The 121896-nt window shown below is 41.1% G+C and overlaps 2 protein-coding genes across 3 annotated transcripts in view; both read right to left on the bottom strand.

Annotated features, from left to right (window-relative positions):
• Positions 1-609: 609 nt before the first annotated feature.
• LOC306756907 (dihydropyridine-sensitive L-type skeletal muscle calcium channel subunit alpha-1-like) lies at positions 610-71280 on the bottom strand. 2 transcript variants are annotated; one of them, XM_079241839.1, is made up of 42 exons: positions 70957-71280; positions 70728-70833; positions 63665-63804; positions 57990-58132; positions 57710-57862; positions 55790-55995; positions 54760-54863; positions 54267-54412; positions 53261-53342; positions 52599-52759; positions 49856-50081; positions 49523-49730; positions 47516-47636; positions 47288-47402; positions 45833-45935; positions 45666-45735; positions 45447-45579; positions 44243-44372; positions 41457-41516; positions 39340-39446; positions 34982-35069; positions 34799-34906; positions 34661-34713; positions 34178-34324; positions 33861-34062; positions 32295-32453; positions 31878-31988; positions 30214-30297; positions 28023-28070; positions 25755-25781; positions 25530-25655; positions 25385-25450; positions 23940-24031; positions 23505-23664; positions 21413-21540; positions 19044-19140; positions 17873-17975; positions 17006-17107; positions 14122-14252; positions 9888-9986; positions 2650-2759; positions 610-2468 (listed from the first exon to the last, which is right to left on the bottom strand). In XM_079241839.1, the coding sequence occupies exons 1-42, from the start codon at positions 71142-71144 to the stop codon at positions 2459-2461; spliced, it is 4953 nt and encodes a 1650-aa protein (XP_079097965.1). In that variant the 5' UTR covers positions 71145-71280; the 3' UTR covers positions 610-2458. The 2 variants fall into 2 exon arrangements, with proteins under 2 accessions (XP_079097965.1, XP_079097966.1); XM_079241840.1 differs by having other exon boundaries at positions 32379-32453.
• A 49776-nt stretch (positions 71281-121056) lies between these two features.
• elf3 (E74-like factor 3 (ets domain transcription factor, epithelial-specific)) overlaps positions 121057-121896 on the bottom strand; it is a gene marked incomplete at both ends in the record, with an annotated part of 4079 nt that continues 3239 nt past the window's right edge. The window contains one exon of the mRNA XM_079242858.1: positions 121057-121168. Within this exon, the coding sequence (XP_079098984.1) occupies positions 121057-121168 (112 nt within the window). The remainder of the gene's footprint in view (positions 121169-121896) is intronic.

Below are 121896 nucleotides of genomic sequence, written 5' to 3'. Positions count from 1 at the left end.
CATGGTGACATAGTGGTTAGGACTGTGGCCTCACAGCAAGAAGGGGTTTTTTTTTGTAGGGGGGTGGTGGGTTTGAACAGTGGCCTTTCCATGTGGAGAGGTTCTGGGTTCTCTCCAGGTACTCCGGCTTCCTCCTACCATCCAAAGACATGTATGTTAGGTTAAATCAGTGGTTCCCAAACTGGGGGGGATAATCAATGGTGGGTAATAATGAGAATGCAGTATTTTGCTTGTACCAAAATATTATCTAATATAATGAAGTGTGAAGCCAAACAAATTACACCACCACTTAAGGACTTTTTATCTTTAACATAAAGAAAAGCCTGCAGGTTACTTTAGAAATAAACTATCCAACTATCATATAAAGAAAAGTTGCTTTCTTAAAGCAGCATCGTCTCAAGTCACTGAAAGTAGTTTGCAGAGATTCCTGTTTTAAAATATTTCACACTGAAGCAGAAGAATGGAAAATAAGACTGACAGTTTTAATTATAGTTGCCCACAATACAGCCACTAAAACTAAAGACGCATTTCTTAGTATGTTTCTTTGGTTCATGAGACGTGAGGGGGGGCTTGACATTTTTGTCATTGATGGAAGGGGGGGCTGCAGAGAAAGTTTGTAAACCACTGGGTTAAATGGTTACTCTAAATTGTCCTTAGGAGTGAATGTGAGCGTGAGAGGTTGTTTGTCTCTCCGTGTGTCCCAGTCATGGACTGGTGACCTGTCCACAGTGTCCCAGTCATGGACTGGTGACCTGTCCACAGTGTCCCAGTCATGGACTGGTGACCTGTCCACAGTGTCCCAGTCTCTTGCCCAACAATAGCTGGGAAAGACTCCAGCTTCCCTGCGACCCTGAATTGGACCAAGTGGTTCACAAAATGGATGGATGGATGTAAATGAAGAGGACAATCTCACCATATGACACACCTTCATAAAATTAAATGAAGAAAGGCATAAAAAACAACAACTTAAGTTCATACCACCACTATAATACGTACTGATGTACTAAAACCTAATTGGCAGTGTAAATATAAAAATGATAATAAAACAATATTCAATTAAAACAGGCCCAAATCACAATAGAAATGTCTATTTCTGTCACACTGTACAGATTTGCTAAAAGATAAACAATTAATAAAATTTTATTTTTATGTAGTGGCGTATGCGGTATTTGTTTGGTTTTCATCGTGTCCTGCCAGATGACTTGCTAAAGCTAACTGAGGTACAATGTGTCACATAGAAATAACCATATTTTTTTACAGTGACATTCATCGCATACATTTCATCTCTGTCTCAAGGCGAACAAACCACTTCACCACTTCACCACTTTACTTTCTGGAGCGTCATGTTAGCTGAATTTTATTTGATGCATCGCCTAAAGAGTTGGCCTTGTGGATGTACAGTGATGTGTGTTATATGGATAGATGGATTGGTGGACAGATGGATGGACGAACAGATTAATGGATGGATTCACGGATGGATAGATGGATGGACAAATGGACGGATGGATGGATGGACAGATTGACGGATGGATGATGGATAGATGGATAGATAGACAAATAGATAGATAGATAGATAGATAGATAGATAGATAGATATAGATAGATAGATAGATAGATAGATAGATAGATAGATGGATAGATAGATATAGATAGATAGATAGATAGATAGATAGATAGATAGATAGATAGATAGATAGATAGATAGATAGATAGATAGATAGATAGAGCAATGAATGGATAGATGATAGATGGATGAATGGATAGATGGATGAATGGATAGATAGCTAGATGGACAGATGAATGGATGGATAGATGGATGAATGAATGGATAGATGATAGATGGATGAATGGATAGATGGATGAATGGATAGATGATAGATGGATTGATGGATGAATGATAGATTGATGAATGGATAGATGGGCAAATGGATGGATGCATAGATGGATAGATGGATGAATGGATAGATAGCTAGATGGACAGATGAATGGATGGATAGATGGATGAATGGATAGATAGCTAGATGGACAGATGAATGGATGGATAGATGGATGAATGGATAGATAGCTAGATGGACAGATGAATGGATGGATAGATGGATGAATGGATGGAGAGATGGACTGATGGATGAATGGATTGATGGATGGATAGATGGATGGATATATGAATAAAGAGTAGCCGTCAAATGAGCCGTGCATGGCGGCCATGTTTACAGTCATTTATTTATTAATTCCTTCATTCATGCCTCTGCTTCAGTTAAATATGGATCCAACATTACAAACTGGACTGAACAGCGAGTAGAATCAGACTGAATGTAAACAGGCTGATGCATCATGACAGCTCTCAGCTCCACGGTGGACACTCAGTGTTTGGTGACCTTCACAACCTCTTTCATCACAGCCCATCCTTTCATCTTCATCCTGATGACATCACAGGTTGCTGTTTGAAGCGAGGCTTCTGTTAATATTGGCTGTGAGAAGACAGGGAAACACGACAGCACCTCTGTGTTAGGAAAGAATCAAACATTAGCTTAAATTTCATTTCAGTGCATCATCACAGCTCCAGCAGAGTGAATCATGTCCAGGTCTCTGAGTCCGGATGAGTCCAAACCAGATGGAAGGTCATACTGATCTGGACATCAGCACACTGACCTGTTGTTCATGACACCTTCAGCCATCTGCAGAGGACGCTGGCTGGTGTTGGCTGAATCTGTCTCTGCAACAAACGGGTCGGAGTGGTTCCCAAAAAGACTCTCATCTCTCTGTTAAAGCAAGCAGCACTGTTACTGTGGATGGGACACAGTTTGTTTTACAGTGACACAAAGAAACAGTAACCAGAGGACACCCAGAGTTCAGATGCAGACCAGATCTGATGGAAACTATGTGGTGTAAAAGCATTGGAGGCCAGGAAGCTGGAATCTGGGAAGAGGTGTTGGAGGTTGGTACAAATCTGAACCTGCAGCTGGCAGGGTTTAAAGAATCTGTTGCAAATAACTGACTTCCATGCTTTAACTGATAATAGCTCACAATAATGTTCTTATGAAACGTCATTGGGTTGTTTCGGCACATTAAACTTCTGTTTCTTTGAAGGGCTGCAAACATCTGACTCATCTGCTGAACCATCAGCAAATCACAGAACTGATTCTCTGTTTAAAGAAGAAACATACTGACTTCATGGTACAATCCATAGACATCATATATTCGTAGACGCCGCATTGTATCACGCCGCCTATACGAGCAGACGTCTCATCGCGCCGCCATCTTGGATGGGTCTCCCATGCGCCTCCAATGCATTTATTTGTAAGGTGTAGGTCCAACCACGACAAGAACTCCACGGATTTTTACCTGTTTCTCCTCACAGTTTGGTTTGTTACAAAGGGCAGAGATATTGTTATGATACAGATCACTGTAAAACATTAAAAAACAACATGCTTTTAAGTTAAAACATTTTAAGTTAGGGATCACTAGCTATCTAACTATCCCTTTGTTATGCTGCGATAAGTTTAGACTGCCGAGGGACATTTCCTGGTACACAAGGGCTGCTAACTTTCCAAAAACCTTGGAGTAAGATTTAATGAAGACAATCCAAATTTTGCTGAATACAGAACAGCAAGACATTAGACCCAGGATGTTTCATTTTATGTAGGTTTAATATTAAAATATAGCACTCAGATAAACACACAAATCATGTATGTGTATATATATATATATATATATATATACATATATATACTTTTCAACACCACATAAAGTACTTTTCATTTCATATATATATATATATATATATGAAATGAAAAGTACTTTATGTGGTGTTGAAAAGTATATATATATATATATATATATATATATATATATATATATATATATATATATATATATATATATATATATATGTGTGTGTGTGTGTATTAGTGTTAATTTAGGTTTATTTTATTCTTCATTCATTCTTTGTTAAATGTAATGTTTTCTCCCCACTTGTTGTCTCATGATTGTCCTTTGTGCAGTAGATTAAATCCACCAGCGCTCTGCTTCGTTACTCATATATGCTACACTTTTTTTTACTTCTACTTTTTAATCCTGTGTTGCCTCTACTGGGTTCTTGGTGTGTAGGAATAATTCTAATAATAATATCATAATAATTCTAACAATTCACTTGCATTCGGGAGATTATTCACTGTGTTAATATTATTTATCAACCAATTATGTAGAAAAGTGTTTTTTTTTTAAGTGTGTAATATATACGCGTTGTTCCACAAAAAAGTTTTGTGGGGAAACTACGTTGACGCTGCAGCAAAACTCGACACCGGAGACCCATCCAACATGGCGGCGATGTTGGTTCACTCTCCAGCGCTCAATGAGGCGTCTACGTATATATGATGTCTATGGTTACAATCCCTGTTCAAAAGAAGTTATGACTCTATAGAGTGTGATTAAGTTCATTATATCTACTCTGACATTCATATATACAGTTGGATTATAGGACCCTCTCTCCAGCAAAGACCACCGGGCAGCAGGAGGCGTGACCCAGCAGGCAAACACCACCAGCTGATAAGGACAAGTCCCGATGGACCTAAAATGACGTTTCAGAGAAAAACTGAAGTGATCGAAACGTGTAAAAAAGGTGAAACAATTTCCTTCCTAAAGATACTCTTCGTCTGCTAAAAAGAAACCATACATAAATTATGACTGGATAAAAGATATTTAAATCTTATCAACTCATTTTTTTTCCAATATAAGATAAACAACATATCAGACGATGAAACTGAACCGTATCACGGAAAATAAGAGCTTATTTTAAATCTATTTGCAGAAACATCTTTAAAGAACAAAAAAGGCGGGAAAATGACTCGTTACAAATTAATGTTGAGCATCACAGAACTGGCATAGGCATAAAAGGAGCCTTTCAGAGAGGAAGTGCCTCTCAGGTGTAAAGATGGACTGGTTCATCAATCTGAGACAAACTGGGTCTAAAAATTTGTAGAGAAATTCAAGAAAAAATGTTCTTCAGTGTAAAATTATGACGACTTTGAAGATCCCACAAACTACTGTGAAAATGATCAAAAGATTCAGCAAATCAGGAGGAATCTCTGTGAGCATGGGACTATGCTGAAGGTCAAATTACATGGTGGCGATCATGGTGTCTTCTAGACATGACTCTCTACTGGACATCACTGCATGGACTCAGGAAGACTTTCAGTAATCTATGTCTGTGAGCACGGTTCACCCTGAACTCCACAAATGCAGGTTAAAGATCTATCATCCGGATGCAGAAACACAGTTGTCTTTTCTGGATCAAAGCTCATTTAAAGTGGTCTGAGGCAAAGCTGACAAAAAAGAAAACATATGGAAATGGTAAATTGTTTGTGGACAGCATGGACAGCGTGTCCTGGAGACTAAAGAGGAGAGGGAGCATCCAGCTTGTTATCAGCCTGCATCTCTGATGGGATGGGGTTCCATTGGTGCCGATGGCGTGGGCAGCTTCCACATCTGGGAAGCTCCATCAATGCTGAAACATCTGCTCCCATCCAGACAACGTCTCTTTCAGGGAAGACCTTGCAGGTTCCACCATGCTGAACCACATCCTGCCTCCATCACGGCAGCATGGTGGAACAGGAGAACTGGTCTGCCTGCAGTCCAGATCTTTCACCAGTACAAACATCTGGTTCAAAACAAAAGTCTAGAACTGTGGAGCAGCTGGAGTCCCGCATCAGACCAGAGTGGGACAACATTCCTCTCCCAGATGTTTACCGACAGATCTTAAAAGAAAAGAGGTCGCTAAGTATGCTCCTCATCACCCTGGAATCACTTTTTACTGATGCATTTATGCCATCAAATCAGAGCTCATATTATCTGTGAAATGATTAAATGTCTCAGTTTCAGTATGTGATATGTAGTTTATGTTCTATTGGTAATAAAATATGAGTTGATGAGGATTTTATTTGCATTGTACACATTGTCACAACTTCTTTGTGTCATGGTTTCAGGGTTCTGTTGTGGGGTTCTTGTCATGTTTTGCTCTGGTTTCCTGTTTTATATGGTAGTTTTCCTCCCTCGTGTTTTCTGTTTAGCTTCCTGTTCATGTGTACACCTGACTTCATTTTGCACATCCATTCTATGTATAAATACCTGTATGTTTCACATCTCATTTGCCAGTTAATTGTTGTCGTTCTGGTCATCATTTCTGCCCAAGTCAAGTCAGTGTCAGGTCAGTCAAGTCAAGTCAAGTCAAGTCAGGTCAAGTCAAGACAAGTCAGTGTCAGGTCAGGTAAGTGTCAGGTCAGGTCAGTGTCAGGTCAGGTCAGGTCAGTGTCAGGTCAGTGTCAGGTCAGGTCAGGTCAGGTCAGGTCAGGTCAGTGTCAGGTCAGGTCAGGTCAGGTCAGGTCAGGTCAGGTCAGGTCAGGTCAGGTCAGTGTCAGGTCAGTGTCAGGTCAGGTCAGGTCAGGTCAGTGTCAGGTCAGGTCAGTGTCAGGTCAAGTCAAGTCAAGTCAAGTCAAGTCAGGTCAGTGTCAGGTCAGGTCAGGGTCAGGTCAGGTCAGGGTCAGGTCAGGTCAGGTCAGGTCAGGTCAGGTCAGTGTCAGGTCAGGTCAGTGTCAGGTCAGGTCAGGTCAGGTCAGTGTCAGGTCAGGTCAGTGTCAGGTCAGGTCAGGGTCAGGTCAGGTCAGGTCAGGTCAGGTCAGGTCAGTGTCAGGTCAGGTCAGGTCAGTGTCAGGTCAGGTCAGGTAAGTGTCAGGTCAGGTCAGGTCAGGTCAGGTCAGTGTCAGGTCAGGTCAGGTCAGGTCAGGTCAGGTCAGGTCAGTGTCAGGTCAGGTCAGTGTCAGGTCAGGTCAGGTCAGGTCAGGTCAGGTCAGGTCAGTGTCAGGTCAGGTCAGTGTTAAGTCAGGTCAAGTCAAGTCAGTGTCAGGTCCGGTCAGGTTAGGTAAGTGTCAGGTCAGGTCAGGTCAGGTCAGTGTCAGGTCAGGTCACTGTCAGGTCAGGTAAGTGTCACGTCAGGTCAGGTCAAGTCAAGTCAGTGTCAGGTCAGGTCAGGTCAGGTCAGGTCATTGTCAGGTCAGGTCAGGTCAGTGTCAGGTCAGTGTCAGGTCAGGTAAGTGTCAGGTCAGGTCAGTGTCAGGTCAGGTAAGTGTCAGGTCAGGTCAGGTCAAGTCAAGTCAAGTCAGGTCAAGTCAGTGTCAGGTCAGGTCAGTGTCAGGTCAGTGTCAGGTCAGGTCAGTGTCAGGTCAGTGTCAGGTCAGGTCAGTGTCAGGTCAGGTCAGGTCAGGTCAGGTCAGTGTCAGGTCAGTGTCAGGTCAGGTCAGGTCAGGTCAAGTCAAGTCAAGTCAGTGTCAGGTCAGGTCAGGTCAGGTCAAGTCAAGTCAAGTCAAGTCAGGTCAGGTCAGGTAAGTGTCAGGTCAGGTCAGGTCAGTGTCAGGTCAGGTCAGGTAAGTGTCAGGTCAGGTAAGTGTCAGGTCAGGTAAGTGTCAGGTCAGGTCAGGTCAAGTCAAGTCAAGTCAAGTCAGTGTCAGGTCAGGTCAGGTCAGGTCAAGTCAAGTCAAGTCAAGTCAAGTCAAGTCAGGTCAGGTCAGGTAAGTGTCAGGTCAGGTCAGGTCAGTGTCAGGTCAGGTCAGGTAAGTGTCAGGTCAGGTAAGTGTCAGGTCAGGTAAGTGTCAGGTCAGGTCAGTGTCAGGTCAGGTCAGGTAAGTGTCAGGTCAGGTAAGTGTCAGGTCAGGTCAGGTCAAGTCAAGTCAAGTCAAGTCAAGTCAGTGTCAGGTCAGGTCAGGTAAGTGTCAGGTCAGGTCAGGTAAGTGTCAGGTCAGGTCAGGTCAGGTCAAGTCAAGTCAAGTCAAGTCAAGTCAGGTCAGTGTCAGGTCAGGTCAGGTAAGTGTCAGGTCAGGTAAGTGTCAGGTCAGGTCAGGTCAGGTCAGGTCAGGCCAAGCCAGGTCAGGTCAGTCAAGTCAAGTCAAGTCAAGTCAGGTCAAGTCAAGACAAGTCAGTGTCAGGTCAGGTAAGTGTCAGGTCAGGTCAGTGTCAGGTCAGGTCAGGTCAGTGTCAGGTCAGTGTCAGGTCAGGTCAGGTCAGGTCAGGTCAGGTCAGTGTCAGGTCAGGTCAGGTCAGGTCAGGTCAGGTCAGGTCAGTGTCAGGTCAGTGTCAGGTCAGGTCAGGTCAGGTCAGTGTCAGGTCAGGTCAGTGTCAGGTCAAGTCAAGTCAAGTCAAGTCAAGTCAGGTCAGTGTCAGGGTCAGGTCAGGTCAGGGTCAGGTCAGGTCAGGTCAGGTCAGGTCAGGTCAGTGTCAGGTCAGGTCAGGTCAGTGTCAGGTCAGGTCAGGTCAGGTCAGGTCAGGTCAGTGTCAGGTCAGGTCAGTGTCAGGTCAGGTCAGGGTCAGGTCAGGTCAGGTCAGGTCAGGTCAGGTCAGTGTCAGGTCAGGTCAGGTCAGTGTCAGGTCAGGTCAGGTAAGTGTCAGGTCAGGTCAGGTCAGGTCAGGTCAGTGTCAGGTCAGGTCAGGTCAGGTCAGGTCAGGTCAGGTCAGTGTCAGGTCAGGTCAGTGTCAGGTCAGGTCAGGTCAGGTCAGGTCAGGTCAGGTCAGTGTCAGGTCAGGTCAGTGTTAAGTCAGGTCAAGTCAAGTCAGTGTCAGGTCCGGTCAGGTTAGGTAAGTGTCAGGTCAGGTCAGGTCAGGTCAGTGTCAGGTCAGGTCACTGTCAGGTCAGGTAAGTGTCACGTCAGGTCAGGTCAAGTCAAGTCAGTGTCAGGTCAGGTCAGGTCAGGTCAGGTCATTGTCAGGTCAGGTCAGGTCAGTGTCAGGTCAGTGTCAGGTCAGGTAAGTGTCAGGTCAGGTCAGTGTCAGGTCAGGTAAGTGTCAGGTCAGGTCAGGTCAAGTCAAGTCAAGTCAGGTCAAGTCAGTGTCAGGTCAGGTCAGTGTCAGGTCAGTGTCAGGTCAGGTCAGTGTCAGGTCAGTGTCAGGTCAGGTCAGTGTCAGGTCAGGTCAGGTCAGGTCAGGTCAGTGTCAGGTCAGTGTCAGGTCAGGTCAGGTCAGGTCAAGTCAAGTCAAGTCAGTGTCAGGTCAGGTCAGGTCAGGTCAAGTCAAGTCAAGTCAAGTCAGGTCAGGTCAGGTAAGTGTCAGGTCAGGTCAGGTCAGTGTCAGGTCAGGTCAGGTAAGTGTCAGGTCAGGTAAGTGTCAGGTCAGGTAAGTGTCAGGTCAGGTCAGGTCAAGTCAAGTCAAGTCAAGTCAGTGTCAGGTCAGGTCAGGTCAGGTCAAGTCAAGTCAAGTCAAGTCAAGTCAAGTCAGGTCAGGTCAGGTAAGTGTCAGGTCAGGTCAGGTCAGTGTCAGGTCAGGTCAGGTAAGTGTCAGGTCAGGTAAGTGTCAGGTCAGGTAAGTGTCAGGTCAGGTAAGTGTCAGGTCAGGTCAGTGTCAGGTCAGGTCAGGTAAGTGTCAGGTCAGGTAAGTGTCAGGTCAGGTCAGGTCAAGTCAAGTCAAGTCAAGTCAAGTCAGTGTCAGGTCAGGTCAGGTAAGTGTCAGGTCAGGTCAGGTAAGTGTCAGGTCAGGTCAGGTCAGGTCAAGTCAAGTCAAGTCAAGTCAAGTCAGGTCAGTGTCAGGTCAGGTCAGGTAAGTGTCAGGTCAGGTAAGTGTCAGGTCAGGTCAGGTCAGGTCAGGTCAGGCCAAGCCAGGTCAGGTCAGTCAAGTCAAGTCAAGTCAAGTCTCGTTCCGTTCAGGTCAAGTCCTGTTTCCTGTTTCCCGTAAGTTTGGAAATGAACATAATTTCCTGCATCCCATCAGCCTCTGGCTCGTTTGGTCCTTCACCACACCCACCTGGATATTGGGATTTTGGGTTGTATTGTTTTCAACGTTGCCATGGTTGCCAGCAGACTGTGCAGTGAAGACGACTGGACCTGTGTTAACTCAGATTGTTGCTGTCTTACCCTCAGGATGGCCTCAGTGTCGTCTTCAGCCAGCAGATCTCCAGAAATCGTTCTGTGAAGCTCTGCAGGAGCTTCTTCCACGATGTTCCTCAGTCCAGCCTGACAGACACAGCAGGAGGTCAGAAAACATTCACAATAAAACATCTGCTTTCAATGTCATCTGAAACCCATTCTTAACGTATTTCAACACCCAATGACTGGGCCTCCCCAGCCCTTCCATCTTCTCTGGGTAGAGAGATGGCTCTTCATTCCCAGGTGTGTGCTTGGATTTTAGCCATTAACTGGAAACTGAACTTCTTCCAGCCAGATGTGCTGCACTATGACAGAGTTAATCGACAACCAATATGTAGACCCACCTACTGAGGAATCAGCTGTAAAGATCCTCTGACATGAAGCCATCACACAGTTAATTAGATAAACATAATACAGACCAACATCTGCAGCATCAACCTGTGTGTCAACTGCAGTTGGATACACGTCTACATGAACAGAATGAAGGTTTAGCATTTTTAGTTGATTTGAAGTCTTTAAACGTTTCTAAAAGGACAAATTTAAATAGAATCTTGAATGTAAAAGTGGCTGTGATGTGATGAAAGAGTCCTGTGGTGTGCCACGTTGCTAAAATGAGTCTGTAAATGCATGTGGAAGGATGCGGAAGTTCAATAATGCAGGTGCCTGTTGTTCTTTCACTGCACTTTTCCCTTTTCTTATTAAGCTACTTCCAAATAAAAGATTCCGCTTAAGGACGTCATCCTCTCCAGAAGTGTCTGCAGAACAGATGAGTCATAAGACATCCAGAGAAGAGCTCATAATGTCATTATAAAAATGTCTTTTTCAATATGTAGTATGAGATCTTCAACTCAAATCAAAGATACTTTATTCATCCCCGTGGGGAGATCTTGAGCCACATCCAGCCAGCACTTCCTGGAGTTCATGATGTTCCAAACTATCAACACAAATTTAGACAATCCACCAACAGTCTGCATGGTCACAATCTTCTACAATCACCAGATTTTTAATCTAGCTATGACTAATTACAGTGCTCCTCGTTGTTAGCTGGTTCACATCATTAACTTGATATAAAAAAGAAAAATTTCATGCCAGAATGAAGTTGCAAGTTGAACTTGAGACTTTGTGGTTCGTGGCCATCTTGTGCCACATTATGGTGAAAAAAGTTCTTCATTTTAAACTAAACATTATTTCCCGTTTCTGATTATGACCCAACAGACGTGAGATAAATGTGAGCCATGGAATGTTCGATTCACCTCCAAACACAGTCCATGACTCTTCCAGATTATGCATGAAAGCGGTTCAATGTAAATGTTAAAGGTTTAAGTGTGTTGTAGCGCTGGAACATTGTGATGGAAGACAACTTAAAGAAGCATCACGCAACTTTCTGACCTTAAAACTCTGCGTTCTGGACTTGTTTGATGACACAGTGACATCTATCATGTGCATTTCTTGAGCCACTGCCATCCAGCAGCGTCCCGTGGCTGAGAAAACCAACACTAAACAAACTTTTACATCCAGGACGCAGCGTGACGTTTTGCTTCATGGGATAATAAGAAACTGCCTGTTTTGAACATACAATGTCACTGATTCAGCAAAGAAACACAAGAAAATTAAAAGAGAGAAAGAGACAAAACAAAAGTCATTGTAAGTTCGTCCTTTGCTGGCTGGAGAGAGCTAACAGGTCAGGTAGGATGCAGGAGGGATGGCGAATTAGCCGTCGATGAGGGGCGTGTGACGGGGAAAATCACTTCTGTAGTGTGGCTATCATTTTTCTACAAACACCTCCAGTGATGTCAGAGATGAGATGACAAAACATGGTGGAGGTTAGAAGGTTATAGATCTGATGATGATGAAGAATATGAACAGTTCTTTTCTCTTTTTCTATTATTTGAACAACGATTTTCAGTCTTGCCCCGTAAATAAAGTTGTAATGAACAAATACTAATATAATAAGAACTGAATACACAGTCGTAACACTTTAACACTACAGCAGGTTAATAATAATAATGGTAATGTCAGGTTAAATGTATTTTGGGGTTAATTATTCCAGCAATGAACATTTAAAGGACCATAAATCGAAATGGTTTCACCACAAGGTTTGCTGCTGAGCACTGCCTTTGGACAAAATGAGCCACACCTCCCTCCACCTCTTACCCAACTCTCCTCACCCGCAAGACAAGGTGCAAAGTGCAAAAACACAGAGCAAAACAATGTCAGCATTTTGTGGAACATGTGGGAGCAACTAATAAGGTTTATGTTGTTACAGTAGAAGAAGAGCGAGTCAAACTGTAGCCCGTTAGCGCTGCAATCATAGACTGTATATTAAAAGATGGACGTAGCCTCTGTGACATCACCCGCAGGTCTCTGAAGAGCTGAATTGAAGCTCGGTGGGCGGTTCCTACCATTGCGATCCTGTCAGGGGCATGCGTGTCGTCTCGCCCGGAAAATACATATATCGGCAAAGAGAGCTAAACAGAAGCTAACCAGCTAACGGAGGTAAGCGGGCTAAAGCTAAGTCATGTTGTTAACCGGCTAAAAACCGTGGTTGTTCTACGTTCTTCTTGAAGCAGGAGATCAGATATCTGTCAAAAGGACACGCCCCTAAATATGCAGAATTTCAAGATTAAATTACTTTTAAATGGGCAAGTTAGAAAAGAATTCACTCCCCCCACAGTTGTCATGAAGGCAAACCTGACCTATTAAACCGAAAATGGATTTTTGAACCAGGCTGTGAACATGTTTATTTCTGCTGTAAACATGTTTATTTCTGTTGTAAAGTTGGTCTTTTTAACATGGGAGTCAATGGGGATTTGCTCTGTTTTGCAGCCCCTAGTGGATGAAGGGGGAACTGCAGTTTTATGCACTTCTGCATAGGCTTCACTTTTAACCGCCGGAGGCTCCGTCCATCTTTCATTTACGGTCTATGGTTGCAGCTCTCTTCACTTATGTAAGATGTTGACTCCTTTGCACCAGTTTTCTCTCTCTGCTTTCTTTATTTCCAAAATTGGAGCATTTGTAAATCAAACATCACTCTTTACGTCTTAACTGTGACTGGAACACATGTAAACAAAACTACACACATATGTGCAAAGATTGTCTATAGTGACAGACATCACACTCTAACACAAAACTAATGTTAATCTAGTTCTGTCTCTTTAAACAATTTCTTTGCCAACAACCGTTGTTTCTCTGTCGGATGCTGGTTGCCTTTAGATAAACCTTTTGTTCTGTTCTATGCCATTTCGCTCAAAAACACCCAGTGCCATTGATTGCTTGCTGGAGACTTTAATAGAGAAAGAGCACAGCTAGAGGAGGGAGGAGGCTCACATGAACGTACAGGAATGTGCAGCCGTAGCGGCTGGTAAACGTCGAGCCTGAGATGAACACAAAGAAGCGAGGTGTGATGTCATATTATTTTCCATATGGATTTACATCACTTGTTCTTCACATTCTGATTTTTAAATTCCTTCAGCCCAGAAATGATCAATTCCTTTGATTTCTTCAGTTTTACCTTTGAAGAAATAGAAAAACTAACAAAGTCTTTAAGCTTTAAGATAAACTTTAGAACTGTACTATTGTGATTAGAGATTTTTACTTCTTTCCTGCCATGCTTATGGTAGGTTAAGTCTTAAATAGCCTGTAGAAACATAAGCAAACATAATTATTATGTTATGTCATTTGTGTCGCTAAAATATGTTTTTTAAAAATAAAAAATATTATGATTACTACATTATTATTACAATTTTACCATACTCTTACCAAAAAATATCTTGAAAGTTTAAATGTTTTTCTCCTTTGTTGCTCTTGGTTTCAGGGCCTTTATGACCCTGTAATGATGTTTCTATTCTAGTTGCCATGATGCACCCAGTGTTACAACCAGGAAATAATCTGGTTATTATGTTGGTAATTACAGCTTGTTAACTAGGTATCACTTCGGTTGCTACCTTAATATAATAAATAAATATCAGATGTTTTCGCAAGACAAAAAATAAATAATAAATCAGAGACAATCTGGAATTGTGGGTGGAAAAAATAGTTAGAAAAATGCTGGATGGACTGTGGAGAGCTAAACCTTGAAACCTTCATTGAGGCTTCTCTGAAGACGTCTGGAGGTCCAGGAACCAGGTTGCTGGTGCAGCCTGTGTCCTCAGCGGAGATCCTGACATCCTGGCAGCAGACTGAATATGATGTAAAGCCTTAGATCAGCCTGACCACAACCCACCTGAATCTCATTGGTCGCACTTTTTTTTGTGGGACGGTAGCCATAATACTCTTCCTGCCGCTTCTTCAGTTTCCGGAAATAATCCTGGATGAGGAAAGTTGCATAGAATTTTCCCACGGTGACCTCGTCATCTGTTGAGCAGAAAGAGGCGGTGAGAGGGCGGTATGTATACACGTTATCACCCTGAACGCTGAAGTCCTGCGTCAAACGGCTGCACAGCCTGGAAACATGAAAAGAATAAAAAACAGAGAAGTTGTTTCTGCACATGATGAAACTGCAACTTCAACCACACACCAGCAGCTGGTTCCATCTTGAACAGAAGCGCGAGTGGTGCAGTAGTTAGCACTGTAGGCTGGGTGGGAAGAAGGTTGCTGGTTCAAGCCTCGACTAGAGGGAGGGTTGAACAGTGGCCTTTCTATGTGGAGTTCTCCCTGTGCATGTGTCCTCTGGCTTCGTTACACTGACGTGCACGTTAGGTTAAGTCTAAATTAGGTGGAGTGTGAATGGTTGCTGGCCGTGTGATGGACTGGTAACTGGTCCAGAGTGTACCTGCCTCTTGCCCAAATGATTGCTGGGATAGGTTCCAGCTTCCCTTAATTGGATCAAGAGGTTGAGAAAAATGAATGGATAACCAGGGATGTTTGATATCCCTTTTTTTTTTTTAATGAAATTTATTTTTTATTTTTTATTAATTATGAGATTTTCTATATAATATATGCATGTTGTGTAAAGTTGTGTTGTTAAAAAGTAAAAACTGATAACTTGTGATACTGGCCCTGTGATGGAGTGGTGAGCTGTCATGGGTGTACCCTGCCTTTTGCCAAAAAGCCAGCTGGGATAGGCTCCAGCTTCCCCGCAACCCTGAATTGGATTAAGCGGTTTAGAAAAGGAATGAATGAATGAATGAACTTGTGCTACTGCATGTTATTGCCGATAACTGTGTCATGTAGGTTAAAATCTTGTGAATGAGACTAAATCTTAGTTTTATGCTGGATCAGTCCCACAAGGGAAAAATATTTGGACTGTCTGTACTGTTATTCGTAGGGCTCTGAAGAGCTGAGTTTAAGCTCGCTGGGCAGTTCCCACCATCGGCATCTTTACAACGACACGAGTGTCGTTACTCCAGGAAAATATAAAAATGGTCAAAGAGGTGGAGCTGATGTGGGGGCTGTGAGCGTGGGGGGTGGATGATTGACACCCATCAAGAATAGCTGTCTGTAGCTACGAACTAGCCGAGCTAACCTGGCTAGCTGCAGGTATTTTACACTCGTTGCAGTAGACGTTGTTTCTCATGCTGCTGTACTTATCTTAACTGCTAAAGGTGATAACTTATCAGAGTCCGCTATGCAAAGATGCAGAGTAGTGGATCACTTTCATTTATTCTCCAACAGTATAATTTCCCCATTGGTCCTGGTCTTAACGTTTAGCTGAGTTATATAAAGTATTATTCAGATATTCTACCTTTGTCTATTTTGCTCACAGGTATAAGCTTCAAAATGTTACATTTTACAGTAACATTAGTTGTTAATATTCTACACATCTACACATTTGTAGCTTGTTTCGATGTGTAAATCTTGTTCTGAGGATGGAGGCTGAATGCAAGACTGAGTCACCGTTTGTGGACCTAAACTGTCACCAAAGCAAACAGCAGACATGTGAAATGTGAAGCTAATCCAGGTATCTGAACCATAGGCTGTGCACAAAAAGATGGACAGAGCCGCCGTGACGTCACCCATAGGTTTCTGAAGAGCTGAATTGAAGCTCGGTGAGCGGTTCCTACCATCACCATCTTGGCAGGGGCATGCATGTCGTCTTGCCCGGAAAATGCAAATATGGGCAAAGAGGTGGATCTGAGAGGGGGGCTGTGAGCTTCTTGGTGGATGATTGACATTGAGCGAACTCCGAGCTTTCTGTAGCTAAGAGCTAACCGAGCTAACCCGGAGATAACAGGAGCTAACCAGCTAACAGAGGTAAGCAGGCTAAAGTTAATTCACGTTGTCAACCGGCTAAAAACCGGTTGTTCTACGTTCTTCTGACTTGAAGGGTGAGGTTGGGTACCTGTCAATCAAAAGGACACGCCTCTAAAATGCCGAACTTCGAGGTTAAATTACTTTTAAACGGGCGAGTTAGAAAAAAATTCACTCCCCCCACAGTTGTCATGAATGTAAACCTGACCTATAAACCGAAAATGGATTTTTGAACCAGGCTGTAAACATGTTTATTTCTGCTGTAAATATGTTTATTTCTGCTGTGAAGTTGGTCTTTTTAACATGGGAGTCAATGGGGATTTGCTCTGTTTTGGAACCTCTAGTGGATAAAGGGGAACCTCCGTTTTATGCACTTCTGCATAGGCTTCACTTTTAACCGCTAGAGTCTCCGTCCGTCTTTCATATACAGTCTATGATCTGAACATATGGTTCCTAACTCTGGATAAAGATTCTCAGAGTTGATTGAACCAACTCAAAGCAGCTGATCTGGGACCAGAAACTCAATATTGATTAACTCAGACTAAGTTACTTTGAGATTCGTGTGGACTCGACGTCCAGATCTTCTCTCCAAACTCCATGAAACCCAGTGATTTAAAATAAGGTTACAAAGTCTGCATCTAGTCAAAGGTGGACCACAACCCTGCAGTCCTAAACTGTTGTCAACATAACATGAGTTCAGTCCATTTTAAATAAATAAAGAAATGGGTAAGTTTAACCAAGGCTGTACCAGAAACTTTAGCATTGCTGTCATACTCCATCATCAGCTGACAGACTGGCTAACATGGATACATCACACCTAACAAGTCTGAACTCCTGCAAAGACTGAACCAAACCCTTCCTTTGATCAAAACAATTTCACATTTCAGGACAGTAAAAAGAAGGAGATGCTCTCTGACCTCCGATAGGTGGGATCACCTGATCCAGAAGCTTCATACTGGTGCGTTTCCAGATCTTCTTGATGATTCCTCTCAGCTCCTCATTGGCTTTTTCAAAGTTACCTGATCAGTGGACATAAAAACTATCACAAAAGAAGCACTTTTACTCACCATAAATAGCAGTATTAAAGTCCATCATCGCTGTTTAGATGTGTTTGAAAACTCTCACCTCCGTACATTATATTCTCAGACTAGACGGTCTGTCTCGTAGCTTTACAGACATAAACAATGGCATATTCTCATTTCCTCTGAAACGGCAACCCTTATCCTTCTCCCGCCCAACCTACACATCTACTTCATCAGGTACAGAAGTTATCCTATCTGCTCACAGATATGTTTAATTCCTCACAGGACTAAGTTGGGAAAAAGACGTTGGAATCCTGAATCCTACCTTTGGAATCAGCTCCAGAACGGCCTGAATATTATGTGGCTGCTTTGATTAAATCATAGGTGATTAATGCTGCCTGCGTTTACGATGACGGCTGAGAGGACTTTGCCGTAAACAGACGGCAATGAACTCATCAGAAACTGCATGCAGCTTATAGCTGCAATCTGTAATCTGCTACGGAACATTAATAAACAAGTTTTAGTCTGATGATACATGGTGAAGCTACTTAATAAAAGTTCAGGCAATAATACAGTTGTTTTCCTTTCTCTAATTTCGATGTTACTTGCTTTGCTGTTGTCATAGTAATGTCCTGTAACAGTATGTAAATACTGCTGCATTCAGTAACGATTACCTCGCCTGGCAAGCCAGACTCTCTCGTTGTACCAGCGTAGATTCCCAGGCTACAAACTATTTTCCACCGTCACGTATTGATGACAAACCTTCTGTCTTTATTTTCAGCGCAGTTCGAACCAGAGCGAAGAGGGTAGCGTTGAAGGTGACTGTTCCATCGCTGTTGAGAGGCATGTTCATGGACACCAACCGCTGTGGGAACAAGACGGGAAGGTTATAAACACAGTCCAGCTTCTTTACTGGAAGGCTTAAAAACATTAACTTTAGAGTCTTTCGGTCCTCAGACTGATGTTTATTTAACCAACAGTTTGTGGGACTGAAAGGTTGCATTTCTGAGATGGTGGTCAGCAGCAGAAGCACCACAAGGGGCTGTAAACACAAACCCCATTGACATCCAGAGAGAACAGGTGGAGGTGATGGAGGAATACAAGCTGCAGTTTAGCCCAACAACAGACTGGACTGGAAATGTTCTGTGGACCGATCTGGAGCACTTGGAGCTGTTTGCCCAGGGTAAAATGCTGCACAAGCTGCTGAAAATAAGAGACAATACTTTTGCCCTGCTGTTTGGGAACTTTTTCTATCAGAACTTTACTCTGTTTTCTATCCATCACAGACAGCACCACTGACTGTGTTGAACTATGCCATCTTTGCTTTTTAATCTGATCATTTGATTGGTTTTGGTTCAGAAAGTACAATCAGAAAGCATCAGCAAGATCTTTTACCAAGCTGGATTTTCTGTTATCAAAGAAGCTTTAGGGTAAACTGGGGTTTTTCTGTACAAGTAAGGGTTAATGCCCAACGGGGTGTCCATTATCAGAAATGAATGGACAATGTTGAGGCATGAACCGTCCGACTTCTTCATCAGTGCTGATGGAAAATACAAAAAGAAATAAAATAAAAAGAAAAGACCCTTTGTAAAAATAAAAAGAAAAGACATAGATGCAATATATATGATGAAGAAATAGAAGAAAATCCAAAGAACTGAATGGAAATTTAAAATTTTTTACATGTCTGCAGCATTCAGATGCTGCAAGCGCCACCCTTTTTATACAGGCAATATCCTGGGCATGCTCATCCCATTAGTAGTACAGGCCTCTGGTGTGTGCCAGGAAATGTGGTTTTAAACCTCACAAATAACAAAACAAGTTATAAATAAAGACAGCAACTCAGACAAAAACCCGACACCTTCGTTCAGGTCAGTGAGCTGGTTAAAACTGAAAACTTTCTCCATTATACCGGTTGTTCAGCAGGTTTTCTCACCTTGCAGGCAATACGATGAGGACAGAATTTGCCAAAACCCAAAGGAGGAGGAATTCTCCGAAGGAGCGTGACCACATCCAGGTGCTTGATTCGCCCTCTGTCAGAATAATGGAAAAAGACTTTATATTCAGCTAACAATGTTTCTGAACTTTCCTTTCTGTCCAAAGTTTTGAAGGAAGTAATTTACACGAGTTAAAAGCCTCTTTACAGAAAAGTCATCTCAGTGTTTTTCAGTCTGGTTTAAAGTCTCCTCCTACCACTGATCAGCATTGTTGAGGATTTTGTCTGCATCTGCAGCCAACATGGCTCCACATGACCCAAACCTCATCAAAGTTTGTGTACCCCCTTTGGAAATGTGATAAAAATCTGTATCTTTGGGGTTTTGTGCATATTTGGGAAACCGACTCAACAGCGCCCGCTGTGTGGCATTTTCCCAAACTGCACCTCATCAACCTGTATGACGTGTGGTACATATTATACATCAGGTTGAGTCCAAAGTCAGTCCTCGATGGCTGCAGTCCGACAAGTCTTCCATGCTCCAACACAGCTGGCTTGCATAAATGGATCCAAACGTTCTGCACAATGTCTGAGTAATTTGAGTCAGGTGTGTTGCAGCAGGGATGAATGTAAAACCTGCAGGATTGTGGTCCCTGAGATCCGGACCTGGACACCCCTGTTTTACATACTTGGGGAGATGAAAAATCCTCTTGGAGCCATGCCCTAAAAACCAACAAGAAGTCGTCCATTTTAGTTCAAAAGGGCCGTTTGAGGGATTTTAACCCATGGGATCCGCTGAACACAGAAGTGTTGTGGATGGGCTGCTGAGCAGGGGCGCGGAGCTTTCCGGGTTTTAGGGCAGAACATCAGGGTCGGGGTTCACATGAAGATTGTTTCATCATGCCGTAGTTGGTGTTGGTCTACTTAAAATGCTTTTTAAAAGCTTCAAAGTCAACAATAATCCAACTAAATTAGCAGCACAGTTCGACCGTGTTTCACTCGCTGCTCTTCATGTCTTTATCGCAACGTTGTGTTGATGTTAAAACTAAAGGTTACAAAACGGTGCAGTTTTCCTCCTCCAAGATAAACACACATTTTCCACCGTGTCATTTATTACGTGAAACCGTCTCGCACCTAACAGCTTGGTGCCAGTACTGCCGGTAATGAAGAAATGAGGATGTTTAAGAGTGAAATGCATCCAAAGTGGACATGTGGTCCTTAACTGGCAAAATCCACTGGATCCACCTTGGTTTTTCATCAGCTGGTTTCCTGCCAGAACAATCCACTCTGCTCCAGACTGATGTGCTTTCAAAGCGGCAAAAATAGAACTGACGTGTACTTTAGAGAAGTGGAAAGCAACAACGCTTCTGGGATGCTTCAGAAACTCCTGGTAGAACCAGTCCTGTTGACTGGTGTTGCAGCGATCTGCTGCACAGGCGCGGCGCTTCTACGTTCAGTGGCACTGAGGGCGTTTTCGGCTCTTAGCAGGGAAGGAAAAAGTGATGGGCCGGTTTAAAAATGCACTGGCCCCAGTGTATTCCAGGGGCCCCTTCCCCATCGCAACATTGTGAAAATTGTGAATGAAACATCTTTCAGCCACTGGTACCAACACACTAGACACTGGTGTCACTATCTGGCTTTTATGTACATTTTGTTTCATGTCTATACTGCTGGAACATGCCCCACATGGGCCCCAAGTGGACGTGAGCCCCACATGGGCCCCAAGTGGACGTGGGCCCCTGGGCCTGTGCCCATAATCCGGCCTTGGAAATAAGGAGCTTAGTTTAGAAACAAGTTGTAGCTTTTCCCACAATTCCAGTGACCAGCTAATTTGCAACCTTTTTAAGAACTTTAGGTTGCCTTGTGAGTTGTTAATTTTTATACTGATTTTAATCTTAGTTTTAACTTTTATTTCTTACTTTTACATATTTTATTATAATAATATTATTTATAATATTAATATTAAATTCTAATATTTATAATATAATAATATAATATAATATTTATAATATAATATTAAATTAATATTAAATTAATATTAATGTATAATATTGTTCTATTATATTCTATTTTTATATATTTTAAACACGATTTATTTCTAATACATTTTATTCCAGTGTTATATTCCACTTTGGTCGATGGTTTCTGATTTTAAAGCACTTTATTTAAAAAGTCGGCATAGCTTGCTGGCTATATTGGCAGACATTTAATGCTGCAGCTCCAGAGAGGGATGCATGATGTACAGTTGGCTTTACTCCACACTGCTCAGTGATAACAGTGATATAACACTTTCTGAGACTCCTGAGTTCCTCTAAACATTGTTGTATCTGGGTTGGAACGGGCCAAAAGATACATAAAAGACAAACACTTACGTGGCCTCGGGGTCATATTCTGCCCAGATTTTCTTGAACTCATCTAAGTGCTGGGGGCCAAGGATGGACCAGTCCCGTGTCAGGTAGTCAAAGTTATCCATGATGACAGCCACAAACAGGTTTATGATCTGTTCATAAATACAGATAAAATAAGTTTAGTGTGATCACAAGAGGACTAATGTAGTTTCAGTGTTCTTGAAGAAATTATGACATTACCCACACAATAATAACCGAAATAAGAAAAAAAAATTGATAATTCATTCATTCTTTTATTTTTGGAACTGCTTAGTCCAATTAAAGTTTGGGGAAAGCTGGGGCCTCTCCCAGCAATCATTGGGTGAGAGGCAGGTACACCATGTACAGGTTGCCAGTTCATCAAAGGTGTTTGGTATAGTTTTTGAATCCAGGAGTGTCCCTCGATATGCCTATTGACAACTTAAAAGCTTCTGTTTCTTTATTCATACCAGCAACAGTCATTGCTGTTACAACCACAGTTAGAGTTCAACCGGGTCATGAAAAGGAAGGAGAAGGAAACACTTTATGATGCTTGCCGGCTTTCGCAGAAGTCCAGCACCCGGAGACTGGACACTATGGTGAAAGAGAGAGGCCAGAGGCATCAGAGCCAATAATGAGGATTTATTTATTTCTTAAATTCTAATTTTCACTTTTGGTCCAACTTTCCATCTGTAAAACCGGATATTTTTACTAAGCACCAAGTGAATTTGTTCTTTGGGCTTAGTGAGCTCACTCTATTTTTATTAAATAAATTCAGGTTACATTTTAAAAGTAAAGGTTTTACACTGTAAAAAGAGAATAGGTAAGGCAACTTAAATGAGTTGCTTCAGTTGAAAAGAAGTGTATGAATTAAATTTGTCCGTCAAAGTTAAAGGTAGAGGAGGAGGAGATCCTAGTGTAGCAAGCCATAGTTTGAAAAGTCCAAACACTACATACATCATACACTACCAGTCATAAGTTTGGATACACTTTCCCAATAGATTTAATGGGAAAGTGTGTCCAAACTTTTGACTGGTACTGTCTCTGCCCTGAATCGCTTTCGCCTCGAAACACATGTGGATCATTGCAGATGGTTGTTATACGGGAGCCGGGTTCTGCTGGAGGCTTTTCTTTCATGTTAAAGACGAATAACGTAACTTTCTGAGCTTAAAACTCAAAACTGGTGGATTAAAGGGGAACCCAGTTTTTGGTACTTACTACTGCATAGGCTTCACTTTTAACCGCCAGAGGTTGCTACTTGGTTTAGTTTGATTGACATATCACAGTCCAGCCTTTCAGATTTCATGATTGGTGTTTTTCAGTTCTATCTGTTTTATTTTTGTGTTACAACATTTAATTAATTGGTTACAATCAAGGTGTGAAGGGGATTCTGAGCAAATAATGATCAAAATGATAATAAAAATGATCCTGGAAAACATCTTCTTCCTACCTTTAAGTTAATTCAATACGAACAGTCAAATAATTTAATTTCTTTAAATATGGAAGGAGGAAAAGGTTTATCAGACCCTTCGGTCTTAGTTACTGTTGCTAACATCTGATTGGTCAGTGGCACCTATTGGGTGGGACTAACAAAGGTCAACTTACTGCTCAATGTAAATTTCCCATGAGTCTTTGCAGTCTTTGTGCTTGTGGCACTAAATGATTGAATAAATCTAATTAACTATTTTAATAAATAAACATAGACTTAATTTGCTACAACTAATTAAATTAATTAAAGTTGTTTCCACAATTGTCCTAAAGTCAACTTTATTTAAATAATAAAGGTAAGATTTTATCCATATTTTTCACAAATTCATATGAAAACGTGCTTTACATTAACAACAGCCCAAATATTCTTTTTAGAGTGTACTCTGTTGTGTGTGTGTGTGTGTGTGCATTTAATTTCATGTTTACAAGAGTTCCACACAGACTGGATTACACAATTTACAGATGATGTGTACAGTCTATTTTCTCTCCAAACTGAAGTGAATCCAGTGAAAATTTGACAAATGAGGATGCTGCTGGATAGAGCTGCGTTACTGAACATGTTTGGACAAGTTTGAAGAGTTAGTTTGTTTTGGATGAAATGTTTCTTTACCAGAAAAGCACAGAGCATGTAAAAGCTCATGAAGTAGATGATGGCAAAGTTGGAGCCACAGGTGTACTCTTCCCCGGGCAGGAAGTCTGATTTGGGATCACACTTCTTCCCATACATACACGCCAGCATGACTTCATGCCACGCCTCCCCTGTAGCACATCTGCACAGATACAGAAATATACAATCACACGAGACTGATGCGCAACAAAAACAGCTGCTGCAAATAGTTGTGCAAAAAAACCTTCCAGTTTAACCAGTTTAACAACAAAAAACTGAAACATAAAACATTTTGTAAGATAAAATAAACTCCAAGTTGAGTTTTAATTCACATTTAGGAAAGCCACAAAACAAAATAAAACCTGAAGACATTTTCCTTCAACTGGTATGAAGTTTACTTGATATTATTTATGTAGTAATGAGAATAAGCAGAGCGACCTGAACAGCAGCAGCACAGCCTGCGGGAAGGTCTGGAAGTTGTTGTTTCTGTTGATGAATGTCCCGTCGACCAGAGCGACTTTACCAAAGATCTGCAGGCAAAGTGAGGCTGTGTTAATGACAACACACACAGAAGCTGCTTCATTTCAGCTTCCTTCCTGCTCCTGCAGGGAGCGAGAAATGAGTAAACTGTACCACGGTCAAAAGGTTCCCGTTTACCTGACGAGAAAACAGCTTTTCCATTGCTGAACATGGGGTATAGTCCTCATACAGACCGAAGAAAAGAGGCATGGACCCCAGAACAAACTACTGGAAGGATAAAGATATTTCATCTCTGCCATTAATATAAAGTAAAAATTTTCAATGTTTTTTAGAGGTTTGTCTTTTCTGACTTTGACTTACTGTAATTAGTCTGGTATCAGTCAGGACTCGCTCCACCTAAACTCTGCAGAAGGTCTAATTACATTATTCTAACATGACCGATCATCCCCGTGGTGCTCGTCTTTACTCACGTCCACCTTTAAAGCCTTAAAAGTCTTAAATGTGAGATTTGACTTCCTGTTGGAAACAAATCATGTTCAGGGGAAGTTTCTGCTTTGGAAAATGATGCTCATATATCAGAAAGCACTATTTACTTGATGTTGTGTGGCTATTTTACCAAACGGGAGTCGAGTTGTAAAAACAAACGTGATTCAGAAAAAAGCCATGAGATTTATACGTAATGAAGGACACACAAAACACGCAAATGATCTTCTTAATAATACAAACTGTTACATTTCCAGTCATTTTAAAGCAAAACCTATAATATAATATTCAGAGCAAGAAATAATTGATTTTAAATCAAATTAATTGTTTTTAAATCTGTTAAAAGTGTCAAATGTGAGACAAAAAGAGTAAAAGTTGCTTAAAATAAGTTACAGTTCAGTTTTACACAGTTGTGCTTTATCTTTTTCATTTTTTCTAAGTCTGTGTCCTTAAAGGTGCTTCTGTAGATGCTCCTGATGGTTGTCTGCTTTTTAAATAAGTTAATTTACAGATACAGCAGGCTTTTATCTGCTTTGACTGGACAGTTCTTACAGCTGCTTTTTTGTATCTGTCTGTTTCCTGTTCGCTTTCCTTACTGGTCTGATTGGTTCCAGCGCTAAATGCAATAAACTAAGTAATAATCTAGAATCAAGAGGACCCTTAAATCTTCCATTTAGCTTGACTTGTCATCGTCGGACTTGACAATTAATTAATTAATTAATTAATTAATTAAGAAATAAATAAAAATAAAATAAAATAAAATAAAATAAAATAAAATAATTTACAATAAAATAAAATAATTTAATTTAATTTACAATAAAATAAAATTAAATTAAATTAAATAAAATTAAATAAATTAAATAAATTAAATTAAATTAGAATCTATTTCCAGTCACTGGAGAAAGTGAAGGTGTGTGTACCTGCATTCCAACCACTGCGTATATAAAGAACAGCATGAGAATGAGCAGAGCCACGTAGGGAAGAGCCTGTAACACAGAAACAAGCAGATTAATGGCTGAAGGCTGAGGTGATGCCACCGATTGGGTCATCGATGATGCCACAGACCTGAAGGGCCTTGATGAAGGTCCACAGAAGGTTACGAATCCCCTCAGAGCGATTCAAAAGTTTCACCAGACGCATGACACGAAAGAGTCTGAAGAAGGTGATGGACACGCTCATGTTCTCAGAAGACTTTCAGAGAGAAGAAGAAGAAGGAGGAGGAGGAGAGTTAGACTTTAACAGCTGCTGAACTCCACGCAGCTCAAATGAAAGCTGGTCATGAAGACTCACTGCGATCACTTGCATGGGATCCTCTTCCTGCAGAAGAAAGAAGACGTGTTTTCTGGAGTTGTCTGTCACATTGCAAGCGGTGTGAACGTCCAGTGTTCATGCTGCAGGCGGTTAATGACTCTGTCATCATGCAGAACGACACTGTTAACACGACTCCTCCTTCTCATCGTTTCATTCACTTCTAACGATGTTCATTCAGAATCCGGTTGATAAATATTATGAAGCATATTGATGACAGAATTTACATTTGGTGGTTTTGTTTCAAGTATTAGATTTAGTATTTTATATATCAGGACATGAAACATTAACAGCTGTTAATGTCAGATGAATAACATGCAGCTTGTGTCATTATTTACTGTATTAGTTGTCATTTTTCCTTCCCCGTCCTGACGGCACTCATCAGTCGAACTCATCCCACCTGAGGCTTCCTGCCTCCATCTTCCCTCCTCCGTATAATCTGTGTTTGAGTTCATGAACTCACAGCATGACTTAAACACTCTCCAGTCTCTTCCTTCCTCTTCATCAGTAGCTCCGTATCTTGTTGTAGCCCAGCTTAAAGTAAATCTTGTCAAGCAGCCGACCTACCCTTCACGTCCCTGGATATTCTGGATACAGACCCTTGCATTGCGTTTTGGACCCCTGAGCCTCGCCTGTCGTCAGTGCACCTCATCTGTTGTGTGTTCTGGCCACTTGCCTCCCTATTGACCTTGTTTCTGGAATGTGGACACTCTCAGCCTCTTCATCTCCCAGTTTACCCTCATCTCTCTCAACATCTCATTTTCAATAAAACAGTTTTTTGTTTTCGACTCGTGTGTGTGTGGCTGAATTTCTGGCTCCTCAACCATTCATTACAGAGAGTGTCATAATGCAGAAGCAGTGAGTTTATAATATTTCCTGATTAAAACTGTTTTGTTTTTTAAGTTTGTGTATTTTACAGTGCAAACAGAAAAGGTGTTGTGACATAAAATCAAATAATTTACAGCAGGAGTATTCGAGTTGGTCCGATGAGGTCTGCAGTCCAGAATGTTTTTCATGTGTTCCTGCTTCAACACACCCGAGTCAAACTAAATGGATCTAACAGCCAATCAGGTTCTTTACAAAGATTCATTCATTTGAGTCAGCCGTGTTGGAGCAGGGATACATGGAAAACCTGCTGCATTGTGGCCCTTGTTGGACCAAATTGAACACCCCTTGTTAGAGCCATGTAAAAGTTATGTTTATTTTGTATGTTGTTGCACATAACATTATAATGGAGCCATTTTTTGTTGTAATAAGTAATGTAGTATTTATCCTGCTATGGAAAATTTTTGCTAGGTTTTGTATAGTTTTAATAATATCTTTGTCTTCATATGTTATAGTTAAATTGACTATTTTAGGCTCCTTTTAACGCCCTGCATTAGGACCATGAAGAGAGGGTGCAAATGGAGCAGGACGAGGAGCTACAGTTTTTTTGACCGTAAATAGAAGAAAATAATTTTTATATTTTTGTTTGTTAAAATAGTTGCTGGAGTTTTGTGGACGCAACACGTAAGTTTTCTTTTATTTATTTATTTTTATTGCTTGTTTAATAAACTGAGATACTTTTTGTATCTATTTACTTCGTTTTTGTCACAAGTCAGAAACCTCACATCCTGCAAGAGTGGACAGAACAGGTTCTGCTATGTTTGAGTTACGTTGCCACTACACCCCCGATTTAAAGCGTTGTTCATTGTTAATATTCATTATTTCCAGACACGCAGTTGGATTTTCCCCAAATTAGAACCTGACTTTATAAAGAGATTTTTCATGTTGTTTAATTCTCAACCACAATGAGAGTTATTTAGGAGAAATCCTGTAACAGATTGTACTAAATGGTAGCAGGAAACACTTTCTCTCAATCTGAACATAACGATGTTTGGATCTTGCTCTGGTTGTGTCTCCTCGCCACCTGCATCAATTCTCCAGATCCCAGGTGTCAAACTCCAGTCCTCGAGGTTTTTGTTGTCTCCATGACCAAAATTCATAAATAGGTTAACAAGAAGCTGCTAGATCCATTTGATTTGAGTCAGCTGTTTTGGAGGAAGGAAACAGCAAAAACCTGCCAGATACCGGTCCTCAAGGACTGGAGTTTGACATCCCTGCTCTGGTGATTTTAGAGACTGAGACATGTCTACCATTAGGACAGAGGGGACATCTGAAACAGATGTTTTTCAACCATGCATTAAAAACAACAGGCTTAGATTGGAAACACAAATTTTTCAAACAGATCAGAAGAGAGTTGATATTTACAGCACAGTTGTGGAAGCAGTAAAGTCCACCAGAGGAAGCCAGAGCAGCCTGCGGATGAAACATCCGGGTCATATCAGAGGACAGAAACCGTCTTTACCAAAACCATTCAAACATGTAGAATACAAACACAGTGTCCTCTTAAAAACACCACCTGGATTTAACAAAGCAAGTGAGAGCCTCCTGTATAGATGATAATGCTTCAGGTGAAGCACGTTATTTAATCCTAATTGATGCAGTCTCCAGCTTTTCATGTCATTAACAACCGTGTGGGAAGACACATCCTGTGGTTGTGGAAAACATGTTAAACTCCTTAAGAAATATCGATTTATTGTCATTAAATAAGAAAAGATCCATGGAGATGCTGAAATTACTAAAAAAAAAAAAAAAAAAAAAAAAAAAGAGTAAAACACCATCCAACACAACATTTAAAGCTGGAAGGATAGTGGGAAACCTTTACTTTCAGGAAGAAATGTGGTCAGAAAAACATCCTAAATGACTTGGAATGGTGTCCTTTTGATTGACAGGTACTTGACATCCTGCTGCCAGAAAGCCAAGAGTAACACAAGTGAGGTTTTTAGCCAGTGAACAGCACGACTTCACTTTAGCCCACTTACCTCCGTTAGCTGGTTAGCTCCCATTAGCTCCCGTTAGCTCTGGGTTAGCACAGTTACCTATTAGCTACAAGCAGGTAGGATTTTGATAGATATCAATGATATCTATCAATGATATCTAGATGATAATGCTTCAGCTGTAGCACGTTATTTTTAATAAAAAAAAAAAAAAAATCATGTTTTTATTAAAAAAACTTTTTTAAAAAAATCATCTTTTTTTTTTTTTTTCTCTGTATTTTCACCGTGTCTTCCTGGCGCAGCCCGGAGTTACATGACCTTTTTTTTGCCCCCGACCCCTTATGATCCTATTGTATCTCTGTTCTTATCTATTGTAAGGCAGCGCTGTAATAGCTGCATGGCCTGAGCTTAGCTCGGTTCTGTATTGCTCTTTTGTCATGAATGTTACATGTTTGTATGTCTGACCTTGGACGAGCTGGCTTGAACTCTGAATTTCCCCTTGGGGATGAATAAAGTATCTTTGATTTGATTTGATGTTTTTTAATAAAAAGCTGTAGCATGTTATTTTTACTCTTTAACCTCCGTTAGCTGGTTAGCTCCCGTTAGCTATTAGCTACAGGCAGGTAGAAGTTTGATAGATGTCAATCATCCACACTCACAACCCCCTCTCAGCTCCACATCTTTACCAACTTTAGTAAATTCTGGGAGAGATGGCGACGGTGGGAACCGCCCAATGAGCTTCACATCAGCTTTTCAGAAACCTACGGGCGACGTCACGATGGCTCTGTCCATCTTTATACAGTGAACCAGCTTTTTCCCTTTAATCTGAAATCCCTCATGAGTATGAAAAGTGCGATCTAAATAAAGCTTTGTTCGTTCAGTCAGTCAGTAGGTCGGATGATGGTTCGATTGATTGATGTTCAGGTCTATGTTCAACAATGTTATAGATCCAAACAAAGAGTCAGCTGATTCCTGAATATACTGAATGAGCAGGTTAGTCCATCTTCCCTGATGGTGCAGCCATATTCCAAGTTGAAGGATGCACTGGGCTCTTGTGAAAGGGTGGTTCAGGGAACAGGAGACACCATTTTTACAGACGTGTTGCCCACCACAGAGTCCAGTCCTGAAGGCCACTGGGAATCTTTGCAGGAAAACATGGCAGAAGTCCGTCAAAACGATGCCCCAGGGACTACTGGTGGAGCTCCAGCCAGATATTTGAGTTTTAGACTTTTTTTAGACGGGTTGTGTACAAACACAGTCTCTTTTCTCTATGTTTAGACACATAGATAAACTTTATTTATCCCTTTTGGGAAATACAGTTCGAACTATAACAATGTCCCATGTTCCAAGTAAAATCATAAAAAATGTAAAAATGAACATTAAGAACCCACTATTAAGAATAAATAAATAAATAACTGAGTAGATAAATACTGTAGGTACGGTAATAAAATAAAATAAAATGAACATTAACAGCTATTACTGGAGGTTATTAAAAGCTACTAACATTTTAATCACATTCCATAAAGTTTAGCCATTGTCTCTTAAAACACATACTGTCCACAGGGCCCATCGCTCTGTGTGTGTGTGTGTGTGTGTGTGTGTGTGCGTAGTAAAATACTTACATCAATTTCACTGAGCATCACGTCCACAACACTTCCAATGACGATGACAAAGTCAAAGACATTCCAGGGGTCTCCAAAATAACCCTTCAATCAAACAAGATGTGCAGATATGTTGAGTTCTCACATCTCTGAAGGCTAAAACACCAGACACACACACATGTACAACCACTGTGTTTGACATTTCCACTGTCAGTGAGTGACTCACTCACTAAGTAACCATCATTTATCAGTACAGATGTACTGGGGATCTGAGAACACAGATAATTGGTAAAAAGTATTAATGATATGTCACCAAACAAACGACCATTTACACTCTTCTCTAAAGATAAATACGGAGCCTTCGTCCTTCTTCTCCGTTACACATTACACATGTAATTTGGCCCATTTTGAGGACTCTTGCAGATGTGTCTACTGACAGAGCAAATGTAACAGAATCACAGAAACTGTGGGAGCAGTAAAGCAGTACAGCTGATGTGCAACCAGAGAAGAAACAAAGAAGAAGCTACAGCATATTTAACGGCTTCCCAGACAACGCCATCTATTGCACATCTATTACTCCTTTTATGTTTCTTTATTAGAATGACCATCCTGACAGACAAACAGAGGGATAGATAGATAGATAGATAGATAGATAGATAGATAGATAGATAGATAGATAGATAGATAGATAGATAGATAGATAGATAGATAGATAGATAGATAGATAGATAGATAGATGCTAGTGTTAGTGTCTTATTGCTGATATCAGAACTCAGAGGTTAACTCTGAACTGCCCTCTGATTGGTTTATTGACTAACAAACATGCACTGACATTTGAAACTGATTTTGACTTGTCTAAATTGTATTTTATATGCAAATTATAGAATTAATGGTGCCATAGCGTCAAGCTATAATTTACTGTCACCAGCAGGAGGCAGTGTGGCACTTTGCTTCTCATCCGTTACGTCTAGCTTAACCGTTTAGTCTTGTGCTTTTTCTTCATTTGGATGAGCGAAGCTGCACTAAACAGAAGCACAATGACTCGTCTCATCCTCTCTCCTGTTTTATAAAGGGAAACCCTGTTCTGGGCTCACACCCTATACTGGACCTGTAACACTGACATAACTACAAAAGTACTAGCATAGCACAGACCTCCGCTAAGCAGCTCATTTCCACCCATATAGTGATAAAAACACTTTTCAAGTCATACATTCATTTTTTATGGACACAATATTAGACTAATAGATTAAGTGATAATGAATCCAATGTCTTGGCTACACTCTGGTGTTGGTTGCTATATATTCATTTGTTCCCTTGCAGTGTTAAAAAGTTTTCTAGTTTTAGGTGGTAGTATCCAGGATGTTGCCAGGATCCAGATCTATCTATGCTATCTTATAAAACCTGTTTCAAACTTGTCCTGGATTTTCTGGCCATTTATCGTAGAGTTATATGCATATACACTGAAAATGGCCCTATCTGGCAATTAGAAAGAATTCTTCCAAACAAAACCTGGATCCAGATGGTGATCCAGACAACTCACAAAATTTTATGAAATCTAAGTTAAATCTAATCTAATGAGGGGTGTTAAGTTAGTTCAGTTTAAGGGAGCATTCACACTGCTGCTGTTTGGTCCTCTAGAACGATTCATTTGGCACAGATTGTAGCCAGGCCCAAGCTGGACTAACCTTGGCTTTGAAGGCCATGAGTTTGAGGATCATCTCCACAGTGAAGAGCACGGTGAAGATCACATTCAGCATGTCGGACAGGTGCGTTACATGGTCCGACTGGTTGCAGTGCTGTGAGGTAAACAGGTTAGCTGTACAGAGATGGAACTGCAGGAAAAAAGTTCATCATTTTTAACACAATGTGTGCCGCAAACTCTTCCTCTGATCGGACACGTGATTTCTGCTGAAGTCTGCCTTTGTCTTCATCATTACAAAATGTTTTTAAACAACACGGCATCATCAGAACGGCACTTTCTGGAAGTGTTTGAGTCATAAACAGGAGGTAACGGCTGACCAGTCTCATACAGCAGTACCATGTTAAGGCTGGGCTGGGTGGCCGCCTACTGAGTTATGTTTGAGCACATGTTGTATACATACCTGCATTCCCAGACACATGGTGTTGAGCATGATGAGGAGGAACATGAGGTACTCAAAGTAGCAGGAGGTGACGATGTACCACACCTGATACTGATAGGGGTTTTTGGGAATGTAGCATCGCAGCGGTCGGGCCTTCAAAGCATACTGCACACACTGACGCTGCAGGATTTAAAAGGAAGGTGAGAAACGCCTGAAACAAACTTTAGAATCACTATTTTTCAGAGGGATCTCTTAAAGGCGCATTCCGTAACTTTCTGACCTTAAAACTCCATGTTACGGACCGGCTGTTTTGGACATGCAACGTCGCTGATTCAGCAAAGAAACGCAAGAATATTAAAAGAGAGAAAAGTCATTGTTAAACAAAAGTCATTCTGAGATCGTCTTTTGTTGACTGGAGAGAGAACAGATCAGGTTGGATGCAAGATGGATGCTGAATTACCTGGAGCGCGTGACGAGAAAATGCCCAAAGTCCTGCAGTGTCTTTAAAGCAGCACGACTTAACGTTATAAGACTTTCTCAGTGGGTCACCACCTAACAAGAGTCAATCCAACATCCGCTCTTCAGATCTCTCCAGCAAGTAAAAGACAGTCTATTGTTGACTCTTTGTCTTAATTTCCGCTCTCTTCTTCATTTCTCCTCTGCTCTGCACCAGATTATGTCCTCTTTGGGACGATGCAGCATGCATTTATTCCACTACCAATTTTCATCAAATGGGTTTTATGGTCAGAAAGTTATTTGATGCTGCTTTAAATGTGGTTGTAAAATAGTTTCTGTAACCTCTCAGATTTAACCTTTAAGACGGCAAAGAAGAGACTGTGTTTCATCCAGTTATTGCCTCATTCAGGGATTAAACTACAAAACCTAACAGGCTGATGTCCTTCACTAGATGTCACCTGCTTGCTTATTGGAATTTGAAATGATGTGGAGCAAGAGGAACGGCTTTTTTTAAACATATCTTTTAGTGTTTTTTTTAACCAACATCAGACTAGTGTCTTAACCTGCCTGCCTCCAGCGTCCTGATTAGAAATTCCAGTTGCTCGCTGGAACTGATGATGGAAGCAACTATCATTAACTGGTGCGATGAGAAGGGAGGAAAAATATGACAGAAACTAGCAAAAATATAAATAAATAAAAAGACCTCCAAAAAACCTCCAGAAGGCTTAAACAAAATCAGCTTCCTGGGAAGCATTGAGGTGTAGCGATGAGGTGGAGGTGTGGACCCAAATGTAGAGACGGGAGGCAGGGATGCAGAATCAAGATGTTTTATGAAACTAAACGGGAAAAAAAAAAAAACTGGAGGGCTACACTCAGGCAGAACGACAAACACAATGAAGCAGCCCTGAAGAACAGAAGCCAGGTGGTACATATACACAGAACAAGACACAGATGGGATGACTAAATGAAACCAGGTGAGCGAATGGACAGCAGGCAAAACAGGAAAGAAGCCAAAAGAAACTAAACAAGGAAAACTTCAAAATAAAACAAGAAACCAGAAATAAAGACACAAAAAGTCCAAACCATGACATGAGGTGTGAAACACGCAGCTGATAACCAGAACAAACCCACCTGATTCTTGTCCAGCTCACAGTTCTTGTACTCCTGCTCTCCCTGTTCCTGGAAGGTGACGATGACGAAGCCCACAAATATATTCATCATGAAGAAGGCAATGAGGATGAGGTAGATGATGAAGAAGATCGAGATGGCCACTCGATTGTTGTACACGGGCCCTGTATCCTCCATGTTGGAATCAATGGCTTTATATAGAATCCTGTGCAAATAAAGTTTAGTAGAAATGTGAAACATCCAACAAAATGTGTCACAAACTGGTTAAAAGATGTTTTTAGTCCACAGTAATGAACTGAAACCATCAGATGGTGACTCACTTTGGCCATCCTTCAAACGTAGAAATGGTGAAGAGAGCCAGCATGCCGTTGAGGATGTTGTCAAAGTTCAGTTCCGAGTTAATCCATACCCTCTGACGAACCTCCATCTCATGAAGCGCGCCTTCCTCGAATTTTATATACCAGCCCCTGAGCCACAGAGAGGGAGGAAGGACAGGTAAGGCCGAGCTACCAACATCTGAGACATGCCAGAGGATGCATCTGAAAGTGATTTGTTCAGGCCTAGAGACTGTCAAGGTAAAAAGTTTCCGCTTTTCTCTCTTCTGCAGGCTGGTTGGTTTCCAATGTATGACACGTTTATGTGTTTGTTTAGACACAAGAAACATCTCAGAAAGTTTCCACCTGTTAAGATTACAGTTTTACATTAAAACCTCTTTTCATGATCTGATAGTCACATCTGGTAGTCACAGCACCATCCAACGATGTTTTTTCTCTGTACATCTCGTTGAAATGAAAGCGATTTACTTGCAGGTTTCTTCAGTCATCTTGTCTGGATCCGTGCAGGCGTAAAACTTGCCCTGTGAAGACAACATAAGTAAATGCTCCATGCAGGAGGTCTGCGGATGAAGATGCCAGAAACAGTGACTTTATTCCCCCTCTCACTCTGAAAAGTTGGACTCCAATGCAGGCAAACATGAAGTCCAGCAGCACTGTGACCAGTACAATGTTTCCAATGGTCTTGACAGCAACAAACACACACTGAACGACGTGCTGTGAAGAAAACAATGAACTATTTCAGCATCAGACTTTATTTAGACTGAAAGGCTGTTGAGAAATGACTTGTACCTTGAGTCCTTTGGCTCTGTTGATGGCCCTCAGAGGACGGAGGACTCTCAAAACCCGGAGAATCTTGACCACTGAGATAGCACTGGACCTACAGGACACGTACATGAGAACAGTGAATGCATGTGGAAGTGCTCTGACAAACCCAGAACGACTGAACAAGGATACTTTTTTATAAATTTTCTATAACTTGTGGTTATGTTATAATCATCCTGCAACAAACTCCATGTGGTAAAAATCAGTCAAATTCAACTTCACCTGCTCTGAATCCTCAGCTTTCGCTGGTCAGATGTGTCTTTTTATATTAGTCATTCACTCATTCATCATCCTAACCGCTTAATCCGATGAAGGGCCGCGGGGAAGCTGGAGCCTATCCCAGCAGTCTTTGGGCGAAAGGCAGAGTACACCCTGGACAGCTCGCCAGTCCATCGCAGGGCCATCTTTTCATATTATTGTGACCTATATTGAGAGATCAGCACCATTGCTACAGTTTTGTTGCAACTGAAGCGTGTCTGTGCTTATCCAATGACAGTAAAGCTTTTCTAATTCTAACTCTTATCAGATCAGACTACATCATACCATACTAGATCAGACCAGACCAGACAGATCAGATCAGACCAGACCAGACCAGACCAGACAGATCAGATCAGATCAGATCAGACCAGACCAGGCTATTCCAGACTATACCATACCGTGCCATACCATACCATACCATACCATACCATACAATGCCATACCATACTAGATCAGACCAGACCAGACAGATCAGATCAGATCAGACCAGACCAGACCAGACCAGGCTATTCCAGACTATACCATACTGTGCCATACCATACCATACCATACCATACCATACCATACCATACAATGCCATACCATACTAGATCAGACCAGACCAGACAGATCAGATCAGATCAGACCAGACCAGACCAGACCAGGCTATTCCAGACTATACCATACTGTGCCATACCATACCATACCATACCATACCATACCATACCATACAATGCCATACCATACCATACCATACCATACCATACCATACAATGCCATACCATACCATACTATACTATACCATACCATACCATACCATACCATACCATACTATACTATATTATACCATACCATACCATACCATACCATACCATACCATACCATACTATACCATATCATACCATACAATGCCATACCATACCATACCATACCATACCATACCATACCATACCATACCATACAATGCCATACCATACCATACCATACCATACCATACTATACTATATTATACCATACCATACCATACCATACCATACCATACCATACTATACTATATTATACCATACCATACCATACCATACCATACCATACCATACCATACCATACCATATCATACCATACCATACCATACCATACCATACCATACTATACCATACCATACCATACCATACCATACCATACCATACCATACTATACCATACCATACCATACCATACCATACCATACAATGCCATACCATACCATACTATACTATATTATACCATACCATACCATACCATACTATACCATACCATACCATACCATACCATACTATACCATACCATACCATACAATGCCATACCATACCATACCATACCATACCATACCATACCATACCATACAATGCCATACCATACCATACCATACCATACCATACCATACCATACCATATCATACCATATCATACCATACTAGACCAGACCAGACCAGATAGTTTATGTTATCTTTTTTATTGTGCGTTGTGTTTATGTTGTTGTTGTTTTTGTCCACTGGGAGCAGTGCTGTTGTACACATAGACATCATATATTCGTAGACACCGCATTGTATCACGCCGCCTATACGAGCTGACGTCTCATCGCACCGCCATCTTGGATGGGTCTCCCATGCGCCTCCAATGCATTTATTTGTAAGGTGTAGGTCCAACCACGACAAGAACTCCATGGATTTTTACCTGTTTCTCCTCACAGTTTGGTTTGTTACAAAGGGCAGAGATATTGTTATGATACAGATCACTGTAAAACATTAAAAAACAACGTGCTTTTAAGTTAAAATATTTTGATAAGTCCTATAGTTAGGGATCACTAGCTATCTAACGATCCCTTAGTTATGCTGCGATAGGTTTAGACTGCCGAGGGACATTTCCTGGTACACAAGGGCTGCTAACTTTCCAAAAACCTTGGAGTAAGATTTAATGAAGACAATCCAAATTTTGCTGTGTACAGAACAGCAAGACATTAGACCCAGGATGTTTCATTTTATGTAGGTTTAATAATAAAATATAGCACTCAGAAGTAACATTACACATATACATATATACACACACACATATACATATATATATACATTCATTCATTCATTCATTTTCCGAACCGCTTATTCCAATTCAGGGTCGCGGGGAAGCTGGAGCCTATCCCAGCCGGCTTTGGGCGACAGGCAGGGTACACCCTGGACAGCTCACCAGTCCATTGCAGGGCCACACAGAGAGACGAACAACCACTCACGCTCACACTCACTCCTAGGGGCAATTTAGAGTGACCAATTAACCTATCATGCATGTGTTTGGATGGTGGGAGGAAGCCGGAGTACCCGGAGAGAACCCACATATATATATGTTAATATTATTTATCAACCAATTATGTAGAAAAGGGTTGTTTTTTTTTTTAAGTGTGTAATATATACGCGTTGTTCCACAAAAGAGTTTTGTGGGGAAACTACGTTGACGCTGCAGCAAAACTCAACAGCGGAGACCCATCCAATATGGCGGCGACGCTGGTTCACTCTCCAGCGCTCAATGAGGCGTCTACGTATATATGATGTCTATGGTTGTACAGTGTAACTGCTGCAGGAAGGAAGGAGTATTTCAGGACCAGTCAGTTACTTTTAAGCTGTGTTTGTCCATTCTATCATGGTGTTCGGAGGAGTTATTATTTTGGTATTCTCCATGTTAATGAGGAGGTAGTTCTGATGGCACCGGTCTCCAAAATCCTGCTTAAGTTCACTGTACAACCCTCTGTACTCCCTGCCATCCCCATCATGTTCAGGACATGAACAACCATCATGACATCAGACTGAGTTGTTATTTACTGAGCAGAAACTAAAACACTGGTTCCTCTCCTTGAGCCAGCAGCTTGTAGAAACTCCTCCAGCATCATGAGCGTAAGTACTGGTTTTCAGTAGCTCTTATGTTTGTGGAGGAATTTCCTCCACCTTTCCTTTAAAAGTTGCTTCCGGTTATTCTGGTTTGCAGCTCTGGTTTCTGCACAGCTCTCTCAGTTCTGGACTTTGAGTAAACCTCGTTGGGACCCCTTCTGCTTCCCCCTCCAGCCTGTCAGTTTCCTGCAGCCAGGGGAAAAGAAGCAACTGGAGAGACTGAACCAGAACCAGGTTGCGGGTCCAAATGGGGTCGGATTTGACTGGATCATGTCAACAGCGTCATTTTGTTCTTGTTCAGCCCTTCTGCTGTAGATCTGCTGCTGTTTGGGATCATCGCCCCGGTGCACGAGACAGCTCCAACCAACATTTACCGTCAGACAGATAGACTCACATCTGACTCTGGAACACTTTGGTGTCCAGAGGAGTTTCATGGTCCACTCAATGACTGCAAAGTGTCCAGATCATGCAGCTTCAGAACAAGTCCAGGTCATTAAACAAGACACCCCTGGTCAGTCTTTTTCTGATTGGACTTTCATGAACTTTAACATTCAAATGCAAAGTGAATATAAAGCTCTTTGCTTTATTTCATGGTCTGGCCTTGATGTGACATCTACAGCTGGGAAGTTCGGCAGCTGTGTCGAACATTTTCCCCTTGTTAATAATCTTTCTGTTTAATGATGGACTCCAGATAGTTTGGAAATGACATTTTAACCTCTCTGAAATTGATACATAAAGACCCTAAAGACTGATACATATTTTTAGGTGTATTTTTTAAATATATATATATAAAAACATGTTTAGTTTCCAAAAGATTTTTCTTGATGGTCCCGCATGATGAATGTTTTCATTAATTTAAATGAATATTAAATGTCCTTGTTCAGCTGTAGTTTTAATATGATCAGGCTCATTTAATTTGATCCTGGTGTTTCTGTTGTAGTTCAGGTCGTTGGCATGAAGACACTGGCTCTGTGGGGATTAAGATTTTTTTTTTTAAGGATGAACTGCAGCACCAGTCAAAGGTTTGGACACTTTCTTATTAAATCCATTGGCTGAATGTGTCCAAACTTTTGACTGATTGTGTGCACATCATATGAGAGTGGAGGAACTATTCGATATGACCGAGCAGAAAGTTGAGGCATTGACAGGTGGTAATTGTTATTGCATGCAGAACTTACTCCATGCCCATGGACAGAAGCGACACACTGACTACCAGAAGATCCAGGATGTTGAACGAGTTCCGACAGAAGGACCCTTTATGAAGAATGGCACCATATGTTGTCATCTGAAACCAAAACCTCTGAATTATCCACACCAGAACTGGAGGACTTAGTACAACACAGCTGCAAGTCAAAATGAAAGCCAACAAAAGAAATTAATTTTCTTCCGTTTCTCGATGATAAACATCCAAATAAAGCATTCGCTGTTAAAAAAGAACAACATTTATTTGATGTTTTACTTTGAGAAGTTTGTTCTCTGTCAGTTTGGCAGAGAAATTTCTTTTTATTAAAATAAAGTCATTTGTTGCTACTTTGAAAAAGTCACTGTTCTACTGCAAAATCGTTGTATAGGAGCCGATTTGTCTAACTGTGTTCCTCCTTGGTGCTGTTAGAGGGTGCTGCATTGTTACCTGGGCAGGTGACGCATACAGGAGGAAAGTGTCACTGGTTGGGTAGATGTTTAGCACATAATATTGAAGGAGCTAAGTCTAAACCAGGGATGGGCAACTCCAGTCATGTGAGCCGCAGTCCTACACGTGTTGGGAGTCTCCCTGCTGCAACTCAGTTGCTGCAAATCAGTGTGTAATTAGCAGACTAGTGCAGTTGGATGTCAAGCTCTGCAGCCGTCTACTAATTAAGTCTGATGTGAGTCAGCTGAGTTGCAGCAGGGAAACTCCCAACATTTGTAGGACTGCGGCCCTCGAGGACCGGAGTTGCCCACTCCTGGTCTAAACAAAGCTACTGAGACAGCTTGACCTGAGAGTTGGTTTGACGCGCCGCTTCGCTGTGATTGACTTCCACTCAGATCACCTAATTTCAGTTTCAATAATCTTTATTCCTTTCGCAAATAATTTGTGGCATACAAGTGTCTACTCATGCCCTGTGGTCAAAAACCCTTTGCCCTTCCGGGCCAAACATCTGTCCAACCAGTGACGCTTTCCCCCCTATATGTGTCACCTGTCCAGGTAACAATACAGCACCCTCTAACAGCACCAGTGAGGAACACAGTTAAACAAATTGTCTCTTATACGTTGTTTGAAAAACTAAAAGTTTGAAGTGAGCTTCTGAGATGAAATGAGTCCAGCTGCACTGGCGTTGGTCTCCGTTATAATGATCCAGGTCCTTCAGTCCAGACCAACAAATAGAACTGGAGCTAATTTCCATAAAAACGCATCATGTTATCATGACATTAAAAAAATGACCTGATTAAAAAAAATAAAAATTGCAAAATCACTGGACAGAAATTTGTTACTAATGTAACCTCCACATTGGTTTACACCGACCCAATAAACATAATGCTGTGCGAATTATTCAGACGAAATATTCGGAGTAGGTATGTAGTCACGGGAAGCCAGGAATCGAGCCACCGACTTGTGTTCCTCCTGAGTTACAGCCACCCATAGACGGATTTATATGATTGATGGTGGAGTTTTGACTTTCTTTTTAATGACAGAAGACAAGATTAATAGTATATCTGGTTTAATAATCCTTTATGAGTAACATGGAAACATGATTTTGATGAGTGTGATGTAGAACCAGAGCTTTGTAATCTGCCACTGGTGGCTAAAGTGGGAAATGATTTCATGGCTCCGCTAACACGACTCAGACGATATTTCACTTTAACAGGCAGGGTTAGGGGGTGCCATTTGAGCTAAGAAAGAATTTATTTATGTAATAAAAATGTAAGTTATCATGCAGCACCACCCCTACTTAAATAATAAATCATTACCAGAGTTATTTGATAGTTTCCAACTTATTAGTGAAAGCTGAACACTTAGTAACTTGCAGAACAAAGGCTGGAGTTGTTTATGTTTCATGCTGGGGAGGTATGTGAACAACAGCTAAAAGAAAACTAAACTGGTTTAAAATAATTTTTTTTAAATTGTTGGTTCAGTTTCTTCAACCCTGCATGTCAACTGGAGGGTGAAAACAATTGCTCATTCAGATCTTTTTCTTTTTATTACACTGCAATCAAGAAACCACTGATTCGTTTTTAATTTTTCACCTAATCTGGGTTTTCTTTTAGTTTGTCCCCCACCTGCATCAAAGGTAGTCTTTTTGATGTCTTGGGTTACCTTCAGGACAATTTCTGCTGTGAAAACCGAAGTGAACACGATATCAGCGTAGGCCAACACCTGAAAGATAAGATTGTTTTCAGTTAATACAAAAAAATAACATGTAAGTTACACCTCAACTATATTTAAAGTATACACAGTAATAGTAAAATGAAAGTACATCTTCTAACAGTATCAGAACAGTATCAGAAACAGTATCTCCATGGCTCAGGGTCCTTAGCAGACACAAGGAGGGCTTCATAAGTGTTTGGGACTCTGAGTCGAGTTACACATAAAGGTCCAGTGTGTATACATGCTGATATCTAGTGGTAAAGATGGATATAGTACAGCTGTGAATGTCAACTTTTTCCCACACAACTGACACCATGAGGAGAGGAGAAAGCTGAAAATAAAAAAATGTGCCAGAAGACTCCTAAGCAAGGATAAATCTGTAAAATGCAACTAGTCTCACTGATTAGGAATGTAAAGCTTGTCAACTAGATGCTATTATGGGGAACATCTGGTTTGGGCTCCTCTTCAGGTACATCTAACTGGAAGGAGGGTCCCTGTAGATTACGGCTGAACTGTAAGGACTACTATCTGAGAAATGACTCGACGAGCTTGGAGAAGTGTCCAAATGTGCTGGAAGGAAGAAATGATTGATGAAGAGGAAAATCTGCCACCCCACAACCCAAACCTGGATAAGCAGAAGAATTACATTAGTGATGATTGACACACCCACCCACCCATACACACGTTATTACACAGCAAAACTGTTATAGCTTACTAACAAATTGTACTTTTTTTCACAAACTTTGTCCAATGAAAGCATTTATCCTAATTTTTCTTTCATTGTCGGAAGTTTTCTCACTAATGTGCGGACACACTGTGTAAATGACCTTGCTAATACTTGTTTTATTGTGAAATCAGTTCGGAAGTGTTTATGTACTGTGTATTGTTGATTCAGCTAAAGCTTTTATTTTGAATGGGTTCGGAAGAGTAAGGTGTCGAAAATCGGCCGTAATTGCTGAAAAAGGTATGCAGCTGCAGCGTGAAGTCCCGGGTGTAAAAGAAAGTGCCCCACGGTTACGCAGGGAAATCGTTAGAGCTAAAGAAAGGCTACTTATACTGTCTTAGCACCTGGTTGATGAGGGAACAAGGTCAGTATTTCTGTTTTGTTATGTAAATGCAATTTTGTTAAATCTGACCGAAGTTTAATGTGGTCTGCAAAGTGTAAAGTTGAACAGCTTTTGGCCACTAGATGGTGCTCATGCTCTTTGATAAGGACTATTCTTAAGAAACGTTCAAGTTTAATAATTCTCATGTTTAATCAATGTGAATGTAAATACATGTGGGTAATTTTGTGTTATACAACAGGTAAAAACAATGTTAAAATGTTTAATTAACATAAATGGTAATAGCACTCGGAATAGGGATTGTTAAAGTGGATTTAAAGAAATAAGGTAAAAACATACAAATAAGGGTGCTAATTGTATTTTATTTGCTTTTGTAGCTCTTACGGTGTGTTTACATACACGGCTGATCAATAAAGGTTGTGAACCATCAGTTCGAGAGACCATCTTATCAATAGGGGATGCTACACACTGATCGCCCACGTTGCTGGAACTTTGTAACAAATCCGAGGAAAAGGATTTGCTACCAGTAGGTAGTAAGAATATCTTTAATACATATCTCATTGGAGTTTTTGCAATGAATTGACATCGACTAACTGCATTTTAATTTTACAACCATAGTTTTAAATGTATTTTAATGGATGACTGAATCAAATACTAGATTAAAAAAATACTAGAATAAATAAATAAATACTAGATTAAAAAAAAAAAATCAAATACTAGATTAGGATATAAGGATATTAATACTGTAACATAGTTCTAGTCTTTTTCTTATGTCTGAAAAAACACATCTAAACAAACTGAACAGACCTAAATAAGAACCGTTTTAAGAACATTGATTTACAGCTTGAGTGTACATCTCGTTGTAGTACTTTTAACTTTAAAAAATGTTTTCGTCCAGACGCCTCATTAATAGACAATAATGTCATGGAGCATAGGTGATGATCTCCTGCTGTGATGGCAGCTTAAAGCTTCATGCTTCATGCTGCCTGAGCTTCTGGTGTTTTCTTTTAGACGGGGAAGTCTTTGTTGCTCACTGAGAAGCGTAAACAAAATATCTGGAATAACACCAGAGAAAATCAGTAGATTTACTGGTAGTTGCTTTTCTTTCCTCACTGACTTGCTAGAGGTGTCTGAAAACTCATTAACTAGCGTTAAAGTCGTGAAGTTACTAACGGTAACTATAGTGACTGAATAAAACCTGCTAATAAAAGCTTAAACCTGAAGTGCTGCTTGCATGAACAACTAAATGACATGTTTTTCATCACTCAGGTTACTTGTACCCGATAATGCAACATCCAAGCAATTAGTCATTTTATCTTTCATTGCCCACTAAATGTATCCTTAAGTATATAACTCTGTAAGCAGTATAGTGACGGTTATCCGTATATTGTCCATAGCAACTGGTGAAAGGAATGGATGAACATACAACAGAACAAAAAAGATCAAAAAGCTGTGTTCACCTTCCAACAAGCAACACCTGTCACCTGGAGAAAGGCGATTGTGAACAGAGATTGTGACCAATGCTGCCATCTAGTGTACAGACAATATACATACAAATATGTTTGGGTTGTTTTTTTTTTTTTTTTTTAAAAAGGCTCCTATAAGGACAAGGAATAAAACCTGAGAAGTGGAAGAAGATGTACTTTCTGCATCATACATGCAGTTCATTACCTTGTTCCTGAAAGACATGGGGTCAATGGGATCCTCAGCAGCTAAAGAAACTGACGACAGCAGGATGAAGAGGAGGATGATGTTGGTGAAGGTTGTTGCGTTAATAATTCGATGGCAGAGTTTCCGAAACCTTAAATAATATAAAAACATTCAATAGTTAAAAAAAACAATTAAATGAAGACAAAGAAACATTCCTGGCAGCTGTTGTTTACAAATAAAGCCGAGTTGAATTAAGGACATGGTAGTTAAATTAGACTTGAACAGATGTGAAAAGCGAAACACAGTCACCATGGCAACATGTTCTGACAACAATTTCTTTTAGGGTTTGTGGAAGCTAACAATCTTTACGTCCGACCTGCATTCAAACCAAAACCTGGTCTGGCTGATTCAAACAGCTTCAGACTCTTAACAAAGCACAACCCCGCCATCAGCTGAGTTACACAGCAACTCCCAACCATTGTGTGGTTTAACGTGCGTGTGTGTTTTTTAAGTTTCAAACTATTTTTTATTTTTATGTTGTTAAGCACTTTGGTATGCTTTTGTATGAAAAGTGCTATACAAATATAGTTTGATTTGATTTGATATTAAAGACACACTGTAGAACTTTTGCTACTTTCCAGGGACCCTAACCCTAATTTGGCATCCATCTTGCATCCTACCTGACCTGTTAGCTCTGTCCAGCCAGTAAAAGACAATCTTTCGGTGGTTCTTGTTTTGTCTCTTTGTCTCTTTTGATCTTCTTGTGTTTCTTTGCTGAATCAGTGACGTTGCATGTTTAACACAACCAGTGTGTTTATATCTGCTTTCTCGTGTGAAGTGAAACTCTGCTGCAGCGTCCCGTCGTGTCCCGGATATAAAAGTTGTATCATCTGTTTTCTCAGCCTCGGGACGATGCTGTAAAGAAGCAGCCCCAGAAATGTACAATATAGATGTCACAGTGTCATCAAACATGTCCGTAACGCTGAGTTTTAAGGTCAGAAAGTTACGTAATGCGTCTTTAAAAGAAATGAGTATTGGCACCAACAATAAATTTGATATATTTTCATCTGGAAAGACTGGAGAGAGGGAACCGATTGATGCAATTGGCTTGGTCGTTTCCGGGGATGTGTGAGCAACCCTGAAGCTCTGCTGCATTTACAGCTGATGCGCATACACATAAGTACCGTGTTATTATAATAAAATACAAAGACGACCAGCTTCCTACTTGTTCTGAGGCCCAAAAATAAAAAAGGAGCTAGCTTCTGGCATCGGCACCGCTTCCTCTTTCAACTGTAGATCTGCCATCGGACGAGGTCTGGGGCTTTCTGGAATCTCAGGGTCCTCCTCCTCATCATCACCTTCCCGGCAGAAAGATAGCACATACCTTTATTCTTTGATCAGAGAGTAATGAACTGAATATTAGCACAGAAGTGTGAGGTTTTACCTGGAAAGTCTGCTGGAGGAAAAGGATCTTTGATCTCATTGACATTAGATTCAAACTCATCAATTTTTAGCTGCAGGTTTGAACAGACAGAAAGGTAAGAAGATGAAGGGACATCACTTTGTTTTTCACTTCTCACACAAAGGCAGCGCATGCTCTGGATTAGTCACCTTAGCCGTGGTAGGGATCCCCTCTACTCCTTTGGCCCTTTGCTCAGCCAACTTCTTTGCCAGGTTTGCTTTTTCCTCTGAGGCCTTGTCAGACATGTTGGCCCTACAAACAATCACAGCATCTAAATCAGCTGGTTGTTGGACTGACAGCATCTCTAATCTTCATATCTGATCATAGTCATATGAATCTCACATCCCATTTAGTTTTTCCACTGTCTGGATTGACCTCTTTGGTTTCCTGTTCTGATTCACATGTATTGTTCTGCATGCACATATATTTTACCGTCAATAATCTTATATCTCTTACCACCTATCAAATGTTGAAACTGAGACCTTTTACCACTTCATGGAATATTTGCTCGTTTTTAATCGAATGGCAGCAATAAATCTCAAAGGAGTTGGATCAGGGGCAATAAAAGGCTGGAAAAGTTATCGGTATGAATGAAACACAACTGGAAGAGCAATTCACAACTAATTGGGTCAGCTGACAAAAAGTTCAGTAATATGAACAGATATAAAGGAACACGTTGGAGAGGCAGTAGCAAAAAGCGGGTCCTGAGTGTAAATCTGAAGAGTTGGAAAGTTGAAGCCCTATCAGGTAAAGAAGAAGCTTTTACTGAAGAGATACCCAGAAACTTATCGACTAATCAGTCACAGAAACAGACATCGACAAAAGTGGGACTGGATGTGGTGTTACATATGGATGTGTACTGGCAAGAATCTGGTGAAAGAGATGTAACACAATACGGCCAACAATATGATATATTGCGATACATTGGGATACTAGCAAGACAATATATTGCAATTTTTCTTTACTAGCAGTAAACACTGAACGCTGTTGCATGTTTGTCATCAGCTAAACTCATACAGGGCTTTGGAATATTGATATAATATTTTCACACAAAATATTGCACCATTTTGATATATCAGTATTTTCTTACACCCCTAGAGTTACATGACAATCCCTGGAGCTGCTGGGTGGTAGACCAGCACACCAGATCACATTGGCGCAGAATTCAGCACCAAGGTCTGATACTCCAGAATAAAGCTGGAACCAGAACCGTGCGTGAAAGAAAGTTGTGAGGATCAGGCTCTTTATTTCACAAGCTGTCCTGTTATACAAGAAGCTCCATAAATCCCATGTGGATACGGCCACACCATCAGAATCAGATGGTGGTGGGCAGCACTGGAGCACCACAAGAGCCTGTACTCTCACCATTTCCCTTCACACTGTACACCTCAGGCTTCCAATACAACTCTGAGTCCTGTCATCTGCAGAAATACTCTGATTACTCAGCAGTTGTGGGGTGTATCAGTGATGTGTGAGATTAATAAGCCTTCTGCCAGATTTCCACCTATGTTACATATTGTATCACCAGTATGCATTTCATAGAAATCAGTGTTGGGCTTTGGTCTAACATGGACTATTTTCTGATTTTAACAGTGAAAACTCACCTAAGAGCCTTCTTGCGCTTCTTTTCTTCAGCTTTCTCTTTCTGGGCTAAAGTCAAGGACTCGGCTTCTGCCAAATTATCAACAGCAATGGCCAGGAAGACATTCAGAAGGATGACTGGGTGACATCAAAGTCAAAGATTATAAATGAACAGAACTGACCTGCAGCAAAAGATCACATGTTGGTCAGAAATATGCACACGCACGTAAATACTCCATTAAAAAGGATACAGTTTCCACATACAAACAAGATGATGAAGTAGATGCTGACAAGGATTCCAGGCATTGTGGGTCCCCCATGGGCCATTATACCATCATACATAACAGTATTCCAGTCTTCGCCTGTCAGGATCTGATACACAAATGACCTAAATTTTATTGATATTACAATCTAAATGTCATTTTTACAGAGCCTGTTCTCCCCGTGTGTGTATGGGTTCTCTCCGGGTACTCCGGCTTCCTCCCACCGTCCAAAGACATGCATGTTAGGGTGATTGATTACTCTAAATTGCCCCTTGGAGTGAGTGTGAATGTGAGTGGTTGTTTCTCTCTGTGTGTCCCTGCGATGGACTGGTGAGCTGTCCAGGGTGTACCCTGCCTTTTGCCCAAAGACTGCTGGGATAGGCTCCAGCTTCCCCATGACCCTTCATTGGACTGAGCGGTTAGGATAATGATTGAATAAATTTTTACAGAGCCATATGTTAAATGTGATATAAGAAGACTCAGATGTCTCTGTGGGCTCAGCTTGGTGCAGGTGTACTGCCTTTGCAGGTGGAAGTGGGGCGTTATAAAAGCATCCCAGAAAAAGACAGATAATGTGTTTTGTGTAACTTGAGGAATTTTGATAATGAATGGCATTTTTTTGTTTTATTGGCCTTTATATCATTATATCAGAACTGTGCTGTTTGAGAAAATTCAATATAAAAATCCTGAATTGTTCTGGGTGACTGATGGGGAGAAGTTGGGTTGGCTGTTAGAAAATTACTGTAAATATAAAGTTTGGCCAGATTTCTGGAAAATGCCTGGAAACTTTGACAAAAGACTCTGTACTCAAATAATTTTTTTTTTTTTTTGTGTAACTGCTTTTGTGATTAGTTTATATTGTGTACGTTGGTCATCTTCTTGCTTTTAATGTTAGTAGTGTCATGTAAACCTAGTGGGCTGGGCACACAAGTGTATGACACTTCAATCAATCAACCAACCAACCAACCTTTAACTGTAAAAATACAAATAATTTATACCTTAAAAAGTAAACAAAATTTCATTTCACGTAAAAGACTGTTGTAATATTTGAGCATATCTATCATAAAATCACCAAAATAGCTAAATTCACGCCCAACCTTAATTATTTTTGCATAAAAACACGATGGCGTAGTGGTTAGAACTTAGGCCGAACAGCAGTTCAAGCCTTGGCTGGCCTTTCACCGACTATCCAGGTCATCTATAAGCACTGACAGGTAGTTTCAGCTATTATCCAGGTACTATTAGCTACTATCCAGGTATTATCAGGGTAGGAGCCATAAATGTAAGTAATTTTATTGTTTAGGAGTATGCTGATGTGTGTACTCTGTATTGGCACTTGGGTGACGGGTGTGTCACTTTTGGTGTGTATTCTACAGTTACAAATAGTTGCACTCACCTGGGCACATCACCTGTCGTGGCTGTAGAGGTGGGGTGGCTCAGGAGTAAAATTTTTTGTTGACTGCAAGTTGTGTAAGTCATCATTACGTTTTCTGCGTATTGTTTTTTTTTTTTGTTGAATATACTGAATAATATTATTGGAGTTTATATCGCTGTGACGTTGAAAATAAACAAAACGTTTAAAAAAGTTAAACCTTAGTCATCTGTACCTCCCATGTTTAGCCATGTTTAGTATTTCGGGGGATTTTATTCATCACAGGGTCACAAATTTATCTAAAATAAAAACTTGCAAACATGAACTCATTCATTCATTCATTCATTTTCTGAACCGCTTAATCAAATTCAGGGTCGCGGGGAAGCTGGAGCCTATCCCAGCTGGCTTTGGGCGACAGGCAGGGTACACCCTGGACAGCTCACCAGTCCATCGCAGGCAAACATGAACTTAAAACAAAAAAATTAAAAAAAAGTTTGGGACCAGCTGACTGGATTTGGGTTTGCTTTCCATTAACCGTTTCTTTCTTCCTTTTTTTGCAGCTTACGTGGGACAACTGAACAGGACAGACTTGGATTTCAGAAACCAGAGCATGTTCACTGTACCTGGAAAATGGTGATGAGAGCCTGAGGAAAGCTGTCGAAGGTGCTGCGAGGTTTCGGCCGGTTGGGAAAGTTGAACTTTCCTCCAAACACCTGCATTCCCAGCAGGGAGAAAATGACGATGAAGAGGAAAAGAAGCAGCAACAAGCAGGCGATGGAGCGGACTGAGTTCAACAGGGAAGCCACCAGATTACTGAGAGATGTCCAATATCTAAAAAACACAATATCAGCTCAAACATTTCACTTTTATTTTGAAAAAAAACAAACAAAACAAAACTCCACTGACTTGATATTTCACCTTACACATTTTCTGATTGGATAGCTACAATTTGTCACCTGGTGACTTTGAGAAGTCTCAGCAGTCTGATGCAACGTAGCACAGAGATTCCCATGACCGACATGACTCCCATGTGGACAAGGATGAGCTCCATGACGCCGGTGGACACCACAAAGCAGTCAAAGCGATTGAAGAGAGACATGAAGTAGGAGGGTAAGCCCAGAGCATACATCTTCATGAACATCTCCAGAGCAAACATAGACAGTAGCAGCTTATTGGCGTTGTCTTCACATGTTGGACGAGTGGAGGTCAGCAGTTCAAGGAGAAAGACAGACAGAGAAACAGCGACATTAAAGTGGAATTATTATGTGCATTTCAGGCTAATCTATTTTTATTTCTGAGACCAGAAGGGCTGGGATTGATCGAGTTATTGTCACAAATGGCTTTATTTACTTCAGACCGACCCTCTCCATAGGCTGTCAGATCAGCCTGCGGGCAAAACGAGTGGATTGAGACTCTTCCGCATTAAGCCCCGCCTCCCGCCACTGCACTACATCGGGAGCGCGCACCGCACCTGCTTTCGCCGTCATTGTAACATCTCATAAACAGAAGGATTAGGCTCATATGAACTCAATAAAAAAAAACAAAATACAATGTCAACACACAGCATACAGCCCTACATGTTGGAACCTGAATCAGAGCCTGAAAACGAAGTGGAAAACAGCAACCCACAGCAAGGAATGCAGCAGGATGTCTCTCTTTGGTAAACTCACCAGCCATCGTTGGAAATAACTTTATCCCACGTTTTCCACCCGCCTGATGTATTTGTACATGCCCTTGTTAACCAGTAGAAGGTAACCAATCACCGAACCTTATCCCCCGGGACGTCACAAGGATTTCCAAGAAGAAAAAAACTCTAAAACGACGCGTTTTTCATCGCCTTGGAAACCGAACGGAGAGAGTGCTGGAACTCAAACTCAAACATCTGTTTTGGTGATAAAAATGCTGTTCACATGTCTGATGAGGATTCAACACTGTAACACTGTAGAAAGCTCAGAAAACTTGAAATACCATAATAGCACCCCTTTAATACTTTTACATAGAAACAAGCATTACTTTACAATGCTAAAGCATATCTCCCTGGAAGCTCGCTGCATTTATAAACCAGTTGTTTATACATTTAGCAGCCACAATCAAAACATATATACTTCTTTATTTTTATTTCATTTACAGTTCACATGACTTACAGCAACTTTCTTCTATTCTTCTTCTGCAGAACATTGAGTGGAACATCCTACTGAGACCAGACAGACCACAAAACTATTTAAAACCAACAAACATGAACTGTCACGGTGGTGGTGAAGGTAGATAGTTTTGAATATCTGCCAAATAATGCTGAATAATGCTGTCCCAGCAGCTGCTTCTTCTATGCAAGCCTGTTTCTCTGACTTTAATGAAGAGACTGATTGTTTGATTTGAGAGAAATACTTCTTTGTTTTAAGCTTGAATATAATTTTGCTCTAAAAACTCACACTTGGAAAGTCTGTTCTTGCTCTCAAATGTAATGTTCTTCCTTTCAAAACTCTGTTCTTATGTTTAGTGATGTGTTTCAATTTTATATGATTAACAACAAATTTAGTTTCACCGATAATCACTGAATAAATGAATATTTACATTAGTAAAGCCTTTAACACACCTGTAGGTGTTATGTAACTGTGGAATTTATAGCGAGAATAAAAACACACTGTGGTAACTTGATCATAATGGGATCACACACAAGGGTTTGCCAAGAGTGTTATCTCAGAGTTATTAGATAACTTATAGATCCAGGAACAGCAGGCATTTTTGTTTTCTCATAGCAGTGGGAAGTCTCACGAGAACAGTGACTGGGAAGAGTGAAACTTAAGTATTTCTCATTCATACAGCTTCATGTAGTCGGCAGGAAAGCTACAATACTCCTCCCTCTTTAAGTCACAAAGAAATGGTATCAGTTACTTCCACACTCAGGTACTTCTAACGCCTTCATCACATTTATCAATGCTAAGGGTGCGTCAACAACATGGTAAACAGTAGACACTTTCAAAGAGGAAACAAAAACTCCTCCCTTGCCAGTTTGTCACGTCGCTTCCTGTCATGTTCTGTTTTCCTGTGTCATGGTTTGTTCAAGCACCTGCTGCCTGTGCCTGCGTGTATATATATATATATATATATATATATATATATATATATATATATATATATATATATATATATATATATATATATATATATATATATGTATACTGTATATATAATCAACCTCCCAACTTTCCAGTTGAAGGACTACTGCTCTTCCGCCTGAGCTACAGCCAACCACCACTATCTATCTATCTATACAAACATATATATATATATATATATATATAACATTATATATATATATATATATATATATATATATATATATATATATATATATATATATATATATATATAACATTATATATATATATATATATATATATATATATAATTACATACAAAAACCAACAAAGAACAAATGCTAATCTTTTGACACTGGTGTTTTCCCTGCTTGTATATGTGATCAAAAATTACATGGGGTTAAATGTGGTTTACATCCTTCAGGTGTCAGTCATCACAACTCAAAACGTGGGAAGATTTTTATCAAGCCCATTTCAAAATCAGAAACTTTAAAGGAACATATTTTAGTGTAATCAGGCTGAGTTTCGGTCCTACTTTAGGAACCCTTTTTCTGTGTTAAATCAGTCAGTTAATCACACAGGTGAAATGATGTTAACTCACCTTGCCAGTTCGTGAGTCTTTCTGTCTGCTTGTGGTGCTCTGTTGCTATCGCCAGAGTATTGAGAAGGACGAGGAAGATCACCCACCAGCGGAACAGCTTGGACTTCACATACACTCTGCATTTACGACGCAACCAGCGATTCCACTTACGAGCCAGTTTACTAAAAATAAAGAGTTCAATGAGGAAATGCCTGCTGGGTTCCCCAGAAGAGACGGACATTAGTTGCTGCATGCTCTGCTCTCGCGATAGATTGTCTGATATTAATGGATGGAACCCTGGAAGCTCCTTTATGGCATTTACCCTCTTCCAGACAAGACCCCTGCTACAGGAGGCAGCACGAAGCTTACACACACTGAGAAGCAGCAATCTGAATATGTAGCATGAAGTAACTCAATAAAATGACTGTACAAAGCTTTGGCATCCAAACCAAATACAGTTCAAACACCAAGAAACAACATGGGAATGCAACAAGAACCAGAGAACTGCACCATCCGCTTCTCCCAGCTGGCTTTTGTTTGGACAAGATAACCATTTAAATTTTCTGCTGACACAGTAAAGGCCTTTACACAACAGGACTGATGTGAATAAACAACAGAAAATTGTGAATAATTGGGGCTCATATATGTACATCTAAACCATTTTATAGAGGTGCTCTACTGACTAGTAATAGATGATCAGCTGCATGGTGTCCATTTTGCCAACACTTCCAGTATCCGAGCTTCCATTTTCCATTGTCAGTAAACCTGATGGAGACAAAGAGATCGGAAAGGACTGTCAGTTCATATTTTGTGTGACGGCAGAGTGTAGACATGTCTGGTGCTTTTCTTTTACACCAGCAGGAGACGACGTTCCTCACAGCTGGAACAGAAATACATACTAATTTTTCCCCAAATCATCTTACTACTCCATCTACTGCAGAAACACACAGTAGAAGTTGGACACAGTCATGTTTCTATTGCTTTCTATCAGCTAGGATTTATCTCAGTGTTTTCTCTGTATGCATATAACTTCATTTTACAGTTGCTGCATCGGCTCTCCGTGCGTTCCAGGATTTATTTAATATTCTTTTAGTGCCTCTTAGCATATTTTATAAAGTCCTTTATGTGAATTTTTATCATTTTTTCTTACTGTTTTTTTTTTAAGATTATTTAATCTTTGTTTTAATTCCAGTGTTTTTCTTATGGCGATCCTCCACGCAGCAGCCTTTACTGCTTGGTCTGGAGGTGGATCCCCCGTCTGGGTGCCAGGGGGTCCTGCACTGCAGCCATAGGGCTGCAGTGCAGGACCCCAGTTTGCCTCGATCTGACTGGCTGCTGTGGTGGCAGCCTCCGTGGGAAAGACATTGTTTCTTCACAACAGCATCTAGCCAGATGTTTATTAATTTTATGTTATTTGTGTGTGTTTGTGTGTGTGTGTGTGTGTGTGTGTGACCGTGTGGGCAAGAGAATGAAATGGGTGTTCTTAAGTTGCTATGTTAAACATTTTGGTGTTAACTTCAGAGTTAAGTGTTAGCTTCAGTATTTGGAAGTTGCCTCTAGATTAAACAGACTGGATACTTGCTTGTATAGCATGGTGGTTACAGCGGTTGCTCCATGTCCAGTCCCTGACATGAATCATTTTATACTAACACGAGTTTCAACACACAAGCATGAAGGGATTTCTGTTACCTTGTCTCTCCAGATCGTTTTCTATGACTTCAGCCTGAGAGATCCACTCCATGTACCCTTTAAGGTCCTCATCCAGTTGCTGAGTTTCCCGCAGCTTCTGAAATTCTCCTCGAGACTTCGCCTTTTCTCGTTCTTTTGTGAATTCACTGGTGGAAAATCAGACAAAAAAGTCCAGCTGAACCAACACATTGAGAAAAAATGTTTAGAAGGGATGAAAGAGATGAACAGTAACAGTAGAGGAACAAAACTAATAATAATAATAATAATACATATATATATATATGTATATATATATATATATATATATATATATATATATATATATATATATATATGTGTGTGTGTATATATATATATATATATATATATATATATATATATATATATATATATATATATATATATATATAATATTATATAATTATATTTTTCTCTGAAACTGGGCTGGAAATGCAACAGAAGGTTGTACTATTTTATGTATTGGTTCACCTACCCACTGAGCACACCAAGAACCAGATTGAGAACAAAAAAAGAGCCAACGAGGATGAGAGTTGTGAAATAGATCCATGGCCATTCCAATCCTATTGCATCATTTACCTGTCAAAGACAAATGTGGGTTTAGTTCGATAAACAAAAAGCAACTCATTGCCAAAATGAGTGAATTCAGTTATGGCAGGGGTGCCCTGCAGACGTCCCAGAGGGTCACAGCCCTGCAGGTTTTCAATGTGCCCCTTCTCCAAGATTCAAATTAATAGTTCATTGTGCCAAAATTGACAGGCTGTTTGAGCCACTTAAATATTTTTATTTATTCTATGATCTTATTTATTAGCTCTGGCATGTTAATGCTGAATCTGACTGGAGACAAAGGAAAAAAAGAGTAAAACAGGAAGATAAAGGGGAGAGGGGTGAAGAGACAAATGATGCATGGAAAGCTGACTAGGCTGCCTAAATCTTAACAGTATTTTTAAAAACGTATATAAACTTTTAAAGTACATAAAAAAAACCATAAAGAAAGTAGAATAATAATATGAAAAAGTGCAATGAACAGTTGTTGACAGTATCGGCAGAGAAACGTACAGACACAGTAAATCAGTGTCAACCATCTGAAAGCAGATGAATAAATGAGCAACTCTGTGTGCAGCACATGTTAATGTGTTTAGCATACGTTAACATGTTTTCTGGACACATGCTGTTGGCTTTGTTTTTTCTCCAGCTTAAATATTAAACTCCATCACTTCCTTCTTCTTAATGCTTGACTGTGATTGGCATTGTCGCTTTTTGTTTGGTTGCTCGGCAGTCGGTTTCCCTCAGCTTCCAAGCAGACTGAAGTCTGCTTCTTTAGTCTGCATCAGAGTGGGGTTAGTGTTCATACAACAGGTCGTATTCTCCCGGGAACTGGACTGCAGTCCTTTTAACACAGACCAAACAGCAGCAGTGTCAATGTGACCTGGAACTCTTGACCAGATCTTGAACATCTACCCTGATGTCAGATATGGCAAACTGTATCCAGTAAATCAACTCACCCAGTAAAGCACATCTGTCCATCCTTGTGTGGTAATACACTGGTAGACGGTTAACATGGAAAAACCAAGGTTGTCAAAATGGGTGATGCCATTATTTGGGCCTGGCCAACCAGCTCGACACTCTGTTCCATTGATGGCACAGCGGCGGCCGTTTCCTGCTTGAGCACAAGGAGCCGGTTTCTCATTTTCCACTGTTGCAATGATATCTGTGTCAAAAGAGAGAAAGGGACAGAGCAAGAGAGAAGATAAGAGTCAACATCAGACTGGATTCGTTTGGTCTGGTGAGATCTCAGAGTAGAGACAGGATGAAGATGAACGTTTGATTAGCTGTTGTTGGAGGGAAAACATGACAAGATTCAGTAGTGAGACTTTGGGTTTAAAATGTATTTGTATTAGGTTTGGACAAACTTAAAGTAGTTTTTTTTATTTTGCATATTTGCTGTAGCATTGGCTTGTTAATGATTGAGAACTTTCTCTATATTTCTTAAATTGGCCCTGCCCTGGTTGGCTTATAAAAAAAAAAATAAAAAAAAGAAAGAAAATCCCAAATACTGAGTTATTAACTATTTAATAACTAATAACTCTTATGGTCTCTTTAAGTGTTAATTTTTAGACATTGTAACTTGTTCTTCATATGGGTGTTTTCGCATTTGCCTTTAACACAGCTTGGTAAAATCTTCCTTCTGAAGAGGAGTAAATATGTAACCAATATTATAGATAACTGTATGACTCTGTATCCAACTTAAAAAGTTGTAACTTGTAAAATGAAAACACAACATTTAAGGAAAATACAATTCTTTTTATTTTATTTAGGAAAAACCACAGTACCATTATTAATGAGCTCAGTTGTAAACTGGACCTGGTTCCACTGGACTTTAATTAAACAGACTTGGACATCTGGGGATGTCTCTTATGTACTGTTTTTAGATATTTTTTCTCCTAACTTGTCATACATGTTTGTAAGTATGAATGCATGCTCCTGAAAAATCCATAAAATCTAGAGGTATAACTAGAGTGAAAAAATCTAGAGTATAACTTACAGGCTCAATGCTTTTTTTCCCCCTCTAAAGGATGAAAAAAACATTGGGTCAAAAAGTTATACTTGGGGAACTTGCCACATCAGAAGTCATCAGGAGGTGCGGCTAGATTTTCGCAGCTATGCTAATGACACACAGCGTTATTTTGTTGTGTCTCCTGATGACTTAAAAGTCCTTTTAAGCGGTATTTTAGATGTTAAGTTTCCACTGAAGTTTAAATTATTGTTTCTAATTATTGTTTCTAATTATTGTTTGAAACTTATCAGTGACGACCCATGGTTTGTTGGGTCGTTGTGTTTTTTTTTTTTAGTTTGCTTTGATTTCTAATTATGTGTTGTTACAGGTGGAGTTAATGGCTGATTGATGACAGCTGGCCAGGATCTCCAATCGGCTATTTAAGATCTGCTTCTCCCTGGGGGGGGGGGGGGGGTCCACAGGAGTTTGGGCCTGGCGTTTTTGGGTTGGATTTTGGATTAGTTAACAAATATATTTTTGTATTCCGGATTCCTCTTCTTCATTTATTTGGTTATGGTCTTTGCAGTCGATCGTAACAGTGAGAAATCTGGATTTTATTTTTGACTCTTAGCTGAATATTATTCCACATAATAGAACCTCATGTAAAGTTCCCCTTTGGTTCCTTCCTGCTGAAGCTAATTGTATGTGATACCAGAAATACAGAAAAACCAAGCTTCCTAAAACCACATGTGGTTCCTTAGACTACATGTTGAAGTGCCCATTGGCACAATACTATATGATAAATTTCAACTAGTTTGCACATCTTTGTGTGAGAAACTGTTCTGGATTTAATATAGTCTGTAAAATGACTACACATGCCTATCAATCATTCATTATTGCTGTATGTCTACAACACTGAACACCATACTTGTGCCGATGTAGTAGCAGGTCTTGTGCATTTTGCACTTGAAGAGCTCCAGTCCCATGATGGAGTATATGGTGACCATGAAAAAAACCAGCAAGGTGATGTGGAACAAAGGCAGCATGGACTTCAGGATGGAGTTCATCACCACCTGAAGGCCTGGGGGGGAGAAATATGATCCATTAATGAACTGATCACATTAATATTTATATTAAATCAAATAAGCTAACCTCCATAATGACATTATTATGTTTATATATATACTGTATATACAAAAGTGACTTACTTGGGACTCCTGAGACCAGTCTGAGAGGTCGGAGAACTCTGAATGCCCGCAGAGCTTTCATGTCAAAGCCACCACCTTTCTCTCCAACTGGAGCCTCTACGCCACTGATATGGTTTATTGCATCCACTGCCACAGTAAAAAGCCTGAAGAGAAAGATTAGCAGTTTTCAGCTGCAAAGTTAGCTGCTACATTTAAAATCAGCTAATAAGAGTTGTAAAATCAGCCGCTAATAGGTTCTAACTCAGCCACTAACAACTGCAACATAACTAGCTAACAGCTCCATCATCAGCTGCTCATAGCTCAAACATCTGTAACAGCTTAAGTGTGGCGGCTAAGAACTATAACTTTACTGCTAAACAACCTAATTGGCAAGACAGCAGCTAAAACCATGAACATTAGCAGCTATAACATAACTGGCTAAAAGCTATAACACCAATCACTGACAGCTGTAACATTAGCAACTAAAAGAGCTAACATCAGTAGCTAAAATATCTAACAGCAGCAGCTAATAGCTGTAACATTAGCAGATAAAAGTGCTAACATCAGCAGCTAACAGCTGTAACATTAGAAGCTAACAGCAGCTGACAGCTGTATCAGCTCCATACTCTCCCTGTTCCCCTTCCACCTACAGATTAAGGAAAGGCATGGATAAATCTACATGTCCATTAACTTTCAGGCAATCACAGGTCCTTAATGAGATGTTTCTCATTCATGCTTTGACTGACAGGTTTTGAGATTCCTGACCTTCTGTCATGTTCAATAAACACCCAGTAAATGTCAGCACTAATAACATTTTATAAGCTCAGTTTAACTGATTAAGTGACCTCAACAACACTGAATATGACAGTTACATGTCATAAATCTGGTATTGAAATTATGTCAACAGACTGAAATGATACTGCAAAACAAATTTTGTTTCTTGACACTTCAAATTCAGTCACACCCTCATTAATTCAAATTTTGAATTTTCTTCCTACATTTATTTGCCAATATGTGCAATGTCTCCAAGAAAACAATGGATGAATGATGCATCTTTTACACTATGAATCAGAAAGCTAACTGCCCTGCAATGTTTGTGAAAGAAATCAGTCATTTTATTCACTTAATCTAACTAGATGAAGCAAGCGGCCTACAGATAATGGTGTAATATTGCTGCTGAGTGATGTAGTGTTGAAAATGAGTGGACAAAAGTGAGGAGATAGTTCTCTAGACTAACTGGGGAAAAGCTGAAATATGCCACTGGAAATGATTCATTGCATTTTGTCAGTCGGCCATTGGTATTTGACAATAACACATGTATGAAGATGTATGAGATGCATAGTTAAATAAAAACACAACCAAATAGTTGAATGGTTTGGAGAAGATTCTCTGAAGGTTAGTTAAGTCCTTTAGCAAAAGTTTGCACAATATTGATGGTTTTTCATTTTCAATGATCCAGGCAATATTCTCTGAGCATCAAAGCCAACTTTCCCAGAATCTGCAGCTGCATCAATTCCTTTGTTAGTTATATATGTCTGCTGCTGAACCTTCTTCTCAGTTGCTATAGCCACACAAAACAACAAACATTCAACAGTGACTGTGATATTCAGCTGTGACAGCCACATGCCAAAGATCGTGTTGCAACAATCTGTCAGGGGCATCTCCCTTCCAAAGCCACCAGTCTGGCAGCCTGTCCCACCCAGTAGTATTACAAAGCAGAGTTTCTCTGCCATGGTTGCATTTTCCATTTCACTTGAACTTGCGAGTATTGCAACCTTGCACAATAGTTGGCATACTTACAGCCATTTAAAGAGAACAATAAACAAGCAAAGGCTCATTTGGCCGGTCAAACCTGCGTCTCACGTGCTTTATAGTAATTTTTTATGATAGAGATAAGTGGTGTTTCACAAAATTCTGCGACTTTCCCAGTACAAGACAAAGGTCTCATTGTCTATGCTGTGAAGTGTCAGTTAAGGACCTTTGTCAACTGATATCTTGGTGGCTTTGCTGCCAGTAATGACATAATGTTGATGTTTCATTGTTAAACGTGATTCAAAGACTGTGGATAAGGTTTAGATTTAAGGGTGCATTCACATCAGGATTGTCTGCTAGTCTCGGTCCAATTGGGGACTTGGCTCAGTTGTATGGGGGTATATCCATGCAAACCGAGATCGCTTTCATGCTGCACTTTGGTCAAACAAGCCAAACCATTAGAATAATATATCCCCATTCTCACCAAAGGTGGAGCTGCACTAGTATTTAGCAAAAAGAGAGGACAAGACCTGTTTGAAGAAGAAAACTACGTTTCGTCCTCATAAAAGCTAAACATGCAGATTGGGTTTTTTATTTTGTCTTCTGCAAGTGTACTGCAGAAATACACAGCAACAATGGATGCAGTATGAACAACAGACGAGCAGAGGACTCGGTTTCTATGTATTTACCCACAATGCAGTACTACGTCAAATGGAGGAAGTGACTTTTTTACAGTCCACTCCCTGTATTTGGTCGACTTAAATGGGCCGAGACCTAAGTTTGTTGGGGGACCGAGTCTGCTTCTTTGTTCCGAGTCAGAATTTGTTTGGTGTATTCACATTTCCCCAAATGAGGCGGACTTTCCGAGAAAACAAACTCGGATTCGAATCAAAAAGGTGAATCTGCCCGAAAATAGGCAGATCAATCAACCAACCAACCACCTGAGAACCATAAAAAGGAAACAGAAATTAAAAGAAATAAACAGAGGAATAAAATGCTAGATTGGAAGTAACAAGGATGTAAATATGCATGAATTTAAATTTACATTAGAAAAAAGAGTCAATAAATGACTAAATAAAAACAATTTTAGATGAAACTGAAATACATGAAGAAGCTGAAGCCTGTGCAAGCAGTTAGCAGGTGAGAGGCAGGGCACACCTTGTATAGGTCGCCTGGCTATTACATAGAAAAAAAGTTGATAATGATAATAATAATAATAAAAAAAAAAAAAATTTCATCTGTGATGGGCTTGTTATTAGAAATTTGATTCTTTAGTTTTTAAAAAGTAATTTGGGGAAGTATCAATTTGTTTTTTGAGCTGTTTTTATATCTTTGTATTTAATTTTGATTTTGGCAGTTTTGTTCCTCCATAGTGGAGAGCACAAGGGTCTGTTTGGTTTACATTAGAGTCAGATAAAGTGTGACAGACAGATATTGGACCGATGTTTACTATAGTGATGGTCATTTTTGTTGTTTTTTATTTATTTGTTTATTAAATGTTTAGTGGTCCTAATGAGAAATTGCTCTGTTATCCAGTAAAGATTTTAGTGGTTGCTAATAGTGGGCAGTATACACAAGCAGGACTGCCTCCAAGTGTGAGGCATAGGCATGTCAGAACAGTATTGTAACATGTTTACATTAAAATTCTGGTTTGGGGGAAATAACTTCTTTGTTATTCCTGTAAATGAGCTGAGACTTCCTCTGCATCCTCTTCCAGCCTGTCTGTTTCCAGTGGTAGCTGAAATGTTGAAGCCTTTTAAAATACTTTTTTAAAAATGATACTTTATTAATGTAATGTTGTGTGGTTGGTTAGTACATCCCATTTACCAAACAAAGAGAAGTACTTCGTGTAACAAATATTCATTTAAAACCTCATTTAGTCTCTATTTTAAATAAATTCACTGAGAATATTTTGGTCTAGCTTCAGGAAGCTTGTGGATGTACACGCAGATGCAGCAAACAGTACATTACCGCTGTTAACTGCAGGGATTGCACCCAGCACAAAGAAGAACTATTTGTTTAATAGTTGCACAAACTACCACAGTCAACTTCACTGCTTCTTTCTTTCTTCATCTATTCTATTGTCAGAATGAAACAGTATTCAGAGCTCAAAAATTAGCTTTGCACTGCCCTCTGGTGGATGTATCACCAAACAACCATGCAGCATAAAGCATACATGGGATTCGAGCTTTGCACAGTATTATTAGTTCAGCCCCATTCATGCTAATATAGGAGGCTTCTTCTAATTTTTAATATATATATATATAAAGTTGGCTTACATATAACAAAAAAAATGAATAGAAATTTATTCAACAAAAATCTCTCAGTTCTGAATTATAGTGTTCATATAAGCTATGGCCAAAAACAACCTAAATACCTGCAGTTTAAAAAAAAAAAAAAAAAAGAGTAAATCTGTTTCTATATATCACAATTATACAAAATTAATCTCTCTCTACATGAATAGAATGGCTCAGAAAACATAAGATTTTCTGAAAATACTTCAGAGTGTATTACTAAGAGACTGCGTTCAGGCTGTTGGATCTGCCTTTTAAAATGGGCCCACAGACACTTTCTGACAATAAAATTGGGACCCACTATCTTTAGCCACCCACTCCCACCCAATGCAACCTGATAACTTCCCACTCCGGTAAGATTTGGATTGGTTTCCATCCCGAAAGCAGAGCTCTGTATGGGAGAATTGGGTGTACTGGTGTTTTCCATGTTTGAAAGGAGCACGCCTACAGTATCTACATATGTCAAGGGAGAGGAAATGATAGGAGAACAGAATTATGTATCAGTGTTCTGTCATCCATCCATGAGAGCAGGAAATTCCTTTTTAAGGATTATTTTATCTGCCTTTCATCAACTCCATAACATTAATTTCCCACTACTAAACATTGTTGGATTTTCTTGATGCATCTTCATCCTGTCTCTTCTCTGAGATTTCTCCAGCCAGTAAAAGTCAGTCTGATGTTGGCTCACAGCAAAAGTGTTCGGTCTAGCCATGTCTTGCGATCCTAGTCAGCTAAAGTCTTTGTGATATTGTTTAGAGACTAAGATGCTCAACAAGAGCTAATTTTGAAAGATTATTACAAACATTTTGTCTTTATTTCCTATTTAGTTACAAAATCTAAAACTGGTCATTTCCACACATGCTGGGTTGAATCATCTCAGTGTGACTGTTTAACATATTACATCTTTCACTCCCAGTTTTAGCTGTAGACATATTTTCCAAGACTTTCCAGCACAACTTTACAAAAAACTGCAGATATTATGTTAATATAAGGAAAAACATGCTGAATTTAAGCAAATTATTACAGTGAAATAATCTGTAAATTAATCACATTTGGTCAGATTTCCCAAAATAAGAAAATATTTTTAGAATTTACATCATAAACATATTTAAACAAGCGGTGAAACATTTATTTTAAGTTTTCCATTAGATAATGAAAATAAACAAACAAAAAAAAAACTCCAAACTATCCCATTAATGCTTCTTTCACTGTTATTGTCTCCCATTTATCCAACCACTTTTTACTTCTCTAAAACCTAGAATTATTTTACTGGACCAGAGGTCACCAACTGCGTTCCTGGAGCGCTACCAGGGTTTCCCTGCTGCAACACACCTGACCCAAATCTACAGCTCATTAATCGGCGGGTGCAGAAGATGACAGCATGTTGTTGGAGAACTTTTTTATTTGGATCAAGTGTGTAGTAACAGGGAAACACTAAATCTGCAGGATAGTATGAGTTGGTAACCCCTCCACGAGATTATACTCTGAATGTTGAGTAAACATTTATATGTACGCAGTGCTCCTCTTGTCTCTTTCTCTGTTCCTTCCTCTCTTCTTCTGTGATGGTCCGTTATTCTGTGGTGTGGTTATACTTATGTTCAAAAATCAGATAATAAACCATTTGTGTTGAATGCAAACAGCTCTACTCACCCAACAGATACACAAACAAAGTCCAGGATATTCCAACAGTTTCGTAAGTACGCGTCTGCGTGAAAGAGAAATCCGTAGGCAACAATCTTCAGGAAACACTCGACAGAGAAGATGATGAGGAAGATGTACTCCAGGCTTTCCTGTAAAGCAACAATAATTCATTCTAGTTAAGCAGGTAACATAACTTTAAGTGAAATTAACCTTTAGTGTGGCAGTGACAACGTGACAAACACAATTTATTTGGCTTTTATTCTCTAACAAGGCCGTGATAGAATATAAAACCAAAAGCATAGAGGGCTTGACTATTCAGGGATGCTGCTATTCTTTATCCAGATGTGATCATGTTTCTTATGTCTTTGAAACTTAAGATGAAGCTCAGACGAATGTACTTCTGAAACTCCTGTAACGTAGAACACACCACTGTAATATGTCATGCTGGATTCGGTTTCAGCAAAGGCATGTTGTGTGTGTTCATTTTAAATCTTCCCATGGTGACAGCGGCCTGCTCAGGCCTTAAACTGAAACGTGAACCTCAGGTTGTCCTTCTGCAAGGACTCACAGACAATCTGGCTCTGCTGGATCTGAATTTGAACCCTTTGTAGATTCTCGTTGAAGAGCCCTGAGTTTATCAGTGCTGAACAGAAGAAGTGGAACAAACTACATGTGGACATTACATTTTTACATTTAAATCCAGGTTAACAGCCCAGCGAGACATAACGTTGTCCTCAAATTTACATATATTTTGTTGAACAATCCTTTAATGTTTCTGCTCCAGTCAGGTGTTTTCTGTTCCTCTCAGTCAGACTTCTGCACCTGTTGACAGGTATTTTGTCCCACTGTTCTACAGAAAAATGCTTTAATATTTTCATGACCCATTTGTTTGTTTGTTTAGTGTCTTGTGTCACTGGCTTAATTAAGCAAATCTTTAGTTATTGTTCCTTTTTTAGTCTCCAGTTATTTACTGGTGTAAATCCAGCCTTTTCTTTAATGAAAGGGGATGAATAAATCTGAGGACGACTGTAGATGATACATACAGTTTCTGAGATATTTGGCATCATTTTATGGTACAAACTTTGCTCAAAACTCCGTGGAACTTAATAGGACTTTTCTGCCCCTTAATAAACACCAGAAAGCAGAAGATTACACTATAAAAATTTTTACATATCACATGATAATAAATGGTCAGTATTACAGCTTACGATTTGCTTTTGTCCCAATTCGATTCAGATTCCCATTTTTGGGGGGGCTGATTTGATTTCAATTACGATTCTCACAATTCTTTGATATTGCAGCTTTTTGTAGATTAAAAACAAAATAAATGTATAAAACTTTATTTTTTTGCTTGTCATTTTTCATGATTTAAAGTAGGAAAAAAACAACACAGTAACTAGACCATCATTCTGCTGCTATGATGCCAAAGAAGACAAAAAAAAAAAAAATCAATATAAACAATAAAAATACAAAAAATTTATAATAGATTATTTTTATTTATTTGAAAAAAATGTTTTAAACAAAAAAATGTGCATTTTAAAATTGTGAAGCAAAAAAAAAATCCAGATTTTCAATTTTTAAATTTTTTTTTATTACTTTTATTATATTTTCCCATCCCTAGTAATCATTCCTAAAAATGATCGTACCGTTTACATATACATCATATTAAATGTATTGAACAAGACCTCATAATAAAAACCTGGTCATTTTTCATGGTTGGGTCTTTATGGGTTAAAACCATTTCTTTGCTTATCAACCCCTGCATGAAAACTACTCTAACTTTTAGTCTGTATTTCTTTAAATAATATTATTTTAATTTATAACTTTACTATGACAATATTGGGATTTTTTTACAGTTTGTTTCTACCCTTTTACTACATTTTATAGCTTTCTTTGCACCATCTGTAATGCTTTAATGTTGGAACTGGTTATTTGCACAGAGAGCAAGCCAGGAGTCATCAGCTCTTTTATTAGACCCCCGCAATCTATTACAGGATCGCTAATCTACCATGGCAACGCCAGCGCATGCTTCTCTGTGTCAGAGCAGGAGATCCCCTCGAAGCTTCTATCCAATGACCAAGCAAAACAGAAGGGAAATGCTGCTAAAAAAAAAAAAAAAAAAAGAAGCCAAGCATCGCAGTCTGACTGAATAAGTAGTACACAAATACAGCCTCATTTCTACACAGCCACTGCTGGAGCCTTCACAGGCAGATGCATAGTTAATAAACATCTCCGAAAGTCTCTTTCTAATCTGAATCTGAATTCTATTAAACTGCAGGTGGAAATGATGAAACTGGACCGCACCCACATTTTATTTAAACTTTATTTTACCAGGTAAGAATAACAAATTGTCATGTCTGCTCCTCCTCTGGTTCCCTCAGCCTCACCTCCTATTGATGTTCTGGCTCAGACAGGACTCTCCTGCCCCTGCCATCATGGAGATCATCTGTGTTCCCTCATTATCCTCATGTGTTGACCTGTGTTTCCCTGTGTTTGGTCAGCTTCCTCGTGTAGTCTTGTGTTTCCCGTACCAGGCTTTCACCCTGACTCTCTTCATGTTCCTGTCTACCTGTCTACCTGTCTGGGAGTGATTAAAAATGTCCGTTTTGTCCACCAGCCCCAAGCTCAGTCTGACACAAACTCGTGGACGTTGACATATCAGGCCCCACAAAACACAAAAAACATAAAAACCATTATGCAATCATGCATATAATATGAATAAATCCTGACGTCAAAGTAAAAACCCCTCAGCTGCCTGTCAGGGGATTTTGTAAATAGCAAATCTTTTCCCACCATTAATGTTAAGGTGAACGTGACTTTCTGGTACTGTCCGTTCATGAACACTGTACATTGCTTGCAGCATAATCTCCTTTCAGATGATCTGCAAAGCTCTCTGGTTAATGATTAATGTCGTGGCAAAGTGGTCCAGCTCGGTTCTGGTCTTTCAGACCTTTCAGGACTTTCAGACCTCTCAATCTGCACCGATCACAAGGTGAGCCACACAAAACATTTTTTAACACGACGGCTGGATCAGGAATGGCCTTGTATGTGGTTGTAATGATGACATTTTGCATTTGCCGGTGAATTCTCAGGTGCACTAGGTGTGCCTACCAACCTTTTCACCTGACACCGCTTGCAGACCCCTCAGGAAGCACAGCAGATGTATAATAACGCCAATGCCAGGACAAGGACACAAAGAGAGATGTAGCCATTTTTCCATTACTGTTATTTAATTATCTGTTATTGTTTTGTGCTATTTCATTTTTCCATGTTAAAGTTTTGTGTTGCAGTAAAAATTAAAATACCTTGACCAGTGACTGATGACGTACAGGTTGCTAAATGTGGGCTGAAACTAAAAAAAAAACAATAAAAATGAAGATCAGAAGCCGGTGGACCTTGGAGCAACACAGTCTTTTGACCTTCACTGCGTTTCAGGTTTTTTTCTTAGAAAGGTCTAAATTTAAGTGTCTTTGTGTAATCTTTGGTTTTTATTTTTAACAATAAATGAAAAAAAAAATTGGTTTTGAGACTTGTTCTTCCTGAAGTGTGTGTGTTGAGTGCCAAAGAACCCTGAGGTCCAAAGCTGGAGGGTCAGCCCTGCTGCACAAACGAGAGATGACCTTTAACCTCCTTAAGGCATGCTTTCAATGTCTTCACCACTTAAGGGTCATGCTGTCAGGCTATGGTACATCACACTGAAATGTGCTTTCCTGCCCAATCTGGCAAATTATTTTAGTCAAAGTTAAATACAACTGCAGTGGCAGATGATTCAGTTTGACATTAAAAAGATCTGGCCAGTTAATGAGTGTTGTATGCTGTACCTACTGCAGGGAAGTAACTGCATCTATTCCTGCATCTGTTTGTTAGCTGTGTATGGAGCTGTCCTGCATTTACTTCAGTGTGCAGGTATGAGGAGTGTGTTTCATACAGACCTTTGTTAATGTTTCTCAGCCCATTCTTTCATTCTGTCCTTTCTATCTTTTCTTTCTTCCAAACTGGGGAGTTAAATAGTTAATGATCAACATATATATATATATATATATATACACACATATATATACATATAGTACGGATCGAGGCCAACCCTGAGTCGTGGCCGTTCCAGTGGTGACGCACCATTATGGTTATGGGTGGGCTTGCCCCTGATGTGAAGGGATCCGCAGGATATCGTTTCCTCATAGTTTGTCAAGCCAGATGTCATCTCTTTTATATTTATTCTTTTAATATAATTATTATTGTTGGTCAAAGAGACAGAAGACTATTTTAGAAACTTTTTCAGGCAACATGAGATTGGGGATCTGTCAGTATGTGTGTGTTATTTGTTGTTTTAATATATGTAAAGCACTTTGAGCTGTTTCTTCTGTGAAAGGCGCTATACAAATAAACTTTGATTTGATTTGAGATAGATATATAGATAGATAGATAGATAGATAGATAGATAGATAGATAGATAGATAGATAGATAGATAGATCTAAACTATCCTAATAAGAACCGTGCTTGATATTGTCTTTAATTTTCTATAAAGAATGAACCATCAAGAGGTATATAAAGTGAAACACTCACAGAAAAAGTATAGTTCAGCTGTACAACCTGGGTTCACGTCAACCACTAACTGTGATATGATTGGCTGAATGCTGGTTTGATGTTATCCCAGGAAACCAGATGTTAACACTGATAGTCTGACAGCAAATCTTAACCACCAAATTTGTCGTGTTGAATTCGACCTCTTTCTTTTTCCTTTAAGTTTTTTTTGTCTTCGAATTTTGACTGTTGAATTTTAAAAACACTCACAAAAGTGAAAATAAACCATTAAAAACTGAAGCCTTCAAAAGACATTCATACATGTTCATTTGCTGCATAAAACTTTGCTGCTTAAAATTTAAAGACTTATAATATTCATAATCTGATGCAACAGATTTACTTGTATGGAAGGTCAAAGTATTATCAGAACCTGAAAGGCTTTAAAAAAAACAGTAAAAGAAAAGCAAAAGCAGTCAACAACTTGTCAACCACACCCTTAAGAGGACAATGACCTGCATCCTGACAAGACAGTTACCGGCAGGATGACAAGTCGTCAGCAAACCGCGTGTGTGAATCTCATAGACTGTATATAAAAGATGCACGAAGCCTCCATGACGTCACTCGCTCATTGGGCGGTTCCTGCCATTGTCATCTTAGCGGGATTGTGTGCTGTTTCTCCTGGTAAATACAAAACTGGGCCAAGAGGTAGAGCTGAGACGGGTACTGTGAACATACGGGGTGAATGATTGACATCTATCAAACTCCAACGTGCCTGTAGCTCAGTGCTAACCGAGTTAACCTAGAGCTAACAGGAGCTAACCAGCTAATGGAGGTAGCTGGGCTAAACTTACATCATGCTGTTAACCAGCTAAAAACCTTGGTTGTTCTACATGCTCATTCTTACAGCGGGAATTGGGAACCTGTCAATCAAAAGGAGACATCCACGATTATTCCTAATTTTGGGAATTACTTTTAAACGAAGAAGTTATACAATAAAAAAAAAAAAAACACCTCCCCCTACAGTTGTCATGAAGGTAAACCTGATTAAACCAAAAATGTTTCTTTCTACCAGGCTGTAAACATGTTTATTTCTGCTGTGAAGTTGGTCTTTTTAACATGGGCATCTATGGTGATTCACTCTGTTTTGGAGCCCCTAGTGGATGAAGGGAGAACTGCAGTTTTCTGTACTTCCACCAAGTCTCACTTTTAACCGTCAGGTGTTGCTGTTTGGTGTATCTCCTCCAGACCTGCGAGCAACAGTCGAAATGAAATATGGATGTACGCAGCAGTTCACCACTGACCAACACCAGGTTAATGTTGAGGCAATCAAAGAGACCAGGTGTAGGCAGGTGTTTAAATTGGCATTTTGTCAAGGTACATGGTGGTTGAAAGTTTGTCCGGTTCTAGATCCCATTTCTTCTCTTTATTCTTGCCACATTCACAATCCTGTTGTGATCACCAGTTCTGTTAACTTACAGCCAGCACTGGTGGTCCTGTGTCGTCTGGCTACCAGGCAACCCGGGTTTGAGTCCATCAGTAAAAACACAGCAACATCTTCTACTTGTTTTGGTCTCTCCTGGACAGTTAAATGAAAATTGTCCTTGATATAGATCTACTTGTTGATATGTAGAAACCTATTTATGATTGTTTCCATCGTTTCCAACCATGCAGACTGAACTGGTCAAAGCTTTCTTGATAGCAACCTTTCCAACACTCTTCGTCGTCAATGTTTCTTCTTACAACTACCCTCCGACCCGTTCAACCACCCGCGCCACTGCTACACTTGGCCTGATTCGCTGCTCCTGTTTCCACTTATACAGCAGAGTCAAAGCTTGACTTTCCGCTTTTATTTACCGGCAATTAATACTTTATGTATTTTAATCTGTCATTGCAGTTTTCTGACACATTGAGACTAACGACTAACGGTTATGGACTGACAGAGTTAAACTGGTTTTCCTGAACTGACCATAACCAACCAAGGTGGTGCTCAAAAAGTAATATTATAATGCTTTATTCACTATTATTATTTATTATTTATTTATTTATTAATATGATGCTTTAGTTATGAAGAAATAAACCCATAGTGTGACCGCATAACACAAAATTAAAATTTCCAACAATTATCATTTTTGTGTTGCTGAAATGTGAAAAATTTACGGAGAAAATGTGGATTGCCATTTTTAAAGTCATAACTATTTTCAAATGTGAAGTTAGTGTGGTTTATAATATTTTGATGATAATGAACCTTCCATTAGGGTCTGCGATGTGTTTCATTCATTCTATGTGGCACACATAGACCAAACACACATTCAGAAATCTGCACATCTCCCTTTTAGTGAAACTCAGAGTTCAAATAAACATTGTAGTTGCAGAGAGACACTCATTTCATAACAGGGATGCAATTTTTTTTTTCTTTTTAGCAGATCTCCAAAATGAAAATCCAGGGTAGCCGTTTTGATTTTCAGTTTAAAACCAATAAATGAAATAAATGCTGAAGCATATAATTATTCTAAATCTTCTAACATTTCCAAACAAAGAAACAGGACGCACCAAGTTGCTGTTGGTGGAGTTGCTGTCCTCTTCGGGCATGGGTAGGTACACGGCCAAGGCCACACAGTTGGCAAAGATGGACAGCAAGATTATAATTTCAAAAGGTCTGAAGGGGATTTATAGGAAGCTTGCAAAACATTCAGTTCATGTTTGGGTATCTCATAAGTTTCAGATTTAACAGATGCACATTTTCTATGTATATGTGTGATCTTTCTACTGAGCAGGATACTTCCACTCCACGATGTTGATGCACGCCTTCCGGAAAGGATTCCTCAGTGTCAAAAAGAGTAGAGAGCGCGCAGGCCGGGGGTTACCTCCTGTAGCCATCAGCTTCTTCAGCTTCTCCTTTTGTTTTCTCTTTAAGGTCTCCTCATCCATGATGTAGGATGACAGCGGAGGGCTGCTGCTTTCAGCCATGCTTGCTGGAAGAAAAAGGTTTTCCCAACTCTTCTAACAAAATAAGCAATATCTCATGAAATACATATATATGAAAAGGAAAACCAGGCAATTCCCGATGGTTACAAGCTCTGTCAACCTTTATGTAGCAGTATGAATAACTCCGCTCCACCTCCCTCTATCTGAGGAATGGCAGCTGTCTTCTCTACTTATACTGGCTGACTGAGCAGCTGTTTCACCAACAGAATAAATATAGATGATGAATGACTTTCATAGTAATGTTTGACAAGAGAGGGCATTCAGATAGTTTTAGAACACTGAATGTGTCAACAAGAGGAAGAGGTGCTGGTCAGGCACAACCCCAATTCCAATGGAGATGAGACGTTGTGTGAAACGTAAATAAAAACACAAAGCAATGACTTGCAAATCCTTTTTAGGCTATATTCTGCTTATTACACTACAAAAACAAGATATTTAATGCTTAATTGCTTATTACACCAGGGGTGCTAAGCATCCAGAGAGCTGATATTTATATATATATATATATATATATATATATATATATATATATATATATATATATACATACATATATATATATATATAATCTTTGAGTTAAATTGTTTTTCCTGTTAGTTAGACATTGCTTATGACAAAAACCAGAACAGCGAAAAAAGGAGAAACATTCCACTCAACATTCTGTATATATATATACATATATATATATATATATATATATATATATATATATATATATATATATATACATATATATATATATATACATATATATATATATATATACATATATATATATATACATACATATATATATATACATATATATATATATATATATATATATATATATATATATATATATATAAAAATGGGCTATAAACGCCTATGTATTACGTCATTATTCACATATCTCTAACGTGTGATTCTGATGAGAATCACGTCTTTGATTGATTGTGCTAATTGCTTAACTATTCGAAGAGATGTGGGAGGACATGTTGTTCTTGGTTCAAGCCGCAGCAGAAAACAATACAGAAATGTGGGACAGGCAGAATGTTGAGTGGAATTTTTTCTCATGTTTCTCCTTTTTTCGCTGTTCTGGTTTTTGTCATAAGCAATGTCTAACTAACAGGAAAAACAATTTAACTCAAAGATTGGCAGATAGGATATATTAATCTGTAATTGTGCACCCCTGTCTTAATGTCGTCAGTCCAGATGTAGCTTCTGCTGTCAATGTCTAACCAGGTTCCCACCGCGACAATGGCGCCACCCAACATAGAGCAACACAAAACGGCTGTCTCATTAGAATATATCTGAGTCCAAAAGAGAGGTTGCAGTTGTGCAACGTTGCCGGCATGCATCCAGCCCTGCAGCGGCCTGCATAATGCACCTGCATGCATGGGAAGACTGTTGTAAACATGGATATTTTGAAGTGTTATGGTCAGTGTGCCATTACGAATAGCAGCAACTCCAGCTGTGATGAAATATGTAATGATTCAGGTTTTGAAGTGTTATTTGAAAAATATTTAATGTTACTCTGCTGGTTGGTTAAATGTTAGCTTCCACTGTCAGTACAACAAAAGTGAACAAGATAATGTTTTGTTTTTGGTTACATACATGGGAAGGATCCAACCAAACATGGTTAATAATCATAAAGTGAAAAAAAAGAGCCTGATGCTCTCTGGATGACGAACAAAAGAAAAAGAGCAAAGTAGTGTTTATTCATTCAGTCATTCGCTGCATTTCCATCACATTTTTTCTCAAACTAAGCGATATTTGTAGATTTAGACAAACTACAATTTCAGGTGTTTCCACTCAACAGTATTTAGCGCATTAGCCTCAAGTCTTGTAAAATCTTGTGAGAGGAGCGAGATTTTACGAGAACTGCGGCTAATGCGAGGTAGCCACATAACATTGTTTTGGGGTTTCCTGTTTGCTGTAGATAACTTGCTACGGCTTTTCAAAGCTTTTTTCCCCTCTTTTTTTTCTTTTTTTTACACTAACTTTTCTGGAAATAATAAACTGGTTATGATGTCACGTCCCAGGATGTGTAAATGCAAAAAAAAAAAAAAGTCTTTCCATTACATTTTTGTGTTATATTTCTGTATCAAAACATCTGGAAAACCACTTCATGAGAGAGTAAAAACTTTTTAAGGATATTTTAATCTTTTTTCGAAATGTAGGTGTTTCCATTAGCATTTTTTATTGCGATTTTATTTTTTGTGCAATTCTAGGTGTAATGGAAACACACCTTGTAATTGGGATTGGTTGGTTGGTCAGGTGGGAATGATTTTAAACTGTAAAGCACTATGAGTCACATTTTGGTGCTGGAAAAGCACTTCATAAATAAAGTTTGAATTGAATTGAATTGAACACTGACAAAAGTAATAATAAATAAAAATGTAAGGAAAATCATGAAATTGCTTTTAAATTGTCGTTCAACAGGCATGATTGGACCCATAAACTAATATTTCATTAAACAGATACTGATAAACTGATAGTAGTGTGTGTGTGTGTGTGTTTAAAGAGCTTGATGTCAAGCTTCGCACAAGTCTACCAACTGATAGGTATTAAGATGTGTTGCAGCAGGGAAACTCCTAACACTTACCGAACTGTGGCCTTCGAGGACCAGAGCTGAAATGCGGTGTTTTCTGTAAACCTTGTCAGACTTCAGGACCTGTTGGTAAATGTTCTGACCCACTCAGCAAAGTGTTCCCGTTTGTCCTGGACAGTTTTGTTGTTTTTTATTATTACTTTTTTTCAGTTTTGACTTATTTGAATGGTTGTAAATTTAGTTTTCTACAAAGAAAGACGGTGAATAAACTTGAGGATGACTGTATATATGTAAAACATGGCTCAAATCCATCTTAAAATATTGTCCCAAGAGAGTTTGTTTTCCCTGTACTGTACACAAGCCAACTATATCTATTATATCATTATTTTACACTCAGCAGGAATAAACTGTTCTGCCCTGATTATACATAACATTAATCGCCTCAGATAATTGATTAAGCAAATCCAGACAAATATAAATCATGGTTATTGATGTGACCTCCCGTGGGCTCACCATCTGCGGGAGGAGCCGTAGGGGTCGGGTGCAATGTGAGCTGGGCGGCAGCAAGGGGCGGGGACCCTGGCGGTCCGATCCCCGGCTACAGAAGCTGGCTCTAGGGACGTGGAATGTCACCTCTCTGGTGGGGAAGGAGCCTGAGCTTGTGCGCGAGGTTGAGCGGTTCCGACTAGATATAGTTGGACTCACCTCGACGCATGGCTTGGGCTCTGGAACCAGTACCCTTGAGAGAGGCTGGACCTTCTTCCACTCTGGAGTTGCTCATGGTGAGAGGTGCTGAGCAGGTGTGGGCATTCTCATCAGCCCCCAGCTTGGTGCCTGCACGTTGGGGTTTACCCCGGTGGATGAAAGGGTAGTTTCCCTCCGCCTCCGGGTGGGGGGACGGGTCCTGACTGTTGTCTGTGCTTATGCACCGAACAGCAGTTCAGAGTACCCACCCTTTCTGGGGTCCTTGGAGGGAGTGCTGGAGGGTGCTCCTTCTGGGGACTTCATTGTTCTGCTGGGGGACTTCAATGCTCACGTGGGCAATGACAGTGAGACCTGGAGGGGAGTGATTGGGAGGCATGGTCCCCCCCCTCTGAACCCAAATGGTGTTTTGTTATTTGACTTCTGTGCTCGTCATGGATTGTCTATAACAAACACCATGTTCCAGCATAAGAGTGTCCATATGTACACCTGGCATCAGGATTCCCTGGGCCGCAGTTCGATGATCGACTTTGTAGTCATATCGTCGGACCTGCGGCCACATGCCTTGGATACTCGGGTGAAGAGGGGGGCGGAGCTGTCAACTGATCACCACCTGGTGGTGAGTTGGCTCAGATGGTGGGGGAGGAAGCCGGTCAGAGCTGGCAGGCCCAAACGTGTTGTGAGGGTCTGCTGGGAACGTCTGGCTGAGTCCCCTGTCAGAGCGAGCTTCAACTCCCACCTTCAGCAGAGCTTCGAACATGTCCCGAGTGAGTCCGAATGGGCTGTGTTCCGTGCCTCTATTGCTGAGGCGGCCAGCCGGAGCTGTGGCTGTAAGGTCGTTGGTGCCTGTTGTGGCGGTAATCCCAGGACTAGTTGGTGGACACCAGCAGTGAGGGATGCCGTCAAGCTGAAGAAGGAGTCCTATCGGGCCTTCTTGGCCTGTGGGACTCTGGAGGCAGCTGATGGGTACCGACGGGCTAAGCGGCATGCGGCTTCGGCTGTTGCCAAGGCAAAAACTCGGGCATGGGAGGAGTTCGGCGAGGCCATGGAGAAAGACTTCCGGACGGCTTCGAGGAGATTCTGGTCCACCATCCGGCGGCTCAGGAGGGGGAAGCAGTGCTCCATCAATACTGTGTACAGTGGAGATGGGGTGCTGCTGACCTCAACTCGGGACGTTGTGGGTCGGTGGAGGGAATACTTCGAAGACCTCCTCAATCCTACCAACACGTCTTCCCATGAGGGAGCAGAGCTGGTGGACTCAGGGGTGGACTCTCCTATCTCTGGGGCTGAAGTCGCTGAGGTGGTCAAAAAGCTCCTTGGCGGCAAGGCCCCGGGGGTGGATGAGATCCACCCGGAGTTCCTTAAGGCTCTGGATGCTATGGGGCTGTCCTGGCTGACACGCCTCTGCAGCATCGCGTGGACATCGGGGGCAGTACCGCTGGATTGGCAGACTGGGGTGGTGGTCCCCCTTTTTAAGAAGGGGGACCGGAGGGTGTGTTCCAATTACAGGGGAATCACACTCCTCAGCCTCCCTGGTAAGGTCTATTCAGGGGTCCTGGAGAGGAGGGTCCGCCGGATAGTTGAATCTCGGATTGAGGAGGAGCAGTGTGGTTTTCGTCCTGGTCGCGGAACAGTGGACCAGCTCTATACCCTCTCTGGGGTCCTGGAGGGGGAATGGGAGTTTGACCAACCAGTCTACATGTGCTTTGTGGACCTGGAGAAGGCATTCGACCGTGTCCCCCGGGGGCTCCTGTGGGGGGTACTCCGGGAGTATGGGGTACCGGACCCCCTTGTACGAGCTGTCCGGTCCCTGTACGACAGGTGTCAGAGCTTGGTCCGCATTGCCGGTAGTAAGTCGGATTTGTTTCCGGTGAGGGTTGGACTCCGCCAAGGCTGCCCTTTATCACCGATTCTGTTCATAACTTATATGGACAGAATTTCTAGGCGCAGCCGAGGTGTTGAGGGGATCCGACTTGGTGGCCTCAGGATTGGGTCCCTGCTTTTTGCGGATGACATGGTCCTGTTGGCTTCATCTGGTCGCGATCTCCAGCTCTCGCTTGAGCGATTCGCGGCCGAGTGTGAAGCGGCTGGGATGAGAATCAGCACCTCAAAATCTGAGACCATGGTCCTCAGCCGGAATAGGGTGGATTGCCCTCTCCGGGTCGGGAGTCAGGTCCTGCCTCAAGTGGAGGAGTTTAAATATCTCGGGGTCTTGTTCACGAGTGAGGGAAGGATGGAGCGCGAGATCGACAGACGGATCGGTGCGGCGTCTGCAGTAATGCGGGCTCTGCGCCGGTCTGTCGTGGTGAAGAAGGAGCTGAGCCAGAAGGTGAAGCTCTCGATTTACCAGTCGATCTACGTTCCTACCCTCACCTATGGTCATGAGCTGTGGGTCGTGACCGAAAGAACGAGATCTCGTATACAGGCAGCTGAAATGAGTTTCCTCCGCAGGGTGGCCGGGCTCTCCCTTAGAGATAGGGTGAGGAGCTCGGTCATCTGGGAGGAGAACAGAGTAGAGCCGCTGCTCCTCTGCATTGAGAGGAACCAGTTGAGGTTGCTCGGGCATCTGGTCAGGATGCCTCCTGGACCTCCCTGGTGAGGTGTTCCAGGCACGTCCCTCTGGGAGGAGACCCCGGGGAAGACCCAGGACACGCTGGAGGGATTACATCTCTCAGCTGGCCTGGGAACGCCTCGGGATCCCCCCCGCAGAGTTGGCAAATGTGGCTGGGGAGAGGGAAGTCTGGGCTTCCCTACTTAGGCTGCTGCCCCCGCGACCCGACCCCGGATAAGCGGCAGAAGATGGATGGATGGATGGATGGATGGATGGTTATTGATGTGTCTGTGTGCGTGTTTATTTACTGCATTGTTTGTTTTTGTTCAGCACTTCAAGGATGTCAAACTAAAATAGATTTTTTTATTCTGACTAAAACAGAGATACAATCAGTTCTATCTCGGAAACTATTATTTCTGGTCATGCTGTTGTGGTAATAGATTTCAACCTAAAAGTCTGAACAAAGCAATCACGTCAATGGAAGCTCAGCTCTGATTTATTCAGAGATAATATTTTAGTACTTCAGCTTAAGGATTTCTGTCAATCAATTCAGTATGAACAGATAAGCCTTCACTTTTGTGGGAGACCTGTAAAGTTTATGCAAGACGTTTGATTATATCGTAATCTGAGCCTAAAAGGTGTCAAAATCTGGAAAAACAAAAGTTACTGGAGGAAAAACTGTCAGCTAAAGTAAAAACGTGTCAGTTCTCCGATCAGCCCTTCGATGGACTGGCGAGCTGTCCAGGGTGTACCTCGCCGTCCGCCCAAAGACTGCTGGGATAAGCTCCAACTTCATCCCTTCAACCCTTCATCAGATTAAGCGTTTAAAATAATGAATAAATGAATGAGTTCTCCAATCATCTTTACTTTGGAAAGAAAGATTAGCTCTCAGATCAGCTATTGACTCCCATCTTATTGAAGAAGCAAAGAAAAAAATAATTATACAAAACAGAGGTTTTATGAGAATGGTGTCAAACCAGGTAAATGTTTGGCATACCATGCTAAAAAATGGTAGCATCACAGAACATCGCAGCTTTTGTTAATCCAGAGGGTTATATTGTATATAAGTCAATAAATGACTGTTTTAAAGAATATTACGTTGATCTGTTTGCTTCAGATCAGACTACTAGAGCTGCACAATTTTCCCAACGGACTAAACTCCTAACAATATGTGAAGGACAAAAACACTTCATCAGCGGCCCAGTTACAAGGAAACATCAGCTGGACCTACCCTGTGAATGAAACAAACTGGATATTCAATCAATTTCAGCATATCGTTGGCCGTGCCCCTTGGCAGTCTCATTACGGTTCCTAATACTGTTCCACCATTCCCTTTTGAAGTGGTCTCCTCAGGGTTTATTTGTTTGTGTATTTTTAGAAAACTGGAAAACAATCTCCATTTCCTGATTAGGATGACTGGCTTAAGTTAAAATGAATGTATTACCCAGTTTCTGAATGGATACAACGCTAAATATCTTCTTTGGTTGCATCATCCCTGTCAAAAAGCTAATGACAAGATCTACTTTTTTTCATTTTCAAATGCGTCAGCGATAAAAGTGCTGACATTTTATCCTTTAAAAGTATGGTGTTTGGTTTGATTTATGGAAGGCAGGCTCAAAATAACTAATGTTTATTCTCCACTAATAAATAATCCAAATGTTTAGCTGGGATAGCTATTATAATGGACTCTCTCATTTTGACGATGGTACAGCGAAGGTTTAAGTAAACTTGGGGACCTGCTCTAATAGTTCAATCATTTGAACGATTGATGGAGAAATAGTATCTCCTAAATAAGACTTTTTTTTCCCAAGTTTTACAAGGTTTTATGTTGTTAAAAGCAAATCGCTTTTTGAACATTAAAAAACATTCCCAGCATTCAGTGAAAGTGTCTCTTAAGCCCTATTCTAGCGGGACTAGTTTTACCTACTGACCACGTTATTTCTTAACGTTAACTGCAGAGATTGTCTGTGATATTAATCCCAAGCAAATTGGCCATTTTGGTGATTTATGAAGTAAACAATCTCCTGCAAATGATCCACAAAACTTTTTTGGAACTCCAAACACCAATCCAATGCGAATAACTATCTCTGTGATTCTGCCAGGAATGGGCGGGATCTGTTGCATGATTTGGAAGTGTTTGTTCTCATTTTATTTCTGTTTTGTTAAAGAATAGAGGCTGCAGTGACGTGTTTCCACAGCTTTTTGGTTCCAGGACCAACTGGACCCTACTGGCTCAAAACAAATGGAGGAGAATAGAAAAGCCTGAAAATGGTGGATCACTTGATGGTTTGTTTTGTGCAGTAAGAATATGTCACTGTTTGTAGCTTACTGGGCAAGACTTTCATTTGTACCAGCCACTTAAATCCAAATACAATTCATAACACAAACAATTTGGTTGGTTTCTAGGTGGTTTTTTAAAAAAAAGGTTTATTCACCATTGTTTTCTGTGGATTTTATGGCAAAAGCCACTGCTAGGGTTCACTAACAGGTTCCGCTTTCTGGGGTTCTGCTGGACCGCTTGACTCCCTGTCAGATCAGGAGCATTTCAGAGAACAACCTCTGTGTTGCAGCTGGATTCTACGGTTCACCCAGTTGCTCAATAGTTGCTGCACTTACGGTTTTTAAAGTCAAAATAAACCAGCAAAATCTTAATCGGCCAGTCTGACCCATGTTTTTTTGTGCTTGCTCTTTGTTTGATCACTCTTTCTTGTTTTTGTGCATCTACCGTGGATGAGTTAGTTAAATTATATAAATGTCTCACTTAAAATGTAACTACATAGGTATCTTGTATCTTAAATAGTAACTACCCATCTCTGATGGGTATTTACTAGACATGCAACTATCTTTATTTTTTACAGTGTGTAGCGTATTGATATCATATCTGGTAGATATCTGTAAATTTTGGTTAATTCTCAGACTTTGGTTATCCCCACTCCCCTCCAAAAAATAAATAGATCAGCATTTGGGGTAATTTATTTATTGCATGTGGTCCCTATGTAATCCTGTCAGAACTGGACAATTGTTTGCTTTAATAGTGATGTGTAGTTTATTTTCCAGTAATATGCAACGGGTCAGAGACAAATGGGAGAAAGATCAGTCAGTGGGAATTACTGAAGTGGTATGGGAAGAAATTGAGAGAAGTGCTAAAAGACATCCATGTGAACTACAACAAAAGCAGTTCAATTAAAACTAGCACACATATCAGCCCATAACATATGGAAGAAAACAGCATACACCCCCCCAGTTGCAGGCATTTTTTTTAAATCAATCTTTTCCCCCCCATGCATCTCAATGTAAAATCGAAGTAGGAACTATAACTCATTATTTATGGTCATGTGATAAACGGCAGAAATATTGGTCTGATATCAAGTGTGAAACAGGAAAAATGTTTAATGGATCCTTTGTGTCCGGTTCTTCACCTCCCAGGTAGAAGTATAATTACTGTGGAGGGTATCATATTATTACTTTTCCTACTAGAAAGAAGTACCATTGCAGTAGATTGGTGACAAGAGGTCGTCCATTAGGGGATGTTGCAACGTTATATTTGAACCAGTTCCTCTGGAATATCATATGAATATTATACACAACAAGCCAGGTCATTTCTTCAGGGTTTGGCAGCCTTACTTGGACTGATATTATCTCTTTTCTTTTATTACAGAAGGGAATTCATGAACGCCGACTGTCGCTGACTGTGATCATTTGCAAAGGAGGTTACCCTCCTCTGTTTGAATTTCTGTATACTGTTGGAGCTGTGTTTTGTTTTGCTTTCTTGTTTTTGTTGTGTCACTTGGATTTTAAATATAAATTCTTTATAGAATTATATTTAAAAAGTCTTCATGAAATTATGTTGTGATGTTTTTGTAGTGGTTTTAACACTAAACATGTCTGATGGTTTATGTTATCAAAATGTTACATTTAATTATTCTACAGCTTATAATGATTTTGCAATATTTCAAAACTATTGTATTTACAGTAAATTAATTTTAATTATGTCTGAGAACCTTTTGTCAGGTGAGGTTAAATGTTTATAAATTAATAAGTAGCACACTGACATTCCCGTATTGCGTCAATATAAATCCAATCTGTCAACATCTTCCTTGACATGAACTCTGGATACAATAAAAACATCACTAATCTCTATAAAGCCAGGAATTTGTTACACTCCCTACAGCATTGATGTCACTGTGCTAAACTGATCGTGAAGGATAAGGCGCGCACACACCACTCCCTGAATGTGAATGACGGGAAAAGTTTACTAATTCTGTCCGATTAACCTTTAGCGCTAACACTTGTTATCGCTTTTATCTATATGCTTATCTGATAAAGACGCAGTCAGTAGCTCCAAGCCGTCATCACAGCCGGAAAATGATCAGCACCAACAGCGAGCAACTGCTTGTATTGTCATTGTCATAGAAATAACAAAATCACGTTAGCGCATTACCATACTGCAAAGTGTATGAAATAAACAGTGATGGTAAAGTGCAAAAAAAACAAACACCCACTGTGTAAACTTCAGCCCAACCATTACCAGTAACAGCTAATGCAGGTACAAGTGAATCTTAAAATAAATAGTGGAGATAAAGCGGTCAGAATCAGGGTGTATATGCTCAGTTTACTGAATCAGAATGATCAATGCAGCCATGTGAAGTCCACCCAAGGTTACTGTATGGGTGGGGTATGGTTTACTGTCCATGGGAAGAGGGGAACAGAAAAACCAGAATGATCTGTGAATGACCTCTGAGCGCTCTCGTAATTTACACATTTGATCATTTTTAATTGACCCTGGTGACCTGGATGGACTTGTGATATGTCTGTGGTGTATTTGCCTTTTAGTTGCATGGATAGGCTTGGATCCATAACCCTGAACTGGATTAAGTAATATAGAAAATGTTTTATATGTTTATAAATTAAACATACGTCCTGGGGGATATTTGAAATCCCATTTTGCTCCACAGTGCGGCTCCTTTAAGAACAGTAGAGAGAGGAGGAGAGACTTACAGGAAACAGAGCAGCAGTGAGGAGAGGAGCGGTAGTCAGAGCAGAGAAAGTAGCTGAAAGAAACTGCCTGTTTAACAGTCAGTGTTTTGTTTCATTAAACACCACACAGCCCTAGATACCGCAAGTCTTCTGTCTGCTTCACTACTGCTGGATAAAGAAACGGAAGGTAAGCCTGATGGTAGGTGCAGTTTCACCCAGGAAGAATCTCTTCTGCCCACCAGCGTCCGTCTGGAGGCAGAAAGTTTACCAGCTTCTGTGTCCAACAGACCAGAGCAGCACGGCTGCTAAACCTTCAAGAAATATTCAGGAGCTAATATACCAGACAGAAAGACGAGGAAAACAACTGGTTTGTTGTTGCTCAACGTTCTTGTGGGTGTGTTAGGTCATTCGAGTTTGGGTGAGTGTAGTTCTGCTGCTTCCAGCCAATAGATGGCAGTAGCAGCCTCAGCCTGGTTGGGGACCAAGCGGCAGCCTAAAGTGAAGTCTATGCGGAAGTGCCAAAACTTGCAGTTCACTCCTTCATCCACTAGGGGCTCCAAAACAGAGCAAATCCCCATAGACTCCTATGTTAAAAAGACCAACTTCACAGCTGAAATAAACATGTTTACAGCCTGGTACAAAAATCATTTTAGGTTTAATAGGTCAGGTTTACCTTCATAACAACTGTTGGGGGAGTGAATGTTTTTCTAACTCACTCGTTTAAAAGTAATTTAATCTCAAAATTTGGCACGTTTACGGGCATGACCTTTTGATTGACAGGTAGATTGACGGGAGATCCACACCTTCTCTAAGTGTGGATCTTCCATTTCAAGTAAGAAGACCATAGAAGAACCGCGTGTTTAGCCGCTTAACAGGGTGACTTAGCTTTAGCCCGTTTATCTCCAGTAGCTGGCTAACTCATGTTAGCTCGGTTACCTCCGTTAGCTGGTTAGCTCCTGTTTTCTCCGGGTTAGCCAGCAGATGCCACAGACAGGTTGGAGCTCGCTTGATGTCAATCATCCCCCATGACGCTCACAGCCCCCCTCTCAGCTCCACCTCTTTGTCCATATTTGTATTTTCCGGGCGAGACGACATGCATGACCCTGCCAAGATGGCGATGGTAGGAATCGCCCACCGAGCTTCCATTCAGCTTTGCAAACCTATGGGTGACGTCACGGAGGCAACGTCCATCTTTTTATATGCAGTCTGTCAGTGACTTGAGCTGGAGGAAGCAAACTCTGTCAGACTGGCGGGAACCTCTGAAATAAGAACAAATGACGTTTTGTTTCCTGCTTGACTTTGGAAATATTTAATTCAGACAGTTTTGTTACTTATATTTGTCACCCTATATAAAGTCAAAATAACAGATACATAAATATCTATTAATATTTACTTTTTAATCTTTTTTTTTTAGGGTCATACTCTACAAGGGATACAGTGGTGAGCTTTCAGCCCCGTCCACCCTTAATTCTCACTATGCAGGCTGGCAGTGTTCTGTCCTATCCACATTCACCCCATGATGTCATCACACATCAGAATGCCCCGCCTTTTCCAAATCTACCGCTGGACGACTACCACATAACATCAACAGACTGTAGTATTGTACCAACGAGCCAGGAGCAGCTCCATCTACACTCTCTTAAAGTGACATTGTCCCAGTCTCATCTTATTGAAGCTTCAACAAGGAGTCAAAGTGCATCACCCGAATGGCATCGTCTGAGGAAGGAGAGGGTGACCGCGTCTCACTTCAGAGCAGTGTGTCATGTGCGAGATGACACATCTGCTGACAACCTGGCTGACAGAATCTTACATGGGGTGAGCGAAACGGCACACATGAGAAGAGGCCTTGACATGGAAGCAAGCGCTTTGAAAGAGTATGCCAAGTTGAAAAATGTCAACCTAACACAATGTGGGCTGGTTGTGCATCCAGATGCACCATGGTTGGGAGCGTCACCAGATGGACTGGTGTATGATCCACTGGAGAGACCAGTGTTTGGTCTTGTGGAAGTTAAGTGTCCCAATGCTCAGCGCTACAGTGACTGTAGGTACCTTCTAGAGGAGCAAGGCCAGTACTCACTAAATAAAAGTCACCCATATTATTGGCAGATACAAGGGCAGCTTCTCGTCACTGGAATGGCATGGTGTGATTTTTTTGTATATGCCATCAATGACAGGTTTGTGCAGCGCATTCACAGAGATGAAGCCATGCTGATTGAATTAAAACAGTTGTGTGATTTGTTTTTCTTTTATACTTACCTCCCAAAATATTTATCTGCAAGTTAAAAGACATGAAGTTATTCAACTTGCTCAGTCACGGAAGCGTAGAGCTGTCATCCTAATAATTAAAAAAGTTTGGGCCTTCTCATGGTATAACGTTATAAGTTTATCGTAAAAACGTGAAACTATCAGATTATAACGTGATAGCTTTGTTGTAAAAATGTGAAACTATCACGTTATAACGTAATAAGTTTATCGTAAAAACGTGAAACTATCACATTATAACGTGATAGCTTTGTTGTAAAAACTTGAAACTATCACGTTATAAGGTAATAAGTTTATTTTCAAAACATGAAATTGGTCATTTTTGACTTTAGATGAAGAAATTGTGTGCGGGGTGGATATGAGATCACAAATGGCTCATTTCCAGGACTTGATAGAGTTTTTCTTTATACTTGGGTTGAAACATTGTGAAATTTTGGTGCTTTGGAACACTTTGGAGGACATTGTAATAAGTATGCATACTTTAAGGACAGTTTTTAAAGGCATGGGTCTGTACAGAAGAAAGAATGAGTCCGGTCCTCTTGACGTGGCATTATTTCTGATTGAAACTTGAGCGGCACGAGAATCGATATGAATACAAACTGCATCATCTTAGGTGCATTCAAGTGCCATCCGTCCATCCCTCTTCTGCCGCTTATCCAGGGTCGGGTCGCAGGGGCAGCAGCCATAAGCAGGAAAGTCCAGACTTGCCTCTCCCCAGCCACATTATTTTAAATACTGCGTAGCACAAATGTGTGTTTTAAAGTTGAAGCTTGGAATTGGTTCGCTAAGCTTTCAAATGTCACTAGTGAGAGATTCAGTTGTTTAACTTGTGTTGGTATCCTGAATGTTCATCTTAAGGTAACTGATTTTGGTTCCTGTTGTAATTAAGTTTCTTCCAGCATCTTTTTTTTTTGTTACATAGGAAATGTCTGTTAAAAATTGTTTAAATAAATGCTCTTTTGCAAGTCCCACAAAATGATTATAAACTTGTTTTTGGGGAAAAAAATATATGTATACAAATTGGAAAACATATTTAAGAGTAAAAGTTTCTTTAGAAAAAAGTTGTTGGTCTTACTTATAATTGCTACAAATGTTAAACCATATAGAAATGACTGTTTGATTATAGACAAAAGAATATAAAATGATTTTTATATAATATATATAACGATATTCAAAAGATAAAATCAATTGAGCTTTGCGCATAAATTATTTTCAAATTACTTTGAAAAAACACTATAAACAAAACTATATACAGTCGATTAATTTCCATACAAAAACCAAACTGGATGAACCTTTTAACATTCATTTTCTGGTCCTGGCTTTAATTTAATTCAATTCAATTCAACTTTATTTGTAAAGCGCCACTTCACAACAATGTTGTCACAGGAAACTTTACATACACATCATTTCGAGCCAATTCATACATATCCTATAATAGAAACCAACTGATTACATCGAGTCATGACTTCGATCCAATCCCCCATCCTGAGCTGTACGAGGCGACAGTGGGAAGGAAAAAACTCCCCTTTAACAGGAAGAAAACGTCCGGCAGAACCCGGCTCAGGGAGGGCAGCCATCTGCCTCGACTGGTTGGGGTGGAGACGACAGGAAAGACAGAACAACATGTACAACTGCACTTATTCAGGAAGACCTGCGGAAAAAAGGAGAAATAAGTCAGAGACAGCAATATCGTCATATTGCATATATTGCATATTGCATTTATACATTAATATATTAGAGAAATAGAGTGAGGTACTTCTCAGTGCATCAGGTAACATCCCCATTGCTACATAAGTAATGGTTGGCTAGACTACCCATAACTATAAGAGCAAAGAGCATAACCTGGATAGTTGGGTCCCGTACATGCAGACTTCAACTCAGGAGATGCTCATATCCTAACTATAAGAATCATGAAAAAAGAAGGTTTTCAGCTCAATCTTAAAGGTGTGGAGGGAGTCGGCCTCCCGAACCCACGGTGGGAGCTGGTTCCATAAGAGAGGAGCCTGATAGCTAAAGGCTCTTCCTCCCATAGTACTCTTTGAGACTCTGGGAACCACCAGTAAACCTGCAGTCTGAGAGCAAAGTGCTCTGTTTGGAATATATGGAACTATAAGATCTTTTATGTACAATGGAGTTTGGTCATGGAGAGCTTTATATGTGAGGAGAAGAATTTTAAACTTTATCCTGGATTTAACAGGGAACCAGTGTAGAGAGGCTAAAACTGGTGAAAGATGATGTCTCCTGCTAGTCCTCATCAGAACCCTCACCGCAGCATTGTGGATCAGCTGGAGACTTTTCAGGGCATATTTGGGACAACCCATAAATAAGGAATTGCAGTAATCCAGTCTGGAAGTAATAAAGGCATGGACTAATTTTTCTGCATCTTTCTGAGACAAGATGCTCCTAATCTTTGCAATATTACGCAGGTGGAAGAAGGCGGTTTGAGAAACCTGTTTTAAATGTGAGTTAAAAGACAAGTCCTGGTCAATAATGACTCCAAGATTTCTCACAGTGGTACTGGAGGCCAGATTTATGCCATCCAGATTAATTACATAACTGGATAATTTTGTTCGAAGTTTTTCAGGCCCAAAGATAACGACCTCTGTCTTGTCTAAATTCAAAAGGAGAAAATTCAGAGTCATCCATGTCTTGATGTCTTTAAGGACACACTACAGAACTTTAGCCATTTTCTGCATCACACGACCCCTACTGACGGCTAATCTAGCATCCATCTTGCATCCTACGTGACCTGTTAGCTCTCTCCAGTCAGAAAAAGACGATGACGAAATGAAGACTCTTGTTTTGTCCCGTTCTCGCCTGCCTTTGCTGAATCAGGAATGTTGCATGTTTAAAACCACCAGTTCGTTATTATACCTTGAAGCGATATTCTGCAACATCATGTCGCGTCCCAGGTGTAAAAGTCGTATCGTGCGGTTTCTCGGCCTCTGGCCGCTGCAGGTAGCAGCATCTGTAGAAATGCACAATAGATGTTGCTGTGTCATGCAGGACCAGGAGTTTTAAGGTTATGTAAAAAGTTGCGTAATGGGTTTTTAACAAGAGGTTTATTCTGGTAGTTAACTGAGACACAGGCAACAGCAAAAAGCTAATGCAGCCAGTTAGGGACGAGGGGATGTCAGTGCTGAACAGTTTATGCTTTTTCCCTCTTCTGATCACACGCTCTACATAAACTCTGAGCCTTGCAATGAACTGAGTCTACCTGAGCTATTCTCCTGACAGCTGCTGCTGCTTCAGGAAGGCAGGTATGAGGACCTTGCAGGGAACAAGATCCTCCATAAGGAAACCCTTGTCCACCATAAGAGCCATTGCGAGTTTTAGAAGAGGGACCATACCTGACTATCTCCCTGTCTCTGATGCTGTCTTCATACAATGGGGAGACAAATATCACCAGACCATGAGGGGATGTTCCAATGAGTCCCTTAAACGTGGAGAACATCTCGCTCTGCAGTAAGAGGGAGTCTGATGTCTGGCAGTGTCCAGGATGATGTGCGTGGCGGTGTATCCTGGAAACACCTCAGGCAGATTCTGCTTGACTGACTCCTCATCCAGCCAGACTGCACCAAGCAACGGAGAAAGCTGGCCCAGGTGGTGATGATGCGGCTGGTGCATAGGAGGGGTCCTAATATGAAGAAAGATGGATGTTCTATTCTATTCTGTTCTATTCTATTCTATTCTATTCTACAGTCATTTAGCAAACGCTTTTATCCAAAGCGACTTACATATGAGAGTGAGAACAACACAAGCACAAAATCAAACAGTAGAGGACATCTGGTGCTGGTGGACTGTCCAGTAGGACGCAGGTCCTTCCATGAAGTGCTAGAGGCTTTTTTTTGTTTTTGTTTACTCCCTTCCCACCCCATAATATCACCTATCTCATAATACAAAGAATTAATGCCATAATGTTTGTTGCAAAGAACTGGGCTAAGTTCTCCAACTTTCCAATAAATACAGCTGTACTAAGTGTTGAAGTGCTCCTTGAAGAGCTGAGTCTTCAGCTTGCTCTTATAAGTAGACAGGGACTCTGCAGAGTGGACTGAGTTTGGGAGATCATTCCACCATTGTGGCACCACAGAGGAAAAGAGTCTGGCTGGTGATTTACTCCCACGTATTGGTGGTAACACAAGGCGTCTTTCACTGGTGGAACGTAGCTGTGGAGAGGGAGGCCTGGATTAGGGCGTGAAGGTAGACGGGAGCTGTTTGAGTTATTGTTTTGTAAGCCAGAAGCAAAGCTTTAAATTTGATGCGTGCTGCAACCAGAATGTGTGATCTGACCAAGTCTCAAGTGAATCTGATAAATCATTGAGAAATAAGACACCAAGCACAAAGACATAACTCCTGTAAACATGCGGTGGCACTGTAGCGCTGACAGTAAACAGGCATGTGGATCAACTCAAGGTGGAGTAGGGATTAACAACTCAAGGTGGAGTAGGGATTAACAACTCAAGGTGGAGTAGGGATTAACAACTCAAGGTGGAGTAGGGATTAACAACTCAAGGTGGAGTAGGGATTAACAGGTGTAAGATTGGTTATGATCAGATTAAATTTGCGTAGCTTCATTCAGGCCCCTAAAGGAAAACTTTTAAAGTATCAAAATACGTACGAACAAGAAAATAAACGCTTGTACAACAATAGGTCTTCACACTGCTTTCAGTGCTTGGGCCTAATTACACTCTGCAGATACAAGACACTGCAGATCTTAATCTTATGTGGAGGCTACAGCCTCTTTTATTAACTATTATATCCCTTACCACAGACCACAACATGAATCAGGCATTTGACTTTTTATTTTGTTGCTCATGTTCATTCATCACAAACAACCCCTTGAACTGGATCAAACTTCAGCAAAGCTCTGATCCCGTGCAATCATTAATGTTTTACCTTTTATTGACAACATGCCAGGAATTTGCTCAAACCAGCTCAGGCTTATCGGATAAGATATCTCAGAGATATCAAACTGTAAAAACATTTCAACAACAATAGGCTCAGGCTTTACTTCGTATAGCTCAGACCCTAAATACATCCCTCCTCAGAAACTGAAAACACAAAAAGAGCTTAAAGTAGATCGCCCTGTGGAACGTAAAGCTTATGTTGTTTCGGCATCGAGCAGTGAGATGCTTTTGTGACAATGAGCAACACATTTGAAAAAATCTGTTAACAATAAGATGAAAAGTTAACAAAAAAAAAAACTTTGGAAGCTAATCAGGTCAATTATTAACATGTCAGAGGCTTAAAGGGCGAATCTGTGAAAGTAAAGACAGAGGTTCAGTTATAGATGATTCAGGTTTAATACAAACGTAAAACTGTGAAGACATCAGAAGTGCTCCTCCTCCTCCTTCTTATCACATGTCCTGAGGAGGTTGTTTGTCTGCCTGCTGCTCGCCACAGTTTAGTCATTCAGACAATGACGAATGTAAAAAGAATGGAATGAAGAAATACATTCATAATTTTTACTACATTTTATTCATATGTACTCATTTGTTTTCTTGTTTCTGATCTTTGCACATGTGATAGATGTGTGTGTGTGTGCTAAATATTCAGATATGTGCATGAGTCTCAGTTCACAGTGAAGGTTGCAAATTCCTGAGGAGTACAGACCACAGCCGGTCAGAGGCATGAGAAACTGAGCGTCTGCTAAAAGCCACATCACCACTAGGGGGCCACCAAAAGGTTAGTACTTAAAAAAAAACAAAAAAACCTTTGTTTTTTTAAATATAATCAATTTGCCTAGTTTAATTATTAATAGCTTTTACGTGTGAGCGAAGACTCAAACATGTATTTGATAATGTTTAATCAAATATCTATTTATACAAAAACCCAGTATTATGTAAACAGGGTGTGGTGATGCGACTGAAGGAAAAACGAAGAATGATGAGAAAAAAAAAAAAAAGCAAAAATATAGGTACGTTTCCTGAAGTTAGAAAAATCTGCACATTTGGATCCAACTGGTGAAGTGAAACTAACTAGCTAGCTAGTTAATGACTGGACGATATTCACTCTCACGGATGGGTTAGTTAGCTTACGACTAAAAACACAGTTTTAGTCTTTGTGTAATTCTGAAACATGGAGGTATTTTTTCTCTACTCTGGATCACTTTCATCAAAAATGTTTTCGCTTAAAAAAAAAGCTCAACAAACATTTTTCTGATCAAAACTGTTTGCTAACTGTAGCTTGCTAGCTTAATAAGTATTGGTGTTAAAGAATTATATACTGAGAAAAGCTGGTTTCATGAACCAACCAACATGTTGTACACTCTATAAAAGGGTTGAAGGGACATTAGGGTTCAGACTTCAAACTGCTTGAGCTGACCCACCTCTGTCTGGCCACAGGGAGAGAAAACTGAACCCAGATTTATGTTGTATACCTTTCTCCATCTGTAATAAATATTTTAAATATACCCGTGAGTGCATGATTACTTAATTTCTAATATAAAAGTCCTAATGTAAATGGATGATATTATATAGTGCTGTTCTAGTCATGCAGACCACTCAAAGCGCTTTACACTACTTGTCACATTCACCCATTCACACACACACACACTTATACTCTGATAGGCACATTGTAGGGCAGATTGGGGTTCAGTGCCTTGCCCCAGGTCACTTTGGCATTTAGTCAGGGGAAGCCTGGAATCGACCTCCCAACTTCCCAGTTGAAGGATGACTGCTCTTCCTCCTGAGCTACAGCTGCCTGGTGTAAAACTGGTGATGTTAAAAAAAAAAAAAAAAACATATAAAAGAGGAGAAGGTAACTTCTCAACACTGTGGACCATTTTCTAGCAGTCCAGATGTACCTGCTCCGCTCCAAGTCGGTAGATAATAATAAAGCGGGGTATGTGGAGCAGACACAACTTGTGGGTCACACTCAAAAAAACAAAAAGAAATTATTAATAAATTAAATTTGTGTGCTCGTTATCAATTCATGGATAATTTATTACTTTGTTTTTTTAATTTGAAATTAAATATTAATGATGGAAAAACCACTTTTTTTAGTTCTTTTATTCATTTTAACTCAATCCATTTTAGAGACGTTATTCTGTTTTAAGTTGAGCTTTTATTGAATTTTATAATTGACATTTTTTTCAAAAGAATTTACTGTATTGGGATGCACGGTGGCATGGTGGTTAGCACAGTGGCCTCACAGTGAGAAGGTTGCTGGTTTGATTCTTGGCTGGGGCAAGGTTTGGTCAGTGGCCTTTCTGTGAGGAGTTTGCATGTTCTCCCCATGTATGCATGTAAGTACTCCAGCTTCCTCCCACCATCCAAAGACATGCATATTAGGTTAATTGATTACTCTAAATTTCCCCAAGGAGGGAGCGTAATTGGTTGGTGTACCCTGCCCTTCGCCCACAGATTGCTGGGATAGGCTCCAGATTCCCCACAACCCTGAATTGAATTAAGCGGTTAGGAAAATGAATGAATAAATTGACTGTATTATTATTTTATGTAATTTATTTGGTTGTGGGGGTCATGGTGGTGTGGGTTTGGATTTTCTTGTTTTTAATTTAACTGGAATGACAAGGTTTATAGCCAATTTAATTATATCCTTAAAATAATCCACCATAAAAATCACATGATGCAGGAGTTTTGTTTAAATGTCAATAAATTTTGCAGCCACTTCAGAAGTAACATATCATTTTCTCACAGCTCTCCCTGCTGCCTCCTGCTGTTTGAAACTAGTGATGTTAAAAAATACACAAAAATGGTCAGACACATTTAGGTTAACAACTGAGGACACATCCATAGACATGTCTACTTAATGTCTATGTTCGTTACAAAATACCCCAATTAAAATCCCAGCCAAAATACAAGACATTCTTTCTTTTTGTAGAGCAAAATAGTTAGACTGTCCCATTGTTGCTGTTTTATTGTTTTCCATTAAATTTGTTAACGTCATCAGGGGATTTTTTTTTCAGTTTTTTTTTCATAATGTATTCCATATTGTTGGCCCTGTATAGCATTTCGTATTGTAGCATGAATTTATCATTATGTTACACCCTGGCAACCGCCAAACCCAGACCAGTCCGTCAGATTGCCAGATGGAGAAGCGCGATTTGTTACTCCAGAGAACATTTTTCCATTGCTCTGGAGTCCAATGATAGCAGGTTTCATGCCACTGCATCCGATGCTTTGCATTGTACTTGGTGATGTTTGGCTCAGATGCAGCGGCTCAACCACTGAAACCCAACCACCAAGCTAGGCGCTGCTGTGGAGCTAACCTGAAGACCACATGAAGTTTGGAGGTCTGTAGCGATAGAAAGTTGTAGATCTCTGCACACTATGCAGCTCAGAATCTACTGACCTGTTCTGTCTGTTTACATAGCTACGCAAACATGAATTACATGTGTGTGTGTGTGGGGGGGGGGGGGGGGGGGGGGGGGGGGGCGGACTTCCGGGATAATGAACAGCTAATTACAAGGTCAAGGGCAGAGCAACTCAGTGATCAGCAGCAGAAAGTTTTAATTGACCTGCAGCTGCCAGACAATGAATAGGAAAATAAAACAGGGTCGATGAGTGCAGAGGGCTGAAAAAGAGCGCTGAAAGAAAAGAAAATAATTACATAAACTTCTGTGTTTGCATGTATGCATCCTAGTGGCCAAGTTGTCATAAAAACTGTCAAAGTCTTTGGGTATGACCTCTTTGAGTTCTTGGAGGTGTAGAGCAATGGCGATCGGTCATCAGAGTGCCTCCCTATGAAGTCCAGTGCCCCATTGATGTTGTATCCCATAATAAAAGAACACATCAAACACTTAACATTAAATAAAGATTACAATTTTACATAGTATATGATAAAGCATGATTATTTATCCAGCCTCAGCACACTGCACTTTGTTGAACGCAGTCCAAACCATCTCCATCTTGACGCTTGTGACAGTTCGTGTTTGTTCCCCAAAATATGGCGACAACACGACTTGGCTTGAGGTGGTTTATTAAACTCCCAGTAAATCCACCAAAGTGCAGTAATATTTACAGTGAGAAAATATGTACAGTATGTACAATATTTACACTGATCTTGCATCCTAAAGGTTTACAGTTCCAAAAACACACTGTCATACGCTCTGTAGTCCTAACTCACCACACTGGACAACTCCAAAATGTGCTAAGCCCCACCCCAACAGGAACTTCAACAACAGGATATTCTGGCGTAATGCCGCGACCCTTAATCGGACTGAGCGGTTGGGTTTGGATTTTCTCTCAAGTTGTTCTTCTCCCAAAATCTCTTAAAAATGTTCTCCCTGTCTGTCATCTCAATTTTCCTGCAGTGATGCTTGGTAAACCTGATGCAAGCAGCAGACGTGCATCTTGGTGCAGTTCTCTGGGGGTCACTGGCAACTTCTCTTTTCTTGTTTCGCCTGACGTCCAAATATCCCATTCTAACAATAACATTAGCAGATGTAGCTGACTAATTAGCTCGCTCAAGACTATGTTAAAATCGGTCAATCAGGTTAACTGCAACCATGTAAGGCTTATATAAAAAAACACTTTGAGCTTTTTATCTCAGTTATTACCTTCTTCTTTCTTGTCTCGTTGGTATTCACTCCTCTTTTTGGTCAGAAAGTGGTGGAGGAGCTGGACTGGAGATAGGAGAGTCAGCCAACAGCTTCAGAATATCATTAGGAGGTTAAGTCTCACAGGGGTTTTAACACTTTGGTTAAAGAATCGTAAAACTAAAGACGAATATAAAACGTAACTAATAGCACAAATTTATGAAGAATTTTGGATCTGGGAAGTTTTTGCCTGACAGCGACAATATGTAATCAGTATACGTCAGTTTTGAATACTTTGTAGGCGATAACATCATAGACTGTACGTAAAATATGGACGGAGCCTCCGTGACGGAGCCAGAAGCTAACAAGAGCTAACCAGCAAACAGAGTTAGGCGGGGTAAAGCTAAATCACGCTGTTAAGCGGCTAAAAACTGTGGTTGTTCTACTTTCTTCCTTCTTGAAACAGGAGACTGGGTACCTGTCAATCAAAGGATAAAAGAACAGTACATGCTCCTAATTATATCAAACTTTAAGATAGAATTACTTCTAAACAGAGTTAGAAAAGAATTCACTACCCCAACAGTTGTCATCTGGCAACCTGTTTTAGCTCAGTTATTACTAGTAATTGTGAAAAAAATGTGATATATTTTATGTTAACGCACATTCATTTTGGTGCTGTACAATCTTATAGTTTTATTCTTGTTTTCTTTCGTGTACATTTGTTTTGTCTTTTATTCTTTGAAAAAAAAAATCCTCTCCCCAGAACATTAAATTTAAAGATAGAAACTGCAACCATACTTTCAACTCAAATTCATGTTTATATCTACCATGACACTGAGGATATTTGCACTTGTGTTTTTACTGCATTATGTGATGCAGCAGAGAAAGAAATCAGGCTGGATTAATGAATACCTGCTGCTCGGTTATAATGACGGCGTGTTTATTCAGTAACCACGCGGCAAAGTCGCAGCAGTAAAATCCACCACTCCTTTCTCATGCTACGTTTTCTGGCACTCAACTAAGGTTTCCAGTAAGCTACGTGCCCCATACACATGTTGGCTCCTGGCCAAACGTACCTGCCGGACAGGTATGTTGATTTAGTGAGAGGAGAACTAAGTGTGTGTGTGTGTTTGTTAGGGTTGACGGAGTTAGATAATTAACAGGCATAACAAATAGAGCAGTTAAACCTGGTTCACGAGTTTTATCAGCAAAAGGAGGAATCTGTTTTTTGATCATTATCATCGTCGCAGTTATCTAAATCCTTGAGCAACAAATGGTGAAAATATCCATTGTCGGTCCTCACGAGTTTCTCCTTCACACACAAAGTCAAACTGAGTTCTCAGAGGTGAAAGAAGTTCGATCTCATTAAAATGCCTCCAGGTTGGAAATGAAAAACTGGTTATTTTGTTTCTGATGGTCACTTCCTGTTAACTTTTTTTTTCTCATTTAGTTTGTGAGGCTTTTTAATTCATTGTACAGATAAAACTAAAGTAAAAAGATTAATTTTCTTTATTGTCACAAACAGATATGAAAAGCTTAAAAATGTTTAAGTTGGCTGGTGATGGTGATGTAGAGGTTAGCACTGCAGCAAGAAGGTCACTGGTTTGATCCTCAGCTGGGGGCTGTGTGGAGTTTGCATGCTCTCCCTGTGTATGTGTGGGTTCTCCCTGGGTACTCTGGCTCTGTCCAAAGACATGCATGTTATGTTCACTGTAAACTAAATTGCCTATAAGAGTGAAGGGTTGTTTGTATTGACCCTGCAATAGACTGGCAATACGTCCTGGGTGTTCCCTGCCTCTTGCCTGGAGGCTGCTGGGATAGGTTCCCCTGCAACCCTTACTTGGAGTAAGCGGGTTTAGAAAATAAAAAAAATGGTTTGCTTAACTTTCTGTCTAGTTTTTTTTATCTTCTTTCTGTTTTCTAGTAATTTGTTGTATCTTTGTCCATTTCTTTTGCCTTTCTCAGCTGTCAGTTTGTATTCTACAGTAAAGTTTTTTCCCACATCATTGTCTCTGATCAGTGTTACGGTCCTGCGCAGTCTCCCCTGTTTATCACACCGAATTCCTGTTTTTTAGATTATTTACGTTGCAGTGTGTTTGGTTCCAGTTATCTTCTGCAACAATCGCCTCTACGGCTCTTTTTGTGAAGAAGCCTCTGACTGAACTCACTCAGTTTGTGCAGCATTCATCTTTGGACCATGAACTCCAGTCCCCAGAACAGAACTTGAAATTCTGAATCAGTTTCTTTAAGTTTCTGGTTGGGTTCAGGGTTAGACTGAATTCTCCTCCACAGACTGACAGAGGATATGCAACATCATGGTATAGACACTGAAGGGTCTCAACTTCAGACAGAAGCAGAGTCTGTTCTGTCTTTTCTTTTGAGATCAGGCTTGCCCAGCTCTGGTCCTTGAGGGCCACAGTCCTGCAGGTTTTCCATGTATCCCTGTTCCAACCATAGACTGTATGTAAAAATATGGACGGAGCCTCCTTGAAGTCACCCAAAGATTTCTGAAGAGCTGAATTGAAGCTCAGTGGGTGGTTCCTACCGTCGCCATCTTGGCAAGGGGCACTCGTGTCGTCTCGTCAGGAAAATACAAATATGGGCAAAGAGGTGGAGCTGAGAGGAGGGCTGTGAGCGTCATGGTGGATGATTGACATCGAGCGAACTCTGAGCTTTCTGTAGCTAAGAGCTAACCGAGCTAACCTGAAGATAAGAGGAGCTAACCAGCTAACGGAGGTAAGCGGGCTAAAGCCTGTTACATACTCCACGAGAAGTGAGAACTTTTTTCTTATGCTCGAGGCTCCGAGAAGAAAATGACGTCATTTTGTTCTCGAGGACGTGTTTGAGGACAGTTCTTGACACACCGGGCTGGCAGAACTTTTTTCTTGCGGGGCTAAGAGAAGTATCGTGTGATTGGTCGGACATTGGAGGTGGGCGTCGTTAACACAGAGAAAGCATGAAGCGGAGTTGCTGCTTCCGTGTGTTTGCTGTTGCCGGCAAAACGGATTGTTTTGATAAAACAGCTGATTGAGGTGGTGAGAAAGTACGAACATTTTTACATGTGGCAATAAAACACTCGGACCCAGCCGCGTGCACGACCCGCCCTGCCGCGGACGAAGCTGCTCGTGTAACAAGAGTGATATGTCTCTCATTCTTTTATGTTTGGAATTTCACCAAATCCTGATCTAAACCAGGAAATCTCCACTTTATTAATGTTCGGATTGTGTTCAACAAATTGTTTATGCTCCAGTTTTAATACTGATACTGCCCCTTTAAGAAGTCGCTGTCTGATGACGTCAGCACCGCATTGTTCTCGGCCCGCGCTGTGGAGCTCTCAGTTCGCGCTTTGCAGTCTGAGAGGAGGTATGGGCCATTTTTCTGCTCGTAATTAACAAAGTGTTTGATTAATTTGACTGTACAAATTGAATTTTTATGATTGTTAATTTATAGGAGCTGTAGACACGAAGTTTTGTGCTGTTTATTTTGTGCATTTACTCGAGTTTGTAGTATTCACATATATCATGCAGCTACAAGGTCTTCCTATGTGTCTGCTAACAGGAGGCTGATGACCAACCTGTGTGAAGCAAGCTGCATGTTACAGCACTTTTCTTTTTGTTTGTACAGGTATGTTTATCTGTGTTTGTTGTTCACATGAGCAATTAATTCTGGTTGCATTTGATGTGCATTAATACATAATTGCTGTCAGTTGTAAATTAAGTTATTTCTTTTCTTTATATTAAACAAGTGGGTTATTGCTGTGATACAAAGAATTGTATTAAACAGTTATCCAACTCAGTTCGCGCTTTGCAGTCTGAGAGGAGGAGGCTGATGACCAACCTGTGTGAAGCAAGCTGCATGTTACAGCACTTTTCTTTTTGTTTTTAAAGAGCAACTAGCAGCTGCCGTGGTCCATGTGTTTCATTCAATGTCACGTGCAAGAACACAACGCAGAAAGAACAAGTAATTCACGGGTGTGGACAAGGTCAGGAAGACCCAGGAAGGACAGCAGACACACTCACCCGTTACAATGGTGCCGTGACCTTCGCAGGATAAGGCAGAGAGTCGACATCAGCTCGTCCGCCGCGGGAAGCTGCCACCTCTCAGATATTAAAGTGCTCAGGTATTCTTTTGGACTTTTCTCCGTGTCTCCGTGGACTGCTCAATATTGTGGAGACGGACACCAGCGGGAAGCCTGAATAACTTTTCATGGACTGTTACTGTAGTTTTTTTTTTTGACTGGTTTAATGATGTGTGGGTTCCCCGAATGCGACACTACTAGTTGTTAGTAGCTACTGCAACATTTCTGTTTTTTGGGGGTGCCTGATGCTATTTTGGGGGGTGTCTACCAGTGTTATTCTTATCTTATATATGCCTTTTCCCTATATTAGTTTCTTTTCTTTTGATTTTGTGTTTGCTCCTGCGTGTGTACACAGTGACGGGCATGGCAGAGGGTGAGACATATTCAGTTGGGCGTGGGGATGAAAATGTTGAGAATGACCCTTTTGAATGCCAGTTTGGTGTAGGAAGGGGATTCTTTAATCTGCCTTCCATATCCAGAACTCCAGGGCAGAGGGGAATGTCATTAGACACTCCACAGTTCACCTCCACTCGTGTCAATCATGCTGTGTCTGGTCAGATGGAGCAGGATGTAGGCTTGAGCACAATCATCACACAGTTGGCGGAAAAGCTAGGTGAGTCCATCAGAGCTCAGCTACAACCTATTGTAAACACGCAGAGCACAGGTGTTCCCACACATACAGCAGAGACAACTGTGCAAATACATCAGTGTAGTCATGCATTCAGATCCTAAGGAACCTCCCATTTTCAGAGGAGATGGCTCAGATAAGTTTACTATCCACGAATGGGAAGGTCTAATGACTACGCACTTGACGAAGAGAGCCATTCCTATCCATGAGCGTTCCCAAGAAATCTTAGCAAGGTTAATGGGTAGAGCAGGTGATGTAGTGAAAATAAAACTGCGTAACACCTCGATTGATCATGCTGCAAACCCATGTGTGATTTTTGACATCTTGAAACAACACTTCAGTGAGCTAACATATTCTAGCATGCCTTTGGCAGAATTCTACAATACGTTGCCCACACCAGGCGAGGATGCTATGGAGTACTGGATAAGACTTAATAAGATGGTGGATGTGGCTGATGAATGCCTGAAAAGACAGGGTCGAGCCATTGATGACCCACGGCATGAGGTCAGCATGATGTTTATTAAACACTGTCCTGACAAGTCTCTCGCCAGTGTTTTCAAGTTTAAGTCGGCAGAAAGATGGACTGCCTGCGAGATTCAGGAGAGGATTGATGAGCACATGCTAGAGAAGAAAACTGTAGCTGCAGCTGTTCGGCAACCCGGGCCACATAGATCCACACACACACTGCAGTCCAAGTGTCATGTTTCCTTGGCAGGGAACACGTCTGGCCTGCTTGGGACTGAACCCTCAGCTCCATCCGCAGCACCCCTGCCTACAGCACCAGTTACTACTGCTGTTGACAATGATTGTTTGAGGAGTTTGGTGAACCTGCTTGACAGACTTGTCGTGCAGCAAACACAAGTGCCAGCCACTCTCAGTGCCAGAACAACAACATCTCAGCCCTTACAGAGGACTTGCAGGATTTGTGGTGCACGTGATCATTCAACTTTGTGGCACTGCAAGAGAGAGAACGGATGTCTTAAGTGCTTGTCCCCTGGTCACTGGAAGAGGAACTGTCCTCAACAGGCTGCACCACGTCAGACTCAGTCGTTCGACAATGCTGGGGTGCAGGACCAGTGTTTAAACTAGGAAACCCACACCTGGGGAGGGGCTGTGTGGGGGATTCTGACAAATCCCTCTCTGATTCTTGTGATCCAGCTAGTTTATATGAGGACAACTGTGCTAAAGCACCTAAGGGGTCTAGAGTGATTGTTCAAGCCGCGCAGAAGGTTGCAGCTTTCAGTGACCTCTTTTACACCCCTGTTCTTGTTAACAACTACGTGCAGCTTCAGGGCATGTTGGACTCAGGGTCCATGGCGTGTAGCATCAGTGAAGCTGCAGTTCAGAAACTCAAATTTGCTGGTGTTTTGCCTGAGCTGAAACACTCTGAGGAGAACATCATCCTGATTGGGTGCGGTGGGTCACAAACTAGACCTACTGGCTTTTATGAGTTGAGAATGCAGCTGTATGGTGTTTCCTGCGTTGTGCCCACGTTAGTTGTCCCTGGTCAACCAGATGATCTGATTTTGGGCTCTAACGTGATTAAGTACATCATTCATGCCCTGAAAGGTGATGATGGCTACTGGGAAATAGCATCCAGATATGAAAATCATTCTGACCCTGATGTGGAGCGCTTCTTGTCTATGTTTACAAGTGTTGAACGCTGGAAAGGAGCTGCAGCCCCAGACAAAATAGGCTCTGTTAAGCTAACTCAAGCCGTGACGCTGCTACCTAGACATGAGCATTTGGTCTGGGGCAGACTTCCTGCTAGTGCTCCTATGTCACCCGGTAGCACTGTTATAGTGGAGCCTACCAATTCCAGAGCCATGCCGCGAGGCATTCTTGTAGGGCGGCTCATCACACCCCTTTGGGGTGATAGGTGGGTGCCAATGACAGTAGTGAACCCTTCTGACAAACCTGTTACACTTAAGCGAAACAGTAAACTGGCCGATGTGTCCCCATGTTTGGCGGTTGAAGATTTTGATGCCTTCCAGGGTCTGCATGTGGCTACGAGGGAACAAAAGTCCGACTTAGGGGGGCAACAATGTGATGGGTCACCCGCTGCCCACCATGATGACAAGCTCGCCAAAACTCTGTTTGACTTGGGGCTAGGTGGTATCGACCTGTCTTCATGCCAAGTCAGTGAGACTTGTAAAACTCGTCTGTTGCAGCTGCTTACTGAGTATGCAGACATCTTCTCCAGAGACTCTCTGGATTGCGGTAAGGCCGAGGCATATACACACCGCATCCGTCTTGTTGACGATCGACCATTTCGCTTGCCATACAGGAGGGTCCCCCCTGCACACTACCAGAAACTGAGGCAAGCCCTCACAGACATGGAGGAGAAAGGTATAATCCGGAAGTCCTCAAGTGACTATGCCTCACCTCTTGTAATGGTATGGAAAAAGGATGGTGGGTTGCGGATTTGCAATGACTTCAGATGGCTGAATGCCCGAACTGTAAAGGACGCCCACCCCCTCCCACATCAATCAGATTGTCTGGCAGCCCTGGGTGGCAATTGTCTCTTCAGCACTATGGACCTTACTTCGGGGTTCTTTAACATCCCAATGCATGAAGATGACAAAAGGTACACAGCTTTCACAACTCCCCTAGGGCTATATGAGTACAACCGCATGCCACAGGGTCTGTGTAATAGCCCGGCTTCTTTCATGAGGATGATGGTTGGTATCTTTGGGGACATGAACTTCACAAAGCTATTGTGTTACCTGGATGACCTCCTCATATTTGCGCCATCAGAGGACGAAGCCATATCAAGGCTCCAAACAGTGTTCCAGAGATTGCGAGAGAACAATCTCAAGCTTGCCCCTAAGAAATGTCACCTGCTACAGAAGCGAGTCAACTTTCTTGGTCATGTTATTGATGGCGGAGGTGTATCTGTGGATCCTTCCAAGGTAGAAGTCATTACCAGCATGGTCATTCAAGATCTGATGGAGGCTGATGGTTGCACACCCTCTGTCCGCAGGATTAAGTCCTTCTTGGGCATGGTGTTTTATTACCAGCATTTCATCCCTAACTGTTCTTCCATTGCAAAGCCTCTGTTTGCTCTTACCGCTGGTCAGAAGAGACGCGGAAGGGCCGCTAAGGACAGGAAGTCACAGGGTGTCTATCGTAGACTTAGTCCTGCGGATTGGACAGTAGAATGTGGGAATGCATTCAACCAACTGAAGAACATGTTATTGGAGTGTGTCGTACTTGCCCATCCTGATTTTGATCAACCTTTTGTCTTGTCAGTTGATGCGTCGGTCGATGGTCTTGGTGCTGTACTATCTCAAGTGCCACCAGGAGAGTCCAGTGCCAGACCCGTTGCTTTTGCAAGCAAAACTCTCAGTGCGTCTCAGCGCAAATATCCAGCTCACAGACTGGAGTTCTTGGCTTTAAAGTGGAGCGTGTGTGAAAAGTTTAGCCATTGGCTGAAAGGGCGTAGTTTCACCATTTGGACGGACAATAATCCACTTACTTATCTTTTAACTAAGCCAAAGCTGGATGCATGTGAGGTTCGTTGGGTGTCAAAACTGGCATCTTATTCCTTCGATCTTAAACATCTTCCTGGAAAACGAAATGTGGTTGCAGATGCTCTTAGTCGTGACCCCTTTGCAAAATCAGTCGGTCAGAGGCTACTGGAAGAGCCATACACATCCTTGCTTCAAGAGGCCAATGAGATTGTAGAGAGTTCGGTGCAGGATGTCTTCAGGTCCACCTGCCTAACCCAGCTTCTTGACTCGCCAGGCCATCCACCATCCAGTGGTGCTTATGACCAAACTGAGATCAGAGCTCTTTGTGAGTCTCACTGTGATTGGACCGAAGCAGCAGAGTATAGAGCTCTCTGTCTGACCCACCAAGTCCAACGAATATCAGGTGGTCAGGATGTCTTACCTATGTTCTCCGTTCAGGAGTTGCAGTCTGACCAACAACAGGATATTGTGATTTCTAAAGTATTTCCTTTTGTTTCTGCCCGGAAAAGACCATCTAGGCGTGAGAGGCACGGTGCAGATTTCAAGGTCCTTCGCTTGTTCAAGCAATGGGACAAACTGGAGGTCCGTGATGGGTTGCTGTACAGGGTGTCAAAGGACCCAATGTCCAAGCAGAGGCGATTCCAGTTTGTGTTGCCTCAGAGTCTGCAGGCCTCAGCACTGGCAGGTATCCATGACATGGCAGGTCATCAAGGCCAGGATCGTACTCTTTCACTTGCGAGGCAGCGGTTTTATTGGCCTGATATGGAGAAGGATGTGCGTGCTTATGTAAGGTGTTGTCGTAGGTGTGTGGTTGGGAAGTCACCAGAGCCTGCTGCTCGAGCGCCCCTGGAAAGTATCACAAGCTCTGCACCAATGGAGTTGGTGTGCTTAGACTTTTGGTCGGCAGAAGATAGCAAGCAGCGGTCAGTGGATGTCCTGGTGGTCACAGACCACTTCACCAAGCTCGCCCATGCATTCCCTTGTGCCAACCAGACGGCAAAACAGGTTGCCAAGAAGCTCTGGGATAATGTGTTCTGTGTTTATGGTTTCCCGGAAAGAGTACATTCTGACCAAGGCACAAACTTTGAGAGCAACCTTATTTCGGAGCTTCTCCGGCTGGCAGGTGTCGCAAAATCCCACACAACAGCTTACCATCCAATGGGAAATGGGGTAACTGAGCGTTTCAACCGCACCTTAGGCTGCATGTTGCGTACCCTTCCCCTTAAGGAGAAACAACGATGGCCTGAACAAATCCAGTCCCTCACTTTTGCCTACAATGCTACCATTCATGAGACAACTGGTTACGCACCCTTCTTCCTCATGTTTGGGCGCGTCCCTAGACTCCCTGTGGACATTATGTTCAAACAAGTTCTGGGTGACCCCAAAGTTGCTGACTATGACTCATATGCCAAGTCCCTCTTGTCATCACTGAAGAGTGCTATGGATGTTGCTCAGAGACACATTTTATCTGAGCAGCAACATCAAGCCCGCCAGTATGGCAAGCGCATCAAAGGTGCTTCCCTATCTGTGGGAGATCGAGTTCTGGTGGCAAATAAAAGTGAACGAGGAAAGAAAAAGCTTGCAGATAAATGGGAGGACTGTGTGTACACAGTTGTTGGTGTGAAGCCGAACATCCACATCTATAAGATCCAGGATGCTGCTGGACACACAAAAGTTGTACACAGGAATCTTCTACTGGATGTTAGCTTCCTGCCACTCCTGGGAGCTGATCAGATTGATGTTCCTGTGTCACTAAACAATGGAGTCTCTCACTTGGATGACAGTGACAGTGGGGACAAGACTATTTCAGTTCCTGAAGGCTCAGCATTTGCTGTGGATGTACAGGATCCATCTTTCTCCGGGGACAACAGAGCAGGCCCGGAATCACTGATAGTCCCACGAGAGTCTGGACTTGCTAATTCAAGTGATTTGATGCCTTTTGGCCCAATATCTAGTCCTGCTGGAGTGTCTGATGATCCATCCACTCTATTTGCATCACATGCTGACACTTCTGATCACACTGCCTTACGTGCACAGGATGGTGCTGATGGCCAGGTTAGGACTCGTGCTGGAAGGCTGGTGAAATCAGTGAACAGACTCATAGAATCTATGGTTCAGAAACCATTTCTCAAGGGCCCCAACATTTCATTTGGTGGTCGTTCTTAGGGTCATTATATACTTGGACGTTCCAAGATTGTTCCTGTTTGTGATTATTCAACATAGAATGGGTTTTGTGTGGCCTGCACATGTTTTTTTTGTTTTTTTTGGGGGAGGGCCAGTGATGTGTGGCGTAACAGGCGTCACTTATAGCTAGGGGAATTAGGAGGCCTGATCACCCTCTTGCTTCTCCAAACCTTGTACATGAGGTAACTTTTCAGTTCACTATGGAGACTTGGTTTTTATTTTCACTCGTGCCAGTGTGAACCAGTATTGGTATAGTCCTCTTTGATTTACTGTGCGAAATCTCATCAGGACATTGGTGAATTTCACAAGGGGTGAATGTAACAAGAGTGATATGTCTCTCATTCTTTTATGTTTGGAATTTCACCAAATCCTGATCTAAACCAGGAAATCTCCACTTTATTAATGTTCGGATTGTGTTCAACAAATTGTTTATGCTCCAGTTTTAATACTGATACTGCCCCTTTAAGAAGTCGCTGTCTGATGACGTCAGCACCGCATTGTTCTCGGCCCGCGCTGTGGAGCTCTCAGTTCGCGCTTTGCAGTCTGAGAGGAGGTATGGGCCATTTTTCTGCTCGTAATTAACAAAGTGTTTGATTAATTTGACTGTACAAATTGAATTTTTATGATTGTTAATTTATAGGAGCTGTAGACACGAAGTTTTGTGCTGTTTATTTTGTGCATTTACTCGAGTTTGTAGTATTCACATATATCATGCAGCTACAAGGTCTTCCTATGTGTCTGCTAACAGGAGGCTGATGACCAACCTGTGTGAAGCAAGCTGCATGTTACAGCACTTTTCTTTTTGTTTGTACAGGTATGTTTATCTGTGTTTGTTGTTCACATGAGCAATTAATTCTGGTTGCATTTGATGTGCATTAATACATAATTGCTGTCAGTTGTAAATTAAGTTATTTCTTTTCTTTATATTAAACAAGTGGGTTATTGCTGTGATACAAAGAATTGTATTAAACAGTTATCCAACTCAGTTCGCGCTTTGCAGTCTGAGAGGAGGAGGCTGATGACCAACCTGTGTGAAGCAAGCTGCATGTTACAGCACTTTTCTTTTTGTTTGTACAGAACGTTATTAAAGAGCAACTAGCAGCTGCCGTGGTCCATATGTTTCATTCAATGTCACGTGCAAGAACACAACGCAGAAAGAACAAGTAATTCACGGGTGTGGACAAGGTCAGGAAGACCCAGGAAGGACAGCAGACACACTCACCCGTTACACTCGTTAAATGTGAAACTAGAAACTCGGAGAGCGGAAACCTCCGCCAAGCACGATGTTTAAGAATCCTTTTAAAACATTCCTGGATCCAAACGGTGATCCTGATCACCACCAGAATTTAATCAGTTTTTCATTTTTACATTTGCAACAACTCTTGAAATATTTATAAAATCCCTCCGTAACCTTTTTAGTTATCTTAAGCAAAAAGACGCCGGGGAAAACAGCCTCCTCAGCGGAGGTAACAACCGGGTTCATTGCACATAAAGCAGACATCGCCCCCGGCAGTGATCCCTCCCCGCTGCAGACCTGCTTCTCGTGTAGTGTGTATGGACCTGCCGAACTTTTTTCTTGTTCTTGCAGCCTCGAGAACAAGAACTCAGTTCTTGCTTCTCGTGGAGTATGTAACAGGCTTAACGCTAAGTCACGTTGTTGACCGGCTAAAAACTGCGGTTGTTCTACATTCTTCTTACTTGCGGGAGATCGGGTACCTGTCAATCAAAAGGACACGCCCCTAAATATGTCAAATTTTGAGATTAAATTACTTTTAAACAGGCAAGTTAGAAAAACATTCACTCCCCCCACTGTTGTCATGAAGATAAACCTGACCTATTAAACCGAAAATGGATTTCTGTAAACATGTTTATTTCTGCTGTAAAGTTGGTCTATTTAACATGGGAGTCTATGGTGATTCGATCTGTTTTGGAGCCCCCAGTGGATGGGGGTGGAACTGCAGTTTTATGCAATTCCGCATAGGCTTCACTTTTAATCACCGTAGGCTCCGTCCATCTTTCATTTACGATCTATGGTTCCAACACGCCTGACTCAAACTAATCACTCACAGTGCAAAACTTCATTGGCTGTTGGATCCATTTAATGGAAGCCAGGTGAGTTGGAACAGGGATACATGGAAAACCTGAAGGACAGCGGCCCTCGAGGACCAACTTTGGTCCCTGTTTTAGATGCATCTATGTCACAGGGCAGAAGTGAGCTTTGTGGTTAGTTTTTATTCAAGTTTTACATGGTTTTATTTATTGCATGTGTTTTTAGGATTGTTTGGTTTTATGGCATGATTTTTATTTCGCTTGAACTGGTTTTAATGAAAGCTCGACTCGTTCGGAAAACTACGTTCATCTGTGAGGAAAGAAGGACCGGATCAGCAGCCAGGAAGAGGAGCGTCTGCCTTGCAGGCTTGGACCTTTTAAAAAGAGGAGCTGTGTCATGAAGAACGGGGAACAGATTGGAGGGGGCAAACTGGAGGCAGCACAAAGCGGAGTGGCAGGATGACAAGGAGCAGAATGTGGCAGAGATGGGGTTACCCTGCAGAGCGAGAGGACAGGCGTTGCTGCGCAGAAGACATGCAGAGTCGAAGCAGGATGATCTGCCTGGTGTGTAGATACCAAGCTGATCTTAACAACTCCTGTCTGGAAAAGCCTGTGTCTGCCCCTGTGTGCGTGACCAGAACACTGGCAGAAGTTTTGTTTTGTTTTTCAGACGCCACCAGCCGAGGATCACGGGGGCGGAGATGTGGACAGTTTCCTCACCACCGCTTTAATTCCTCTTTTCTTTTTTTTTAACCTTCTGAACCCTGTTTTTTTTTTTGTTTTGTTTTTTATGCCTAATGCTCTTATTAGAACTTGTTTTTAAGGGCTTTTTTTTTTTTTTTTTTTTTTTTTTTTAAATGATTTTTTTTTTTTCATGGTTTAATTGTTAAATAAAATCCTTCTTATCCTCATATTGATGCTGGTTTCCTCTGTTCACCAGGCTTGTTCTCCATCGTAACATTTTACATTGCATTTGCAGTCTGTTGTGTCACTGAGCTCCAAGTTGGAGTCCTGCATTGCGTGGGCAGGCTTTCTCTTAAATACGCAGTACTGAAATTTGCAGATATTTTCTGTCTAACAAATATACTCAAGTCTGCCTCTTGATGATCGCTGGGATAGACTCAGGTTTACCTGCGACCCTTATTTGGACCAAGCGGTTAAGAAAATGTATGAATGTGCTAAAGTGTTTTGTAAACCAACACGGTTTTTATAATTTACTTATTTAAAGCATTTTTTGCGTTTTGACAGTAAAACTTCAATGTGATAAACTCTTGAATTGTGGATCATTTTTAACTGGATGATCATTAGAGTTGAAGCAAACTTGGACAACTGAAACATAATGTGAGGGATAAACTTGCATTCCTGTGATAAATAAAATGAGCAATGACTGATATAACTGTATAAAAGTAGGTTGGATGTAAACATGTTAATAAATCGTGCCTGCATGGCCATAAAGTCATTAGGCAGGCAGCAGACGGTTTGGCCTTTGGCAGCCCAGCCGTCTTGGAGAAGGTAGCATGTTTGTGATTCCAAGGTGCTGCGTAGGGAAGATAAGGAGCACATCACCTGACCCCAAAGGTCACTCTGCTGGATTTACAGTCTGCTGCCTTCCCTAATGTTTAAACTCCTATTTCAAAAACATAATGAAATATTATTCAATGACATGCACTCACAACTCATGCTGTAATTTTGAATGTTCAGTTATTTATTTAAATTTTTGGGAGCAACGATCTCCCTGACAAACATGTCCTCACTAGTCCGGAGGAGGGGGGTGATTATAATCTAACGCAGCAAGCAAGGTCCTGTACACCGGGGGACTGTATGCAATATGTTTCCTATCATAATTAGGATTTTGGAAACTCCACATTGCATGTTGTCCTTGTGCATAAGGGAACAAAGCTTTATGCATCTTTTCATGTTGTGTAAAAGTACTGAGCATGATTACAACTCAACATTCAGAAATACTTGTTTTAAGTATAAAACTCTTAACTTCAAACAGACTAAATCACAGTTTTTGGTGTAATAGCAGTACGGTAGAGAGATGCATCACCGGAATCCTTCAGCCAGTGTTAAGAACCATCACTGGTGAGCTGCTGGACCTGAAAACACTTCATCACACTGTGAGCAGAGTTGCAGCACATCTTTAAATATAGAGAAAGAAATAGATGCTGTATCTCTTTTATATCTGGGCTGGAGTCATCCAGAGGCTCATGCTGACCGGAACCAGATGTCCACTTGTGTGGTTTCGCACATGATGCAGGACATTATGCTAACATCTGAAGACATTAAACAACAGCAATTCTACTTAGGCTACGTTCACACTACAGGCTGAAGTGACTTAAATCCGGTGTTTGAGCCCCTTTGCGACCTGTAACCGATCTTTTCTTAACAGTCTGATCCAGGCCGCTTGGATATGTGGTCCTAAATCTGTATCTGATCTTTTGCCATGCGACTTCAGTCTTAACGGTCAGGTCGCATTATTTCAACCGACGCGTCATCATTAGGACACGATAAACGTCATTATTCTGAGTTTGTTGTTTATAAAATCTTTATCGGTAAATGTGCTCACATCACTCTCCCACCGATCCTGACTGCGACTCCGTACCCAAACGTTTCTCTCTACCATTGTTGCTGATCAAAACTTTGACTTTCCTCTTCTGTAAACGTCTCCTTAAAACGAACCCATTCACAACGTTGTGGTGACGGTTGGACAAAACGTTTAACTTTTTTTTTTTTTTTTACTTTTACGGTTAGACAAAACTTTTAAAATAGCAGATGCTCTGCTGCCATCCATATTTACTTCCACAAACACAAAGACGTCACACGCACGGTCACTGCACGTCGCCGTGTCTTCTACGCTTGCAGGACGCTTCTGGTACGCCTCAGGTTCACACAGGAGATCACATACAAGTCACATTTGATCGGAAATGTGAACGGACTTTCAAAAAATTCAGATTTCACTAAAACATCCGATATGAGCAGCGAGTCCTGCAGTCTGAACGTAGCCTTAGATGTTCATGAATACTGCTAATGTAGCTGCTAGGTGTGGCTATGTCAAAGTGATAGAATTGTGGTCAGCTAGGTTTGCCCTGTGTTTTGGATTTAGTTTTTATATTATGCATGAGTGTTTGCTGTTTTTACCTTTTGGGCAAGGTTACTGATTGACAAAAAGCCACAGCTGCCATTCCTCCTCCCTGCCACAAGACGGGTAGGGTGATTAATTGGTCAACTGGGCACAGGTGTGGGGCAGGTATTTTAAGGTGCCACTGGAAGAGAAGGGAGGTTGGCAGGAGATAAGGACTGCAATGGAGTGCAGTCAGTTTGGGCTGTGCAGTTCTGGTGGAGCCCAGAGAGGACCGGTACCGGCGACAGAGGGAGAGTACGGAGACCGATGGAGACAACTTTGACAAACTGGAGCAACGCTGTGAGGATGACCAGCCTGAATCAAAGATGATACAATGCCGCTGAACAGCTAGGTAAAGGGATGTCAAATCAAATCAAATCAAACTTTATTTGTATAGCACTTTTCGTGCTTAAAAACAATACAAAGTGCTTTACATTATAAAACAATTTACATCAAAATAGATAAAACACTAACACACATACACATCCCCTTTCACCCACCCACAACCACCCTCACCCATGCCCTATTTGCCCTGTAACAGTTAAAAGAAGATGAATGAATGGCCAGGTGCATTTGCACCAGATGTGCACCAGATAAGGAAACGGTATTCTCAGGGAGCCTCTACACAAAGGGCTACCCCCAACCAAGACCACCCAGGCCATCACCATGGGGGCCACCCAGGTCCGGGCAGACAGGACCCACGCCACAACCGTAAAGCTGCAGCGCTGGATCCCGACCCACCAGACAGGGACAGCCCCCACAGCAACACCCATGCAGTCAGAGCAGGGGCAGCCCTCGGCGAAGAGGACCCCGATGAGGAGAGAGCTGGAGTGATAACTAAACAAAAATAAAATCCATTAAAATAAAATAATAAAATCTATACTATGTAAATCAATATATAAATAAATAAATAAAATTAACTAAAAAGAAAGATAAATATGGGTTAATATAAGAATGTTAAAACTTAGTTATAAGCTAAACTAAAAAGGTAGGTCTTGAGCTTTTTTTTTAAAAACATCAACAGTCTCTGCAGCCCTGAGGCCCTCAGGCAGGCTGTTCCATAGGCGAGGCCCGTAATACTGAAATGTGGCCTCGCCATATGTTTTGGTACGAACTTTAGGAAGAACTAAAAGGCCGGTACCTGAGGACCTCAGGGTCCGCGAGGGTTCATACCTTAAAAACAGATCAGATAAATAAGAAGGCCCAAGGCCATTAAGACATTTATGAACCACTAAAAGAACCTTAAAATCAATCCTGAAATGCACGGGGAGCCAATGCAGCAACTTTAAAACTGGTGTAATGTGTTCCCGCCCCCTGGTCCTCGTCAGAACTCGTGCCGCCGAGTTCTGCAGTAGTTGTAAACTAGAAATACTCTTTTTGGGAAGACCAGAGAGCAGGGCATTACAGTAGTCTAGTCTACTAGAAATAAAAGCATGCATTAGTACCTCCGTGCTGGCAAGAGAGAGAAATGGGCGGACTCTGGCGATGTTTTTGAGATGATAAAATCCTGTCTTTGTAACATTTCTGATATGTTGAATAAAATTCAGCTCAGAGTCAAAAATAACACCCAGATTTCGTACACACTGGGAGGATTTAAAACTCTGCAGTTTGCATGAAATGATCTCTCTCTTGTCTTCAGGACCGATGATTAAAACTTCAGTCTTGTCCTGGTTGAGCTGTAAGAAGTTCTCTGCCATCCATGACTTTATATCTAAAATACAGTTTAAAAGGGTGTTGACTGGCTCCAGGTCATCAGGAGACATTGCGATGTAAAGCTGTGTATCATCAGCATAGCTGTGGAAATCAATGCCGTGTCTCCTGATGATGTCCCCAAGTGGCAACATATACAGGTTAAAAAGTAATGGACCTAAAATTGATCCTTGGGGAACCCCACATTTTATTTTATGGGTCTTTGAGGAGCATGTATCCATACTTATAAAAAACTGTCGATCTGTGAGATAGGAGTAAAACCATTTTAAAACAGTACCTGAGAGGCCCACCAGACATCTGAGTCTGTTTAATAAAATCTGGTGGTCTACTGTATCGAAAGCGGCACTGAGATCCAGCAGCACCAGGACAGAAAGTTTTTGTGCATCCAGATTGCCTCTTAGATCGTTCACAATCTTTAAAAGGGCCGTCTCAGTACTGTGGTTTGTCCTAAAACCAGACTGACATTTTTCTAAGATATTATTCCTGTTTAAAAACTCATTTAGCTGAATAAAAACAACTTTTTCTATCATTTTACTAAGAAACGGCAAGTTGGATACAGGTCTGTAGTTATCAAGAATGTTGGGATCCAGATTACTCTTCTTCAGAAGGGGCTTCACCACCGCTGTTTTAAAGGCAGTGGGGAAGACACCCGTCTGAAGAGAGGAATTTATGATAAGTAAAAACTCAGACTCAAAGAAGCCATAAAATTTCTTGAACAGTGATGTGGGAATAGGGTCTAAAAGGCAGGTTGTTGGGTTCAGCTGGGAGAAAACTCGACCAAGCATCTTTGTATCAACCAGGACAAAACTCTCCAGCTTCTCCTCGGGTAAAAACAATGCTTCAGATCTGTTAAAATCAACACTGCATTTAGATAAAAGACCGGATCTGATAGCATTGATCTTACCTCTGAAGTGGTCTGCAAAGTCCTCACATGCTGTTTGTGATGGTTGCATGGAGGACTTATTAAAACCAGTGTTTATTAAAATATCAATGGTTTTAAAAAGGAACTTTGGATTACTTTTGTTGACAGTTATGAGTTTTGAGAAGTGATCAGTTCTTGCCTGTTTTATTGTGTTATTATAGATTCTTAGGTGATCACGCAGGATTTCATAGTGCACTACAAGTTTAGTTTTTCTCCATCGTCTTTCTGCTCTCCTGCAGTTTTGTTTCAGCTTTTTTATTTCTTCAGTTCTCCACGGTGGCTTCAGTTTGGTTTTAACGGTTTTTAATACAAGTGGAGCTGCTGTATCAATTGCTGATTTTAATCTATTATTAAACTGATCAACAACTGAATCGCAGGAAGCAGGTAAGATCTCAGAAGGTGTTTGGTATAAAATTTCAATAAAATTCTCAGCCACTTCAGAAGTAATACATAGTTTCCTAACGGTTCTCACTGGGGCCCCCTGCTGGTTAAAACTGGTGACGTTAAAAAACACACAGTAGTGGTCTGATATGGCTAAATCCACGATAGAAGACACACTAACTGACAAGCCATAACTAATAATTAAATCTAATGTATGTCCTCGGTTGTGAGTCGGCTGTTTAGTATGTTGTGTAAAGTTAAAACAATCTAATAGACTTAAAAACCCTTTTGTCATTGAATCAGAGGGATTGTCCATGTGTATGTTAAAATCACCAGATATGATGATAAGATTGTGGGCGGCATGTATTGCTGATAAAAGTTTGGAAAATTCACTGATAAAAGCAGCATCATGTTTGGGTGGTCTGTAAACAGTGATGCAGAGGATTGGGGGACTGTTAAAAACAAAAGCATGATGCTCAAAGGTGGTGTACTGATCTAAAAGTATTTGTCTATTATTTAGGAGACTATTTGTTATTGATGCAGTACCACCACCTTTCTTGTTGCTTCTAAAGGAGAATAAAAAATTAAAATTTGGTGGTGAGGCCTCAGTGAGAATAACTGGTGCATCTGTACCCAGCCATGTTTCAGTTAAAAATAAGCAATCAACCTTATTATCTAATATCAGGTCATTGATAATAAAAGACTTGTTAAAAAGGGAACGTACATTTAAAAGTGCCATGTTTACAGTGACAGGTGACTTATGGACTGTAGGGTTGAATTGTTGATGCTTTGGAGGAGTTCTGAGATTATTAAGGTTAGCAGAGGAACTATGATGGAATCTGGTTTTATATCTTTGAGTAATGATTACAGGGATTGGATGATTAAGAATAAGAACAGAAGATCCAAGTCCAGTATTATATGTGCCAGAGGTGGAACTAAAAACATAGGAACAGGGACCTGGGGGACATCAATCGGTGGGGGACGGGTTAGTTGGTGCAGGTGTGGGAAGATGAGCGGAACGTGCATGCTGTAATCCATAGGCCAGGTTGGCGGACAAAACGCGGGTGCCAGCTCGGTTCAGGTGGAGGCCATCTGCACCAAAAAGATGTTGCCTTTCCCAGAAAACGTCAAAGTTGTCTATAAAGTTGACGTTGTGGGGGCTGCAGGCAGAGGAGAGCCAGGTGTTCAGGCTGAGCAACCTGCTGAAGCGGCCCACTCCTCTGCCGCAGGTGGGGGTGGGGCCGGAGATGAAAACGTTACACTGGAGTGATGGCAGTTTATTAAAAAGCTCCATGAAATCACGCTTTAAAAGCTCAGATTGCTGCCTGGAGGTGTCGTTGGTGCCCACGTGGATGATGACACGTTTTACCTGAGGGTTGGAATCCAGCACGTCTGGGAGTTTCTCCGCCACGTCTGACACGGTGGCGCCGGGAAGCACCAGGGTGAGAGCTCCCCTCAGACGGACGTTCCGGATGATGGAGTCTCCGATGACGAGCGTGGTGGCTTGTTGTCGGATGGTTGTTGCTGCAGGTTCAGTCCCCCCGTCACGTTCCCGTGGCTGAGGACGCCCGGAGTGCCATCTAACCGCGTCCCTTCGGTGGGTTGAGGGGCGGGAGGACGGCGGAGGGCGACCCGGCATCGGACCCCCGTTCGTGGGGACAGCGGCAAGCGGGGGAAAGGCGGCAGTGACCGACGCAACGTTGGTCTGGGGAAAAGTTGGGGAAATCCCCTGATCCGACGGGTGGACCTGCGTGTCCACATTCCCGTCAAGAACCGAGAATTTGTTGTTTAGGAGAATGGCGGAGGACGACGACACCGGGTATGGAGCCCCACCGGGATTCCTTCTGCGTTTGCGGACCACAACCTCAGACCAGGGGGTTGCCTTGCTCGGAGTAGAGCAGGAGGGCCGGTGACAGATGGAGGAAGAAGGGTCCCAAATCACTGTGTCCCTCAGTGCGGCAGTGGTATTTTGAGGTTGCTCACCGGTCTGTGTGGTCTCCAGCCAGCTGGACAGCGTCGGAAGCCGCGACTTAAAGGAGGCCAGCAATGAGTCCTTCCTCCGCAGCTCATCGGAGAGCCGACCAACATCCTCCAAAAGATCGGCTATCTTTTTCTGAGCTTTTATGAGCTGCTTCTCGATTTCCACAGGTAAGGGAGTGCCAGTTTTTATGAATTCCACATTTGTGGAAGAGAGATTTCTCATCACCGGAGACGCTTGCTTTTGGCGTTCTGCCATGGCGGCCATTTTCCAAAGCGCTGCTAGATGTCGACACATCTAGCAGCGCTGTATGAGTGGGCTGGCTCCCAAGATGGAAGTGTGTCTTAGCCCCTTTTTGTGTTTCTTCTACAGTAACTGTGCGCTTGGACCAAGGCAGGCAGTGGTGAATACTGGGTTGCTTTGGGAAGGACATGCCCCCATCTCTTCTGCAGCAGATTCCTGGACCCTGTGTGGGACCATTTTTAAAGAATTGTTTTAAATGGAGAAGACACGTTCTTTTTTTTTTCTATACAAGAACTTTTAATATAGAATCCAGACATGTGCATGATGAATGTCGTATGCCATTTAAACGAGACAGAAACACGTCTTACAGTTATGGAGTGTCTTTAACGTGGCAGGTCTGGAATTTAGTTTATGGAGGGTGCAACTTACATGACAAAACAATGGTTCTGATGGAGTGTGTGCCTGTGTGTTTATGAGGATGAGGAAAACAAGAAAGTTCAGTTCGGTGTAGTTGCAGCCGACAGTAACTATTGCTGCGAGGAGCTGTCCGATAAAGCCAACAGATGTCCTCATTGCTTCCTGCTCCTGTGGACATCACCATATAAATTCTTTCTAGGTGTTGGTAAACTTTGTTGCAATATTGGCACATTTGTTCAGTAGATTTGCTGTTTTTATATCGCAATGACATAGTTAGACAGTTTAAAGGGTCTGGTCTCAGTTTACTTCAACATTGTGATTCAAAACTGAGATTTTTATTTATTCTTATCTAATATGTCGGCCGATCCGATCTGAGTTATTAAACTAAGATTCGTTGGTCTGGAGGGGTCAGGACACAAATTGTCGTAGCAGGCGGGAGTGACTGAGACAGGAAGGCAGCAATGGTCAGTATTTCTGCCGGAGTGGGAGTGAAGAAATAGTCCTGTTTAGGGCTGAACTCCAAGGCTCCCCTGTTCCTCCTCTACATCCACCTCTTCAGGATGTAAACTCGATTTCCACCTGAGGTCTACATTTCTTTTGCTTGTGTTCAGAAGGAGGGGCTTGTTTTTGCACCATCTCACTGACCAGTTCTCTGTGCTCAGCTTCCTGTCTATCACACACACACCCCACAACTGCAGAGTAATCAGAGTATTTCTGCAAATGGAGGAGCATCATACATAACAGACAGCTGAATTGTATGAAAAGGACTTCTGAAATTGTAGAACATGATCCTGAACGTATGCAGGTTGGGTCTAGATAAGGAGGGTCTTTCTGAAGCAGGTAAATGATGGCATCATTAAAACTAACGCAGCAGCCTTTCTTTCACTTTGAGTCACAAGAACAGCTGAAATCTTTAAAAATTTTTAGTTAAAACAAGTATAAACTTGGCTCTGTTTAGATTGGACAGCCTCCATTTTAAGAAGAAAAGGCAGATTGAATGTGGTTTAATCTGATCTCCTGCATCTGGCACTGAAGTCTGTTTTTCTGGTTTTTCTTATGCTTCCAACAAATGGCTGTTCATGTAATCGTGATTCAAGTTCATTACATAAAACTGTAATTAGATATTTTCGAAGCGGACCAGCCATGTAGACATGATCAGATCCTGTAACCTCCAACAGGTCTAACCAGTTGTTCATAGACCTAAAACCGCAAACTATTGTCTGCTTAAGGAAGTAAAGGACAAAGATATGCGAGAAGCTCCGACTGCTGACTTTCAAGGATTGAAGTGTCGGAACTTAGTGTCAGAGAATGAAACTGTTCATTAAATGCATTTCAGCGCATAACCACAGTCTCACGTGGAAAGTTTTTTTCTATTCTTTGACTCAGTCTCACAGCTCAGCACCAAACAAAAAGCTGACATGTGGTTCTGACACAAACGTTGAAATATTTCCTTCCACAAGAAAACACATTCTTATAATCGCCCCATGAGCCTCTAGACTTACCAGCCTGAGGACAAATCTTTCGTTGGGCCGTTTGTCTCTGGAGGGGTTAAACACCTCATCATCTACCTGCCATGTAAGTTTATGACATGAAGAATTTACACAGTTAGCGTACAGCTTGCATGAGCCACCCAGAAAAACCACTCTGTCCAGTTTATCACTCTCAGATCGTTTTCTTGTTGATCCACTGGGTGCACTGAAGGAATTTGATGCTGATAGACAGCAGTGGAAAAATGCCACCTGACTTTACTGATCCATTAAATAAAAGTAAGTTAAGAGCTCCATTGTGTTCCAGTGTCTTATTTTATCCTATAAATTCTCGGGCTTGGCGCCGCGGTGGACATGAGCGCAACTTGGACCGAGAAGAATTGGGAAAGTCTGAATGTGGGCATATCTGTGTCAGTCAAGATTTCTAAGAGATTAAACTTGCTACGTAAATGGGGCAAATGGGAGATGCACATAATCTCTCTTTCCATCTTATCTTGGACATTGTCAAAAGCCCACAGTTGGAATTTCAAAGCTAAGAAGACCGCAAGGAAAGGTATGGCTGCTTTTTCAGCCTCACAAAGTGTCACAAAATACAAGTCATAATGGCACAAACCTGCATGGTGGAGTGCTGTGAAAAATGTAAACATGACAAAGTTTCTATCATCTCCACGGATCTGAACTTCAGGGAAAGTTAAATGCATGTTGCACTTGTGATCTGGGTGGAGGAGCAGAATGTAGGTTACTCGATTTGAAAAACAATAGGTCCTGGCACAACCCTCTGCTTTTATCCAGGCTTGGCACTGGCCCTCAGAGAACAATTGTCCCCATCAGGGCTGCAGCAACAGCAGAGGGAGATGGGACTTGAACTGCCAACCATCAGGTCACAAGACAAGCAGCTCCACCATTGAGTGACAATGTTGTATTCTGTAATGAGTTACCCTGAGGATCCGTAATTCAGCCACACACAGGGAGTTCTGGACAAATGACCAGTTTATTGGTGGAGGAGTATGAACAGAAGATCAGTCCGGGGGAGTGGTCTGCAGAAGAAACCAGGCAACAGCTGGGAGGTAAACAGGATGGCAAAATACTCATCCAGGCAACGACAAGGCTCAGAGATCCAAAGACAGGCAGGGTCGGTAACCAGAAGATCCGAAAGGTAGCGGTGTCCGTCGAGGGCAAGGCAAGGAGGGTAATCCAGGGGCATGAAGCAGAGGGTCGGCAACTGAGGAACAATCCGTAGAACGCTGGAACAAAACTAGACATAGGTCTGATTATTATCTGGCAGAAAAGGAGGGATTGGAGGGAGCTTAAGTAGGCAGTGAGAGAAAAGGAAACCAGGTGAACTGAATGAGGTAGCAGAGGCAATTAGGAAGCCAGCAGGTGGATCGAGTAATCAATGATGAGCGCCAGGAGCAAAAACATGACAGTATTCAGGTAACCAGAAGTACCGAGAGTCTCCGAGCTCCAGACTAACTTTATATGAGGAGCAAAGTGGACCATGTATTAAACTACAATAACAATAAATTAACAATAAATGCAGAAACTGCAACGTTTATAATTCACATTTTATTATGCAGCCGTTGACTCAACATGGCCGTGAATAGACGTAAGGAGGCAACTGTCTTCTCTTACCACCGGTTTCTGTCCAAAGCTGCTGAAAGGCTTGTTTGGTGGCATTATACACACCTTAAAATGAAATCACATTATAGACGTTGTCCAGAATTATTTATTACTCCTTTAACATTTACTGTAGTCCAGAAACCCCCATCCTGTCATCACACCTACCTGCTTCATCATGTTGAGTTCCAACATAGCTTGATCTAAACATACCTTCAGCGTGTGCATGCTGCACTTTGATGTGACCAATCCAAACTTTACCCGATTTCCTTTTGTTAATCCTTCCATATGCGATTTAACTCTTCTTTGTTGAAACCTTGGCGTGAGCTTCTGCAGAGCGCCCTTAATCTTCTCCGACGTCTTCTGTCTCAGCGTGTCTGCTATGATGCCAACAAACTGCACATGCCGTGTTGTTGCTGTAGGTTGTGTTCAGTTTTACACTGTTCTTTCTTTGCAGATCAATTTGCCCCTTTAAACCTTGTAGGGAGCAAAGAAACAGGCCTTGTTGAACTTCAGAATCTCCTTGGCACACTGGTTAGCAGCCTCCTGGTTTCTAAATGCAACTGGGAGTGGAGTTACCCTTTCATTACACAGGTCACGGCATATTTTATGTTTCAGACTGGCACTGTGTTTAGTCGGTGTCGTGTGCTGCCAGTTTCATCAGAAAATTTCATGTTCTTTAGATGTTCTCCGTATCGACAGTAGAATTTGCTGTTCATTGAATTCATGTCATTAAAATCCCTCAGCCAGGAGAACCTGTACAGCCACTCGTGGCAAAAACAGAATTTCCTGTCTTTTTTTTTTTGGCACGACTGTCTCTTTGCAATCTGAGTCTGACTCATTATCAGCCTTTACCTCGTCTTGAGGACAAGGTTACTCAGGAGAAAGTAAGAACTGACAGACCTGAGTTTCCATTACATTTTTTCATTAAATAAAAGTGATATTTTCAAGTTTCAACAAACATCAGTTACGATTTGCGGGTGTCTCCATTGAACAGCCTCAATTCTTATAAAATCTCACGACATTTTACGAGAATTTCGGCTTACGCAAAGTAGCTACGTAGCGTTATTTTGGGGTTTTCTACTTGCTGCAGAAAATTTGCTACGGCTTTTTGAAGCTTTTCTCCCTCATTTTCATTTCTAAAACTCTGAAATTTGCTGTTTGTTTTTCACACCGTGCCATATTTACTGGAACTGAACTGGTCATTACCCAATTTCATGTTCAGGGACACGTAAATGCAAAGAAGTGTTTCCTTTACACTTTTCCAACATGTTTCTCGATCATCACGTCTGAAAAACCACCTCATGAGAGCATAAAAACTTCTTAGCGATATTTCAGTCTTCTTTAATAAAGTTGGTGTTTCCGTTAGTGTTTTTTTTATTGCGATATTTAGTTTTTGCGCAGTTCTAGGTGTAATGGAAATTAAACCTGTGGATTTGTGGCATGACCCCAAGACCTGCCTCTTTTCACAAACAAACCAATCCCCCCCCACTCTCACACACGTTAGCTTTCTTCTTTTCTGGTGTTCATCTCGATTCCTGTACTGTTGACTTCGATCAGGAAGCCATCTAACTTGTGCATTAATGTAAACTACTGGGCTGAAGACTGGAGTTTGTCAGTGACCATAAGTTCAATAATAACTACTGAAAAGGTAGTTGGGGGGACTTATTGGTTGCACATGTGTGAGCAGATTAAAAATGTACTTGTGCTGTATGACATTTTAGTTGCAGAATGCAACCATGTGGCCGTAGTCTGTAGCCCTGAGTCTGTTTGGAATATATGGAACTATGAGATCCTGGAAATACAATGGAGAGTGGTCATAGAGGCGTAAAAACGTCACATATGAGCTCCACAGCTTAGGTACATGACAAATGATGGGATGATGGAAGATGACATGATGAATGATGAGATAATGGATGAGAGAATGACAGGATGTTGAGTGACAGATGATAAATGATGGCTGACAGGATGATGGATGATGGGATGGTAAATGATGGGATGATGAGATGTTGGATGATGAGGTGACAAATGATGGTTTGATGACATAAAAAAAAAAGGACAATCTGTTTTTAACGGATTAAGTCAGACACTACCAAAACTAAATATTTTACATCACAAGTTTACATTTTGATGGCTTTTGATTGTTGGGTTGTTTCTTCTTCTTTGGTTCTTTCAGCTCATGTTCATTAACAGACTATTATCTCATTCTGTCTGACAGCACTGAATCCATAATGTAGTTATTTTAAAGAGTATGTTGACACAAAGGTCCAGCAGGACTACAAGGTACAACGCTAAAAATACTTATTGAAGCAACTGACAGTGGCATACCAACAGGTTCACACAATGTGTAAATGATTTGAGGTCAAGGTCCATTTAAAAATCTATGATTTATTTTGTCTGTTCAAAAACACAGCATCATTAGATTTACACATATTTTTATCAATCTGAAGAAAATGATGAAAAACAGTTTAAAACGTATTTTTAAAAAAAGGGACATTAATAAACACTTCATGCATCAGTTTAACAGTGAGCAGAACATATGTGTAGGCAGAAGCATCATACAGGAAGTCATAACTCTGCCTCATGACGACCAACAACCAGGGAATTAAGATAAGTTCCCACAGGTAAAGCATTTTTCTGTGACTGATTCTGTTGCGTCTAAACAAACGTGTTAACATGTGGAAGTCATCCAGTAAAGTTAACTAACTCGTCTTTGTGAACCCACTTTACAAGAAGTCACACCAAAACTCATTTCTGTTCATGTAACAACATGGATGAAAGACACACACAGGAAATAAAGAAAGATCATAGAATATGCAGAATATTTAAATCCCATGAACCATAAATACTGTAAGTCACTTTAGTCCTTCATGAGTAAAAATGTAGATACAAAAACATGATACAAGGAAAACATTAATATTGGTTCATAAAACCTACTAGAGCCAAACACGCTGGCTTACATTTTCTGTAACACCTTCCCTCTTAGAGGAAGTTTGTGTCTTAAACTGGAAGAAACTTTTCCGCCACAGATTGTTCTAGTTATATAACAGCCACTGGGTTCAGCTTCTTGGTTTCTGCCTCACATGGCCATGCCAATTTCCTCAATCTTCCAACCACTGGAATTCTTCCCAAACTTGTACACAAGCCTCCGACCATCGACTCGCTCCAGAATCTCTCGCTTATAGTAGTACCTGTAAGAAGAAGAGCATGAATTAACAGAACATATTTGGTTCCTGACATTATCCTGAGAGAATGTACATCCACTGCCAAGATCTTCAAAAAGTTTGAATTGTGTAAAATATAAATAAAATCAGATGTTAAATATATTCCAAACTTCATCAACCCACATTTTAATACCAGTATATCAGATGTTTAAACTGAGACATTTGTCCATTTAATGGAAAATATTTGCTTATTTGGAATACATTAAACGTGGGGCCAGATCTATGAAAATCCTGATGTGCAAGTGATGACTTGCATGTCCAATCTTGAATTTTGGCCTTGAGGCTGAACCACAGTGTGCAGGTGATTTACTAAGATTTACTATGTTTGAGACTCCATATTAAAATGATGGTTTTGTGCATTTTGTGGTTTGCAGCATGGTGAGTCTGGAAAGAAAACATGACCTACAAGAAATCTGACACAATCAAATAAACGCTATATTGGAGTAAATTTATGAAAACGTTAATACTATCGGTAAAGCGACTGACCCACCTACAAGCCAGTCATCTAAAACCCACCATCGGAGAACAGAAACTGTGTTTTTCAAAATAAAAGAATCATGCATTGACCCGAGATATTTTGCCACAGAGGTGGCAATTATGCCTTTGGCATCACAGATACACTACACGGTAGGCGAATGTGTGTGTTTGCCATTTTTGTACACATACTCATTGTCTGTCGGTGGCACAATCCGCAT

This window comes from Telmatherina bonti (genome assembly GCF_933228915.1).
Source record: "Telmatherina bonti genome assembly, chromosome: 6".
In the NCBI taxonomy this organism is placed as follows: domain Eukaryota; kingdom Metazoa; phylum Chordata; class Actinopteri; order Atheriniformes; family Telmatherinidae; genus Telmatherina; species Telmatherina bonti.
Note: the sequence above shows the minus strand (reverse complement) of the source record. Positions and strands in the feature narration are given on the sequence as shown.

What these genes read in the sequence shown, in the direction of transcription:
- LOC306756907 (XM_079241839.1), bottom strand. Translation starts at nt 71,144, where the DNA reads ATGGCTGAAAGCAGCAGCCCTCCGCTGTCATCCTACATCATGGATGAG. An exon ending in GTTCTTGGTGTGCTCAGTGG is followed by an intron (nt 54,413 to 54,759) that starts GTAGGTGAACCA and finishes ATTTTCCACCAG; the next exon opens with TGAATTCACAAAAGAACGAG. An exon ending in CTTGTTTGTATGTGGAAACT is followed by an intron (nt 47,403 to 47,515) that starts GTATCCTTTTTA and finishes GATGTCACCCAG; the next exon opens with TCATCCTTCTGAATGTCTTC.